At 47.9% G+C, this 117454-nt stretch overlaps 8 protein-coding genes, 1 long non-coding RNA gene and 2 other non-coding genes across 20 annotated transcripts in view; 8 read left to right on the top strand and 3 right to left on the bottom strand.

Moving 5' to 3' along the window:
- Window positions 1-11223: 11223 nt before the first annotated feature.
- Window positions 11224-11712, top strand: LOC117834505 (pathogenesis-related protein PR-4). Its single transcript, XM_034714065.1, has one exon. The coding sequence runs from the start codon at window positions 11224-11226 to the stop codon at window positions 11710-11712; it is 489 nt and encodes a 162-aa protein (XP_034569956.1).
- Window positions 11713-31274: 19562 nt separating this feature from the next.
- LOC117866483 (disease resistance protein PIK6-NP) lies at window positions 31275-39387 on the bottom strand. Of its 3 annotated transcripts, XM_034750694.2 has the most exons (6): window positions 39135-39387; window positions 38639-38911; window positions 37417-38440; window positions 33311-35014; window positions 32587-32856; window positions 31275-32294 (listed from the first exon to the last, which is right to left on the bottom strand). In XM_034750694.2, the coding sequence occupies exons 3-6, from the start codon at window positions 38232-38234 to the stop codon at window positions 32105-32107; spliced, it is 2982 nt and encodes a 993-aa protein (XP_034606585.1). In that variant the 5' UTR covers window positions 38235-38440; window positions 38639-38911; window positions 39135-39387; the 3' UTR covers window positions 31275-32104. The 3 variants fall into 3 exon arrangements, with proteins under 3 accessions (XP_034606585.1, XP_034606584.1, XP_034606586.1); XM_034750693.2 differs by having other exon boundaries at window positions 37417-39010; XM_034750695.2 differs by lacking the exon at window positions 38639-38911.
- A 221-nt stretch (window positions 39388-39608) lies between these two features.
- LOC117866484 (DJ-1 protein homolog E) lies at window positions 39609-41582 on the bottom strand. The gene is made up of 3 exons (XM_072290206.1): window positions 41237-41582; window positions 40361-41146; window positions 39609-40283 (listed from the first exon to the last, which is right to left on the bottom strand). Exons 2-3 carry the CDS (start codon window positions 41120-41122, stop codon window positions 39738-39740), a joined length of 1308 nt encoding a protein of 435 aa, XP_072146307.1. The 5' UTR covers window positions 41123-41146; window positions 41237-41582; the 3' UTR covers window positions 39609-39737.
- A 3787-nt stretch (window positions 41583-45369) lies between these two features.
- Window positions 45370-47333, top strand: LOC117833985 (uncharacterized). Its single transcript, XR_004635639.2, has 2 exons — window positions 45370-46094; window positions 46342-47333. It is a non-coding gene; the product is annotated as an uncharacterized lncRNA (long non-coding RNA).
- On the bottom strand, window positions 46199-51239 carry LOC117833983 (uncharacterized). Of its 7 annotated transcripts, none has more exons than XM_034713580.2 (3): window positions 47911-51239; window positions 47689-47832; window positions 46199-47401 (listed from the first exon to the last, which is right to left on the bottom strand). In XM_034713580.2, exon 1 carries the CDS (start codon window positions 50971-50973, stop codon window positions 48538-48540), a length of 2436 nt encoding a protein of 811 aa, XP_034569471.1. In that variant the 5' UTR covers window positions 50974-51239; the 3' UTR covers window positions 46199-47401; window positions 47689-47832; window positions 47911-48537. The 7 variants fall into 7 exon arrangements, with proteins under 7 accessions (XP_034569471.1, XP_034569474.1, XP_034569476.1 ...); XM_034713583.2 differs by having other exon boundaries at window positions 46199-47060; XM_034713585.2 differs by having other exon boundaries at window positions 46199-46498.
- A 1596-nt stretch (window positions 51240-52835) lies between these two features.
- LOC117833476 (3-ketoacyl-CoA synthase 20) lies at window positions 52836-56736 on the top strand. Its single transcript, XM_034712982.2, has 2 exons — window positions 52836-53919; window positions 55629-56736. Exons 1-2 carry the CDS (start codon window positions 53152-53154, stop codon window positions 56457-56459), a joined length of 1599 nt encoding a protein of 532 aa, XP_034568873.1. The 5' UTR covers window positions 52836-53151; the 3' UTR covers window positions 56460-56736.
- A 10216-nt stretch (window positions 56737-66952) lies between these two features.
- On the top strand, window positions 66953-71640 carry LOC117833479 (GDP-mannose 3,5-epimerase 2). Its single transcript, XM_034712986.2, has 7 exons — window positions 66953-67113; window positions 67803-68198; window positions 68919-69012; window positions 69113-69242; window positions 69338-69470; window positions 70800-71007; window positions 71107-71640. The coding sequence occupies exons 2-7, from the start codon at window positions 67804-67806 to the stop codon at window positions 71260-71262; spliced, it is 1116 nt and encodes a 371-aa protein (XP_034568877.1). The 5' UTR covers window positions 66953-67113; window position 67803; the 3' UTR covers window positions 71263-71640.
- LOC117834918 (small nucleolar RNA snoR97) lies at window positions 69933-70039 on the top strand. The gene has a single exon (XR_004635871.1). It is a non-coding gene; the product is annotated as a small nucleolar RNA snoR97 (small nucleolar RNA).
- On the top strand, window positions 70291-70398 carry LOC117834919 (small nucleolar RNA snoR97). The gene has a single exon (XR_004635872.1). It is a non-coding gene; the product is annotated as a small nucleolar RNA snoR97 (small nucleolar RNA).
- A 20821-nt stretch (window positions 71641-92461) lies between the features above and the next one.
- Window positions 92462-96397, top strand: LOC117866949 (probable histone H2A variant 3). Its single transcript, XM_034751254.2, has 3 exons — window positions 92462-92820; window positions 92954-93093; window positions 95905-96397. Exons 2-3 carry the CDS (start codon window positions 92989-92991, stop codon window positions 96199-96201), a joined length of 402 nt encoding a protein of 133 aa, XP_034607145.1. The 5' UTR covers window positions 92462-92820; window positions 92954-92988; the 3' UTR covers window positions 96202-96397.
- Window positions 96398-115259: 18862 nt separating this feature from the next.
- LOC117866283 (uncharacterized) overlaps window positions 115260-117454 on the top strand; it is a 2855-nt gene continuing 660 nt past the window's right edge. Inside the window, exons 1-3 of one of the 2 annotated variants that reach the window (XM_034750458.2) lie at window positions 115260-115535; window positions 115648-116907; window positions 116997-117454. The exon at window positions 116997-117454 is cut by the window's right edge and continues 660 nt beyond it. In XM_034750458.2, coding sequence (XP_034606349.1) covers window positions 115371-115535; window positions 115648-116907; window positions 116997-117454 — 1883 coding nt within the window. In that variant the 5' untranslated portion in view covers window positions 115260-115370. Of the gene's footprint in view, window positions 115536-115647; window positions 116908-116993 lie in introns of both variants that reach the window. The other variant, XM_034750457.1, reaches the window with a different exon arrangement.

Below are 117454 nucleotides of genomic sequence, written 5' to 3'. Positions count from 1 at the left end.
AAATGGCCGAACCAGCTTGGTTTACGGTAACCTAAAAAATACACTAATATATAGCTCCAAGACGACACACCGTTACATAAACTTCTCCTTGAAACATAAAAGCTGCAGTTTAGATATTCATCAGTTTCATCGATCTCTTGAGTTTGGAAGTGCATCGATGAAGCATGGGGTGTAGGGAAACGATTCCAACAACGCGGCACTATGTGAGAAGTCAAATCCCCTCGGTCTATGGTGACCTTGCAGCAACCCAAGTGGTATGCCACTACTCTATAAGAATCTGCCAAGAATACAACCTCTTTGTATGGATGAAACCCAAGAAAATAGAAGTCACTATGGTACATGTCCTCTGAGCTATATTTTATTTCTAGTGTGTAATTGTCATCAGAATTACATTCAGAATACTTTTCATCATCATCTTCCTCCTCACCATCACCATTGTCGCTATTGTCAGAGCTCGGTTGAGATTTTCGATGTTCCTCATTGTCCTCGACACTATCATTTTTCTCATAGCCCTCATCATCATCAGTATCGTCAGTGTTCTGTTGTGGGTTCCCCTGATCATAATCTTCATCATCCTCACCATCGCAGTCCTCATCATGACCATCATTTTTATTATCTTCTTCACTGTTGCTATACATTAAATCTTCTAAGGTCAAGTTTGAGTAATCTTCATCCTCCTCCTCCTCACCATCACCATTGTCACTATCATCAGAGCTCCACTGAGAGTGGCTAAGTTCCTCATTGTCCTCCCCAACACCATCATTTTTGTCATCGGCATCATCATCAGCATCATCAAAGTTCTGTTGAGAGCTGCCCTGATCCTCATCGTCATTCGCCTCACTATCATGGACCTCATCATCACCATCATTTTTCTTATATTCGCTATCACTATAATAATCTACTAAGACCCATGATGCATTAAAGTTGCTGGTGCTAAAATCGGGCCAACACACTAACGCACTCGAATGTGTAGCCCACAAAGACGCTCCATGCGGCTTCTTTGCGTGGGCTGGTCACATCGGTATGGTAGGCTGGTCAGATCGGTCTCGCTGAGGAACCTGGCGAGAAGCCAATGAACACTCGCCCAGGAAGGATCCTGTCGGGGAAGGCACACCTTGGGTTGCCCTAGGCCCAGCAGGCCAGCTAGGGCGCCTCCTCATGCTATGGAGACGAGAGAAGAACAACATATGGGGGTTGGAAAAGTAGGGTAACGAGGAAGAAAGGTAAAACGATAAAAGATAGATTGATTTTTGATCGATTGGATGCCCTCAATCGGCCGTGGCCCTTTATATTTATAGGGAGGGGAGGTCTTGCCCCATTAGGAGTTGATCAACACCCCATGACTACGCGTCCATTAGGTCTTGCCAATCAGCACCCCATGACGACGTGCGGGAAGCTGGGATTCCATTTGCCAAAACTTTTTCATTCCTCCCAGCTGTCACCAGTGCCTCGCACTTACTTAGGTGCTCTCGCTGATCCCAATTGGCGTTGGGCCATGTAGGAGGAGTTCGATGCGCTGCTGGCCAATCACACGTGGGATCTTGTACCACGTCCTACTCGGGCCAATGTTGTTACTAGCAAGTGGGTCTCCAAGCACAAGTTTCATGCCGACGGTTCTCTGGAGCGCTACAAAGCGTAGTGGGTGCTTCACGGGTTCACTCAGTGACTTGGGATTGATTTCTCTGAGACTTTCAGTCCTGTCGTCAAACCAGCCACCGTCCGTACAGTGCTGTCCCTGGCTCTCTCTCATCATTGGCCGATTCATTAGTTGGATGTGAAGAATGCTTTTCTTCATGGGACACTTTCAGAGAAAGTCTACTATGATCAGCCTACTAGCTTTGAGGATACCGCCCGTCCTGATCATGTTTGTCGGCTGAATCACTCTCTATATGGACTTAAGCAGGCTCCTCGTGCTTGGTACAGTCGCTTTGCCTCTCACCTGCTGCAGCTCGGCTTTGTGGAAGCCATAACCGACACTTCCCGGTTTGTGTACCATTGTGGCGACGACATGGTCTATCTTCTCCTTTATGTGGATGATATAGTCCTCACGGCATCTTTGCGACCTCTTCTTCGTCACAATATTGATGCCTTACAGCAGGAGTTTTTGATGAAGGATCTTGGTGAACTTCATTATTTTCTAGGTATGCATGTTCAACGGTCCGGTGATGGCCTTCTACTGTCTCAGTGCCAGTTTATGTTGGAGATTCTGGAGCATGCTGGTATGACTTATTTCAAGTCTTGTTCCACACCAGTTGATACAAATCCGAAGCTGTCTGCTACTGACGGTGCCCCGCTTGTCAATGGGACTGATTTTTAGAGCCTCGCTGGTGCTCTACAGTATCTCACCTTCACTCGTCCCGACATTGCTTATGCGGTTCAGCAGGTTTGTCTACACATGCATGATCCTCGTGAGCCACATCTTGTCACCTTGAAATGCACTCTTCACTTGGGTTTGCATCTTTGGCCCTCCACTTAGTCGGATTTGTTGGTTTACTCCGACGCTGATTGGGCTGGTTGCCCAGACATCCGGAAGTCACTTCCGGGTATGCAATTTTTTTAGGCGACAACTAGGTCTCCTAGTCTTCAAAGCTACAGACTGCAGTCTCTCGCTTGAGTGCTGAGGCTGAGTATCAGGTGGTTGCCAATGCCGTTGCCGAGGTCTCCTGGTTGCATCAACTTGTAGTTGAGCTGCATGTTCCCCTGCGTCGCACCGCCTTGGTTTATTGCGATATCATCAGCACTGTCTACATGTCTTCGAACCCCTTTCAGCATCAGCGCACAAAACACGTGGAGATTGATCTTCACTTTGTTCGCGAGCGCGTTGCTACTGGTGATGTCCGCGTTATTCATGTTTTGACGAGCTCTCAGTATGCTGACATTTTCACCAAAGGCCTACCTTCTTCATTGTTCATGGAGTTCAGGTCCAGTCTGAACATTCAAACTACCGACGATCAGACTGCAGGGGTGTGTTAGAAGATATCTATGTGTTGTATGTGCCGTGTGTGTACATAGGCCCTGACTATGCGCCAGGCCCAGGCCGGCTCCCTGTCATGCCCTAGATGGATTAGGATGGGCAGTCTTATCCCTTGATCGGTTGTGTTTCTATAAACCTCACCAAGGGTTGCCTATATATTTGTACATGTTGTATGCCCTAATCAATCTATTATTCCACTCAATTTTTATTGCTTTCAGATCCATGGGGGCAAGTGGTGAGCCTCGCACGCGGCGCTAGGGTTAGCTGATCAGTTAGGCACGTAACGACATGGTTCGATCGTCGGGATAGATCGGATGCTTCAATTCAGCTTATGGTCAAGTTATTAGGTCTCCAAAAGTTTTTAAATGGGTAGAGATTTGATTCGTCCTGAAACAAAAAATAATGATATACCGTACATGAGTCCTCGGTGCTAGGAAAAAAAATTTGGAGATGACGGCGGTGGATTACGGAGATGATGACAGCGGACAATGGTGCAAAGGCGGCGAACGACGACTAATGCAGCGGACTTCTGAATCACAGCCATTAATGCAAATAAGACATTTAATTTGGTTGTGGTACTAGCTCCAACATCCCCGATCAAGGCGAAAATTCATGTTCATCTTCATCTGTTTCATGGGATATGTCAGGCCGCGGGAGACACAGTACGCTAGAGGGAAAAATGTGTTTGCATGTCATACTTGAGGCATCCCATCATGTGAAGCCCGGAGGTAGCGGCAGTACTGGATGGCGGAGGCAACGGCAGAGGAGGATGAGGCGGTCATAGGGGGTGCTAGTGGGCAAGGTGACTTCGGCGTACTACGACAGCCATTGTGGAGGACGACAGATGTGACGGCAGTGCAGGATGAGAGAGATTGATGGGAGATTGGCTGGACGAGGGGACTGAGGCGCACCACGGCAGGACAGCGGCGGCGGCGGTGTATGATGCTGGAGGCGATAACTTGTGGAACAGATGTGGCGGCAGCTCTCGATAGGGAAGAAGGAGCTAAGCCGTCTGCTTGGAGACGAGCGCCTGAGCCACACGCGTTGAGCCGAGTGAGTACAAGCATTGTGGTCGCTGAGGCGTCAATCCACTTGGGTGGCCACGCGGTAGAAATCGAGGGCAGGTCTTCATGGTGAGGTCTTTGGGGACCGTCCCCATATAATTTTTTCCCAATGCCATGAAACCTGTCCAAGAAAAATTGGCGTGGGTAATGAACCTTTTTTATTTTTTTTCCTTTTTAAACTAGAATTTTGCTATTTATCTAGCTACAGATTTTTAGAAGAAAATACGTTGAATTTTCTAATGTTGCAAATATCATCATTTGATGTTGCAAACATTATTCTTCGATATTTCAAAATATTTCGTGTTTATAAGGGAGGAAATGTGGCAGATTCTCATGATGTTACATATGTTATTTACTATGTTTCAATGTATTATTTTCACATGTTGCATAGTACTCTATGTGACATGGGAGAACAACATCTGCAACATCAGAGAACAATATATGCATCATCATCAAATTCAACAGATTTTACCCTTAAAATCTATCGACAGATAAATAGACACTCCCTTTAAACTGTGCTACCCTCGTACACATGGATACACACTCTTCATCCATATAAATACACATGCACAAGCTCTAGCACACCTGAAAAATTAGGTCGGCCTATCTTTAGATTGACCAAGTCACAATATGTGTCTCGATATCGATAGGCACGTCGCTTACCATCGTAAAAATAGTGCATTAATTTTTAAAAAATATAAGAAAATGTAAGCACATATGCTGAGTTAATGAGTTGAATCTGATTGGATAGATTCCACCATATGGAAACTAACCATGCTCAGTTCACTAACAAATCTTTTTCCATGCATGCTCACATACACTTACGTATATGCACACTCACCTCTAAATACACGAACGCACAGCTTATCTTAGAACTTGCCCACCCCAAGGCCAAATCGATCACTCAACATAATTATTTCTATTTACAGAAAATTATTTTTCCATTAATAGACAACTTATCCGTTAATAGTGAGGCACCTAAAATAACTTTATTGATCTTAAGATCTTAATGTTTTTGCCTATCCAATCTCTCTGATGTATTGAAATGAGTGGCACCCATGCATGGCTTCAGGTTGTTAAGGCGTGGCTGGGGAGATTTGTTAGAATCCTACATCTTGGTTTTGTAAACAAATATTTGTAACAAATAAGAGTAAGCATTGGCTCGGAGTTCTAGTATCTTGTTGTACAAGTTGTTTAGATAGAAATAGAGATATTCTGTTGTAACTAGAACTCCTGGCTGACTCGTCAAGTTTGTTACAATCCTGTAAATCTTGCGCCATTGTTTGCGCTTATACAAACACGTAGGGCAGCCCTCCAACGAGGTAGCATGCTTTAACCTATTTTCCTCTGATTTTCACATGGTAATCAGAGCCTAAACCATCCACCAAAAGCCTCGTTCATCATGTCGACCAGCGTTGCCGCCTCCTCCAGCACCCTTGTTGCGCATCCAGTCTTTGAGAAGCTTACCAGGGCGAATCATGCCTTGTGGAAGGCCTAGGTGCGTGCTGCAATGCGCAGAGCATGCTTGGAAGGCCACCTCACCGGAGCAACCAAGCAGCCTGTTGAGGAGATCGTCGACAAGGAAGGCAAGAAGATCCCCAATCTGGCCTTTGAAGACTGGGAGGCGAAGGACCAACAGATCCTTAGCTATCTCCTCTCATCCATCAGTAGGGAGGTGCAGATTCAAGTCACCACGTCCAAGATAGTGGTGGAGGCATGGTGCTCCATTGAGGCCATGTTTGCATCGCAGACCTGAGCTCGAGCTGTGAACCTTCGCCTTGTTTTGTAAACTACCAAAAAAGGTAGTACGACTGTCGTTGAGTACTACACCAAGATGAAGGGCTACGGCGACGAGATGCCAGTAGTAGGAAGATCACTCCAAGATGTAGAAATGGTCGAGCACATCCTTACCAGGCTAGAAGAGGAGTTCCTGCCGCTAGTTTCTGCTCTTGTTGCAAGACTGGAACCAATCTTGCTTGAGGATCTCTACTCTTAGGTGATGAACTTTGAGACCAGATTGGATCTCATCAGAGGTGGAGGTGAGCAGCATCAAGGATCAGTAAACATGCTTGGTCGAGGAGGTCGTGGAAGCCAATGAGGCGGTGGTGGCCGTGGCTAGCGTGGAGGTCGCGAGCCATCTCGTGGTGGTTGTACCACTGGATCTGGTGGATGCCAAGACAACAAGGGAGGCTACATCAAGCACTTCACCAACTCCAGTGATGAGAGACCGCTTTACCAAGTCTGCTTCAAGAAGGGCAACACCGCATCCAGGTTCAAAGAAGACTTCGTTCCAGATGAAAGCTTGTTGAAGCCGCCACCAACTCCTACAACATTGGCACCAATTGGTACACGAACATAGGCGCCACCGACCACATAATAGGAGAGCTTGAGAAGCTCTCAATCAGGGATAAGTACGCTGGTGGTGATCAAATCCACACCGCCAGTGGCTCAAGTATGATAATTAGCCACATTGGTCAATCTACTGTTAATACCCCTAGTCGAGATTTGCATCTAAATGATGTTCTTTACATTCCACAAGCTAAAAAGAATCTTGTCTTGGTTCATAGATTAACTGCTAACTACTCTACCTTCATAGAATTTCACCCCAATTTTTTTTGTTATCTAGGAAAAGGCCACTAGGAGCACTCTACTTAAGGGGCACTGCCACAAAGGATTGTACCCCTCCCTACCACATCCACAATAAAGACTGCCCTTGGCACCACCAACCCCTCCATGTCACGGTGGCATAATCGCTTAGGCCATCCTTCATCTTCTATCGTTCGTCAGGTTGTTAGCAAAAATAAACTTCCTTATTTAGGTCAATTAGCAGATGAATTCGTGTGTGATGCCTGTCAGAAAGCCAAGGCTCATCAGCTCTCATATCCTAGATCTACTAGTGTATCTAGTTTCCCTCTTAAGCTTGTTTTTTCTGATGTATGTGGTCCTGCACCTGAATCTGTTAGTAGAAAGAAATATTATGTGAGTTTTATTGATTATTATAGCAAATTTACATGGGTTTATCATATCAAGTATAAATCTGAAGTTTTTCAGAAGTTTCATGAATTTTGAAGTCTCGTAGAATGACTCTTTGATAAGAAAATTCTTGCTGTCCAAACTGACTGGGGAGGGGGATATCATAGATTGAATACCTTCCTCAACAAAATAGGTATCTCACATCTTGTATCTTGCTCGCATGTTCACCAACAAAATGGCTCGGCTGAGGGGAAACATCATCACATAGTGGAAGTTGGGCTTTCGTTGCTTGCATATGCATCTATGCCTCTCAAATTTTGGGATGAGGTGTTTCTAGTTGCTGCATATTTGATTTATCGCATCCCTAGCAAAGTTCTTCATCTAGATACACCCTTTGAGCGCTTATTTCACCAGAAACCCGACTACTCGGTGCTACGAATCTTTGGCTATGTGTGTTGGCCCAATCTTCACCCATACAACTCTCACAAACTGCAATTCTATTCCAAACAGTGTGTTTTCCTTGGTTACAGTGCCTTACATAAAGGGTTCAAGTGCTTAGATGTGTCTACTGGAAGGGTGTATGTTTCTAGAGATGTTACATTTGATGAAAATATTTTCCCATTCGCTTCCTTGCATGATAATGCGGGTGCTCATTTGAGATCTGAAATTCAGCTTCTCCCATCACATCTTTTAAACCCTGCCATGTTTAATTCTGGGGTAAACAGTTTGATTGATCATGCGGCTGATATGTCCTCTGACCCTGACCAAGTTTTTGGATAAAATTTTGCTCAAAATCAGGAAGAAATTACATCCAATATGGATGCATTGGTGCATCCAGTACCTAGCGCTACTCCCAAAGCTGATACGGGCTGGTCCCTGGGAGTGAATCTCGTTTAGGATCCGTCCCTAGTCCGTCGTCGACTGCCGCGCCATCCCCATCCCGCCGCGATGACTCACAGGCAGCCACGCGCCCTCCGACCAGCTGGGTGTCCCCAGCTGCGCCTGCTATCCGCGACACCGCCGTCAGGTTCCGAGCCGCCCGGTTCTGGAGCCGCCTGCCTCACCTGCACAAGTCCCAGCGACAATTCTGGAGGATCTTCTGCAGACCCTGATCCTGCACCGTCTCGCCCAAGAACAAGACTCCATCAAGGGATCAGGAAACCAAAGGTTTACATGGATGGCATTATTAGATATGGTTGTTTTACTTCTTCCGGAAACCATATAATCTTGATGAAGCTTCAGGAGATGCTAATTGGAAAGATGCTATGTATACAGAGTATTTAGCTCTAATCACCTTGTTCCTCCACAGAAAGGGAGAAACATTATAGGATTTAAATGGGTGTATAAAATTAAAAGAAAAGCAGATGATAGCTTGGATAGGTATAAAGCTCATTGAGTAGCTAAAGGGTTTAAACAACAATATGGGGTAGATTATGATGATACTTTTAGCCTAGTTGTTAAACATGCTACCATTCATACAATACTTTCTATTGCTATCTCGCAAGGATGGAGTCTACGTCAACTCGATGTACAAAATGCATTCCTTCATGGAGTGTTGGAGGAAGAAGTCTACACGCAACAACCTCCTAGATATGAAGATTCAACAAAATCCAACTATGTCTGCAAACTTGACAAGGCATTCTATGGGTTGAAACAGGCTCTGAGAGCATGGTATTCACGTTTGAGTACCAAACTTCTTTCTCTTGGGTTTCAAGCATCCAAGGCTGACACGTCATTGTTCTTTTACAATAAGGGAAGTGTTACTGTTTTCGTGCTTGTATATGTTGATGATATAATTGTTGCAAGCTCCACTCACAAAGCAACTGCAGCATTGTTAAGTGATCTCAAGGAAGAATTTTCACTCAAGGACTTGGGCAACCTACACTACTTTTTGGGGATTGAGGTAAACAAGGTACGAGATGGTATTGTTCTGACTCAAGATAAATATGCATCAGATTTACTCAAGAAAGTAGGGATGTTTGACTACAAACCGATCAGTACACCTCTTTCCACTAGTGAGAAATTATGTTTACATGAAGGATCACCATTAGGAGAAAAAGATACAACACAGTACAGGAGTATAGTGGGTGCTTTGCAGTATCTCACCTTAACTGAAACCTGACATTGCTTTTCCAATCAAGCAATGTACAAAGTTGGGCTGCATATTCACATATCAGATTCTACTCTTGTCAGTGCTTTCTCTAATGCAGATTGGGCTGGCAGTATAGATGACAGAAAGTCTGCAGGTGGGTTTGTTGTCTTCCTAGGGTCAAATCTTGTCTCATGGAGTGCAAGGAAGCAACCTACAGTGTCAAGGTCTAGCACTGAATCTGAGTATAAAGCTATAGGCAATGCTACAGCAGAGTTGATATGAGTACAAACACTGGTATTAATAGTCCTAAAGCTGCTAAGTTGTGGTGTGATAACTTGGGAGCCAGCTAAGTTGTGGTGTGATAACTTGGGAGCCAAATATCTATCGGCCAATCCTATCTTTCATGCAAGGACGAAACATATCGAGGTAGATTATCACTTTGTGAGAGATCGAGTCTCACGGAAGCTACTTGACATTAATTATGTGCCTACTGGAGATCAAGTTGCAAATGGATTTACTAAACCCCTTTCAGTTCGGCTTTTGGAGAATTTCAAAGTCAATCTCAACCTCTCCCGGTTATGATTGAGGGAGGCTGTTAGAAGTAAGGATATTCTAGATATCCTACGTGTTGGTTTTGTAAACAAATATCTGTAACAAACAAGAGTAAGCATCGGCTGGGAGTTCTAGGATCTTGTTGTACAAGTTGTTTAGATAGAGATAGAAATATTCTATTGTAACTAGAACTTCTGGCCGACTAGAACTCCTGGCCGACTCCTCAAGTTTGTTACAATCTTGCGCCATTTTTCCGCCTATATAAATACATAGGATGGCCCTCCAACGAGGTAGCACGCTTTAACCTATTATCCTATGATTTTCACATTGATATGTGTGGAGTCTTGCGGGCATGCTGCCGTCCTTTTTTTAAAAGGCATGCAGGGAATCGAAGCATTAAATCCGTAACAGCTTGCGTGTGCAGTGGATATATAGGATCCCTTTGGAACTTTGCCGGTCACTATTTAGCCTTGCTAAGCAAGGATAGGGGCGGGGTCTATGCGTTTGGAAGGATAGCTAGCTTGTCTCGAGTCTGTAATGGCAAGATTTCACCTTGCTGGTGTGGGAGAGTCAATCCAACTTGCTTCCGCCGGCAATTCTTGTGGGAGAGCCAATCCAGCTTGCTTCCGCTGGCAAGAATTGCCTCGCCTCGGAAGGCAAGGTCAGGCAAAGCAGCAAAGTAACCCAATGCCCCCATAAGATTTAAAAGATCATTTCTAGTGAACATCGTACACTGGTTTCTCTCATGGTTCCAGAGCACAATTATCCTTCATTTTTTTTCCACATATTCAATTACCAACCGTCAAAGATAACTAAAGCAAAATAGATCTCTAGTATATGAATTACGTTGCGTGGCTTAAAAACTGTGATATAAAATCTATATTTCACGGTTTCGAAGCAATCAGGAACCGAGCATATGAAGGCTGAGTCATGGAGACTCCTTTAAAAAATAATGGTTCTAACCAACCCATGACAACTAATATAATAACCCAAGCAGTCTACTATGAGCATTTGTGTACTAGCATACACAGCCTCAGTCTCAATTATTAGTCATTTTGTTTTTTTCTGGATTTATACATTTTTGCTATGCACTAATATATATATATTATGTTTAGCGGTATTAAAAAAGGTATGAGCTTAAAAAAGCCAAAACGATTGATAATTTGAGACTGAGGAAGTACGTATGTTAATGAGATGAGAGCATTAGTTTGCAGGCCAAAGGCGTCTAAAGTTTGCTTGAGATGAGCTAGGTTTTATCGAATCAAATGCACCAAAGGCTAAAGAACAAATTAATCACAGCATTATATATGCTGAGCACGTACATACATGCATACAGCTAGCTCATGCACTGGACTACCGGTTTATTATTTGATTAATCATATATAGTTGATCGAGCCAAACCATTTAAACAAAGCACCTGATATAAAGCTTTGTAAGTTGCAACACATTTTGTCTCCATCTTGAGCATCCTAGTCTCCTGTAAGCTATATAAAGACAGCAACCTCACACTGAAGCTGGTTAAGCAAAGAGCTTCCATTAACAGACTGCAAGCTAACCAAGCAGCATCAATGGAGCTGAACGGCAGCAGGTACTCACGCGCGCCGGCCGGCGTGCTCCTTGCGGCTCTGCTGACCTTGCTGGCCCTGGCGTCGTCGACCGTACCGGCAGCGTGGGCGCAGAGCGCGAGCGGCGTGACCGCGACGTACATCGCGTACGACGCGCCGTCGAGGAACTGGGAGCTGGGCGCGCTGTCCGTGTCCTGCGCGGCGTTGGACGAGGACAAGCCGCCGGCGTGGCGGTCGCGGTACTGGTGGACGGCGTTCTGCGGGCCGGCGGGGCCCCGCGGGGACGCCGCGTGCGGGCTGTGCCTGCAGGTGACGAACGCGGCCACGGGCGCCGCCGCGACGGTGAGGATCGTGGACGACTGCGGCAAGACCAACGGCGGCGCGGCGCTCGGGATGGACACGCCCGTGTTCTACCAGATCGACACCGACGGCAGCGGCATGGCCAGCGGGCAGCTCCAGGTGAACTACGAGTTCGTGGACTGCCAAGACTAGCTTGCGAGGGATCACGAGAAGAGTAGCATATGCATGGGTCCCTATGTCCTTGTGTAAGGCATAGTTATGTATGCCATGATGGAATAAAATGACAACGTTTAATTTACACCGATTTTGCTTGATCTAGTTGTGTCAGCATTGTTATCCTGAACGTTAAACGATCGGTCACCTACGATCTAGCTTTTTATTTGGACTAAATGGCCAATTATGGGGTGTTTGATCCTAGAACTAAAGTTTAGTCCATGTCATATCGAATATTCGGAGGCTAATTAAGAGAACTAAATATGAGTTAATTATAAAACTAATTACATAGATGGAGGCTAAATGGTGAGACGAATCTATTTATTCAGGCTTAATAGATTCGTCTCGCCGTTTAGCCTCCATCTGTGCAATGGATTTTGTAAATAGTCTATGTTTAATACTCCTAATTAGTATCTAAACATTCGATGTGATAAGGACTAAAGTTTAGCCTGGGGATCCAAACATCCTGTTGGATGGGTTATTAAACGGACATGAGTAGGCACTGTGTAGTGTTTACGTGGTGTTTGTAAACAGGCGAAACAGTCGTGTAGGCAAAACACTACTCAGTAGAGTATTGCCTGGTTGTGTTCCTTTTGTGTATGTCCTGAGTCCTGTTGACTCAGTAGCACTCTGCAGCTTATGCCTTTCCTTGGCAATTTAAACTTTCGAGTGAACCTAGCGCTGCGTTGTATACTATATACTGGTATACATCCGGTAAGGAGTCTTATATATGTTGCTTAGAGTGGCCAGTGTGGGTATATAGTGTCCATTAATTTTTGTTAAACATCAAATTTTAAATCCGTTTGAACCTTATGCTGCATAGAGCTGAAGCAATAGAATCAGATGCAATATGGATGTTTTTTATTTTCCTAATTGTGTAGAACATTTCTTGTGAAGTAGGAACAACTTCTAAGCTGGAACTTTTTTTTGAATAATTTTGTTACCGAAGCTAGAAGAATATCCTGATGAGGCTGGAACAATTTTCTTGCGAAATTGTAACATTTGTTCAAGCTTCATAAATAAAAAGATTTTCTGGAGAAAATGTCATTCAAACGTACTCATCAACCGTGGTCTAGCGTTAATCCACCGAAATTTTGTCAGCCACCGAATTTTCTGGAGAAGATTTGTTAATCCACCGAAATAAAATCTATCCACGGGTGTGTAGACTTCATGCTAGGCAGCCACAAAATTTTGTCGCCGATTTCAGAGTGAAGAATTCAGGAACTAAACAGGAAAGTCAGCATTAACAAGAAAAAAGAGAAGCTGTAGGATTAATCTGTGTGACAACCAGATTGGAAGAAGCTAGCCTAGCTCCACCGAGATTCAGTTCTTTGCATGGTTACTTGTTCAAGAAAGAATCCAATGCCGCGCGAACTTGCTGATGAAAACTATCGTCGACGATGCAAGCTGCGAGCTGTGCCTACACGACACCTTCCTCCTCCTGATCAGCTGGCAATTGTGGAAGCATCGGAATGATGTCGTGTTCAACGGGGCTCCCCCTTCTTTCAGCCATTTCTGGATTGCTTGCAGGGAAGATGCTCGCCTGTGGAGCTGGCGATGGCCGCCGGCGGAGCGCAAGATAGCTGATGACTGGTGCAATATATGTTGGATATATAAGCACTTTTAGTTTTAATTTAATCCAGAAATAAATTATGAATACGACGAACAGATAGCAGATTAAACTAGACATGTCTACGCAAGATCTAGACAAGTCTATCATTACAAATAGAATCACATATTCTACCATACTATCCAGTGCTATCAGACTGCAACAGATCATAATAGCTAGTATGGAAGACATAATTTGAGATAAGAGATCGTACGTTTCATTCTTGATGAAGACCGGCTCCTGGACGACTACCGGGTACAGCAGGCGACGACGATCAGCAGCCTGACGTTGTTCGCGACGACGGGTGACACCCGAGTGACGAAGAGGTAGACGAGCCGTGGTGAAGGAGTCGATGAAGAACTTAACGAAGCGGAGGAAGCGATCGAGCAGTCGCGCAGAGCGCTTCCCAAAAACCTTATTCGCCCTCTCCCGGTGCAGGATCGCTAAAGATGACGGTTCCGGAGACCTGCTCTCCCAATCGCCGGTGCACGCCGACAATCGGGATGGAGTAGACTACGGTGGCGGCGCAGCAGCAAGAGAAGGCAAAAACCCTAGGTCGAATAGATCTATTTTTGGTAGAGGCCGGTAGGTCGCATATATAGGAGAGTCCACGATTCTCACGTCGCGATCGTGATCTAAACCGGTTAGGATTCCATATATCTTGCTGACTTAAAGATCAAGTAACCAAAAAATAAAATGGCAAAAGGAAGCCGCGCCCCCGCAAGACGAGGGGCCGAAGTGGCGTGGCGTGGCGAACGAGCGCGCACGTGTGGAGCTCTCCTTCTCTCCCCCCACACATAGCTTGGAGGAGTGGAGACAACTTCCATATTTAAGTTGGTCATCCCTCCCCTCCACTAGCAATGTGGGACTAAAGACTTGCACCACTCCACCTCTTGCCCACATGGGCCTTTGAGATTTATTTGGAATTTTTAAATTACTATGGGCTAGGCCCATTATTTCAACAATATATTCCCTTCAATGTAAACCCTTCTGAATGTAAACCTTCCTATTTTTCAAAATGCTGAACCCTCATGATGTAAAAGACATATAGGCTTAATTTGGAAGCTAAGGGCAAGATAACCCAGGGAAGGGGGGCTAGCGGGGTTTAATTTGTCAACTTATTTCCGTGCTTAGCTCTCCCCCACACGTATCCCTTCCTTGTGGCTGTTTGGGAACTTAGGAGGGGAATATCCATGAAAAAAAATATCTAAAAAACAGGAAAAAATGAGAAAAATTAAAAAAATACTATAACAAACTCATAATGGATAATTGTTAGCATCAAGTACCATGAAAGGCTCCGGGAAAAAATCTTTATACAAACACATATATCTCAAGGATGAAATCCCAACTATACTGCTGCACTAGCTACACAAGTACTTTGCACATATATCTCAAGGATGAAATCCCAACTATATCAAGTACCATCAAGTTTAATTTATGAAAGTACTTTGCATTCACTAGCTACACAAGTCTTAATATCATCACCCAACTATGCTGCTGCACCCATCTTTGTCCTACAAGCCGCAAGCCGCAGAGGTCTCAGTCTCAAATCCCATGTCTTCGAGAATCTGCAGGAACTTTGTAGGTAAATCAAGATGAACATAAAAAATGCATGCATGAATTTGGACTACACAGATCACATATGCAAATGCGAAATTCTTCTCAATGACTATGATGAGTTGTCCATAAAATAAAGTTATGCATTGAACCCTTATGTCAGCTAAAGATCCAAATCAGATTGCACCTGGACCTGATGCAGCTAAAAACTAGGCACTATCAACAACCTGATGCATGCCGACTCCTTAAGAAAAGGAAAAGATAGGACTGGATCAAAGTTACATACTGACGAGACTGAAACTGAAAATAACTATCACCTATAACTCTGACAAAACTGAAAGGAAAAGGTTTCTTCTGGCTGACAAATTATATATGATTGCAGGTTAAGTTAGCCAAGCATTGCTTGGACGCTTGAAAGAGAGAAATTAGGACATGACAATTCAATATCAAATAAAAAAACTTGGAATGTAATAGCTGCCTTCTCAGTTTATCAATATCAAACCGTGATCAAACTATAATCAAAATTTGAAACTAAAATATTTTTATATCAAACTACATTATACTATCTTGTTTCTTTTTGAGACAGTATAGGGCTGGCTATGGACCTTTTCAGTTGAACTGGAAGTAAAATAGAGGTAGCCATTATATGAAACATGCCCTTCCGTAAAACATGCCAACTTTTCCAAAAAAAGAAGCCAAATAAGAAGAATGTTGGCGAATAGCTGCAAAGTGGGTAAGAATACACTGTTTATATGGGTTATAGCTGCAAAATGCTTCCATGTTCTTACATTAAGGTGAACAGCTCTCTGCCATGGGAATCCATGTCAAGAGTATGTAAAATGCAATAGCCTAAATAAGTACATCAAAGTTACTGAACACTGAACATGCAAGATCTATAGTTACGTAATCTGAATGAAAGACAACACAGAGCAAGTTGCAGGAAGAGAGCTTACTTTTACATGAAAGACAACACAGAACAAGGTAAATGCAGATTAATTTGGTCTATTCGCTCACTTGATTAAATAAAGCTGGAACAAGGTTAGAATAGCATCCAATTCTCACACTGAATCATATACGAATAATGAATCACAGGCCTATTTAGAAAAATGTCATTACAAGAGTAGTCACACAACAATAACAAAGGATGAACCCCCAGGGCCATGAGGTGCTCTGATGGAGCCTCTGTACTGTTTGAGACACCAAATACATTGCAATGAATAGTGTGTTTACACTAAATGATACCGCAGCTTCCCATTGAGCGCTCAGTACAGAATCCACAAAATCATCAGGTCCTCCAGTAGCTTGCCGACCCACAATAGTCACAAAGATCTGCAAGATCTAGGAAATCAGGAGAGGGGAAAGGGAAGAACTCACATGTGCCGAAGAGCAAGACGATTTGGAGGCACCGTGGTGGATGTACAGGATGCGGCCGATGTAGAGATTTCACTGCAGGTCGACACATCGAGTGAGTGGCGGCGTTGCCATTGACGGGAGGCAGAGCGGCGGCACCGGACGGGAAGGCGTAGGGGCAGCAGCGCCGGTTGGGAAGGCCGACAGACGGCGGTGCTTGAACGGAGCGGCGGGGGCTTGGCGAATTGGTACTAGCTTCCTTACGTCACTTCGGCGGCAACAACACTCGGGATGCGCCATCAGGACCCTCGAGGTGAAGAGGGCTCGCCCTCGGGAAAACTCGTGGATGCGGTCAGGCGTTCCCATCTCATGGGCTCCCAAACGACGAGGCGATTTGACCCGTGGTCAGTTTCCCGTGTGAGCTTCCAGCCCCTCGAAAACGACGGGATTCCCGATGGGATTTGAGTTTCCAAAGTCATCCATATAGGTACAATAATCCCTTTTCAAGCTTAATTATTGTGTTCCGACAACTCCCCCATCTAATAACGCGTGTATATGAAATATGACTCGACACTGCTGTCACGATATGGTGTACAAAAGTCGTCGCTCGGGTCTGGATTATCCGGGAGGTTCCGGTTATACGCTATAGGACAAATGTTGCCCGTGTCTTGAACCTCGGAGGTATTCCAATTGTATGCTACGGCCCTTCGAGGTACGTGCAAGAAGATAACCTCCTTGTAAGGATGAAACCCAAGTATAGGAACGTATCCACCTGGTACTCTTGATCCAGGATTTTAATGCCAAGCACGTCATTGTCGTAAGAGTCCCATTCCAACCTATCACTAATAGCCAATGGACATCTAGTACCGGTCGGGAACTCTCCTTTAGTACCGGTTGTGCAACTAGTACTGGTAATTTAGTACTAAAGGGGATCCTTTAGTACCTTGAGATAACCGGTACTAAAAAGTATTAAAAAAATTAAAAAAATTGAAATCCCCGCTGGCTGCTCCGCTCCCGCTCCGCGCCCGCCTGCCCCGCCGCTAGCCGCCCCCGCTCCACCGCCGGCCTCCCTCCCCCCCCCCCCCACCCACCAGCTCCGCTCGAACACGAGGTACTTCTCCTTGTAGGGGAAGCTCTCCATCCCCTCGGGCGGTGGTGGGGACGGGGGCAGCGCTGCCCACCGCCACATGGCCGGGTTGACGACGTGATCCTCGAATAGGAGAAGGCTGTTGCAGCAGTCGTCGATGGTGAATGGCGTACGGCCGCCGCCGCTGCGGACTTAGCCGAGGTTGGTGGCGATCTTGGGCCCCGTGGAGGGTGTGCGGAAAAACTCTGGCAACGGTTGTACGCTGAACTTGATGATGTTGACGAAGATGCCGCCCACCAAGAGAGGAAGTAGGTTTGTGCGGAGCAGGTGGCGAGCGTGGACGACGGCTTGCCACGCCCGGCAGGTGCGGCAGCACGCGGCGAGGCTCCGCAGCGCGAGGAGGGCCAGGACGCCGGCCAGCGCTTCGTCGGGCAGCTGGTCCATCCCGTCTATCTCGGTTGTTCTTGGCGATCGCTAGCTCGCAGCCTGGAGGTGGAAAGCCCTGCGCTTTCAGATGCCGCGACTGCGACCATGATGGTTTATGGAAAGACAATAGATGGAACCGTTTCCCATCCGGTTTCAGCACGCCGTGCGGACCATGGTCGGCGAGACGTGTGAAAGGATATCGGTTTATCGGATTGCTTTTAAAAGGATCTGATTGCGATTATTGTGAATCGAGACGTGTGAAAAAATTGCAGAACGATTTCAAACTTGCCATGAAAGAAGTTTCGGTGTTGCTAGCACCCGGACGTCCGATGGGAACTTTCCCATCGGACGCTCCGTCTCAACATTTAAAAATAACATCTGCAATATCAAAAGCACGAGGTTGCAACATTGAAAAAATATGTGAAAAATCGTTCAATGTTAACATCGTTTCTGGAAAAAAAATCCCATTGCAATATCAAATGCATGTTTCATGCAACATTCCCAAATGAAAATTCAGCCCATGATATATAACAACCAAAATATTATACCGCAACATCCAAAATGTGACACTGCAACATTCATAAATCAAAACTGCAACATCTTCAAAACAACAAGTATATCATCAAAAGGAAAAATAAAAAATTAACCCCTCGGCTGAATCACCCGTTGCAACATCAAAATTTATCCTTTGCAACATCTCAAACATTCTTTTGTAGCATCTCAATTCTTTTATGGTTACATTAAGAAAACAGAGCAACATGACAAATCAATATCTGAAATACTGAAAATCATATGCTGCAACGTTGAAAAATCCAGCTTCCAGAACCAGACACCCAGACACGGATCACAGCCGAGCGCGTACCGGTGCCGCGACCGCCATTGTGCCCCTTGCTGCGAGGGTCTAGGAGCCGGCACGAGGCTGGGGAGCACGATGCCGACGACGATCCCCCATCCAACATGTCGTCGGAGGCGATGGAGCCAGAGACAGAAGCGGATGACTCGGGCCTGAGCACGGCGGCAAGGATCCAGCCGGCGCTAGAGACGAGGCTCGCGAGCCACCCCCTTGGCGGCAGGGAGGCGGAGGCAGAGGCGAGACCCCGCCGTGTGCTTCCCATCGGAGACAGAAATGAAGGGCTCGCCGCCCAAGCACGGTGGCGAGGATCTGGCCGGCGCCAGAGACGAGGCCAGCTCCCAAGATTCACACGGAGAGGAGGCATTCCCTACCTCAGAGCTCTCGCTGCCGGCCCACACTAGACAGCCGGAGGAGGAAGAAATCAGCGGTGTGATGGGGAACGGTCAGAGGATGAGGGAGAAGAAGATATGAAGCTGAGGAAGAAGATAAGAATGAATGGACGTGAACTTGCAATTAATTGTATTGAAAATTAATTGTATTAAAAAGGAGTTTCTCCGTCCGATATTTTTTACCGTCCGGATGCCTGTGTTACAGCGTTTCCGAAGAAGTTTTTAACAAGGCAACCGACCGGCACCACTTTTTGTCCGGCCCCGAAAAAGCATGGAAAATTCATCAAGCAAGATCGCAGCACCGGAAAAATCAGTCCTAGCCCGATTTCTCTAGCCCGGTTGTGTTATTGGACATTGGTTGGACAGGCCGAGCTTGCCGGGGCCATAAAAATTGCAAACCTGGCCCGGCCTGTAATTAGATCAGCGGTACCAAAGATCCTATATATCTTCTGAAAGTTTCTTTTTTCCACACCTTACAATATTATTGTTTGAGATTTGTGCAGTGTATAATGGATGGCCAAGATTAAAGCAGAGCGGGAGGTTACATAAGAATATGTTGCATGATTAATGAAGATAAACTCTTCGTCGCGAAAGGCGAAATTAAACATTTCACGTTGGCCTATCCGACCTTTAGTAACTTGGGCAAGGAATCATGCATCGGGAAAATGGGAATTTATCGCGAGGAACCAATTTCATAGTATAACGGTGAAATTACAATTAGCTAGTACATGCTTCACACCAAACAAGGATGTGGTCCTAGCAAGGAGTAGAAACTAATCAAAACGATTAATCTTACATTAAGCGACATGGGGAACCAAAATCATTAATGTTGCACTGTAACCATCATTATATTATTGGTTCCTGCGTTTGAACCATTCAAACAATCAGCCAAGCTACATTTTCATTCTTTTTTATGGATGTACGTATACACTACTGAATCTATCGCAAACGTTACAAGTCACATGCATATGCGTATGTGGGGAATGGAGCCTGACTTGAGTATCTCCTGTTCAAGTCAATTTGAAGGATCTAGGATGTATGATATAGTCAGAAGGAAAGATGACACCGTGGCCAAAGTTTGTGGCTCTGTCCCTCTGAATGTTTCTTTCATGACACAAATTAAATGAATAGCTAAAGTTAGTGGCTGAGATAGCAGCACATGGTATGGAGGAACGAAATCTGAGTAAAAACAAAGACTTCATAGTGAAGTCAATGTACAGAGAGATAATGCAAGCTGAAGGAACACCATCCTTGTGGGTAGCTTGGAAGTTAAAATTACCATTAAAGATCAAAATCTTCTTATGCTATTTGAAAAAAGGTGTGATTCTAACAAAGGACAACCTTGCTAAGAGGAGATGGTAAGGAAGTACCAAATGTTATTTTTGCAATTCAAAAGAGACAGTGCAACACCTCTTCTTTGATTGTCATTTAGCCAGATTTATTTGGAGTACGGTGTTCTTTTCGTTTGGAATTCAACCGCCTGTTAGTGTTCTTAATATGCTGGGTTCTTGCACTAGAGGGTATCCTCGGAAGATTAGAAGCCAGATGATTGTAGGAGCTGCTGCACTTTACTAGGCTATATAGTTAAACGATGTACTGTATAAAGGCACAATCATTTTTAGGAGGAAGAGAAAATTGATTTGAAGGAGAACTGTAGCAGGCTTGAAGTTATTGCCTTGAAGTTCTTCAACAAATATGGCTGGAACTTTAGGAGAAGAATTCTTCAGTAGCAAGACATAAACCTGGCAGTACTGGAGAATGCAATGGTGCTGGAGAGCTTGGGAGACGTCTCAGAATCTGCTAGGTGTTAGGGAGTCCTAAAAGTAGATTTATCTTTGGCGTGTGAACTTTGATTGTGAAGTGTAGTACTTCTGGAGTAGCCTGAGCGCTGAGTTTCTGCCAAGATCATGTAAGTTTGGCTATAGGCATTCACTTGTGGATAACCAAGACCGGATGGTATTCCTTAATTTAAAAAAAAAGGATGCACGCATGGTGTCACCTACAATGGAGCACTCCATTAGTCCATTGGTATAATTTAGTTAAGAACGATCTTCTCCGTACATTGCTCTAGCCTATAAATTAACGCCATCCCCACACACTATCATATAGCCACCAACAAGCCTTTTCACATCTTACGCTTTGATTTGTGTTATTCTCTTGCTCTATAACAAATCTTGCTTCATTATTATGCATCCACAACAATGGTTTCAGGTGCAGTAGGTCTCAAGGCAGCGGTCGCCGTCGCCGTTCTCGCTGTGCTGCTCATGTCTTCCCAAGGGCATCCGAGGAAGAAGGATTGTGCATCGCAGTGCTATAACAACTGCACTGCCATCGCTGCAGCAAGTTGCAGCAGTGATGAATGCACCACACTCCATTGTGATAGCTGCACATCCTAGGTCCTCCAGGCGTGCTGCCAGAACGTCTGCAGCAGTAATGGCGCCACAAGCAGCTTATCCTGCTGCCCCAATGGCACAAGCAGCGTGACCTGCAACTGTGACAACTGCAACATCGCCGTCCAAAATGTTTGCGCGACCACCTGCAGCAATCTAAGATGCGAAGCTTGCAAAGACAGGATTACCAAAGAATGCAATGAATCTTGCATTGGCGCCTGCAACGATCACTGCGTGAAGAAAGATTGTTGAAGATGCCTTGTGCAGCTATGTATTGATGTATGGGTCTTTGTTACTCCTTACTTATTGGTCGTGTTTGTGTTTTCATCCGACCCGTAGATCACCTTTGTTAAATTGTCTTAATGAACTTTCAGTACTGCATTTGCTTTATCCACCAGCTGGTCTTGAGAGTGCTTAGCCATCATGAAATTTCAAAACATTTTATCCTCCTTTTTTTTTGAGAGAGATCCTTTACCTTTCTTCGTTAGGATCTAAAAATTATATAGGGGAAAATACTCTATGTGTCATCTATGAACTTGTGCTATTATGTGTTGTTCTAATGTAGTAATATTTATGCTAGACTATCTTGTTGCATGTCACTTAGGTGGCTGCAAATTAATCCCTAGTATCTTATAATTTATATCAAGTAATGTTGTTTAGATGCATAAAAATGAATGGAGTATGTAAAATAGAGTTAAATGGAAAGATGGCCATTTTAGTTGGCCTGAATAGGAAAAGGAAAATGAAGTGTCTGATAAGGTTAGAATGTCAAGAAATCAGGCACAGGTTTGGAGTATCAAAACTGAGAAGCCATTGTTTGGAGCGTAAACTGTGAACATATTTCAAGGATCAATACAGCAAATTTCTCCGAAATAAGGGAATCTCCATTCATATGCTAATTCTCTTTGGATGACCAGAACAAAGTCAGCTTCCATTTCCTAATTGCACAAACAATGTATTACTACTTCTGCTCATTTTAACGAGTATAGTTTCGCCATCAAAACCACATTTTGACTGACCAGTAGTAATTCCTGAATGTGTGGTAATAAGTTAGATATTACAAAATTAGAACAATTAGATTCATATTTAAGTCACTTACTAATGGTTTCAATTTTGTGACTATTAGCAAAATATTATAAAATGAATTCATGATGAAAGATAGATTAATTAGTATTCTCAACATTCAAACTGTGTCCACTAAAAACTAACAGAGCCGGTAGTAAATAACACATACTCCCTCCATCCATGAATATGTACCAATTTAAGGACAAACTAAGTAACAAGGAGAAAGTCCATTCTACCCCCCTCATTAAACAAGCAGGACAACTCCTAGCTAATTGCTTTAGTTGTAGCCATCTTTATGGGTTTTCCATAATAACAATATGTGGTTTAAATATGTTGCAATAAGCAAGAGCTCTTGATCGGCTTAACTACAGATCCCCACAGGAGTAATTACTGTATGAGAGTTTAGTTTGTAGAAATGCTTATATTTGTGGACGGAGGCAGTACAAGGAGTCAAGTTCGCGATGCACGATGAATGGAACTTGTTAAAAGCAAGTTGCTCATGTGAATGGAGCGTGTACATTACTCCATGACAACATATTCTATTTTTACATTGTATCTCCGCTGACCTTGACACTGTCAAAAGTCAGTACTTCATCTATCATTAATGTCGTTGCATCGCAACTATTAATAGTTCCGGCATTTAAGCCATTCAAGCAATCAACCAAGCTCCATTTTCATTGTCTTCAACATTCATTGAAATATAATATACTAGTAGGGCGCCCTCAAATGACACTAGCTACGTAGCTAGCTGAGATGGAGGTGTGAGAGAAGAAAACGAAGACAATTTTATACTCTCTCTCTCCTTCAAATAGACGATTGGCCCCATCTACTCTCCTCTCATCTTCATGGGCTGAGAGAGTCTCATCAGCTAGCTACGTCTCTAGCAGTAAGACATTGCATCTATCGCAAACGTTCCAAAGGCACATGCGTATGTGGGGAACGGAGCCTGCTCACGATGACTATGCTTGCATTTGGTGTCACATGCGTGTCACGTGCATACCCGAGTACTCCTCCTCTTCAAGTCAACTTGTAGGATGCATTACGATGGAACACTCCATTGGTATAATTTAGTTTAGATCGATGTTCTTCCTACATTGCTCTAGCCTATAAATACCATCGGCCACACATCATATAGACACCAAGCTTCTTCACATCCTACGCTTTGTGATATTCATTCTCTTGCTCTCTCTGTAGCAAAGCTTGCTTCATCCATCCACATAGAAATGGTTTCAGGTGCAGCAGGTCTCAAGGCAGCGGCAGCCATCGCCGTTTTCGCCGTGCTGGTCATGTCCTCGCAGGGGCATCCGAGTAAGAAGCCACTATGCAGCGACTGTCCATCGCTGTGCAATGCCAACTGCACTGCCGAAATTGCCGAAAAATGCCGCAACGAGTGCAGCTACCAGTCCTCCTGCGACCAATGCAAGTCCCAGGTCCTCCAGGCGTGCTGCCAGAGCTTCTGCAGCAGTAACAACGGCACGAGCAGCTTCTCCTGCTGCCCTAACGGCTGCGCCAGCGACTGCGTGACCTGCAGCTGTGGCAACTGCGAAAACGCCTACATAAACAGTTGCACTTCCCCCTGCAGCGACCGATATTGCCGAGCTTGCGAGTTCGGGATTGGCCAACAGTGCAGAGAATCTTGCATGAGCGCCTGCAACGATAACTGCGTGAAGAAAAATTGTTGAAGATGATGTCTTGTGCAGCTATGTATTGATGTATGGGTCCTTACTACTCCTTATCGGTCGTGTTTATCTGTTTAATAATGCAGCCCATGTATCACCTTTTATTTAAATATTCTAGTGAACTTTCAGTACTACATTTTCTTTATCCATGAACTGGTTTTGAGAGAGCTTACCCTCCACGAAACTTCAATATTGTATCCTTCTCCTTCCGAGAGAAACCCTTTGACCTTCTTCTTTGCTACTCCCTTCGTCTCGCAAAGAGTGTCCCTTTAGATTTGTACTAAGTCAAACTGTTTTAAATTTGATCAAATTTACAATGAAAAGTATCGATATTTATAACACTAAAAATATATTTCATAACGAATCTAATGAAACTTGATAGACATCAAATCATTGATATATTTTTATATAAACTTGGTCAAACATAGGATGGTTTGACTTAGAATAGAACTAAAGGGACACTCTTTGCAGGATGGAGAGAGTATGATCTAAATTGTTTTAGGAAATACTCTATGTGCACATGCCAAGGTGATCATCACCAATTATTCTTCCTACATGCGTGCTTCAATTAATGTGATACTATTTTCATTAAAGCAAAAATTAGCTCATTCGGATCATATTTCTTGATATTTATTTAGGGAGTGTTTGGTTCCACCTTGCTAAACTTTAGTTGCTAAAGTTTAGCAACTTTTAGCTGCTAAACTGCCAAACACTCTTGTTAAAACTTGCTAAAGTTGAGTTGCTAAAGTTTAGCACTTAGCAAGTTTTTGGTTGCTAAAACTTGCTAAAAGGTGGGCTGGACCACCTATACCCCTCATTTATTGCTTGTCTCCCCCTCCTGCGCACCTTTAATAAAAGTAGATAGGTCTTTTTACAGCTCATTAAATACCTTTTAGCAAGAGTATCCAAACAGTTTTTGCTAAAGTTTAGCAACTAAAGTTTAGCAAATTTTAGCTGCTAAACTTTAACAAGAGTAACCAAACAGGACTTATTGTAAACAACCTCTACTCCGTAAAATATGCCAATGCTATGTTGTGGATGCATGGGCGAAGCTAACTTTGACCAAAGCCCATGTGACCTTTTAGTCTCTTGTTAAGGCCAATTCGGGCAATGAGTGCCCCGTGCGAAAGCGCTTGAAGGTGCGTCATGCTGAGGCTTGGATGCCTCCACTATCAGATCTGAGTGGATCCACCAGCGTTGGATGGAGAAGATCAATGGCAGCATCCTCTATGTCCTTGTGAGAGAAGTTAGTTTTCATGTGGATGGACATCATTGGGGGCATTGTGCATTAGTGCTGGAGTTTTTTTCGGACCTCGCATGTGGCGGACGCAGATGAGCCTTCGATACTGATGCGCTTTGGGCTGGCATGGATAAGCCCAGTGGTGAAGCTAGAGCGAATTGGAGGGTGCACTTGCCGGTGCATATAGTTGAGTCATTGGGAGTGTATATATGGTGGAAATTTGGTCTCTTAATTGTTGTTTTTGCAAAATTTTATGGGTGCATCTGCACCCCCTAATGGTAGTATAGCTTTGCCCCTCCGAAATAGATGAGGCGCTCTCAATTAGATCAACCTAGGAGGAGCTAGGCAATATTTCATTAAGAAGAAGAAATAGGTACCCAAATTCGAGCTAGATGGGACTTGAATTTGGGTGATTAGAGTGTACGACCACACCTCCCACCAAACCAGTTGAGCTATGCTCACTTCATGATGAGCACACGTGGAGGCATGAGACAAAGGGGGAACAATGAATAAGGATGAAAAACTATATAGAGTAATCGGTAAGTGAATTCAACCACAACACAATTGGATAAAGATTAAAAAAATATCCATAGGACTATTCGGTTTGATATGTGAACAAATGAGACAGCAATGTCAAGGTACCGTGACACCCTAAGAGGGGGTAAATTGGGTGTTCTAAAAACTAACACCGGTAGCAAACTGAGTATTAGTCCCGGTTGGTAAGGAGCATATCTCTCCAATGCCCAACTGGGACTAATTTTTCGAGATAAAAGGGGGTCCTTTAGTCCCGGTTGGTGTTACCAACCGGGACAAAAAAGTTTCAAAAAAATAAAAAAAACGCACCCCATGCCCGCCCACCGCCCGCCAGCCGCCGCCACACGCCCTTGCCCGCCCCGCCGCCACCAGCCTCCTCGCTGCCCACCCGCCCACCTCCGCGCCACCTACGGCGCCCGCCGCCTTCCCACTTGCGAGATAAGGAACGAAGGATAAGGAACAAGAAGGAGAGGATAAGGAATGAAGGAGAGGGAGAGAGGAGGAGAGGAGGCTGCCCGCCTGTGAGGATAATTAATGTGGAGAAGGGGGTGGGGGCGCGCGGGAAAGGACGTTTTATCCCGGTTGGAGCCACCAACCAGAAAAAAAGATCCCCCCTAGTCCCGGTTGGAATTATCAACCGGGATAAAAGGGGGGGTCTTTTGTCCCGGTTGGAATTTCCAACCAGGACAAAAGGGTTGAGCATTGGTTGGAGCTTTTTACAACCGGGACTAAGCCTCCCCCCCTCCCCCCCGGTGGCGGTGACCTTCGCTGGCATATTTTTGACCTGGGACTAAAGGCACTTTAGTCATGGGTCCAATGTTAATCGGGACAAAAGGGAATGGATGGAAGGTCAGTTCTCTACTAGTGTAAGGCTCCAACCACAAAAACCTATTCCAATTTCTATCTAGATGTGCACTGGTTTTTTCTATGTGTTGTTATCTCTATCAAAAAAAGAGTTTTGCACCCTAGGTTCCAATCCTATAAACTATACATGGCAATTTTAGGAAAGGTAAACATGGAAATGTAAGTGTAGTAAGAAATACGGAAATAAATGAGGTAGAGAAAGTAAACTCCTAGCGTGACGACAAGGCAATTTTTACCAAGGTATCGGAAAGCTAAGCTTTCCACTAATCCTCGTTGTTGGAGCCCCTCTCAAAGAGAATGCCCGCGCAAGGGCATAAGCTCCCCGGTCAAGTAACTCTATAGGATAGCTGACGGGCCTTCCCCACATGCAAGTGGATCTCCACCTAGCCTCTCCCAGATGCTCCTTGCCGCTCTTCACTTGGTAGAGCTTCGGCAAAACGCCGAGGGCCTCTCCTCCCTCTCACAAGCACCGGCGGCCACTCCACAAACATAGTTGGAGGGTCTCGCAAGAACCTCACCTAACTCCAGGCTAATCCCTAAAGCAATGCGCTAAAAGACCTAAACTAGCACTAATCAAGATCTAAGCCTTATGCTAATTGCTTTAATCTTCTCTTTAGTACTTTGGTGGATAGAACACTTGTGTGTACGTGAGAACCAAGCCTATAGCTTCTCCAAGCTCTAACACACTCCAAATGGCTGTGCAATGGGGTATATATAGCCCCAACTTCAAGAACTAGCCGTTACATGGCCATTGTAACTTTCTGCGTATCACCGACTCATTCGCTGCCATGGTTACTATAGCCACCGTATGAATCAATGAGGCTCAAATTATACTCCAAACCTTCCAGAGCTGATTTTGAGCCGAGGCTGAGCCGAGCCGACGATCACCGACTGAATCGGTGACGGTTACGGTTAGCAGAGTATGAATCGGTGGTAACAGTGCACGCGCCTACCTTGGCCCTGCCTGTGGTCACCGAATGAATCGATGATGGTTACTGTTACCAGAGTATGAGTTAGTGGAATGTGTCGATGCATATTTTCAGCAGGATTTGCTTCAAATCTTCGCGTATCTTTGTCCCGGCTTCATTACCATCATTTGTAAGCCTTATAATAAGATTATCTCTGGATTTTTTAATATCATTTGGATGTCGTAGAATTCTTCTAAGTCTTTCTTTTTCTTCTTATTTTGATGGTTTTGTAATTCATCCTTAGGACCTATAAACACCTACAAAGGTACGTCTTGCAAATAAATTAGTCCCAATAACTATATTTTCATTAATCACCAAAATCATTTAGATGAACGACAATGTTTAGATGTTTTTGCGTTTAGCTACATGGTCAATCATCCTCTGACTAGCGCTTAGACAGTCTAGGTGAACAACTAGATGGTTTAGATGTTTTGTATTGTAGCAGCAAATATGCAAAGAAATATTTAATAGTTATATATTTTTTCATACTTACATACTACTCCCTCCATTCCAAATTGTAGGTCGTTTTAGTTTTTCTAGGTACATATATATTATTATGCATAATCTATGAACCTACAAAAAACCAAAATGACCTACAATTTGGAACGGAGGGAGTACTCACTCCTTCCTCGAAAGGGATCCTGGAGTTCAAATTTGTCCATAAATAAAGGATTATGTGTATAGTAAGAAACCACCTCTTAACGCATAGTTAGAAAAACACACTTATTCTGCTTTGGGTCATCCCTTGATTTTAGTTGGTTTAGACTTTAGACAGATTTATTAACTTATTACTATTCCCTCCATTCCAAATTTTAGAACTAGTTCATAGATATTATTATGCACCTAGACATACACTATATCTAGATGCATAATAATATCTATAAACTAAAAAAACTAAAACAAGTATATTTTTAACAAAACTATGAGGCATGGCTTTAACTTTATTCTTCCTTGTGTCCTTTGATCAATTCATTAAACGTTATTCATCAATCAGTATTGAATAAACATCATATCACCCCTCTTGCCAACATGTTCGAACTTCGATTGCCATCACATACGTTTGGACATGCGCCCAGGAGCCTACACGTACGTGTTTAGATCACGTCTAACTGTGATATTTACACTGTATTTTACCACCTTGATTGTTTAAACCATTTAGCATCTAATTCAACATTTAGGCCCCAAACTATTTGTTGACCTGTTCTTTAGCATATTAAACCCTAAGCCCTAATCCAAACGTTTAGTCTAGTATTAAGCTACATGGGGAACCGAAATAGTGGAATCTCCTCCACATGCCAATTCGGTTTGGATGACCAAATCAAAGTCAGTGCATGCATCGGGGAAATTTAACAAACGATGTATATAGTTCGATGGTCCAACACCACATTTTAACTGACAATTAGTTAAGTCCAATAATATATATTGTTAGTTATGTGTTGTAAAATATGAACAATTTGTTTCGTAGATAAATCACTTCTAATGGTTACAACTTTGTAACAATTCATAAAATATTATAAAAACGAATACGTAGTGAAAGATTAGTTATTTCTTGACAGGCAAACTATGCCCACTGAAAACGAAAAGTCAAATTATGCCCACTGAAAACGAACGGAGGGAGTACTAATTAACAAGTCAAGTTCACAATGCAAGTTAAATGGAACTTGTTAAAAGCAAGTTGCTCATATAAATTGTACCTCTGCCGATCGAGACTTAGTCAAAAGTCAATAATACTTCATAGTATATCAATAATAATGCATTCATTGTATCAACTATCGATTGCTGCGTTTAGTTCATCTTTGTCCTCAAGAAATTTTGAGCCAAGGCTTCACAGACATTAATGCATATTTTTTAATTAATGGAAGTACATACGTGACTTTGTTGCGTACTCCTTCCGTTCCAAAATGTAGATCGTTTTGGTTTTTCTAGATACATATTGGAACGGAGAGAATACAATAATGCTCATATCAGCTGTGGTCTCCGGTAAGCCAGATCCATCGCATACGTTGCAGGTCAACTTGTAGCTAGCGTGCATGCATTGGTGTCATCATCTACAATCCAACACCCTAGTTGTGTAATCTAGTTAAGATTCTCTCTCCCTACATTGCTAGCCTATAAATACCATCCCATAGGCACCGAACCTTTTCACATCTTACGTTTTGTGATATTCTCTTGCTCTACACATATCTTCCTCTCTATAGCAAAGCTTAAGCTTCATCCATCCACAGCAATGGTTTCAGGTGCAGCAGGTTTTAGGGCAGCGGCGGCCATTGCCGTTCTCGCTGTGCTGGTCATGTCTTCCCAAGGGCATCCGAGTAAGAAGCCATTGTGCAGCGACTGTCCGTCGCTTTGCAACACCAACTGCAGTGCCGTCGTTGCCGCAGCGTGCGCCGTCGACTGCAGCCCCCCGGTGGGCCAATGCGAGGGCTGCAAGTCCCAGGTCCTCCGGGGGTGCTGCCAGAGCTTCTGCAGCAGTAGCAACGACACCAGCACCATTTCCTCCTGCTGCCCTAGCGACTGCATCAGCGGCGACTGCGCGACCTGCAGCTGTGACAACTGCAGCGCCGCCGTCCAAAACAACTGCGCGTGGCCCTGCAGCATGCATGCGAGCGATATGATGAGATGCAACGCTTGCAGGTACGGGGCTGCCGAACAGTGCGCGACATCTTGCATCAGCGCCTGCGACGATCACTGCGTCAAGAAAGATTGTTGAAGATGCTTGTGCACCTAGCTACTATGTATTGATGTATGGATCGATCACCTTTTGCTTAATTATCCTAGAGTAGTTTCAATACTCATCTTATCGTTTGCTTTATTAGCCACGAGCTGCTTTTGAGAGTGCTTAATTAGCCTCCATGAAGTTCCAACACATTTTATCCTTCTTTGTTTTTAAGATAATCCCTTTACCCTTTTTAGCTAGGATATAAATAATTTATGGGAAAATACTCTATGCGCATATGCCGAGATCATCATGGATTATTCTTCCTACATGCGTGCTTCAAATAGTGTGATATTGTTTTCATTAAAGGAAAGAATTAGGTCCTAATGGAAACACATTTCTTGGTATTTACATATAAACAACTGTTGCTTCGTGCAAAATGCCATTGGTGTGTTCCTGACACATGGGCCAAGCCCACTTGGACCAGAGCCCACATGTGACCTTTAGGCCTCTTAAGGCCAATTCGAGTATTGCGCTGGTCATGTTGAGGCTTTCCAGCCCCCCCACTCTCAAATTTCTGGAAACTTGAACAGAAAGCTGACCGCAGTATTAGTTTGTTTCAAATATCAACCGAAATAATTCAACAGAGTAATTGAGAAGTGCAGAACTATCTGGAACACCCGCAAAAGAAATTTTGAAACAAGACAAGAATCCGTCAGATTGGGCAACAGGTTGGCTAGTCAAACTATGTACTACGGAAACCTAAATATGGCCCAAAAACAATGTACAAGAAGCAAAGGATAGCAACAACAGTACCGATTGAGCAAAAGATCATACAAAAGGTATTGCCATGCTCTTCCAGAAACAGATAAAATTGTTGAAACTAGAGGGGTGGCCCTTGCAATTGCATTGCCAGTATCAAGAGTATAATCATGTGTATTAACAAGCCTGAGTGCCAGGCTAATGATCATGTGACGATATTTTTCTACCCTTATAAACTTACAAAACTAAGTCATCTTTAATACAAGGAAATCGGACATCAGACATCCGAGTGAGCAGTAGCCTTTTTAAGGTGGAAACTGTGGACTTTATTCATTATAATGACCAACTATACATTGTAATAATATAAGTATAAATAAGGCCTCTCAATGAGCCAAACAGTCGTGCGATTACGAGCTTTGGTGTTGAATGATCTTCCTTCATATACAAACGAAATTTCTGGAAACGTGGCTCATCTTCATTCGATGTCCATCAAGATCAGGCTGCACTTGCACTATTGAAGTCTTTGACCACTGCCAACGCATCTGACGTATGGAAAGACACTGGAGACTCACTCAGATCTGCTAATCCAAGCGCGTCAGCACAGTCCATAGTTTCTAAAGTAAGTGACCGGGTCAATTATACAGTTCGCAATCAGAGCTGAACATCCTAGATATCGTCCATCGGCACCCAGGACGACGGACGCGGCTGCCGACCGCTCCATTAGCATCCAAATTTGCAAAATTGACCGCCCTTGTGGGTTGGGCTAGCAGCTAGCTGCAAAGGTGCTGAGTTTAAAGGCTCAATACTGGTCTAGATAAGTGTTGACTTCTCCGGTGCTCCGGACGGACTCACGCATGGCTGGACAGGTCTGGCACCTCAGGAAGAAGAAAGAGGGAATGTGGAGGTCCACCACAGGGCAGACATGGGAGCCGCCAGACCTCATCACTGTATGGACCCGCCACTGGCACTCGGGTTCTGCTCCAGCGGTGGCTGCATGGCCACAGCACTCTGAATGCAGGTGTGAATGCCTCTGTAGGTGACTTCGAAAACCATCGGGTCCTCATTGCAGCGCTGCACCTGCTTCGTCGCTGCGCATCCCTGCGAGTGGCGATGGGTGCACCGGTAGTAGGCCCTGCATATTTTGCACCATTAGTATCAAGCAGAGTTTCTAAGCCATGAATCTTGTAGCGAAGAGAGAATTTTGGTTGCGAAATTAGATGCAGTGAGCACACAGACTTGTATCACCAATCCAATCCATTGCATATGAAAAACTGTAGTATCTCTTAACCTAACTGACAAGTATAGACGACCAAACATTTGGGAATAGAGAAAAGGACAGCTGAAATCCCAAGCAGAAGAAAATTATTCGATTCACTCGCCAAAAATATGTATGGATTGGGCTCTGAAAAGAAACAAAATCCAACCTTGGGTAATTGGCTCCAAGAACCTCCTTCTGGGCGTACTTCCTCCAGCTGTAGCCATCGTCGACGGGGCCCTCACCACTCACCGCCCCCACCCTCACCTCCGTGGCCACGTAATTCTGCCGTGCTGGCATCTCTGCCGATGTTCTTTGAACACAGGTGTGCATGCCATGGTAGATGACGTCGAAGAGAGTCGAGTCCTCATCTCGGCATTGCACCTGCTTTGTCGCTGTGCATCGCTGGGACTGGTGGTGCATGCACAGATAGTAGACCCTGAAAATTACATAAGATTCAAAACGCATGGAATAATTGCGATGTCACAAGAATAAGAGATCTTTTTATAGCGAATTCAGAGAGAGAGAAAAGATTAGCATAAATTTTGCATCACCGATCCAGTCCATTGCATCTGAAAAATTGTACGATATTGTTCCTATTATTCTATCTTGACCAATCATTTGGGAACAGAGGCAATAATTGTCACAAAGAAATAGCCATAACATTTTTTCAAAGGTCCACCCTGCTCAACCAGTTAAGAGAGAAAGGTGGGCAACTTGCGCCAACCAATGCTCAAACACAGGTGGACTGCCGGAGGACCCTTGGAGGGAACCAACCTAGCCTCTGCTCGGTCCTCAAAATACAGCCATAACATTGGAACCCAAAAGGAGGGGGGGTAGATCTACTTTGTGGAAAAAAGAATGTACAGATTGAAAAGAAAAGCAAAACCAACCGTGGGTGCTTGGGGCCAGGAATCTCCTTCTGCCCGTACATCCTCCAGTTGTAGCCATCGTAGATGGGGCTCTCAACGCTCCCTGCTGAGCTCAACCTTAACGTGCTATATATGCAGAGGGAGTGGAGCTCAGGCATCCGTGCAAGGACTTCCCAGTCCTGCGCTTCCATGACCAGCAATTTAAGGCGTAGGTAGGAGAGATGCGGGACACACGTGGAGTTCACCCACCCTGGCAGTCGAGCCAAGCAGACACCTTCCATCACAAACTGGCAGAGCTGCCGTGGTGGCTCCCAGCCTTCCCAGGAGCTCACCAGGACTTCATCAGGGCAGAATCGAAGCGTCAGGATCCGGATTCTGCACAGACCGCGCAGAGCCTCCAGCAAGGACTCCATGTGCTCTCCACTCTCCAAAAATGAAATCTCGAGTATCCTCAGCTCCGTCAATTTGCCCAGCTCCGCGATCAACCATGGCGACATGACCACATTTCCCAGCACCAGCTCTTGCAGGGATGTCAGCTTGCCCACCCAAAGCAGCCACAGATAGCTCATGCTATCATTGACACGCAGGCTCATCAGCTTGCTTAGCTCACGAACAGTCTCTGGCAGTTCCTCCAAGCCAGTGTCCCTGACATCCAGTACCAACAAATGCACGAGATCCCCTATTTCCCTTGGGAGCTTAGCAACACGCGTGTCTTTCAATCCAAGGTACCTCAACTGACGTAGCTTCCCAAGATGCTTGAGGTGATAGCCTTCCATGATCTCACATCCTTCCAGTACTAGCACACGTAGAGTCTGGAAGCTCACTAGCTGCAACAACATGCTAATAGGGCACTTAATGGCATTGAATGACCTCAGCTTTGTCATGCCGTCAGCTAGGTTATCGTTTTTATCTTGGTTGCTCCCCTCGTGCAATGCGAGCCTGCGTACACTACGGCTCCATGGAGAAGAGCAATCTTGATGCTCCCTATCTAGTATTTTTATAAAGTTTTCTTCAGTTGCCAAGCTGCGGATGAGATCCAACACCATGTCATGAACATGGCAGCCATCTACAGCGGCATCCTCATCACTCTTTGTTGGCTGGATCATGCTTTTGTTTATCAGCTCGGTGAAGCATCTCTCACCATCCTCGAATGACCCCTTTCCCTGCTCCTCATTAAGAAAACCTTCAGCTACCCACATCCATATCAAAGAATTCTTCTCAATCCAGTGGTCTTCTGGAAATATGCTTAGGTACAGCAGGCAAGTCTTTAGGTATGAAGGTAGATCATAGTAGCTCAATGACAATATATTCCTTGTGTTCTGAACAGTACCGTTTTGATCTTTAGGCCCAAAACCAATGGAGTCGTATACGTTGGACCAATCCTCCACGGGTTTGTCAACCAACAAACTAGCTATTGTAATTATAGACAATGGTACTCCACCACATTTTCTTAAGATCCTTTTGGTTGCCTCATCCAATTGATTGTTTGTTTGACCTTTGCATTCATCGCCTTGAGAGACTGGATCCAATATTCTTGTGTAGAATAACTTTTTGGAATCATCATCGGAAAGTGTCTCCATGACATAAACATCACCAACTTCATGGGCAACTTGAGAAATGCGAGTTGTTGTGATTACTCTACTTCCACAACTACTATCCACCAGAGCACATTTGATTAACTTCCACGTTGATGTCTCCCATACATCATCAATAACAATCAAATACCTATTGATGGAACCGAAAGGGTCGGATTAGTAAAATGATCTAGAGAATATACATTTTAAACATAAAAAAATAGAAACATGCAAGAATCGAGGGTCCAAAAATGACATAATCAATGATCAACTAAGTTGCTCAATGGAGACAACACATCCTACTGATCACAATCATCATTTGTGGTAAGCTTATACAATCTCACTTACAGTTTGAACTAATCAACATGAAAGGACAGTTTCCTAAACTTCCAGATAATTTAAAATAAACTCGTAACACCAGCAAAAAAAAAATGTCCAGTTTTGTTACAACTTGATTGTTACTTATCAAGTTCTTTTTCTTATGTGACCAAGATATGGTATATGTTTGTGCACACTAGAATTATTAGTTTTATATTATTTTTGGCAATTACAAGGAAGATGAATAGGTTCACACACCACCATGCACGCACACATTTGACTTCAAATGCATTCCCCATAACACATACCCAACAGAATGCTAGTAAAAATTACATTAATGTGAACGCTGCTATTTCAACCCTGGTAGGTGGAGTCTTGTGCATGCACCTACAGCCCCACCAATGTAGACATGGTTCTTTTTTAAAATAAAAAGACCACAAAAGTGTGAATTGTTTATATTATATTTTTTTTGTATTTCAAAAGGTCCTAAACATGAGTGACCTACAGATAAGAAAATGTGATTTATAGAAAAAAGTAATAAACACAAACTAGTGGTAGAAAAGGGTGACCATGAGAAAAGTTAGTCCCTAGACCAACAGATAGTCCCCTTTTGCTGAGAAAAGAACTCAAACCAACCTCCCCCTTGCTCTCTCTCTCCAGCTTTGATCATGGCTTCCTGCTCAAGAACCTCTTTTTTTCTTGAACACATACGAGAAATGTGTGTCATTGTAGGAACCCTTACACGCAAGAGTTTCTTAGATTACAAGCTCAGCTACTCAAGAACCTTGACTTGGCCTCCGTCATTCTGGCCCACCCATCGTCCCAACACTTCTTTCGCTCCCCACCAGCCCCTCCCATCCTCTACAGCTCTATCTTACCTTTCTTCTATGCCTATCCACAATCAGGAGTCGAGGTAGATGTTGGAAAGATGGGGAGATTAAAGATTAGGAGGAAGAGGAACAAGGCACTTGTGAGTACAACTCACAACCGAGCTCCTCCCTGCTTGCTGTTGGTCTAATTTGGATAGAGAAGAGAAAGATGAGCACACAAGGTGAAACCCAATCTTGCATGGCCAAATCATCACAGCACCTGTGCCAAGTAGGATAAGAACAAGGGTGGATTGGAGAATTCCACTGTTGCTGATACTGCAGCCATGACAACAATACTACAGTTAACCTTTCGCACATTATTATATTTTTTTGGAGACGGAACTAATTTGAAAGTTAACCAAAAAAGTCCCTAAACCTATCCAGATTGGATGCATCCTTCTTGTTCTAAAGATTTGACCTCATTGTTCCTTGCTTATTGAGATATGCCTTAATGCTTTAGCGGGGAAAAGGTTCCTTTAGTAATTTGTTATACTACTAAGCAGAGCAAATGCCACGAACCTAACAGATGCTTCATGAAGGCAATATGTTTATACATGAAGAATGAGTTGTGAAAGGGAATATATTTATTTGTCTCTTTTGTTAGTTGCCATCAATGGGGCATAACGCTTACTGTTCTGTTGGTTTGTGTGGGTTTGGACAGTGGACATAGACACGTCTGACATTTTCTTCTCCTAACTTATGAATGTCAGCTCCCATTGTGTTCTACTACTTCCGTCCCAAGCTACTATTCACTTTGGGTTTGTCCTAAGTTAAACTTGTCTAACTTTGACCAAACTTATACAAAAATATAATAATAGCTACCATACCAAATAAATTCACTACCAAAATATATTCTATGCTGAATTGAAGTAAACCAATGTGGTATCATAGATCTTATTATATCTTTTAATAAATTTGGTCAAAGTTAGATAAGTTTGACTTAGGACAAACCCAAAGTGAACAGTAATTTGGTACGGAGGGAGTAATTTGGAAATGACATAGGTTTCAGCAGGCCATAGGCTTGTGTCCTACTCAGAGACATAACCAACTCAGACATGTGACAAGACTCTAGGATATATTTGAATTTTGTAGGGATCTCTATGATGCTCTCTTAAAAAAATTCGAGTAACATGGAAATTTTTATACTTTGAACTATTAATAATGTGATGACATGTAGAATAAAGTGAAATTTCTGCACTCTGTACCTTCCAGGATTAATTCGAGACATATACAATGGTCTTCAATTAGTACGAAGAAAATGGAAAGATACACTATAGGCCAACAATTACCAGAACTAGTAACTGAAACAAACACCCATACACAGATCACTAATAGCATTTAAATTTGGTGGGTGCTGCGTATGTACCTCCGCTTGTCGAGATGTTCCCGGAGCTCATTAATAAGCTGACAATCACTCAGTGCTGTTGTGTCAAATCCCATGTACTTATGCTTGTCAAGTGCAATTAGGATGTTTCTGAAAACTTTCTTTCTATCTGATTCTCGGCCCACCGGAACAAAAGCAGTACACTCAAATTGCTTTTCAAGCATGTCAAATACCGCTTTCGCAAGAGTAGTCTTCCCTAGTCCTCCAAATCCAACAATGGATACAATCTTGAGTTTTTTATTAGTAGAATCATCTCCCCCGAACAACCTTTTGATTAGATCATTACTTGTCTTGCCAATGCCAACAAGATTGGTCACCTCCTCAAACAACGTAAAGATGCGAGGGTCAACAGTCGGGTGCTGAGCAATTACATCATCAATCCTGTACCTATCATGCCGTTTCTTCACCTCCTCAACTTGGCTCTTGATATATTTGATTTTATTGCCTATGCTGTGGCAAATCTTTACCTTGGACAATGAATTGCAGCACCTCTGGACTAACCCCTTGATGTCGTGTTTCTTGTTGGGCTCAAGGCCATCTACACGCAGCATGAAGGTATCGACGATGTCCTCCATGTCGTAGGATAGCTCCCTAACGTCCCTAGCCCAGATCTTGACAAGCTCGTCCAGTTGGTCTAGCGGCATGTTGGAGACCTTCTTAAGCCCAACTTGCATGCACTCGAGCTCGGCCATGAGGAACCTAATACCCTCCTTCACACTCTTTTGCAGGTCGTACTCCTCCTTGAGCAGCATGCCTAGCTTGGGGAGGAGTGTGCCAATCGCCCCCGTGGCAAACTCCATGTCAAATGGATCGCTGCCTCTCCCCCCAATCTGATTATTGCCTCCTCCTCCAACTCCTTCTTAGGGATGCACATACAATGAACAACCGTCGCTAGCAGTAACAGCAAACGAGCTGAGATGAAAAAAAAAAGAAAAAACCGGAGAGCTCCTCCTATCCACCTCCCCTTCATCCCCCTCATCGCATATGCTCCCCCAAGCTGAGGCATCTGTGGGGGAAAAAAAGGTGAGAAAAATTCAAATAATGCACAAAACTTTTGATTCCAGAAAAATAATGTGATTAAAAGAATCAATTGATCCAAAAAAAAGGAATAAACAGTGGGAAAATTGCCCTGATGGCAATCAAAACGGATCGTTTTGCTGTGGTAGCATTTTTTTTCCACAGTTGCAGTTCACAAAAATACCACCTGATCCAAGTCCTTCTTACTCCATCCACCACTCTGAAACTTTCACACGGCCACATGCTTCTTCAACCTCTAACTCCTAAGCTCTGCTTCCAATCCGCTCCCCTCTTTGCTCAGCGAGTCAGCGTTCACTACCCCAGCGGCAACTCTGCCCTGCGAGTCCTGGCCTCTCTGCTCCCGCTGATGATCTGCTAATCCTCTTACCAACGTCAGGGCGCGTCCTCCCAAAACTCCAGCGCCATCCCTCATCTCCACACTCCAGCGTCCAGCCTGGATCTGTAGCAGTGAGGTGAGAGAGCGCGTGTCAAGGACGGCTCGGATGCTATGCGTGCCAGTGCTACCTACGATAGGAGACGTTCTCTCCGGTGGATCAAACTGTCAATTGGTTCGGAATCAGAACTGGTGGTGCGAGAGATACAGTATTCCCCAAAAAAAAAATCCAACCCGATAAATGTGAAACATACTCACTAACCATGGAAATCAGTTTACAGAAACATACCTTAGCTCCGCGGCGGCGCGACAATACGAACGGCGATGGATCTGGCGCGGCGGCTGCAGGGCCGCGGCCGCATCGTCGACTTCGCCGTCGTCGGGGACGGGACCGTCGCAGCGGCAAGGAAGAGAGGTAGGGGTCGGATCCCGGGGCAGCTGAAGGCGGCGGATGCAGGGGTGGAGGCGGGCCGGATCGCGGAAAGCGGAACGCCGGAACGGTGGCGCTGGGCAGGGAGGGGTGGAGTGGAGGCAGGTTGCTTTGACCAGGACGACGACTGAGCGAATTGTTAAAAAAAATCCCTTCGAAATTTTGAATACCCATATTCCAAATCATGGGCCTACCCCTGTGCACACTTCATAAATTACCTGTTTAACCCCAACCAGCATTAAGCAGCAGAAGCACATGGTGCTTCTTTTTTTTGCGGGTAATGGTGCATCTTATTCATCTTTCAGAAAGATGCGATTTTTCTGTCACCAAAACTTTATGCGATTCATCGGTTTTATTCTCAAACCACATGAAGAGAATCTCTAAACAACTGGACATTCAGAACACCGCAGTGTTCAGTTCAGTGCGCGCTGAGAGTTTGCAGAGCAGAGATGCGACGCCGCTTCAGAACGAAACGGTGATGCCGAGGAGGTCGACCAGGCGAGCCACGAACGGCGCAAGGTCCGGCCATCCCGCCGCCGTCACGACCTTCCCGTCGGCGACCGCCCCTTCCGTCTCCACAACCTCTGCCCCAGCCAGCCTCGAGACCACCCTCATGGGCACCCCGCTCGCGCACCTCCTGCCCCGGAGCAGCCCCGCGGCGGCGAGGAGCAGGTGGCCCTGCCCGATGCTGGCCACGACCTTCCCCTTGTCCGCGAACTCCCGAACCAGCGCCACCGCGCTCTCGTGGGTCACCAGCAGCTCCGGCGCCCGGCCGCCGGGGACGACGACGCAGTCGAAGCCGTCGGCGCTCGCATCCGCCCAGTCCGCGGTCACTACGAAGTTGTGCCCCCGCCTCTCCTCGCTCACCGCGCCCGGTTTCACGGCGTCGTAGATAGCCGTGACGCAGGGCTCGCCCCTGCGCTTGGTCGGGCACGCCGACTCGACGCGGCAGCCCACGCCGGCCAGCGCCCGGAACGGCACGTTCGCCTCGTAGTCGTCCACGTAGTCCTGCACACGGTCACGTCAATCGGCGGCGGCGCCACCATGAGCGAAGGCGACATGAACGGCGGCGAGGGGAAACTCACGGCGCAGAGCACGAGGACGCGCTGCCCGCCGCGGCCGGCGTCGGCGCGCGCGCCCATGGCGGCGAGGAGCTTGGCGATGATCTCGGCGTGCGCGGGCCACCCGATGGCGGAGAGCACGTGCCCGTCGGCGACGCAGAGGCTGAAAGGTTCCGGGTCGACCCACGTCCCGCCGGCGAGCTCGACGACGGGGCGCACGCCGAAGAACGCCGTGCACCGCACCCCGCCCGCCAGGCCCCCCGCCGCGGCGAGCAGCAGCTGGCTGTGGCACGTCAGGACGACGGGCCGCCGCATCTCCGCGAACGCCGCGACGAGCGCCACGGCGCCCTCGTCCGCGCTGAGATGCTCCGCGAACCGGCCTCCCGGGACGACGAGCGCGTCGTAGCGCGACGGGTTCGCCGCCGCCGCCGCGAAGTCCGCGGTGACCGCGAACCGGTGGCCCGGGAGCTCCGTGTAGAGCTCGAAGCCGAGGAACTCGTGGACGGCGGTGAGGCATGCGTCGCCAGGGTGCTTGCCGGGCGCGATGCGGTCGACGGCGACGCCGAGGGCGGCGAGCGCGTAGAGCGGGACGGCGGCCTCGTAGTCCTCCATGTAGTCGCCGCAGAGCATGAGGACCCTCCGGGAGGGCGCCATGGACGTACTACACGGACTCGGTTGCACCTCTAGCGCAGCTCGGCCTCGATCTGCTGCAGGCTGAGCTCCGAGCCACACACCTTTGAGCTCGATTGGATGAGCTGAGAGCGACAGCCAACTGGGATCTAACATCACAACGCAGCTCCAATTTCCGGGCTGCAGAAATTTTGCACAAAAAAAGTGCAGGATTTAAGTGAAAATAGCCTGAACAGTCCGTGCATACGAGATGATGAGATGACGACAAACATGTCGACCCCCCGGCACCACTAGATAGCACTGTCACCACTGCGCCGGGTTCTTCTTTCTCCTCGCGATTCCGCCTCTCACCCGCCGTCGGGATGGCCCGTGCCAGCTGCTCTGCAACGACGTCGCCACGCGGCGGCACGGCGGCGGTGACACAAATACCTCGGCGAAACTATGGGCCTCAGGATGATGGCCCGTGGTTACGTGAACGTGATGCTCGGTCGTTTCCAGCCCAACCCGATGTTGAATGGGGGATTGCGGCGAACGACGCCACGAAACCAAGGTGGGCCCTAAAGAATGGGCCTAGTCTGGATCAACAACCATGCACGATCTTGGTGGTGTTTCTGCTCGGTTGGTTCCAGCCCAGCCCGATGTTTTGATGCATGGTCATCAAGAACACACTCTCCTCTCTGCTGAATTTTCTGTTGCAAGCAGCCCAGTGGAGATACAAACACTACCACTCGTCTCCTGCGAACACTCTCTCTGCAAACAACTGTTTCATTCCGATCCGTTGCTCTCAACCTTCTTGACCTGTCTGTCTGTCATCGTCGGCAATTGATGCAGACGACCGTGTCGTGTTGGTTATTGCAAAAGCAGATGGGGGTTGCGCTAATTTTATGTACGCCGGGACAATGTGCATGTACTTTACTGAATGTAAATGCAGGCAGCTGTTTTGTGCCGGCGGTCAGATAGATTGTAACGTAATGAAGGGGTTTTTTTTTGGAGAAAAACGAAACAGAAACGTGTGTGTGTAGCTCGTCACTGAAAAGTACGAAACACTTGCTGAGTTGCCACGCTGGGGCAGTTCCGGTTTCCCAACCCGCACCTGTGTGCGTGTACGCTAGCTTGCTGGCTGCTGCTGCGCCTCCTTATCCACACGTCATTCCACAGCCGTGCGTCACAAGTATATTATAGGTTGGACTCTAGCTGGAGTAGTTCTTGTCCAAAACGTGAGACGGCACGAAGGCGAGAGACGGTGAGGACCGGATCAGAGAGATACGGTGTGCTGGTGGTTGGAAGGTGGCCGGCCAGCGAGCGATCGAGCGAGAAAGAAGGCGACGTAGACCAGCTGCGTACAAGCCTCCGTAGATCGCCGAGCAGCTCGTGGAGTCGTCGGAGCTGAACTGAATGCATTGATGATGGGTGGTTGGGGGTCAGCCGGTGACCAACCATCCCGTCGTTGTGACTACTATACTGATGTGTCTACTACATCTACAGCAAAACCTAGGAACGAAGAAGAGAAAACGTGTGGCTTGTCCAGCTGATATAGATGCTGGTACTGGTAGAAGAACGACCCCGGTCGCGCAGGAATGAATGAATAAAGATAGCCAGTTACGCAATGCACGCGTCGAACTGGCACAGTTACGCAGGAATGAATAAAGATATAGCCAGTTACGCAGGAATGGTTGAGGAGGCTGGCATTTCGATTGATTATTGGGCTGGCCCCCGCAGCCTGCCGACCTGATCAATTCGGTACTTATCTGTTTTAATAGACTTTAGTGGGTCCCAAGCTAAACTTTAACCCTGTCACGAATGTTTGACACTAATTAGGATTATTAAACATAGGCTAATTATAAAATCAATTTCACAACCCCTAGGTTAAATCACGAGATGAATCTATTAAACCTAATTAGTCCATGATTTGACAATATGGTGCTACAGTAAACATTCTCTAATGATGGATTAATTAGGTTTAATACATTCGTCTCGCGATTTAGCCTAGAGGTTCTGCAATTAATTTTGTAATTAGCTCATATTTAATCCTCCTAATTAGTATCCAAATATCCGATGTAACACGGACTAAACCTTAGCTTCAGGATCCAGGCACCCCCTTAGTCCCTGGATCCAAACATGATATAGTTTAGTCCATGTAGAGCGTTGTGCGGTGCAGACTGCAGCAGCAGCCAGCCAGCCAACAGGCAACGGCTGGGAAAGGAATTAGCTAGGTGCTAGTAGCGTATAGCAAGGCAAGGCCAAGCGGGTCGTCGCCGTCGGCGGCGTAATGAGGCTCAGTCGGTTGCGGTTGGGGCACCACTTGTTGGGGCCTTGGGGGAGGGGATCGGAGGACCGAGAATTGAATTGGAGGAGACCCGATCCAAGGACATGAATCCATCCCATGCAGTCGGTCAAACCCATGCATTCCATCCCATCCGGCCTCTCTCTCTCTCCCTCCATTACTGCACACGCCGTAGCGGTACTAGTGGACTATGGTCTCTGCGCGCTGTCCCGTGGAGTACTTAGTTTAACCCGGCATGTGCTCCGCAACGCTGGCTTGCCAAACAATAGAGCCCAGTTCATGCAACCGCATGCTGTACGTAGGCTACCGCGCCTGCCTTCTTCCTTGTCCGCGACCACGAGCAGGTACCGATATAGTACATACTACTGTACTGGTTGGGTACACAATCTACTGCAGTAGTGTCTAACCTAACACTGCTACGAGCATGGATAGCATACGCGATCCATTGCGGTCTAGCATGGTTATCGGTGGAGCTGATGCCACCTGCAGCCGCCACCTGGGGGTGGTTCTTGCTTGTGCCCATGCAAGTACAACAAGTCGTCGGATGCAGGATGCTATTTGTAGTAGCATATGGCCTTGTTTAGTTGCCCAACTTTGGAGATGCAAAATCACTGTTGTAGCACTATAGCATACTGTAGCGTTTCGTTTGTATTTGTGAATTATTGTCCAAATATTGACTAATTAGACTCAAAAGATTCATCTCGCAAAGTACAACAAAACTGTGCAATTAGTTTTTAATTTCGTCTACATTTAGTACTCCATGCATATACCACAAGTTTGATATGATGGGGAATCTTCTTTTTGCATAGTGTCAAAGTTAGGATTTTGAGGGGTATATACCACGAGCTAGCGCGTGCACGGCAGCTGGGTTGTTATGATCTAGTGTGAACGAGGGAGAGACCGAGATGGATCACATTATCTGAAAAAGGACATAGATCATCAGCCGGTGACCATCCGTCCGACTAACGTCACTGTCGTGCCGTGCGCGTCCTACACCTATACGTACTATACCCGAGTACGAAACGGGTAGCTTGCAGAACGGGATGCACGGTGGTTACGTACGCGCGTGCGTATGGAAGACGGAGTAGCATACAGATACGGAGTCCTTATGCATGCGTACAAAAACAAGCCTGCAGATGATGGTTCGATCGACGTGCTGGAGCAGTGACACTGCTACTGGACGGGCCAGCAGATTATTATTGTCCAGAGATTACGTGTGCATTGGTTTCAGGCAACGGATAGCACATGCGTCTATCTAGAGGAAATAAAGAACCTGCTGTGGCGTTGCTATCGGCCGGTGAGGCTGGCAGTGCAGGAAGACGCAGAGCCATGAGGCACGAGCCGACCTGATCAATGCGATCGATTGGGGCGTGGCTGCCCGCTGCCGGCTGCAGCAACAGGCAACTGCTGGGAAAGGACGGCACGTGAGGCCGTCGACTCGTGCGCGTATTAGTAAATGAGCTCAGTTTGTTTGTTGGTTGGTTGGATGGTTGGGGGAGGGAGAGGCACTACTAGAAAAATAAACATTGATTCTAGCCCTGAGTACTGGTTGGTTTTGACTTGATACCAGATCCAACGGCTAGTTCCCCAGAAGTAGGGATGGCAATGGGGCGGGTCGGGGTCGAATTGAGCTTCCGCAGATCCGCCCCCGAAACCCGAAAATAAAACCAGCCCCGAACCCGAACCATATTTCGGGTGATGGTAAGCACCTGCCCCCGAAACCCGAGCAAGACAATGACAGTGGGCGGCACCGCGGGCGAGGCGCGGGCAGCCGGTGGCGGCGTGGGCGAGGGGGCGACGAGGAATTATGGATTTGGGGGCCAGGATACGGGTGTGCGGCGCACTGGCCGCGAGACGGGGAGAGCGGGAGGCGGACTGGGTGAACGGAGATTATATACCTAGGGTTGTTGTTGGGCTAGGCTAGTTTTTAGGCCGTGATGTATACTTCGGGCCCCGTGAGTCACCCATGAGGGGAAGTATAAACCCGCCCCCGCACCCGCCATGTGTCGGATCCCTGAACTCAAGACCCATGGGGAGAATTCCAGACCCGCCCCCGCCCCCGTCGAGTCTGAAACCCGCGAGTCTCGGGTCCAGACCCGCTTGATTGTCATCACTACTCAGGAGCCCCCCGTGACCCCCTTTAGTACCAGTTGGAGCTCCCAACCGGTACTAAAGGAGCTCCCAACCTTTAGTACCCTATCGCCCCATCCGCCTTATCCATCTCCCCTGTACCCGTTCCCGTCCTCTCTCTCTCCACCTCCCCTCATCTTCCTCTCTCTCTATCCCCTGCACCGCCGCCTGGATCCCATCCTCCTCTAGCGTGGCGGGCAAGGGCGGCAGCAAGAGGCAAGGGTGGCGATGGCAGGCCTGACGCCGACCCGTTGGCTCAAGTGCGGCGGCAGGGTGACCGTACAAGGAGCGGAGGGAGAGCAGGGGGCAAGGAGTGGTGGATGGTAGCAAAATTTCTTTTTTATTATTTTTTAATATTCCTTTAGTATCGGTTCTTTAACCCGTACTAAAGACCCCTTTAATATTGAAGTAACAATACTGAAGAGGGTTAGGAATCGATGCTAAAGACGTTTTCCCAGCAACGAGGGAGGCTCGGGCAGGAATGGAGGAGATGTCGGCAGAGCAAGGGCAGTGGGCAGGCCATGCATCGCAGCGGTCAGGCAGGTCGGGGCTGGTCCGTAGGCAGTGACGATCGACGACCGCCGGCGGCGCGCTGTCTCCTCCATGTCCATGCTCCTGTCCCAACAATTAGGAACTGTGTTTGATGGTGGTTAAACTAAATAGCGTTCAAGGGACAAAATCCCCGGAACTTCCCGGGGATCTGCACTTCTGCAGGTACCAGTTTATAAATCAAGTGGCACTCCAGAACTATGCTCCTTTCATTGTTGCAGTGATAATATAGGATGTTCAGTTACGCAAAACAATTATAAGCCTGTGTGTTCAGAAATCAGAAAACAGTTATGAGCTACTTTTTGCAACATATAAGGACTGAAATTCAGTTAGGCACAGTTCATTGGTCTACAGAACAATTAAATCGTTCAAGTGCCCAACAAATTTCAAAAGATTTACTATTTCTGCACAGATAGATTTACCACTACATCAACACCTGTGTCATACATCTGCGACTATGCCAGAAAGAGCAGAGCAGAATGGAATCGGAACCCTGACAAGACTCTTCAGATGCACCAGGCAGTTTTTCTTCCCAGTTGAATTCCCCTGTCGACCTGAAAGACAATAAACTGATGCAAACCATTTATCGTGTAGAGTGGGAGTGGCATCAGAGACGCGAAGGACAGGTAGACATAGTAACTTCAAGCAGACATGGTAAATTGCAGCTGCCAAGGAAGGTTTTGCCGTAACTTTTAATCTTAAGATGTATTACTGATACACAATGGTGAAACATCACAAAGTGAGCATTGTCCAAACTGTACACATGCATTGCTATCCCTATAAGAACATTGCAGGCACCTTTAGAGCCTGTTGGCAGGAATCATTGTTATATGCCAAACACATGTCAAAGGTACCTATGACTAATATCAATAAATTCGTTGATATTAGAGTAGTAGTGCAGGCATAAATGGCTTAGTGCAGGCCAATATGAAATACAATGTTGGTGGGGAATACAAAAGAAGAACAAGGTAACATAATTACAACAAGAGACCTGTCTGCACTTGAAACAAATACCAGGTCATTCAGCTTCCCATTTAGAAAAAGAGAGCAAAGAGCTATGATTGCAGGAGCTCACCTAAGGCTGAAAGAAATGCGGACATGCATGCTTAGCAGCAGTAGAAGTTCAGTTTCCTAGGGTCATTGAAGTGTTAGTGGATGTACAATTTGTGTTTTTTTTTTGCTGGTGGAAAGAAGTTGATGATTAGTCGCCATTTCCTCGTATAAATAATATAATAAAAGTAGCATTAAAACATTTCTTTAGTGGGACAAGCATCATCATCAAAACATGCATCAGATGTTGCCTTTTACATATGAGTGTTTCCCCATAAAACAGGACATGTTTGTGATGTCAGTGCTTCGACATCTGAAAGGCAACCTCCAATTCAGTCTTATCTTCACAATTATGGCTTTTGACACTTCAGTATTATCTTCACAATATCATCTGAACATGGTACCATTTTTTCTAACATGTTCTGTTGGGAAAAAAAGGGAAACAAGCTAGCTCAGCAATTGAAGCTGCTACAGGCAAATGCTTGTACCTCAGGCAAGCATGAACAACTTGTGAACTTCACGGCACAACTGAAGCTAAGCTAGTTGAAATATTCCACCTTTTACGTAAAAGATATGACCAAAATCAAGTAATTTTTCAGCAGTGCTGTGTTCAATGACATACCAGTTCCTACTTGAGGAGGCAATGTACACTGTCATCGCTGTTGTCACAAAAGAACAGAAGAGACTTACAGAGCAATGGTGTGTGTACCTTGGCAGGCGAGCTCGGAGGAGAAATGGCCGGTGGAGGTGATGAGAAGCGAGCTGAAATTGCCTAGCGCAAGCCCCAAGAACTGACCACAGCCACCTTCCCAGCAGCACCATTGTTAGTTCCTTGTCCCCTCTCTCCCTCTTCCTGTCCTCCAAGAGTGGGCAACAAGTTGGTCACAAGAAAGGACAGTGATGCGATGAATAACTCCAGATCCAGGCTCACCCATGCCAGGTCCGATGAGGGTGGCGCTTGTTGTTGCTCACTAGCGTGGCCATAGCGTCATTCCACTAGGGCTTGGCTGCAGTAGAGGAGAGAGAGGGAGGCAATGACAGGGAGGGTGGGGGTCGGTCACCATCGATGTAGAGGGTCCTCATTAACAAAAAGAAAATCACACTGAAAGTATAGCATCCGAGAGTCTAATCAACACTGCCTGATCTGCTGAATGAATATGCTACCAAAAACAACCCTTATATGTGGGGCACCAAAAAACTCATCGAAGCAAAAAGTAAGTGGGTAATTGCATATCAAGCAGATCACTGAAATCTACAAAAAAAAAAATACTTGCAAATGAAGCCAACTAACTGTTTTTTAAAAAAATAACATATATAGTCTATCTGTGGCAAATGCATGCTAGAACAGGTTCCAAAAAATATTCATTTACACATATTGTGGGAACAAACTTACCTCCACATCAGAAGTCCTTATCCATTTTTTTCCTAAGATGCAACCAGCTCGTCACACCTCGATCATGCCAATAGAGAAAATAGCACATGTAATTGACTGTTAGTGTCCAGGTAATTTCCTGTCTTACAAACAAGAGGATTTTCTGGGCATCTAAGCTTGTAACAATCAACTGGAGCCAGCTCCAGCAAGAAAATGATACTTTTCTGGGAGATATTTTATCTGTTCCTGACATGTCCCTCTGCTTGTGAAGAGATCGACCAACAACATTGTCGTTGAATCTTCAAGAGAGAAGTTTCTCTCATCAATTTTAGAAAGATAAGTTCCAGCCCTGACTATTTCATGTTTCTCTAGCAACGCCCTGACCACATGATTCAGCAGTCGAGAGTTGGGATCAAAGCCAGCATTCTCCATGGATGAAAAGACATCATCTGCCTCTTCCGGTAACCCTTCTTTAATAAGATTTGTCATCATTAAATCATAAGTCTCAACAGAAGGCACCAGCCCACTTGCAGGGATGGAAGCAAACAGTTCCTTAGCTCCTTCAGCTCTCCTAGTTTTGAACATTACAGCAATCATAATATTAATAGTTATAATATCAATCTTTACGTTCATTGCTTGTAATTTCTTGAAAAGCCCAATTGCTTCATCAAAGGAATTGTTTTTGCAAAGTCCACTAAGAACGGTGTTGTATGTGCCAGTGCCCACTGAGATCCCGCTCTCGATCATTTCATGGAATCTTTCCTTTGCAGAAACTGTTCTCCCAGCCCGGAATAACCCATCCAGTACAATGTTGTACGCAATAGTTGAGGGCTTGATTCCCTTATGCACCATTTCTCTGAAAACACTCAACCCATCATCAATCCTTCCAAGTTTACAATAGCCATTAACAAGTGTGCCATACACTACAACATTAGGTTCAATGCCAGCTGACACCATAGCATCAAATACTCTCAATGCTTTCTCCATCTTGCCAACTAGGCAGTATCCATCCACCAGCGAACTATACACAAAAACATTAGGATGCAGACCGATACTTACAAGTAAGTCAAATATATCATGTGCGTCCACTACCCTTCCCTCCTTGCAAAGGCTGTTTATTATTGAATTTAAGTGCACAATGTCAGGACGCATGCCTTTACTCATCATTTCAAAAACCAATTCCTTAGCTTTCAGCAAACCACCATGAGTACAAAAACCCTGAATCAGGCACTGGTAAGTAGCTATACTGGGTGCTACTCCTTGATCAATCATTTCATTAAATATTTCCATAGCATCGTCCATTTTAGCCATCCTGCAATGTGCAGCTATGACTGTCAAATAGGTTACCACATTAGGTTTTGCTCCTTGGTGCCTCATTTCACTGAAGATAATCATAGCCCGATCCAGCATTCCACATTTAGCATATCCCTTGATCAGTACATTGAAAATACGGACATCAGGTGCAACACCGTCTCCTAGCATCAAATTGAAGAGGTCTGTCATATCAACAAGGCATCCTTCAGTAGCGTACCCATCAAGCAGAATTAGGTATGAGACAGTATCAGGCTCCTGGCCCTTCATTGCGATCGAGTCAAAAACATCTTTAGCTTCCTTAATTTTTCCATGCTTGCAAAGGGAAGCCATTAATGAGTTCCACGTACCAATATCTGGTAGGAGACCCCGCCTAGTCATCTCTTTGAATATCCTGACCGCCTCATTCCACTCACCCCTAGCGGAATATGCAAAGATCAAGTTATTATATGACCAGTTATCCGGACGAACACCTTTACGAACCATTTGTCGGAGGACCGCCTCTGCCTTGTCCATTGCCCTTGCCTTACACAGTGCATCAATACTGGAGGTGTAAGTCACTAGATTAGGTGAAATCCCCTGCTGCATCATTTCATTTATTAGATCGCATCCTTTATCAACTTCACCCTCCTTAAAGAAGCCATCAATGACCGTGCTGTATGAGACCACGTTGGGTGAGCAGCCAGATCCCTTCTCAGCCATCCTCCGGAGCCATTCAAGTGCCCTCCGACTCTCTCTGTTGTCGCAGAAGCTCTTCAGAAGTATGTTGTAGGAGACAACATCGGGCACACAGACCATCTCGGGCATCCTGTGGAGCAGCACGTCCAAAGCGTCGTCAGTCCGCTTTGCTTCACAGAGGCCCTTGAGGAGGTTGTTGAATGTGATGACACTGACGCCCAACCCTGTCCTGAGGAGCTGGCCGAAGAAGGCCGGCGCTAGATCCGGGCGGCGCGCACGGGTGCAGCAGTCCATGAGGATGCCGTAGGTGCAGAACGTGAGAGACAGCACCCTTCGGCCGGCAGCTCCTGACATGGCGTTGAAGAAAGTGACGGCGAGCGCAGGCCCGTCGCTGCAGGCGGTGGAGGGCGGCGCGCGCGCGAGCGCGGCGAGGAATCCGTTCAGCGCGCGCTCGGGAACGGGGGTGCCTCGCCGCCGCAATTCGTCGAGCAGGTGGCGTGCGTCCTCCGGGCCGAACGCCCCGGACCGCACGCGCTCCGTGGCGGCGGCCAGGGCGAGGTGGGGAGCGCGCGGTGGTGACGCTGAGGACGCTGTGGTGCGGAAGATGGAGGAGAGGCGGGCACGGGAGGACATGGCCGCATGAGATTTGGGCGACCCTGCTCCGCCGTCTCTCTCGCCTTCCGTCTCTGGAACGGCGAGAGCCCCTGGCTTTTGTTATGCTGTTTTTGTTTTTCCTTTTTGCCTCCGCTCTTCTACAAGCAACTAGTTAAATGCGTTTCTTAAGAAAAAAATACTTAAATGCCAGAACTGTGCGTACGAAACAAATTTCATATAAATGATTCCTGTACGGGGAAGTTTATACGATAAAACTTAAATTTTATCTTAGCACATTTTGAATATTTGCCGAAAGTTCATGTGCCACTCCTGTAGCTGTACACCAAAACGTTGTGGGTGGAGTAGTTTCTTTCTTTGCCCCTGGCTTGCGTGCATCATCGGCGCCCCCGCGCGTCATGCCCGGCCGCCGTTTCCTTGCGTCCGGCGGTCTGACACACGCGGCGCGGCCCCCCCCCCCCCCCCCCCCCCCCCCCCCCCCCCGGGCGATCGAGGCAGTCGTTCCGTGCGGTACCGGGCCAGATACAGTAGTAGGAGTAGGCGGGGATGGATGAGCGCCCGCGCGGAAAGGACGCACGACGGCTCGCGTATAGCCTCTGCTGCCAGGCGGCGGCCGATCGACGTCGCCGCTGCCGGCGGGCGGCGTCTGCTTTGGCCGCTTGCCGGCCTTGCGCGCATTTGGTTTGCTTCAGGCTGCCCCGTTCGTACGTGGCCCGCTGCAGCAACAGGCAACTGCTGGGAAAGCAGGGGACGTGAGGCCGTCGACTCGTGCGCGTATTAGTAAAATGAGCTCAGGCAGGGAATGAAGGAGATGTCGGCAGAGCTAGGGCACTGGGGCAGGCCATGCATCGCAGCGGTCAGGCAGGTCGGGTCCGGTCCGTAGACACCCCCGCCTTCTGACCGGTCGGCCATGCATGTGGCCTCCGCATTTGGTTTGCTTCAGGCTGCCCCCGTGCGTACGTGGCTGGGCACGTAACGGAAGGTTTAATGCATATGCCATTAGTATCGGTGTCGCAACTGATATTGGTAGTTGATACTAAATGGGGACTTTTTTACCAATTGAAATAACTAGTACTAAAGGGTATTAAAAAATAAAATGAAATCCACCCGCTGGCCCTGCCAGCCCCCGCCGCCGCTACCGCCGACCCTCACCCGCCGGCGCCGCTGCCGCCTCACCTTGTCCCGCCGCTGCTCCTCACTGCCGGTGAGGAGCGAGCACGGGGGGAGGGGAAGGGAGGCAGAGGAGGAATAGAGGAGAGAGAGAGATAGAGGATGAGGAGAGATAGAGGACCGGATGAGGAGGAGATAAAGGAGCAGAGGAGGATGAGGGTAGCGGACGGATGGATAAAGGGGGAGCTCTTTAGTACTACGAGGTGGAGCTCCCACCCGATACTAATGTGTCTTAATGCCTTTAGTACCGGATGGAGGCTCCACCCGGTACTAATGGGTGTTCTTTAGTACTGGGTGGAGCCCTCAACCTATACTAAAGGGGTTCACGGGATCTATCCATTAAGCTTGGTACTAATGCTCATACTAGTACAAGACTAAAATACAACCATACTGAGTCTTGGGATGAATACTCAGTTATACCGCACAACACATTGCAAGCGAAGCAGGCAGCCAAATCAACCAACTGCGCCACGCGAGGCATCGGCAACTGTCACAAGCCGCGCCAGCGCATGGCAGGTTCTTGACCAGACCGCCGGCCGCTAGCTCAACGCCAACCCACGCACCCCGGCCGCGCCCACGCCACGAAACCCTCGAACCCAACGGCGCGCGCGCGGGCGTCGTCAGGCCGGCGGCCAACTTGCACCTGGCCATGCCCATTCACACACGCGGGAGCGCGCGCATTTACTCGGACCCCGCCTGGCCCTGCCCCAACCTCCCTCCCCTCTCTCCCTTCGCCTGTTCGCCACCACCGTCTTAATGGTCGCTCCGGTGGTTGCACCCACCCAACCCATTCACCCCGGCGTCGCCCCCGGCCGTGCCCGCCAGGTCTTCCTCTTCCTCATCCATCCTCCACCGCCGGCGACCCCTATATATTCGCGCCCAACCTCCCCGCCCCACCTTCCAAGCCCACCCACACCCACTCTCCCTCTCCTCAACTCCGAGTTCTCGACGCCGCGCAGCACCCCGCCGCTCAGCTAGTAGCCTCGCCCATCACCCTTGCTACCTCGCCGCGCCACGCCGCCAGGCACCATGAGCGCCGCCCAGCAAGCAGAACCGACCACCTCTCCCGCCTCCCCCACCCCCGCCGGCGCCGGCAGCACCACGGTAATCAAGAACGCCCGGCACCGCCCGAGCGCGCTCAAACTCTGCTACCACGTTGCCATCTCCAACCTCCCGTACCTCCTCCTGGCCCCCTTCGCGGCGGCCCTCTTCGTCCGCCTCTCCCGGCACTCCCCCGCCGACCTCGCCGCCGCGCTCACCTCCAACCCACCCCTCACCGCCGCCCTCGCCGCGCTCGCCGCCGTCCTCGTCACCATCTACCTCGCGCGCCGCCCGCGGGCCGTCTACCTCCTCGACTTCGCGTGCTACAAACCCGGCCCGGAGCACGTGGTGACCCGGGAGACGTTCATGCGGCAGTCGACGGCGGCGGGGGTGTTCACGGGCGACAACCTGGCGTTCCAGCGGAAGATCCTGGAGCGGTCGGGGCTCGGGCAGGAGACCTACTTCCCCCGGGCCGTGCTCAACGCGCCGCCCAACCCGTGCATGGCGGAGGCGCGAGCGGAGGCCGAGGCCGTCATGTTCGGCGCCATCGACCAGGTGCTGGCAAAGACGGGCGTCCGGGCGCGCGACATCGGGGTCGTGGTCGTCAACTGCAGCCTCTTCAACCCGACGCCGTCGCTGTCGGCGATGATCGTCAACCATTACAAGCTGCGCGGGAACGTCGCCAGCTATAACCTCGGCGGCATGGGGTGCAGCGCCGGGCTCATCTCCATCGACCTCGCCAAGCAGCTGCTCCAGGTATGCAAGCGATTCATCCCTTAGCATGCTCCAATCCAGATAGTCATCATCGTTGTCGATTGGTTAGGATTTTATTTTATTTTTTTGCCTCCGCGATCGAGAGCTTTCGAGAGTTGAGTGAGTGCGATCAGGTGGGTTTGTTCAGCGACCGCCATGGTAGAGGAGGTAGGTGGGGTTGCGGGGCTTGGTGCTCAATCGTTGCCGTTGATCCTGGAACGGACGGCGGGGATCGAGCGCACGGATGAAGCAAAGGAGCTTTTACTTGGGTTGACTCTGCATGCGTTTGCACGGATGCACGATGCATAGTGGGTCCATGGAACTGCGACGAGCGTTGACTGATAGGCTTTGGAATTAATCGACCCCCCCGTGGTAATAATTCGGCTTGAGCAGTAGCATAATTGAGCACCCATCAATCATTGATTCATTGTTGTTGTACTAGTTCTTTAACGGAAGTACACATTTACTGTAGGTTTGTACATGGTTTGTTCATTGTTAGGTCTACTCGTCGTCGCCTTCATTTTTTTTAAAAGATAGTATCAAAATATATAAGTGGGAATCCAGAGAGTATATGTAACCAAAAAATTTTGTTTGGTGTCAAATCTAGCTGTTTGGGATTAAAAGTGTAGGAACTTTTGACCGCCTGAGGGTAGCAAATTACGAGAAAGTCTGAAAGTTTAGTGGAGCATAAAAGTTAGCCAAAGTTTAGCACTCTGTCTCTCTGTAAAGTACAAAAGTTTGCAATTATTTGTCTTACAGAAAAAATATATAGAGACAGTTTGTCAAGTTTTGGAAGTCCTAATAACCATTAGTAGGACCAACCGGCAACAGATCGTCTCTTTTGGGACGACGATGCCTGCCGGTTTCAGCAGGTTGCCATCGCAACAACTGTCAATGGGTCCCTGCACACTTAGGAAGTGTTTGATATAAGTGATAAACTTTAGCTAAGTCATATCGGATGTTCGGATGCTAATTAGAAGGACCTGCACACTTAGGGAGTGTTTGATATAAGTGATAAACTTTAGCAAAGTCATATCGGATGTTCGGATTCTAATTAGAAGGACTAAACATAAGATAATTACAACATTAATTGCACAGATGGAATCTAATTCGCGAGACAAATTTATTAAGATTAATTAATCCATCATTAGCAAATGGTTCGCGAATTAGACTCTATCTGTACAATTAATTTTGTAATTAGCTCAGATTTAATCCTCCTAATTAATATCAAACAAACACTCCCTTATACACCCTCTGACGACGATCGTTAACCCGGATCACCCGAAAATGGTCCAGACAGGAACCGTCTAGAACGCCCGTTGACGTGTGCGATCAGATCAGAGCAGCTGATGGCCAATCACCAGCTGAGCAACACTGCTTCTTCTTCTTCTCCCATGCTCCCTTTCTCTCTTAACGTTAATGGCGACCTGCCGGCGGGTCGCCCGTCCACATCAATGCAGCTCAGGCCATCCACCTGCTGAGCTGCTGCTGCAGAGTCCCATTGATGACGATGACAGCTATCTGACAGAAAGCTCGCGGAGTTAATGCTCCCCGTCGTCGATCGTCATAAATTCTGTTGGTTGGGGCGATCGATCGCCGGCGACGTACGCGAACGTTCCCGCGGACGCACGGCCACGACGACGATGACTAGTCGTGATAGCTTATCAGGGCAAGCTGACCGACCCCTGAAATAATGGTTGCTGCTGCTGCAGGTGCACCGGAACACGTACGCGCTGGTGGTGAGCATGGAGAACATCACGCTCAACTGGTACTGGGGCAACAACCGCTCCATGCTCATGTCCAACTGCCTCTTCCGGATGGGCGGCGCCGCCGTGCTCCTCACGAACCGCGGCGGCGCGGACCGGCGCCGCGCCAAGTACCAGCTGGTGCACACGGTCCGCACCCACCACGGCGCCGACGACCGCGCCTACCGCTGCGTGTTCCAGGAGGAGGACGAGACCGGTCGCGTCGGCGTGGCGCTCTCCAAGGACCTCATGGCCGTCGCCGGCGAGGCCCTCAAGACCAACATCACCACGCTGGGGCCCCTCGTCCTCCCCATGTCGGAGCAGATCCTCTTCCTCGCCTCCCTCGTGGGGCGCAAGGTGTTCGGGCTCCGGTCACTCAAGCCCTACATCCCGGACTTCAAGATGGCGTTCGAGCACTTCTGCATCCACGCCGGAGGCCGGGCCGTGCTCGACACCATCGAGAAGAACCTCGAGCTCAGCGCGTGGCACATGGAGCCGTCGCGGATGACGCTGTACCGGTGGGGGAACACCTCCAGCAGCTCGCTGTGGTACGAGCTCGCGTACACGGAGGCGCAGGGGCGGGTGCGGCGGGGACACCGGGCGTGGCAGATCGCGTTCGGGTCCGGGTTCAAGTGCAACAGCGCCGTGTGGAGGGCGCTGCGGACCATCGACCCGGCGAAGGAGAAGGTTGGGAACCCGTGGGTGGAGGAGATACACAGGTTCCCCGTCGAGGTGCCCAAGGTGGAGAGCGTCGTCGTCGCGCCGGCGGCGGCGGCGGCGGCGGCGGCCGAATCGTGAGGAGCGTGGAGCATGCGGCTCTTGTATTTGAATTTGGAAAAAACATGTGGAATTATAAAAGTGTATGTTGATTTGAGTTGAGCGTGGGGTTAGGTTTGTAAACATACAAGGACGAAATTTGGTGGTTGGTTGGTTGGAGATGTATGTAGCTGACATGTATGCGTTGGAGCTTCGATAGGAAGCAAAAAAGTAAACCTGATGTTGATTCTTTGCGTTGGGTCGGGTTAATTTGGCGTTGGGGCAAATAAGGAATGCAAAATTGTATAAAAACTCGAAACTGATTGTGTACCATTAGCACTCAGCGTTGTAACGTTCATGCTTCTATCTTAATATAAAGATGTGCAATCCTGTTACATATTTCATTAAAAAAACCATGACCATGGTCAAGTTAATTTGCGTTGGGGGAACAAGGAATGCAAAATCGTACTCCCCCATCCTAAATTATACATTGTTTTAATTTTTTATAGATAGATTTATATATTTTATTATGTAAATAGATATATATTATGTCTAGATGCATAATAAAAATAATGAATCTAGGATGTAGATTGCTTGTCCCGCCAAATAGTGACATGTTGTGCCTGCCCCTATAGTTTTTTTTCGGGCTCGATCATGTATTAAAGGTCCTGTTTGGTTCTTTAGAAGCTTCTAAAATTCCTATCACATCGAATATTTAGATTCATAAAATATAGACTAATTACAAAACTAATTTCATAGTTGGAGGCTAATTTGCGAGACGAATCTATTAAGCCTAATTAGTCCATGATTTGATAATGTGATGCTACAATAAACATGTGCTAATAATGGATTAATTAGGCTTAATAGATTCGTCTTGTGAATTAGCCTACATCTATGTAATTAATTTTATAATTAGTTCATGTTTGGTCCTCCTAATTAACCTTCGAATATTCGATGTGACATGAATTTTAATCCAAACTAAAGATACCCCTATGAATGCGTTCAGCTTCGAGTCCACGTCTCGATGACAGAGGCTGTATCTTGGTCTACGTCGTCTTCTTCTTTCTTATTCTCTCTCGAGCTCGCCGTCGCCGGCCGGACACCTTCCAACCACCAGCACACCGGCCTCTTGTAGTCTTGGACACTGGCGGTCGTCCAACGGCTTGCCTTTGACAATGAGATTTCGGAGCACAACACAAGCGTGCTTGGAGCAGCGAATCTGCTATACGTTTTCTTGCTCGCAAATGTTCGCTACTGGCACGGGGAAGGATGGCGCTAGCTGCTCCTGCAACGTCTTGGCACGATCGCTGAACACAACCATTATTACAATTTTACAACCTGACTGACCAGAAACAGCTTCCTGCCTAACGTAATTAAATTCGGAGTAGTAGTAATTAAATTCTCCAGCTTTACAACAAACGGCACAGGTAGACGTTGGATTAATTCCGTTCGCTTTTCTGCCTCTTCTGGGTCAGTGATCGATCGGATTGATGTTCAGTGAACATCATAGAGGTTGGGGGGGTCCTCAGATTACGCAATAAATAAATCTCTGAGCGTTGTGTGACGTTACGCTCAACCAGGAAAGGAAGTACTGTGACAAATTCAATTATCTTGCTGCAGGTACGTTTATTGTAAAGCTGAAGCGGAACAGTAATAAATCACTAAGGGGTTAAACAGAACGTTAAAGTTTTAATAGTGTCACATCGGATATTCGAATACTAATTAAGAGAACTAAACATGAGCTAATTATAAAACTAATTGCAGAATCCTGTGCTAATTCGCGAGACGAATCTATTAACTCTAATTAATTCATCATTAGTAGCACCACACTGTCGAATTATGAACTAATTAGACTTAATAGATTCGTCTCGCGAATTACACTCCATCAGTGTAATTAGTTTTGTAATTAATCTATATTTAATACGTCTAATTAGCATCTAAATATAGCCGAACATACCCTTAATTTACGATGTGACGACAGAAACAGCTTCCTGCATATCTTGCTGAAGGTACCGTGCATGCAGCAGTGGACAACTGTGCAACACGTGACGCGCTGCAGGTTCCGAGGTCGTCGATCGAGGCCTCGTTGATTTTTGACTTGGTCGACGGAGATCAGCTACGCGAGGCACGAGCATGGATGCGCTTGGCGTGGAAGCGCAAAGGGAAAGCTCCGCGCTCTGCTCCCTTGCCTTGAGTGAGCCTTGGGTCGAGTGCATCCTGCTCAAAGGTCCTAACCCCTATGTGCATGACTATTTCTCTTTCTTTTTTTTCCCCGATGATATGGGCAGTTGGGTGCACTCGTAAAAGAATCTCGATTCGATTCTCGATGCAGTGTGTGCGGCGCTGAATTGCAGTAGTTCTATTGAGACGGGTATCTATCTACCTTATCTTACCAAGGTCTGTTTATTTTCACCCTCCTAAAGTTTTAGCTCCTAAAAAATTTTAGGCAGTTTTTAAGCACCTACTAAAAGTATATTTGGTTCCACCTCCTAAAAGTGACTAAAGGCAATTAATAAAGTGGTAAAATGACCCTGATGCCCTCCCACTACCTCCCACCATGCCCATGTGACTTTTCTAGCGTCAAAACAATCTTGCCCGTGAGGTAGCTGCATGCGGGATTTTTTTTGAAGCCACATGTTTATTCCATTATGTAAAAAAAATGCACACAAATGTACACACACTCGTCCATACAAAAATTCGACACATCAATAAAATCATCATTACAAGTTGACAGAGGATCCTTCGGCGAATGAAACATAGTTCTCATCACGATCAACCAAATCAAAGTTCACATCTCTCGAAAAACTCTCTCTAATAAAATTGTGTAGTGCCATGCACACAATAATTATACGGCTTTGCTTTTGCATTTGATAGCTAGGAAGGTCAAGCAATATCCTCCACTTTATCTTTAGAACTCCGAACGACCGTTCAATGACATTACGAAGTGAAGAATGTGAGTAGTTAAAGAGTTCTTTTTTACCTCTTGGCATTGGCCCTTGTCTAAACTCCAGCAAATGGTACTTGGTTCCTTTGTAGGGTGCAAGATATCCCGGTCGATTTGGGTAACCCGAGTCAACAAGGTAGAACTTGCCTGCGCATTCATAATACATGAATTATGTAAGTCACAGACCTAGTGTTGTAATAATAATAAAATGCATGCAATTTAGATCATTACCTTCAGGTGGGTGTGGAAACTTGTCTCCAAACTTGTCAATTGCATCTTTGAAAACCCGCATGTCTTGAACTGACCTAGGCCAACCAGCCACCACAAAGGTAAACCTCATGTTGAAATCACATATGGCTATGACATTTTGACTTGTATACCCATGTCTTCCCATATGTTGTACTACTTGGGTACTTGGCACTATTACAGGAATATGAGTACCGTCAATTACTTCAATGCAATTGTCAAAGAATGGTATGAACCTAGGGCTTTGCAACCTAGGATGCACAAAATTAAACTCAGGATCCTTTGGCTTAATGATGTCAACTGTTAGCTTGTTCACACTCTCTAGCACTTTATCAAACTTTCTACAAATTGTTTCTAGTGACCTTGTGAAATGGTCTTCAGCTTGTCTAAGAGATTGAGGTGCACCACATATCCATAGAAACAGCCCTAAAGCTTCAATTGATGACATCCTCTTAGTTGATTTCAATCCATAAGATTCAACTAGCAAACTATGCAGCCTCAGAAACAAATCTTGACTCATTCTAAACATATTATAACAAGATGTGCTATTTCCTAGTGTCCTCATGACCCATTCAAATCCACTTTCTGTTGCTATTCTGTGAGCTGCTTTGTTCATATAAGTGTCGAAGTGATACATACCCAACATGGCAGCAGCAATAGTCAAGATCTTTCTCCTCTTCTTCCTACAATGCAAGATATAGGACTGTATTCTTTGATCAAAGTCTTCTCTATCATCATCCTCTTCATCCCATTGGTCATCCCATTCTTCTTCTTCCTGCAACAACAAAAACAAGCAAATCAGTACTGTTTGTTAGAATAAACAGCCATATTATGCAGCCACCAATGATATAATTAAGACATATACACAGCAATATGCAAAGCATATAAACAGCAACATACAAAGCAATAAACACCAATGAAATAACACAATTCACAGCATTGAATGCACACATTCATTCAACACCTCAATACATGTTCATTAGAAATTAAACAACACAGTTCATACATAACAAAAGGTTCTGCCATTAAAAGACAATTCTAGTTCCTAACAAAATAAACACCACAATTCAGATAGACATAGCAGTCATTCCATGTCATTCCATGTCTTCCTCAACCAAATCAATTTCTCCTTATCATCGTCGATCATGTCAAACACATCTCTATAGTACTCCTGCTGAAACAATCTTGTTACTATGCCAAATTCAGTTGATGTGGGACCAGCTCCACCCTGCTTTACCAACAGAAGACACCTCTTTATGTCATCCTTTTCCTTCTGCTTGTTTTCCAACTCCTTCTGTTTCTCCATCTCCCTTAGATAGTGCCTCTTTTCCAACTCAAGCTGCCTGTACTGGTGCTTTTTTTCCAACTCATCTTGTCTCTGTTTTACCATTTCTTGTATTTTTGCTTCTTCCTTACTCCTAGAAACTTGTAACTCAACAAGAAGCCCCTGAAACATCTTGATCATTGGGCTCTTACTCTTCTTGTTTGGGCTTGTGGCTGTGCTAGATAAGCAATTTGTTCTCTTGCGGCTGCCACTGCTCAAAGGACTTGCCAGGAACTCCTCTTCCTCTTATTCTTCACCTTCATCATCACCCAAGTCTACCTCCTCATATCCCTTCTCTTGAGTTGATGAACCTGACATGACAGAATCTGCTCCATCCACTAAATGTCCTTTAAACATCTCCTCAAGATATCCAATATATGTTGGCACACCAAACATGAACTTTCTACATTCACTTTTTCCCTGTATAATAGTTAAGCATCTTATCAGTACAATAAAAACAGACCTAGAACTACATATGCAAAGATAGTACATGCTAGACAACATTACAAACAGATTACCTTTAATGCCTTATCCCACCAATCAGCTGATGCTACTATAATGCCATCAGATCTTCTCCCTAGACCTGTATCAGTTTGCATCATGTTCCAAAATGTGTACAAAGTCCTACACTGTGGCCACCTATTTCTGAGTTGCTTGATAGTAAGGTTGAGTCCAGTCTTTAATAGCATTCCTTTTTTCACGTTACAACAAACTCTCTAATAAAATTGTGTAGTGCCATGCATGCAATAATTATACGGCTTTGCTTTTGCATTGATAGCTAGGAAGGTCAAGCAATATCCTCCACTTCATCTTTAGAACTCCAAACGACCGTTCAATAACATTACAAAGTGAAGAATGTGAGTAGTTAAAGAGTTCCTTTTTACCTCTTGGCATTGGGCCTTGTCTAAACTCCGGCAAATGGTACTTTGTTCCTTTGTAGGGTGCAAGATATCCCGGTCGATTTGGGTAACCCGAGTCAACAAGGTAGAACTTGCCTGTGCATTCATAATACATGAATTATGTGAGTCACAGACCTAGTGTTCTAATAATAATAAAATGCATGCAATCTAGGTCATTACCTTCAGGTGGGTGTGGAAACTTGTCATCAAACTTGTCAATTGCATCTTTGAAAACCCGCATATCATGAACTGACCCAGGCCAACCAGCCACCACAAAGGTAAACCTCATGTCGAAATCACATACGGCCATGACATTCTGACTCGTAAACTCATGTCTTCCCATATGTTGTACTACTTGGGTACTTGGCACTATTATAGGAATATGAGTACCGTCTATTGCTCCAATGCAATTGTCAAAGAAGGGTGTGAACCTAGGGCTTTGCAACCTAGGATGCACAAAATTGAACTCAGGGTCTTTTGGCTTAATGATGTCAACTGCTAGCTTGTTCACACTCTCTAGCACTTTATCAAACTTTCTACAAATTGTTTCTAGTGACCTTGTGAAACGGTCTTCAGCTTGTCTAAGAGATTGAGGTGCACCACATATCCATAGAAACAGCCCTAAAGCTTCAATTGATGACGTCCTCTTAGTTGATTTCAATCCATAAGATTCAACTAGCAAACTATGCAGCCTCAGAAACAAATCTTGACTCATTCTAAACATATTATAACAAGATGTGCTATTTCCTAGTGTCCTCATTACCCATTCAAATCCACTTTCTGTTACTATTCTGTGAACTGCTTTGTTCATATAAGTGTCGAAGTGATACATACCCAACATGGTAGCAGCAATAGTCAAGATTTTTCTCCTCTTCTTCCTACAATGCAACATATAGGACTGTATTCTTTGATCAAAGTCCTCTCTATCATCATCCTCTTCATCCCATTGTTCATCCCATTCTTCTTCTTCCTGCAACAACAAAAACAAGCATCTTATCAGTAAGTTAAAAAATGAACCTAGTTCTACATATGCAAAAACAGTACATGCTAGACAACATTACAAACTGCTTACCTTTAGTGCCTTATCCCACCAATCAGCTGATGCTACTATACTGCCATTAGATCTTCTCCCTAGACCTGTATCAGTTTCATCATGTTCTAAAATGTGTACAAAGTCCTACACTGTGGCCACTTGTTTTTGAGTTGCTTGATAGTAAGGTTGAGTCAGTCTTTAATAGCATTCCTTTTTTCATGTTACAATAACCTCTACGTGTCATTGCCCCTTTAAAACAATTCCCTGCCCGAATTTCCTCAACAGCAAGTTCACAATAAGAATGTGTGTTTTCCTCAGACCATTCAGCCCTGTCATGAAGATTCTATAGCAGAAAAGAAATTGTCACACTAAGCATTGCAATGACACACAATTCAAAAATAAAATAGCAACAACACATTTCCCATATCAGAGGCAACATTTCATACAAGAGAAATGGAAACCATGCATATTAGAGAGTGTGTTTCAGAGAGGGGAAGCAATTTACCTGAGAGAGAGTTTCAGAAGGCATGCCCTGTTGTTCTTCGCCGGCATCAACATTCACTGGATTTTGATAGCCGTGGCCTGCAGAGAAAGCTTCAGCACGTCCTCCTCTCAAACTTCGACCACCACGGCTACCATCTCTCCCTCCAACCGAAAGTTTGCCTCGGCCTCGTCCAAAACCAACTTTACCCCCGAGCAAACCTTTGCCGCGACCACGCCCTCTGCCGGCGGTTGCTTGCACACTCACTCCAGGGGCCCGACGAGGGACTGCCTGCTCAAAACCGGCCTCATCACCCTGAAGGTACTCTTGGTAGGACTGAATATCGGAGTAGAAGTCCGCTTGTGAGTTGAGATCCAAATGCTCCGTGTGCTGCCGGGAGCGGACAGAGAGGGGGCCGCCAGCGGAAATAACGGGGCGAGGTCGTCTTCATCCGCATCAGGCGGGGATCTGCGGAAGCTGGTGGCACCAGAGGAGGAGCCTTGAGATAGAAAGTCCCTGCAATTGTACCTATCCATCAGGCGCGGCCGAATTGGGGGAGGGGACGGCGCAATCCACCTACGCACAAAATTAAATCAGCAATAGGAAGGAAGAATCGTAGATCGAGAATAGGAGAGGGAAGAAACTCACCCCGCAGTCCCAGGAGTTCGTCACGGACTAGATGACGGCGGACGCCGCGAGTAGGAGGACGAGGATGAGCCGACGAGGATACGGCGGGTGGTGGCGGGGGGGATCCGGCGGGTGGCGGCGGAGATCCGTCGGGGGAGCGCCCGGACGACGATTTGTGGCAGCGTAAGGCGGCGTCGATGGCGGATCTAGTGGCAGGCGAGTTGGGGGAGCGCAGGGAACGGCGACAAGGATTGCGGGGTCTGCAGCCCGGGGAGGTTGGACTAGGGGTGGCGGACCGAAGGGGGAGGGCGCGGACGGAGTTTCTTGACCACGGGCGCCGGCGAGGTAGGCGGATCTAGCGGCGGTGGGGACGGGGGAGGCCGGTTTGGGAGGCGGCGGGGACGGGGGAGGCAGGTTTGGGAGGCGGCGGGGTTGAGGGAGGCGGGTCTGGTGCATGGGGGGAGGCGGGTTCTGGCGTGCGGTGGGGGTGGGTGCGGGGGTAGGAGCGGTCCAGAACCGATTTTAGTCGGTTTTAGGAGGGGGTGAGGGCCTAAAAGATTTGGACCTCCTAAAAGATTTTAGTCATTTTTTAGGAGAAGTGTTTGGCACTTTAGGCAGTTTTTAGTCACTTTTTAGGAGGTAAGGTTTTAGGAGGGTGGAAACAAACATGCCCTTACTGTGCCAACCGTTTAACTTAACCCTAATAGAAATTTCCTCTCATTTCACATCTCTAACTATTCAAACTGGATCAGGTCTTCGATTTTGTGAAGTACTCCCACAGCTCTTAAACGTCATTTTTGTTTTTAAAAAAAGAAACAAAGGGAGTATGTCATAATGCTTCAACACTTAAGATACGGAAAATACTTGAAAATGATCACATATGTTTCTTTCTGTATCTAATCTTCGGCCGGGCATCTTTTATGCATCATCCCACAGAATTTGCAGTTAAAACCACAACGCATGCGTGGTATTCATAGCGTGCATGGTCTCTTATGCACAATTTTTTTTTTGTAGTAGTCACCGTCATTTTCTAAATATATATGCACTAATAAGATATAATGGATCCGTAATATCTTGGGAATGCTTTTAATGGTGAGCATATATATAATGCATAGCCCCAAAATATTGAATTTATAAGTGTTACTATTTTGTAAGTGACCTGGTAAATTGGCAGAGCCACCTCGTGCTTGAACAAGGTAGCGAGCGTGAAGGGGTTAAAAACCAGTGGCGTGCACATCCGCACGCACCTTGCTTGCTTGGAGATCGAGTTTTCGGTTCCATCCTAGCCAAGCAAAGTGGTGAACCCTAGGTCAAGCACATCTTGATCGATTTATTTAAATGATTTTAGAAAACCTAGGTCATGAGTGTTTCGCCAATAATCCACGCACGCCTCGGTTGTGACGACATGATTTTTTTTATCTCATCATATTTGTTTTTTCCCCTTCAATTACACTCAAGTTTGATTTTTTTTAGTCGTGCTGGATAAATGCATGTTTGCTTGGCTGAATGAGTGTAGCTGTCAGCAGGCACATCAAGGTCAGCTTCAGCTAGCCTGATGCCAAATAGCTCCAAAAGTGCGCACTTCCTCTGCATGTCCTTATTTCAGCGTGTGCCTAACAGTAACAGTGGCGGTAAAAATTTTCTGGTGCGACAGTGGGTGAGGAAAAAGAAAAGGAAAAGATTGATCATTAACATGAAAAAAAAATACTGTACGGTAAAAATCCTGCTAGCTTACTTCATAGGAAGGTACTTTTTTAAGAAGTCCGCTAAAGAACTTATGCTCTTTTTATTTATCCCTCGCTAGGGAGACGGTAGCAATAACACGCTAATCCCTCCGTTTTCGTTTTAAATTGCAGTTCATTGTATCCTAAATCAAACTACTTTAATTTCGATCACATTTTTGACAAAAAGATAACTTATATAGTATAAAATGAAATGTAGTATCAAACATATTTCAGGACGAATTTAATTAAACTTATTGGATGTCATGAATATTGGTGCTTTCTCCTTTAAAATTGGTTGAAGTCAAACAAGTTAGACTTAAGAAAGCTAAAGTAAATTAAAATTTGAAGCAAACGAAGTAGTACTGATGGTACCAAGTCTGGACTTGGACGACCGAATTATTCGAGTACCATTATTCTTTTTTTCTGAAATGGATCTACGTAACATATGCGTGCATTGCCGTGCAAACGTACAATCGTTGTTGACAAAGTTGGCACTCAAGCACGGAATTCTTGGACTGTAGGTCGAGGGACTGGCAAGTACAAGTGTGCTACAAACCAGCTGGTGCTTTGACGCCGAGAGTGTGGCGTCTCCAATCTCTCTATTCTCCAAGCCAAAGCAACGGCTGAAATTTCCTGCGATTGCTGAAATTTGCAGATTTAGACATGGTTTGGTTCGGTTGCTTATTTTTAAGCACCCGTCACATCGAATGTTTAGATATTAATTAGAAGTATTAAACGTAGACTATTTACAAAATCCATTACATAAGCGGAGGCTAAACGGCGAGACGAATCTATTAAGCCTAATTAGTCCATGATTTGACAATGTGTTGCTACAGTAAACATTTGCTAATGATGGATTAATTAGGGGTTCATCTCGCCGTTTAGCCTCCACTTATGTAATGGGTTTTGTAAATAGCCTACGTTTAATACTCCTAATTAGTATCTAAACATTTGATCTGACACTTGCTAAAAATAAGCAAAGGAACCAAACGTCCCTTAGCGATGGTACAGAAGCAGAATCACGTCCTGTCGCTGGTATGAATTTGTCATCCTAGCCTACTGTTGAGAATTGAGATTGAGGAGAATTTGGCCCCCTGCTATGAAGGAAATCATATGATTGGCCCTCCTAATCTTCAGATCCTAGCTGAATCCCAGCGAATGCGTTCGAAATTTTAAGTCTATAGCGCGTGCACAGAAAAAACTCAACTTTTAGGGACCGTTGTGTAAAAAACGAGATAAGCCCCCTCCGGTTCAGAGTCAAGCCACCCCACGCTCCCTCCACCTCCACGGGACGAAGTCGTCTCGCCATTGGTATTTAAGAGCGGCCGGAGGTGGGAGGGAGATCCGGCGAGCTGCTCCTATCTCCTTCCTCCGCTCTCGAATCTCGCTCCGGCGCGGCTACCACCCTCGTTTGCCAGGTAAAGATGGCATCTTTTCCTTTCTTTTTGGGGGAAATTTCCCTGCAGCGGTTCTAGGATTGGGGGCTTGGCTCAGGGTGGCGCGCTCGTGCGTTGGCATTGGTTGCCTCGCTCGAAGCCGTCGCCGGGGGACCTCGTCGGCGCCGAGTGCCGCGGGTCGGATTCGTGTGTCCTGGAAGGCCGGCGCCCTCCTATTCTTGGTTTTGAGAGGAACCCCGGCTTGCTTGCCTGGTTGTATGGATTCTATTGCTGTAGGAGTTGAATCCTTCGCCGAGACCAATCAGATCCGAATCTTTGTTCATGTCCATTGCGCAAGATTGATAAACGTTGACCCATAGGACGTATTAGGGGGTGTTTTTAGTTGCTAGTATGAACTTGTGCAGGTGCAACACTACTTGTTCAGCAGTGGGCGCTACTGACTGTTGGTTAATCCTATGAATAGAGTCGACTATGTTAGTTGATATAACCGCTGTAAAGAGCATGGCTGCTGTGGGTCATTTTCATACTTCTGTTTTGTTTTAGCGGGAACGGAACCGGGTCTTTGGCCCCTGTGTTCCGAGAAGAACATTGGAAGTTTGTTTTCCTAGAAAGATTGGGGGTCGTGCTGATGGCCCATGAGCCATAGGAGGTCATAATTGATTCTGTATGAGTAGCTTTTCATCCTAAATCTTGACCTTTGGCTTGTGCAGGATGGCGCTCAACAAGGAGTACACGTACGCGGAGCTGGAGAAGGAGCCATACTGGCCGTTTGAGAAGCTGCGGATCTCCATCACGGGCGCTGGCGGGTTCATCGCCTCCCACATCGCTAGGCGCCTCATGAGCGAGGGCCACTACATCATCGCCTCTGACTGGAAGAAGAACGAGCACATGACCGAGGAAATGTTCTGCCATGAGTTCCACCTCATTGACCTGAGGGTCATGGACAACTGCCTCAAGGTGACCACGGGGGTTGACCATGTGTTTAACCTTGCTGCTGATATGGGAGGGATGGGGTTCATCCAGTCCAACCACTCTGTCATCATGTATAACAACACTATGATCAGCTTTAACATGCTCGAGGCTGCTAGAATCAATGGCGTCAAGAGGTAACTACCTGCCTGCTGGTGGCTCTTTGTTTATCATGTTTTAATCACCCTTGTGAAGCTGGATTTTAACTGTTAAGGTATGCAGACACTAAATTAGTTAAATGAGATAACCTTCAAGTGCAGTTGCTAGATTCCTAGATTTGAGGAACAAATGCTCTACATTAACTACCATACTGTGGAAATTTATTGCAGTTGCTATGCGTGCATCTGCACCGGCATCTCAAAGCAGAATCATTTATGCGGATACAATGCAAAGGGTTCAAATCGGCCCACAAGCCCACATAGGGCAAGTCTTAACTGGTGTGGTTTCAGCTAGGTTTAGTGGATGACACTAAACAACACTACAGGAAAGTACTATAGTACAGTTATTATGCAGGGCATATGCCGCACATAGCCTTTTTTTAGCTAGATTGACATGCATTGGCGGGCCTTTACGATGAGCATTGAGCTGATGATGCTAGTGCATATGTGTGCCCTCTTTTATGTGCTATAGTTGACCTTTTTCTCCACCTATCTAGTAATAAGAACTTCCAAACAGGATCTCATATTTGTTCTCCCTTGTAACCATACAGGGCAAGCATCAAATTTGGGAGACCTAAAAATAAGCATCAAACCTTTGCATAATTAAACAAGAGTGTTGTTGAAAAATGGCACGGAATTTCATTTAGTGCTTTTGTATTAAAACAAAGTGTTGTAATTTCTGTATATTTTCCCTTGCAGGTTCTTTTATGCATCAAGCGCCTGTATCTACCCTGAATTTAAGCAGTTGGAGACTGTAGTTAGCTTGAAGGAGTCAGATGCCTGGCCTGCAGAGGTTTTTAACCATCCAGATTGATTCATGCTTCTGTGTTAATTATCAGTTACTTTAGCTACTATGGTAAAAAAAATGCTAACTAATGATGCATACCTTTTAGCCTCAAGATGCCTATGGCTTGGAGAAACTTGCTACTGAGGAACTGTGCAAGCACTACACAAAGGATTTTGGCATTGAGTGCCGGATCGGTCGCTTTCACAACATATATGGTCCCTTTGGGACATGGAAAGGTAAGATTCTATCTGGTAACCAGTAATATTTTGTTGTTCTTAGTTTTTTTTTTCTAAATGTTGTTGACCTATGTTTATTACTTGGCTACCTATAGGTGGAAGGGAGAAGGCACCTGCTGCTTTCTGCAGAAAGGCTTTAACCTCCACTGGGCGCTTTGAGATGTGGGGCGATGGTCTGCAAACCAGATCCTTCACATTTATTGATGAATGTGTCGAGGGTGTCCTTAGGTAAGTAAAACTTCATCTATCTTTGGCTAGTTCAATACTTTACCTTTTCTTTCAGATATCTTAGATTAAGATCAATCATATTTCACATCAATCTGGTCTTGCTAGTATGGATAATTTAGTTCCAAGAGAAGGTTAGTTGTCTCTTTTAGACATGCAGTTTTCTATAGGCCATTGAAATTTCTGTTGAAAAATAGATGTTGTGAACAGAAAAGATATGCTATCAACATGTTTTATATGGGTCTCAGCTAGGCCATTCTTGGAAAATTTTTGTAGGCCCGACTATCACTAATCAGCTCTTCAGAAATTATGTTGCAAGTTCTAGAAGATACTGCAACCTAACAATGCATTCTACCAAAAATACTGTTCTTCCAGGTGTTTTCGATCAATATAGTCACAAGATAATGAACAAATGTTAATTTTGTATTTTTATTTCTGAGCTTTGAATAAGTATCCTTGATGCCGTGTTCATCTGCAGCAAGGATCTTCCAAAGCTCACAAAGTCAGTGCTGTCATCACCTTTGTTTCTGCTTCAACATCAGAGATCAGAGTTGAAAAACAGCACAACATTTTGTAGAAAACAAAAACTAAGTGAATTTTGCGTTTTGCTCCTTAGCTCTGAATTAATATCCTTGAAGCCATATACTGATATACATCTACGTCAAGGATCTTCAAAAGCTTAGGAAGTCTGTGCTTTCATCACCTTTGTCTTTGCTTGAAATATCAGTGATCGAGTTGAAAAACAGCATAACCTATATAATAAATTGAAAAAGGTGAATGGAACCATTTAGTTTTGAGCTTTGAATAATTATGCTTGAAGCCATATACATCTGCGGCAAGGATTTTCCAAAGCTCGTAAAATATGTTGCTGTCATCACCTTTGTCTCTGCTTGTACATTAGAGACCAGAGTTGAAAAACAGCACAACATATAAAAGTAATTAGCAGTGTTTTTAAGGCGACCTATCACCTAGGCGTCGCCCGACAAGGCGGACCTGTTTCCCCAAGGCAAGCCGGGTCCGCCCGGACGCCTAGGCGATGCCTTTGAAACACTGGTAATTAGTAAGCTAGTAAATATTATTCATTAAAGAGTTCATTATAATAAGCTAGTAAATCTTGTTTCCCTTCTTGGCATTACTTCACACATGTTCTACAAAAAGACATACGTAACTTATAATTAATTCTCTTTTGGTTCAAATGAATGTGAAAATAAGTCTTTCAGAACGAGGAAATACCAATGGTGATGTGGAATAGCTATTGGTTCTAGGGGAAATAATTGTGCCTGCAGTTATGCTTATATGGTGAAATAAGCTGTTATTTTGTCAATGCATCAGGTTAACAAAGTCTGATTTCCGTGAGCCTGTAAACATTGGAAGTGATGAAATGGTCAGCATGAATGAGATGGCTGAGATAGTCCTCAGCTTTGAGAACAAGCAGCTGCCCATCCACCACATTCCTGGACCGGAGGGTGTGCGAGGGCGGAATTCAGATAACACACTCATCAAGGAGAAGCTTGGCTGGGCTCCGACCATGAAGCTGAAGGTAGTCTACCAAATCTCACACATAAAAGCATTGCTTCAGGTCCTGAATTTACACCTACATAATCTTATCCTCATCACGTGAATTCAATTCTGCCTGCAGGATGGACTAAGGATCACATACTTCTGGATCAAGGAGCAGCTTGAGAAGGAGAAGGCTGAGGGCATGGATCTGTCGGTCTATGGTTCATCCAAGGTCGTGCAGACACAGGCCCCTGTTCAGCTCGGTTCCCTCCGCGCTGCCGATGGCAAGGAGTGACCTTGCCACAGCCAGTCAGCCACTCAAGGCCTGGGCAGAGAGCATGATATACCAAGCATACCCAGTGGTTTCAGTTGTCATGGTTCTTGTCATCACCTACACCATTTCTTGATTCACTTTGAACTTCCCAAGGGACTGTTTGGATGGCGGATATCTTATCAGAAAGTTATGGGATTTATCCAAATTTGGAGTAGATACAAAACATTCTGACAAAATACCCCGTCCATACACCTATAGTAATTTCTATATTTTTCTTTCTCTTCTTTGTGTCTATACTTCATACGATAGGGTGTTGTAGGGACCACACATGTAAACCGGTGTATGTTTATTTCACAATAGCAATGAATAAAATAAAGGCTAACTATTTCCATCTGATCAGATCTACTTTGCCAAATATCTCAAAGCAGTCTTGAAGCAAGGTAGTACCAGCGTAGCCTGATGCACGGATGAGATAGCAGCGCCAAAACGCTTGATGCACGGATGAGGTAGCAGCGCCTCGCAGCATGGCCGTCTCTTCTGGGCAATCTTTTATTTTTATTTTATTTGTAAAAAAGAAAGTTACTGAGCAGAGTGACAGGTCCATGATTCCCACTCTTCCGTTCCATAATTAATAGAGATGGCAACGGGCATATACCCGCTAGGTAATGCACTAATGCCATTCATATCCACACCCGCCAAATCTAACTCTTACCCGCTAAAATACCCATAGCCGCATGCGTGTACAAGTTCTTACCCATACCCATACCCGATAGCATACTGGCGCTAAACTCGTGAATATAGCACATGATAATAGTACACCTCAATAAATTTGAGTAATCAATAAAAAAAGATAATTAACCATTTTTAACCAAGTAATAGTCAAATAAATCATAAATTATTAGTTTGTTATCAATATTAAGTCACCCTTCACTAATAACGTGCAAGCTTATAAATTTATAACATATTATAGCCAGGTATATTTTACCCATGGGTTTGCGGGTATGAGGAGTATGTACCCACACTTGCACCCGCTTACTTGATGAGTAGATGATTTTGCCCATTAGTATACTCATGGGTAGAGATATTTTCCACGCCCGTCTTCTTATTGGGTACAAGTAAAACCCATTAGGTACTCATTTTTTGGGTACCCATTGTCATATCTAATTCATGAAGTTGTCCAAGACTAGCGAAGTTCTCCAACCTCACCATTTTTTTTCCATACTTCAACCTCACCATTTTATTGTCAGCCCTCTACAACGAGCTGGCAAATATGTTAGGCTACATGGGATCCCCGTGGCAACGGGATGCGAGGGGTTGTGAACCCCTTAGTGCGCGACGCGACCCCTCGGGACATGTGTTGGCCCTTCGTTGGTTGTGGCGGTCCGTCTTCGCCACGTCACGTGCAGACTTCAGCGCCCCGCCAGGTCGGCCTCCGCCCCCTTCCTGGCCTATAAATACAGACCCTGGGGTCTGCGGGTCAGCCCGTTCATCTCCATTTTCTTCGCCTCCTCTCCATCCCGCTACCCCTCCTGACCCGCTCTTGCACCCAACTCTTCCCTTTGATCCGTACTTATGGCTCCGAAGAGGGCCGCCTCTGTCGAGAGGGATGCCCCGGAACCAAAGAAGAGTAAAGCATAATACCTAAAGACTTGGAAGCTCCCCCGAAACTTGGTAGATGGTGATTTCCTCGATGCTCTAATGGAAAGGGGTTTGGTTTCGGATTGAGCCCTAGTCTGTCCTCTCGAGCCGGAGGCGATCCTGACTCCGCAAGACGACAAGGTGGTGGTCTTTGCGGAGCAGTATGAGTGCGAACTTCGCTTCTCGTGCTTGGATTTCCTCTCGGCGGTGCTGGTCCACTTCGGGCTAGAGATCCAGCACGTCTAGCCCAACTCGATCGTGCGGCTCAGCACCTTCGAGTGGGCCTTACGCGCGGAAGGGGCTACTCCCTCCGCTCACCTCCACACGGCCTTCGTCCGTCGGAAGTTCCATAATCCATACTTTCGATGGCGTCAAGACGGAGGTATGCTACGGCCAGGTCCTTTTCTACCCTCAGGAGGGGGCGATGGTGCCGGCCAAGGCCTACATGGAGAGGCTGAAGACCGTGTGGCTGCCGAGGTAGTTCTACCAGTGGGTTCTAACTGGATTCTGTATGAAGTCTTCCTGCCTTTCCCATCGTTCCAGCAAGACGATGGCCTGCACTCGAGGGTGGGGCTCATGGTGAGCATCGCCAAGCGCTTTTCCATGCGGGATTTGGTGGAGGAGTTCCTGGCCGCGAAGATCTAGCCCTTTGCCAAGGGGTGGGAGTTTCCGGTGGAGGGGAATGACCCGTCTCCTTGTGTCGTTTGCATGGATAAGGAAGGGAACAACTTCCGGAGGAAGCTAAAGTAGACCCTTCCCGGTGAGTCCTCTTACTTCATGCTTCGTGACCTGTTGTTGCTTTTGAGGTGACCTCACCTGTGGATTCCCGCAGACCTAACCTTGGAGGAGATCAAGGAAAAGGCGGCGCACCTACTAGGTCCCCTCCTTGTGACAGAGCACAGGGCGCGGTGCTTCCTAGTGTTGGGCGCCCAGGGGAACTGGATCCTCATGATTTGGGAGGGGGGGAGTGGGGGTGAAGATTCTGGAGCTTACTGGCCTCCCTGGAGAGCCTCCCAAAGGGGAGAGGGGGCACAGGTGGAATGCCCCTGGTGCGCCCAAGGAAAAGGGGGGTGCCCCTCCGCGGCAGCTTGCCGAGGAGGAAGAGGAGGCACTTCCCAAGTTGTCTCCACGTGCTTTGTCACCCCCTGCTGCCCCGGAGGGGCGCCCCTTCTCCAAGCCTCCCCCTCCGTTTGGCACCCCCGGTGTCAACTCCTACAGGGTCCGGCTCGACCTTGCGTAGGGTTCATCCCTCGTTCAAAGTTTCAGGGCTGTTCCCGCAATTCAGCAGTGACGAGGAGGAAAGGGAGCGAATCCATAAGCTTTTCAGTTCTCTGCAGGTGGACGTCTTATCTCTGCTTCCCTATTGGATGACTAAGCTGGCTATTGCATTGCCTCCTATAGGGGATGACAAACCATGTGGGACCCCCCTCACCCGGACGCGGAGGTCAAGGATGTTGCTAGCTTCGGGGAGGAGATAGCAGAGGAGGAAGAGGGCTGGGGAGTCCTCACGTGGAGGAGGTCCCCCCCCTCCTTGCTCGGGGCAAGGAAAAGAGTTGTTCTGTAGTCCTTCGACAGGGTGGGCGCACGTTGTCCCAGAAGGCCTCCTGGGATGCCCTAGGCCACGAGGCCAGTTGGCGTCGATGGCCTCCGAGCTCATTCTACCCTTCATTTGGGAGTTAACCTGCGACCTTCCTTCGAATGTATCGCTCTTCGAGGAAGGCTATGATAGGGGGAGCACCAGTCCTCGCTGTGGATGATGGTCACTTTTCGGGAGGTCCCTGCCTCCTCCCGGGAGGTTGCAGAGACAGATGACGTGGTAGAAGACTTTCAGCGGGAGCGGCATCCCCTGGGAACATGTATGACAATGAAACTTTGAATCTTTCGCTCCAATGATCGGACCAACTGGAGATACTCTGCCAATTCAGTGTACCTGGCTTGGTATTCTTTCTCCACATGGAATGTGACCACTTGGGAGTCACTTTTGACGAGGAGACACCTTGCTCCCAAAGTTGTTGCCTTTTGTAATGCGAGTACCAGAGCTTCGTACTCGGCAACATTGTTAGTGCAAGGAAACTCCAAGCGGACGGCATACTTGATCTCTTGCCCTGAAGGAGTGGTTAAAAGAGCAGCATCCCCAGCTGTGGAAGCTCCCCAAACACCATCGATGAATGCGGTCTAGACTAGTTCCGCTATCGGGGGACCTCCGGCGGAGGCTACTAGCGTCCAGTCAACCATGAAGTCAGCGAGCACTTGAGATTTGATGGCGCTCCTAGCCAATAAGGAGAGTGTGAATGACGCCAACTCCAGGGCTCATTTGTCGATGCGCCCAATCGCCTCCCTGTTCTCGAAGACGTCACGCAGCGAGTACAATGTCGGGATAGTGATGGGGTGAGCGGTGAAGTTGTGTTTGAGCTTGCGGGATGTCATCATGACGGCATACACCATCTTCTCTAGCTTGATGTAGCACAGCTTGGCCCCAGCTAGTGCTTCGGACACGTAGTAGACCGGGGTCTGTTCTTTCTTTCCGTAACGGGCGCGCTCTTCCACAAGTACTGCACTGACTGCCCCTTCTGTTGCCACTATGCATAGCAAGAATGGGGTGCCTGGGGTGGGGCTTGTCAGCACCTCTTCTAGAAGGCTTGTTTTTGCTCCTCCGTCCACTGGAATGGGTTGGACCCTTGAGGGACTTTGAAGAACAGCGGGCTCCTTTCCGCTGACCTGGCGATGAAATGGTCTCAGCGTCGCTAGACGTCCCGTCAAGCGTTGGGCCTCACACGCATTGCTCGGGGGCTCCATTTCCCGGATAGCGCGGATCTTGCCTACGTTGGCTTCATTTCCTCTTTGTGACACCAAGTAGCTGAGCAGCTTCCCGGAATGGACCCCGAATGTGCACTTCTTGGCGTTCAAACGGAGCCCCGTAAGACGGAGGTTCGAGAATGTCTCCCATAGGTCAGAGAGGTGGCCTTGCTCGCAGTTGCTTTTGATGACGATGTCCACGTAAGTCTACAAGTTTCTCCCCACCTGGTAGTCAAAAAGTAGCCGTACGACCCATGCAAAGGTGGCCCAGCATTTCGAAGGTCGAAAGGCATCAAGCACGTATCAGTAGTTTCTGAATGGGGTGATGAAATTGGTTTGGGTCTCGTCATCCTCCGTCATCCAAACTTGATGATACTCGGAGTAGGCGTCCAGCAGCTGAGGCGCTCGCTCTCGAAGGTAGATTTGACTATCTGGTCGATGCGGGAGAGCGGGAATTCATCTTCGGGCAGGCCTTGTTGAAGTTAGTAAAATTGACACACACGCGCCACTTGCCATTGTTCTTCTTCACTAGCACCGGGTTGGCCAGCCATTCCATGTGGATGACCTCCCGTATCACCTGTGCCTCTAGCAGCTTGCAGAACTCCATGTGCACCACATTCCTTTCTGCGAACATCTTTCGCACCTTCTGCTTCTAGTGCTTCTTCTTGAGGTCGATGTTTAGATGGTGCTTGATGATGGTCCAGTCGATCCCCTGGAGATCAGAAGGGGTCCATGCGAACACATCCTCATTTTCCCACAAAAATGTGAGGAGGTCGGCCTCCATTTGCTCTGTAAGGTCAGCAGCTAGCTGTATCGATCGTTCTGGTTTTCCCGGGTGGAGTGGCACGATCTTCACTTCTCTTTCAGGGTGGGCCTCTGGGATGTACCGGGTAGTGGTTGGTCCCTGGTTGCCTCCCTCTGAGGCCGAGGCCAGCTCGTTGACCTCCCGGTGGCCCGGGGCACGACTGATCTCGATGAGCCTAGCCAGCTCCTGGTTTCCCAGTACTTTAATGGTGCCTCACGGCCCAGGCATCTTCATGCATAACAAACCATGGTGGGGGACCGTGTAGAAAGCATCGAGGAGCCGTCTCCCGAAGATGGCATTGTACTAGTAGGGCACATCCATGACATCAAAGGTGATGTCGTCAGTGCGAGCGTACTTGCCGAGGTCGAAGGTGACTGGTAGCTTGATTTGCTCTAGTGCTTTGACGGCTTTCCCCCCAAATCCTCACAAGGGGGTTCTTGCTGGGGTGAGCTAGGTCCAGAAGAAGCCCATGGCATCAAAGGCCGAAGCAAAGAGAAGATTGGCAGAACTTCACCCGTCAATGAGGATTCGACGGACCTCCATCTCAGAGATGTTGGCGGAGATGATGAAGGCATTGGCATGTGGGTAGAAGAGGGCATTGCAATCTTCAGCATTGATGGTGATTGGGATGGTGGCGTAGCGAGGGAGCACAAAAGGTGTCCCTGAGCTCACATGCTGCACCTCTCGAAGGTAGGTCCTCCGCTGCCTCTTGGATTCCAGCGACTAAATGTAGCCCCCGGAGATGTGAAGGATCACCCGGTGCGACCCCACTACGTGTTGCATGTCTTGGGTAGGGGCTTCTTGCTTCGAGGGTGGTGGGGGAGCCTGCTGCTGCCCCAGGGGTGGTGGAGCTAGGACCACGTATGGAGCCGTCTAGGCCACAAGTGGGCATGAGGAGCGACTGCCGGTGGCGGCCCCATTCAGGCCACCGGCAGGTGGGGTGCCGTGTGCATAGGGGTGGTAATGGATCATGGCCCTCATACCTCCATCACAATCCAACTCAGCCCTATCTATTTTTAGCTTAAAATCATCTATTATTATGGCCTATCCCTTATTGAGCCTGATCCTTAAATTTGCTAGGCTAAATTAGAGATCCCTTTACCACCCCTACGTATGCATGACCGGCCTCCTCACAGGGGTCGGGAGCTTCCACGTGGTTGTGACGGCCTCCACCTTGCTGGCGTCGATGGTGGGGCATTCCCAGGTGGTGTGCCCTCCAATACTCATGTATGATGCAGTATGGTCGCGAGGAACCCCGTGGGTTTGGTTTGTCTCCCCTCGGGCCTTGCTGTTTTTGGAGGAGGACGTCCTCCGTGAGTCCTAGGCCCTCTTCCAATTGTCCCAGTTATCTTTCCTTCCCCTTGAGGCCTCCAAAGCCTTTACTTCCCGAATGGGGCATCGGGATGGATGGTCACGTCTCCTCCGGGAGTCCTTCCTATTGCAGGGATGCTCTGAGGAAGGGTCGTGGTGTCTTCTCTCCTGCTTCTTGTGATGGGCCTCCGATGAGATCTTTTCGCAGCCCTATCTAGGCTTCCCGAAGCTCGTCGTCCTCAACCTGCGCATACTCCTCCAACTTGCACATGAGCTTGGACATAGTCTCGGGAAGGCGCCAATAGAGCCGGGACCGGAGGGGGCCATGGTGTAAGCCCTCCTAGGCAGCATGGATGATGGTCCTTTCACTGAGACCGCTGGCCTTGCATTTCACATGGATGAAGGGCTTGACGAAACTTCGCAGGGTCTCTATCCTTCCCTTCTTCATAGCAAAAATGTGTCATGAGGTGACCGGGTCATCGTAGTTACCCTAGAAGTTGTCAAGCATGACCTCCTGGAGCTGCTCCCAAGAGAAGGTCCTCTCAAGCTCGAGAGTAGTGTACTACGTACAGGCGATTCCTGTCAGCCATCACAAAGCTTTTTTGCCATGATTGCCTCGTCTCCATGGATGGATTGTATGGCGGTCTCAAAGCTCATGATGAAAGCTTTCGGGTCGGTCTTCCCGTTGTTGTGGCATCTTGAATCCCTGGGGAGATCAAGGATTTTGGGTCGTAGAAGGTGTTCTGATGAGCATGGCCTTCTGGGAGGGTTTGGTTTATGGGTTGTTTTGGTTCGCCCATGCTTCCCTTCCTCAAGGACTCCCGATGGGTCTTGGTCGATCGGAGTGCCTCCAGCTTCGCGCGTAGGTCTTGAGTGCGACGCATGGCTTGGGCCCTTCGGTGAAGGTACTCTTGTTCCCTGGCCTGAGCTTCTTTGTTGAGGGTCTCCCGACTCGTGGCTTCCCTAGACTCACTCTTCCTTCATTCTTGCTCCAACTGGGCCTAGAAATTCGTCCGCCTCGGGGTCCTCCTTGCTGATGGCCGACAACTCCTCCTTCATGCCTAGGTCGACCCTCTTTGGGTCGCGCCGTGCTCCTTCCTCCCCGTCCGGCACACCCGCTCCTAAAGACTTGGATGCTAGGGCCGGTAAGGGATCCACCTGGGCTCTTCGTGAAGAAAAGAAAAAGAAATTGGCCAAAAATCAAATTCGGGTCAAATTTGACCGAAATTTGAATTTTGAATTCGAAATTCAGAAAAATTGGACAAAAATATGGAATGAAGGTGTAAGGGTGATTAGAACCTAAAGATCATAAATTGGGACAAGGATTGGTCCTGAATACCTCAAGAAAATCAAAGAAAGAAAATGGAAAACAAGGTTACTGATCCCCGTCCGACAATAGCTGTTTCAGAAAAACAGCATAGAGTTCATTTTTGGAAATTGAATTCTGTTGAATTTTTCAAATAAGTGGATCCAAACAACTATACCATATTAAAGTATGGACTTTGGACAAGCATCTTTAGGTGTTGTTGTCTAGGAACAGTGAGGGGAACAATTTCGAATTTGAGCTCAAAGTCAGCACATTGTCACGGGTTGACTGTCCTGCTGAAATTGCCTAAGTCTGAAACAGCAAAAATAGCTGAGTTTGGAGCCAATTTCAGAGAGATTTAGTGCAAAGGGTATGAGTGATTATGGGCAAAATGGAACCCTGGGATGTTGTAGAACATAATTGGGAAGAAGTTGGACTACAAGAAGAGGAGTTGGACCACCGAAATGATTTACCAAGTCGGGCAAATGACCACAATGCTTGACTGACGAAACTGAATGGAGGGACAGAAAGGTTCAGTCAATTGCCCGAGAAAAATTCAAATTTGAAGATTTTTGGATGTTTATCTCGGGCAAAGGTTTAAATATGAATTGAAAAGCTCAAGATTATCTACAACTTTGGTTAAGACACATATCCACCGTCGGATTGGAAATCGACCGTGATCTGGACCTGAAGTTCGGGCGTCAGAAAAACAAGAAAAGGGGGAGATGACAGAGTTGCGCCCGACGTGTCACCGCCGCTGTCTCCGGTCGCCCGCCAGCGCGGCAGCTACGCCACCTCCTTGCCACGCGAGTCCATAGGTAGGCCACGGTGTCGTTCATGCGTGCGGTAAACCGTTCGTATATCTACCGTTCCCGCGCCGCCGTTTTACCGCCGCTCTTTTTACCGCCGCCGCTTCTCTGTCCAAGCCGCCGCCGCCGCCGCCCAGCAAAATTCTCCCGTCACGCCTCACCTCCCGTCGATTCCTCTCGCCCACTCCTCCACAGACACCCCAGCTACACCCCAGCCGAGTCGTTGTCCAACATCCTTGCCGGTAGGCCCTGCGCCGCCGCCGTTTCCGTCCGCCGTCGCCGCACCTCCTGCTCACGGTGAGCACCTCCTTGCGCTTGCTTTCTTCCCTCTTGGGTAGTCGTGGGTAGGTCCTTGGGATGCTAGGATGGTGTAGTAGTAGTCGTTGGGGTAGGTTGCGCCGTCGACGTGCGTAGCCGCGATCGGTCGTAGGTGCCGCCGCCCGCCGCCGTGGAGGGAGTGGCTCCGGCCATCTCCCGAGGAGCTGTTGCCACGCGCGGGTTCGTGAGGGCACAGAGGTGCTTTTCCGACGTAGCCCTGTCGCCGGTAGGGCACCGGCCGGCGAGCCGTGCCGCCCCCTGTCGTGCCGGTTTTGGTGGGAGGAAGAAGAAGGTGCTGGGAGTCGGGGGCCCGCGCGTCAGTGGAGAAGAGAAGGAGAGGGAGCAGGCCGGTCGGGCGCAGACAGCAGTTGGGCCGGAGCTTCGGAGGCCCAGGGAGCCGGTGTTGGTCGGCCATAAAAGAAAACGGCCGGAGACCCAGAGGTCCAGCAGGCCGGCGTGCGGAAAAAGAGAAAAAGAAAAGTAGGCCGTTGGGCCGTCACCGGTGGAAAGAAAAGAAGAGAGGAGAAGAATCGGCCCAGTAAGGCCCGCCCGGGGAAGAAATAGGCCGGCGGGTAGGTTGAATAGGAGAAGGGGTGGGTCCGCGCCGCGGGCCCAGCGTCAAAGAGAGGGGGTAGAGTCGAGTCGCGTGAGAAAAGTTGCCAGGGGAGTTTTTCGGGAAAATTTAGATTTCCTTTATAGAATAATTACTTTAAATCCGAATCTCACCATTTAAATCACAGAAATTTCTAGGAGTGTCCAAAATTAGTGAAACCAATTTTGTTAGGCTTGTTTTATTTTCCTTTATGCATTAAAATTTTTATACCCTAGAAAAATAATAAAAATTTGAGTATTTATTTAATGCCTTTCTTTTAAGGTAATTAAATAAATACTTAATCTTTATAAAATGCATAAAATATGAAATAACATTTTCATAATCACAAATTATTCTTAACTCATAGGAAATTAGGTTTTAAAGTTAGAAAATAATGGTAACCTTTTCTAAAAATAAAAGAAAGGCCTTAAGTAAGGTTAATTAAGGAAATAAAAAGTGTGGGCTAATCTTTTCGGGTTTTTGTGTGTGGGCTTGCAACTTTATCATGATAAATTGTATAGTCCTTGTTGGCTTGCAACTTTATCATGAAGGAGAGTTGTATAGTCTTTTATTCAAAAATTTGCATTCGTAACCCCTGCATATGTTATGCTATAGACCCCGAAGCGCCAGAAGGAGATTACTTGGAATTTTCAAAAGGATCTTCGGAGTTTGAGGAAATCTTTGAACTGGTCCCCTGCGAGGCCAACCCTTCGGACAGTGCTAACTTTTTAAGCGAACAAGGCAAGCCCCGGTGCATTACACCTATTATTTTGAAGTCAATATTTCATGTGTCCTATATTCAGCTATTTGCTATATGTATGCACTAAGTCTAGGAGTTGCTTGAAACCCATTCTTGTGCATTATCATCCCTTGTTTTAAGGACATCTTTGCCACTTGTTCAAACCTTTAGTAGATAACCCAAGTCTAGAATTGCTTTGTTGCTTAAATACTTGGTTTACCAACCTTAGGGAAAACTTTTGAGTCATACATGTTATTTATGGAAAGATGGCATGGAAATTGAGAAGCGGGCAGAAGCTAGGGATGTAGTTCTGTCTGCTAGATTAAATTGGTTAAGGCTCGATTCGTTGTCTTAACCTTTGATCAAGTGATAATCATCTGATCACTTACTGGGTATGGGACCAGTAAAGCCCAGTAGGTTAGTAAACTCTCTGATCGGGAATACTTCGTACCCGCGCTTGACGTGCTGGAGATTGGCAGGGGCGTAGCCTGAAACTCACATGGTGATCAGACCAGGCGTGGGGTCCCATGTGAGGGTGCGTCCCTGGGTCCGGGTAGTCTTATTCCCAATCATTGGTTTTGCTAATCGAAAAGTCGTTACGTACGACCTGGACAGTCGTATATAACTGGTGATCAGGGTACTCTCCTGCAGGATGTAATATGATGCGGATCGCCGCAATTCTCGGTTATGAATGCACTTGATCACTGTTGAGCATCGTAGCATGAACTCATGAATGTTATATCTTTCTGTTAATGATTGATGTATGACTTAATACCTTGTTGTTCGCAATTAATCTTTTCTCATCATCTAGAATGGTTAGGTAACAACTTAACCCAAATAAAAGATAAAACTAAGGCATCACTTGTAGTAAGCTTTTCGGCAAAAATGTATCAGCCAAGTACACCAAAAAGCTATCATGTACTTCCAAGAAAAATTATTATATTGGTTAGTCGGGTAAGACTTGCTGAGTACACCGTACTCAGGGTTATCCCTTGTGGCTATCTTTTCAGAAGCCGCCGGAATCCACCGAGGAGGAAGCCCCGAAACTCTAGGGTATTGTTATGAGTCTCACAATACCCTTAGAAGAAGTTTTATAATGCTCGTCTCCACCCAAACCATTTATGTTTTACGTCCTAGAACTCTGTCTAACACTGCACTTTTAAGTTTGCTTCAAACTATGTCTTGTATTAACTCGTACCTCTTGTATGTATGTAAAAATGTAATATTTGTTGATGCTATCCCATCGCGGATACTATCCTGATGTATGGCTATGAGACACGATGTGGATCTTTCGAGGAGTCCTAGGGACACTCGACGGACGACCGGACTTATACTGTTTTAAGTGCGCTTCGGATAATTGCTGCATCGGCAACAATTAGGTGCATTTAAACCAGTTTAAGTTGGACGGTTCCGCCACAGCTCAATAGTTCCTCTCGAATTCTTCCGGGATGGAGCCATGTGGTTTCTCAGTCACTTACGTCCGCATGGACGGCGCCAACTGTTGGTGGTTACAAAATGCCCAAACAACAGAGGATGACTCTTGGACTCAACAGGTGTCCAGTAGAGCTTCTTGGCGACTGAGTGGCTAGAATCCTATGTCTTGATCATGTCCTAGTGCCATCTATTTATAGCCATGGAGGGAGGCTTTATCACAAATGACTATTCTACCCGAACTTTCGGGTATTGGCTTTGGGAGATGGGGTCCCGGGGTACGGCGACCTCCCGTACCTAGCTAAGGGGTCCCTTTCTTCGGAAGGCCTCCGCTCCCGAGGGTATTCTGGCAGGACCCGCCCCCCTGTAATGCCCGGGGGGAGGGGGTTCTTACAGCATCGGGGAGACCTCGTATCTCTATGGGAAGTTTTGAGGGCGGCAGTCCCTCCACCCTGTGAACCTCGGTCAATTCCCCAACAACCCCTAATGCTACCGTGATATCTAGAGGAACCCCTTAGAACTTCTGCTAATCACCAGAAATTAAGCCTATCTGGTCTCGCCAGAAATACTGAAATTTAATTAGCTACGGGCCAGGAACCTGCTGCCTAGATCTTGCGCCTAGGGATGTGAAGTGAGGTGTTGGAACTTGGAAGGGATGGCTATTATAAGAAGAATTCCGTTTACTCCCCTCACCTATTTACTGTGCCACTTAACTCCTAAGCAAAATTTAGGCTCACTTTACTCCCCCGAGTTATTTCATTTGCTCCAATCCACCCCGTAATTAGATTTCGCCTTTTTGTTCCTTCGCCAACAAATTGAGTTTTAATTTCAGATTTTTTTAGTTCACTTATAACATGATGCTCTACGTTAGGAAAATACATTAGAAATTTTTCATAATTACTTTTCATATAGTTTTGTATTAAATATTTCTAATCTATGAAAATAACCATGAATAATTCTTAGTATAATTTTTTAACATAAAGCATCATGTTTTGTATCTAAACACAAAATTTGAACTCAAAATTCAACTCACGCTACGGCCTGCTAACCCAACCCTTTCCCGCTACGGCCCCGCCAGCAGTCACCTCACTGCCTTCACCCCAGCAGGCCGCGTCGCCAACCCAACCGACCCGTCTAACCAGCGTCACGCCCCCCACCCTTTCTCTCTCATCGATGCACCGGGCCCGCTGGTCAACGCGCCCTGTTCTTCTTCTTCCTCCGGCCGGATACCGCTCACGCGCACCAAGCGTGCGCGCCGGATGGGATGGCCGCACCTCGCCGTCCACGCTGGCATGCACTCCCGCGCAGGAACAAATGCCCGTGACAAACCCCCGCTCCTCCGCTTTCGTGTTGGCGGCCTCGGATAGGCGCCACGCCGGCTCGCGCCGCACCACCGCTGTATCTCGGTTGTCCGCTCCACTGCGCTGCGCCCCCTCGAACCCTAGTGTTGGCGCTGCAACCCTCAAATCCTAGCCGCTCCTCGCTGCTATAAACTGGACCCCCGATGCCCTCTCCTCGCCATTCCAAGCCCCGAGACTCTCCCTGCTGCAGCCACCCAAGAGAGGAGAAAGGGGAAGGAGAAGAAGGAAGGAGGAGGGAAGAAGAGAAGAGAAGGAGAAGAAGTGGAAGAGGAGGCCATCCGAGGGAGGGAGCCAGAGCCGCCGCCCGAGGGGAAGTCGTCCACCTCTCCTCTCTCTCCCTGTTGTCAGCTTTGCCACCCCCTCTCCTTTCTCTTACTACCTTGCCATGTGTCCGGCCTTCGAGCCGCTTGTAGGATCCGCCGTCGCTCGCCTCGCCGCCGGCTGCCATGAGCCCAGGATGCCAGGGCCCCGCGCGCCGTCACGGTCGAGGGCGACCCCGTGCCTGCGTGCGCGCAAGCCTCGCGCTGCGCTCACCCTCGCCCACCGCCGTTCCCCAGCCGTGCCACGCTGCGACGTCGCGACGCGTCGCGACGTCATGGGCGTGGCCACCGCCGTCCAAGCCCCGCGCCGCGCCGCCGCCACGTGGCGGGGCCACATAGGGTAAAAGTGTGCCACGTGGCACTGACGTGTCCAAGGCCTAGGCCCATTGGTGGGGCCCATAACTTGCAAATGGGCCCACTAACCCGTGGGGCACACTAGCTGACCGATGGGACCTAGTTGACCGTTGACTAGGTCAACGCGGACCATTGACCAATCAATGCTAATGTCAGCAAACAGGTGGCGCACTATCGTGCTGCCACATGGCATAACCAGGAGCTGACACGTGTCACCTTTAATAAATATTTTCTGAAATTATTTAAATATTTAAATAAATCCTTTAATCTTTACAAATTAATAACTAATTCATTTTAACTTTGAAAAATATGAAACCAGTTGCATTAAATTCGTAAAATTTAGCCCGTGCAATTTGTAGCTAGTTTGATGTTTTTTTGGATCTTCTAAATTTGGCTTTCTTGGAGTTTTTGCCTAGATGTAATGTCGTTTAATTTACTTTGTGTCGTATCTCGTTTTGTTCAAACACGAGCTACGAGCCGAAAACCCTCAAGACCCCGACAACGTCGAGGAAGTTCCAAACGACTAAGGACATGGTGCCATGTCACTCCCAAATCCTATACATGCTTAGTCGCTAGCACATTATTTATGATGCTTGATGATGATGGATTGCATAGCCAATGTTTTTAGCCATGCCTTGATAATTATTTATCCTATTTTCCTTGTTACCTACTTTTGTAGACTAGCTACGTACCCCTAGCTAGTCTACCATACTTATATCCATATACATGCTTTTGAGTTATGGATGGGTATATGCCATGGTATTGGTGATGGGATTCCTTGAACACTCTCGTGTGTGTTTTGGGTGAGTGTGACTCCTTGATGTGTTTTGGCGGGAGCGAGCTATGGTTGGTACTAAGGAGTGCCTTGCCGGGAGAGAGCATTCTGGACTCTCTCTATACCCCGTACCTGTGGTGGGTACATTATTTGTACTGAGGAGTAGGTGGTGTACTTGTACGTTGCAGGAGTTTCGGCACATACTTGTGGAGTAGAATGCTCGCTCTCAACCGCTTAAGGACCAAGTCAGTTTACCACCAATCACAACATCTATTTACGTACATACCGCTCACTTACGTTATGGGCGGGGTTCGGTCCGAGACTAGTGGTGGATAGTGCTCATCCTGTAGGCGGATTGGAGGATCATGTAAGGAGTTCAAGATGTTGGCCTACTCTGACCAGACAGAAACCGGCATGGGTAGGTTTCAAAACTTCGAGGTCCTCACTGGTGACGGCATGCCCTGCAGCTGAGGACGGTTCCACACTCGAGGAAATCGAAGAGAGCTATCCACCTACTAGAGCTTCGGCTGTTAAGTGGGGTTTGGACGGATCACTACCGTTCAGGCTCCATCCATGCGGGTACAGTTGTACAACCTCTGCAGAGTGTATAAAGCTATAGCTATAGTCCATGTCCACTGGTTATGGACAGTGCTGTTGACTACCGCTACTTCTAACTAGACTTTGCTTATTCTTCTACCTCCCCTTTTTGAGACAGGCCAGCATGTGCTGTTGAGATGTGAGGGAAGGGAGCTCTCACATCGCCTAGTGTGTTTGGGTGCTAGACCTGTCGTTGTCAAGATTAGCGGATCAAGACTACGGCAAGTAAATTTCTTTTATGCGCGTAAGGCTTCGGATGGTGGCGTGGGAAGACACGGGGTTAGACTGGTTCGAACGAGGAAGGCCCTACGTCCAGTATGAGGAGGTGCTCGTGTTGCCCACGCCGGGTCTGTAGTAGGGGTTACAAACGGGCGAGAGAGGGAGCTGGCCCCAAGTCTCTTGGGTGTGCACCGATGCTCTAGGGGTGAGTGTGTGGGTTCTGTAACCCTGAGCTCTCCTTGCACTATAAAAGGAGAACCGGGGACCCTGAGATAGGAGGACTCTCAAGCCAACAGAACCCACACACTCACCCCTAGAGCATCGGTGCACAACCAAGAGACTTGGGGCCAGCTCCCTCTCTAACCCGTTTGTAACCCCTACTATAGACCCCGCGTGGGTAACACGAGCACCTCCTCATACTGGACGTAGGGCCTTCCTCGCCCGAACCAGTCTAACCCCGTGTCTTCCCATGCCACCATCCAAAGCCTTACGCGCATAAAAGAAATTTACTTGTCGTAGTCTTGATCCGCTAATCTTGACAACGACAGTTGGCGCGCCAGGTAGGAGAGAAGTAAAAGAGATAAGCTAAGTAAAGTAAAATACAAGGAGAAGGACCAAGTCCCTGGGTCGCCGCCTGCTGCTCCGGCCTTCGGCTCCTATCAGCACGTCCACCGGAGGAGGGCGGCTGTCTTTGGATCCTGTCGACGATCTTCCTAGCGACCGCTGCCGCCAAGCATGATGATGGTGTTCGGTCATGGCAACTATGCATGTTGGGGGGAGACGGCTGACCCTATTGTTCTGCTTATGACCCATGGGACATGGACGTCGCGTCCCTGTCGCCAGATACGCGGGGCGTGAGAATGGGCGGAGCTCCCTCCTGTGCCGGGTGGCGCAGGCCATGAGTGCCTTATGACGAATCAAGGGGAGCCGCAGCCACTGTAGCCTGTGCGGTCGTGGCTACAGTGTTCCGCCCGGGTACTTGTTGCGGTCACGTCGAGGGGCGTGGGCGTCTTTCTATGCGCCAGAGCCGCGATGCATTTATGGCGAGATCAGTGGGGGGCCCACGAGATCCGCGCCCTCGTCTGCCGATATTCGCCCGAGGCGGACACTTGTCTTGTGGGCCCGAACGAGTCTGACCCTCTACGCCCGGGGTCGGGCGAGGCGAAGTCTTGCAGCGAGGGGTCGGGCGCTCCCGACCCTGGGACCGTGGGTCGGGCGAGGCGGAGTTCTGCCATCGAGGGGTCGGGAGTGTCCGACCCCAGGGTCCCGGGTCGGGCGAGATGGAGCAGGGTGTTCCCTGCCCATGCTGGGCTGGCGGCAATCGTCATTACCGTAGGTGGGCCTGGGCCTTCATGATTGTTGTCTTTAGGGGCATTAGGAGGTCGTTAATATTCCCCCCCAACAGGACCCTTGGGTGAAGCATCCGGTGATTTGTGCTGATTTCCTTATTTGAGGTGTTGACCTCGGAGATGATGTTGCTTTGCTGCTTCCTTGATTGTTGTTGTTGCTGCTACATAAACCTCTACAGCCATATATAGGTTTATCCATGCCTATAGTATATTTCCCCCATTTTCTTAGCTTGCTGCTTTTGGAAGTTGACATGGCCTACCCGCTTCTCTGGTAGATTGTGACTTTTCAGGGTCGGAGCCCAACTACGACTTCGAAAACGAGGGATGGGAAGACTAGGGATGGCCCTTCGCTCAAGTCGCCTTTGGAGATGGAGTTCGCCATAGCTTATGCTTCCGCTGCGTAGATATTTTACCATTCTTGATTCAGTCCTGATGGGCTTATACCGGCATGTGCCGAAGAGATGTACTCGATACTATGATGTTTATGATATTTATACTTTGTTGCTGCTCTATATTTCTGTGATGGTATGGATTTGTACTATCTGAGATAGGGATTCGCACGTGATAGCCTTCTTGGGACTATCACCGAGGTGCGTAGGCTTAAATTCACATAAATGAAAATTCGGGTCCGTTTCACAAAAGGTCCTAGCTTCTCTTCCGGATAGGTTTTGAAAGGAGAAGAGAAGCTGAAATGCCAATGGACTTCTGCTATTCTCTAATTCACGCCTATTCTCTGATTCACCCGATCCGATAATACCCGTTTTTTGAATGTGCAGTGCCAATCCAATCCATTTGACAAATCGGGTACGCTTGAACGCGGATTATCAAGCAATAAAAGCTTTTGTCACTTGAAGGTAGAAACACACACGAAGACCTGCCTTTACTAGTGATATAGAGCAATATAGACAAGCATATTTTACGCACTATTTGGCTAGTGAAATTTGATTTGACTAAAAAGGATTAAAGAAGTCTAGTTTGGCCTTGCCAAAGTATTTTTAATTGGTGAGTGCATATGAAAGGTGCGTCAACATTTTCTAAGGAAATGTTGAATATATTATATTAAATTCTTTAACATGCCGAGTGAAGTTCTTCTATATTCTGAGCCTCAGGCCCGTTTGTTCCAAGGGACCCTTGTAGGAATTCTAGTATTGAAATCCTTCAATTTCATACCGCCTACTACATCAATAACATCATGGACACACGTCTCTGAAAAGGAGGTATATCCTTTCTTCTTGTTCTTGTGGTTTTGTGTTGGATTGGCAACTGACAAAGCCGGCGATGGGAGATGAAAAACCACTGTTCCACATGGCACGGGCTGGTAACGGCCAGCGGCAGAGGCAGACGAAATGGAGACCTCCTCACTCTAGTCTGTAAGACTGTAACTACATGCTCATTTAACAAAACTTGAAGGTGTCAATTACCATAGTACTAGTACTTAACACAATTAATTAGAGTTAGCATAAAGTTATCGGGAGCAGTGAAGCTGGTGGAGTGGAGCTGGTTTTTGTAAGGTGGAGTGCTGCCAAACACCCCATCAAAATCTATTCTAATTTCTATCTAGATGTGTACTAAGTTTTTCTATATGTTGCTATCTCTACCCAAAAGAGTTTTGCACCCTAGGTTCCAATCCTATAAACTACACATGGTAATTCTAGGAAAGGTAAACGTGTAATGTAAGTGCGATAAGAAATGCCGAAAGTAAATGAGGTAGAGAAGGCAAACTCCCGATGTGGCAACACAATGATTTTTACCGAGGTATCGGAAAGCAAAGCTTTCCAATAGTCCTCATTTTTGGAGCCCCTCTAGAAAGGAATGCCCACGCAAGGGCATAAACTTCCCGGTCAAGTAACTTCGTAGGATAGCCGACGGGCCTTTCCCACACGCAAGTGGGTCTCCGCCTAGCCTCTCCTGGATGCTCCTTGCCGCTCTTCACTTGGTAGAGCTTCAGCAAAAATGCTTAGAGCCTCTCCTCCCTATCAAAAGAACCGGCGGCCACTCTATAAACGCGGTTGGAGGGTCTAACAAGACTTACAAGTCTGGGATTAGCACCAATACAAAGGAGGTGTACAAACCTCGCCTAACTCTAGGCTAATCCCTAAAGCAATACACTAATAGGACTAAGACCTAAGCTTTATGTTTATTACCTTAATATTCTCTTGAGCACTTTGTGGCTAGAGAGCTTGTGTGTATGTGAGAACCAAGCCTATAGCTTCACCAAGCTCTAACCACTTTCAAATGGCCGGTCAATAGGATATAAATAGAGCCAACCCCAAAAACTAGTCGTTGCTCCAACGTTCACCAAAACTGCAGTCACCGACTGATTCGGTGCACCTCAGTGTGTACCACCATATGAATCGGCGGTCCAACTCCAGCTAGGCATTGAGCCTCTGATGACCAGGCCCCATAGGTCACCGACTGATTCGGTGCCCTCTCTTGACAATCATCGAATGGATCAGTGACACTTTTGAGCCGCTACCTTCCTTCAACTTCAACCACCGACTAATTCGGTGCTCTGGTCACCGTACCCACCGTATGAATCGGTGAGGGTATAAAACTTCTCCAAAACCTCTAGAGCTGATTCTGAGCCGATGCTGAGCTGAGCCGATCCTCACCGACTGATCGGTGGAGGTTCACTGTGTCCAGAAAATGTGTCGGTGGTAACAGTGCACGCTTCTTGGCCCTGCTGCTGTCATCCATGTCACTGACTGATTCAGTGCCTTTGCCAATGGTCATCGTATGAATCGGTGGAATGCGTCGGTGCACAATTCCAGTAGGATTCACTTCAACTCTTTGCGTTTTTTGTATCAGCTTCAATACCATCATCTGTAAGGCTTTTTTACTATCATTTGGATTTATAGAATTCTTCTAAGTCTTTCTTTTTCTTCTCATTTTGATGGTGTTGCAATTCATCCTTGGACCTACAAAAGATCTTGCAAACACATTAGTCCCAGTGACTATGTTGTCATTAATCACCAAAATCATTATGGCCTAGGACCATTTTCCTTACAGGCATCATGCACACCTTGATTCATGCGTGCAGGGATGGTGGTGGTGTCTTCAGTGGCGAGAGCAGGCCAGCGGGGCAAGGGAGCACCGAGGATGCTCCGGAGAAGCTTTGAGCGGCGGCGATGCGTGAAGAAACGGTGTCGTGCTGCTGGAGGAAGAAGATAGGAAGATGAGTAATGGGTCGTGCGACGTATAACATTCCATCTTCCATGGGATGTAAAAGGAGCCCTGAAAATCCTAGTAGGCAGGCGGTTCTCCGTGTCTCACTGTGAAATCGGCGAGCACTTGTTCCTCTGTGCCATTCCCCTTCCTCGAGGACTCCGATGTTGTCGGTGCCGCTCACTTGAGCCTCCCCTCTCAACGCTGGCGTCGTTACCCACGCAGCCGTCCCTCACTACGCCATCCCCGGTGAGGTGAAAAAGCCGGTGACAGTTCGGGTCGCAACCTCTCTCCTCCGTAGGGATGGAAATAGGTGGGTGAGGTGCGGGTGGAGTAAAAACCCACCCTCAGACAAGACCCTCAACACTTGGTCACGTCCACCCTCAAATAGACCCGTGGATGAAATGTCACACCCGCACCCTCACCCACGAGTCGCGCTCGGGTTTCGGAATACCCACGGTGTGTTAACAATACAATAAATACTATGAACATATGAATCAAACGACAATATTTTAGCACCCAAATTATCATCTAAGTAGCAAATACAATTGGAAATAAGTCAGTACGCAACAAAAGTTATAAACGAGAGTAACTTATAAGTAGTCAGTACATTAACGTTAACAAAACTAATGAGATTGAGAGGCCGACAATCAATAAGATTGAAATGGCAAAAGCAACTCATAATATCTACGGGGAGATGATTGTATGCTTTCCATATCTTATCCTAAATTTACATATGAAAATCTCATATATATTCATTTATTGTGGGGCTCGCGTGTCACCCGCGGGTGAGAAGGAAGACCCATGCCCGATCCGCACATAACTCGGGCCCTGCCCACGGAGACCCACAGGTGCAATTTGGCACCCACACCCAGCAGGTGCGGTACCACCCGCAGGTTCGACTACCATCTCGAGAAAGGTTCAGGTGCTCTCACGATTTGGGGTGCTACTCTGCTCCCAACCCACGGATGCACCTCAAAATGTGCATCAAAAAATCATTTAAAATTTTGAATGGATACTTTTTACCATATTCTACTATCATGCAAAAATTGAGGATGAACAAAAATGTACGGTGCGGGTTGAGTTAGATTCGCAACTATTCTTACACTGATTGCATAAATTTTTATTCATCCTTAATTTTTGCACGATGGTAGAACCATTTAAATTTTTAGATGAAATTTTTAGATGATTTCTTATATGCATATTTTGAGGTGCATCCACGAGTTGGGAGTACGGTAACACTCCAACCCGCGGGAGCACATGAACCTAATTTCCATAGCTCCACCGGCAGCATGATGCGAGGGACAGTGCTGGGTGAGTGCCCCTCCCTCTCTCTGTGTGCTTGATCTGGTTTCATTTATGTACTCGATCACTTTTTTAGAAAAAGAATTTATATTCTGTTTTCTTATTTGTACCGTTGTAATTTCAAGGTCCGCCAGACGGGGATTGCTTTTTGGCCCAGGACTAACCGTGCCATATTCTTTGGCCCAGTTAAAGCCCACATACAATTCTCTCCTCGTATAAACCCTTGCCCACAGCGAGAAAAAACCGAAATTAAAGGGAAAGAGAAAACCCCAACGCCGGCAAGAAGAACCCGCCGCCTCTTGCAATCCCTTGGTCATCTCGCTCGAATCCGCCGCCTCTTGCAATCCCTTGGTCATCTCGCTCGAATCCGCCGCCGCATTCCCCTAATCGTGAGCTCCGAACCCTATCTCAACCGGAATCCGCGCTTCTTTGTTCTTGACTACGGTTCTCCTCTCGAAATTCCCGGTGTTTTCTTTGGGTAGTTTTCCTGAAATCGTGTTGGGGTTTTCGTTTCGTTTCCAGGCGCGTCTGCGGGAGCAAGGAGGAGGAAGAGAAAGATGGGCGGCAAGGGAGGCAAGGGGCTGATCGCCGCGAAGACGGCGGCCGGCATGGACAAGGAGAAGAAGCAGCCCGTCACCCGGTCCTCGCGCGCCGGACTCCAGGTCGCCCTTTCTCCGCTCCCTTGTTCTTGTTCAGGTCGTCGCTTTGCTTCGCCCCTTTCGCGGTGAGAGTTTGTTCTTGACGTTGGATTGGGCGCGGCGCCTGCGGTTTGTTCGTTCTTGGGGCTCAGGGTGTAGATGGCGTTGTGGTGGTTTAGCATGTCTGCTTGGAGTAGGAAGCGTTGTTCTTGGCCTTTGGTGGTAGGATTAGCGGGAAAGATTCGACTTTTTTGTTGGGGAATTTCCTTTGTTGGCATCCATCGTTGGGCGTTGGCCTGAAACTCTGGAATTAGAGCTTGCACGTCGAGGTACATGTACATCGCGGCGCCAGTAAGACTGACTGGAAAGATTCTTTATTTAGTGCAATGCTTGTTGGATTATGTACTCTGTGCACTATCAGAATCATGGACATAGCAAGGCATGTGTGTCTGTGATACTATATTCCAGGTTGCGAACCAGGACTCCGCACAGTGTTGAACTGCTGACTGATTGATCATCAAACTGTGCGGTGAGGGGCCGTTCATGGCATTGGATTGGCAACGTCTGCAATTTGTTCATTCTTGGCATTCAGGGTGTGGTCATGTGGATGGCGCTGTGGTGGTTTAGCATGTCTGCTTGGGCCTTGGAGTAGGAAGTAGTAGCAGTTCTTGGCCTTGGTGGAAAGGTTCCACTTTTTGGTGGAGGAATTTCTTGTATTGTTATGTGTCGTTTGGCCGTTGGCTAGAACTTTGGAAGTTGAGCATGCACAACACATGAAACGGTACATCACTGCACTGGTAGGACTGACTAAAAAGATTTATTTAGTGCTTTGCTTGTTTGATACAGTTTCCGGGCACTGTCATGGACACAGCACGGCATATGTGGCTGTGATAATATGTTCCATGTCTTGAATCAGGAACTCCATACAACTTAGAGTAGGAAGCATTGGTCTTGGCCTTGGTAGGATTAGCAGGAAAGGTTCTAACTTTTTGGTTGGGAAATTTCCTGTATTGTTATATGTGTTGTCTAGCATTGGCCTAGAACTCTGGAAGTAGAGCATGCACGTGCAATGGTGCACCTGACTGGAAAGATTATTTATTTAGTGCTTTGCTTTTTTAATTATGTACTCCGGGCACTTTCATGGACGTAGCACGGCATGCGTGGCTGTGATACTATATTCCAGGTTGCCAATCAGGAGCTCCGTACAGTGTTGAACTGTTGACTGATTGGCCATCAAATTATTTCTGACATTCCTCCTATCGATTCTTCTGTTATGACGTCTATAAATACGGATGTTCTGCTGATGTTTGCTTGCAATGAATTAGGGGCTTAAACTTTAAGCTATGATTTTTTGGCGATATGTATAGTTTTATGCATGAGTTGCAGACCTGGGACCATCTGGAGTTAGAACTATAAACACACATCATTGTCCTGTTTGGATTACCTTACATAATTTGAGGTGCAGACATTGACCAACTTTCATGTTGTGCATCAAGTCATAACTCATAACTAGTCTGGAGCTTGTTTCCTTTGTACTCCAGCTGTAAGTTGTCCCTGAGCACTAAACCTAATTGCCAAGAAAAATACAACCAAGGTAGCCAAAAGATGCATGCAAAACAACGAATTAGCGATGGAAGTAGTGAAATAACTGTAAGCATAAAAGCATTTTTTTTCTTGTGGGCTTATGTATATTGGACTGAATTCCAAAATGGCATTGTTGCATTTGCTGTTGGTTTGGATGAATTAAATGATTCCTTTGTTGCTAACCTTGTGCAGTTGCTAGTTAGGCAATAACTCTTTTTTTGCTGCCGTTGTGGTTTACCCGGGCGGCAGGTTATTTACCTCCTAGTACTTCATACAAATATACTATAGAATAGCTGAAGTGCTAACTTTTTTTCAAAGACATATGCCTGTTATCCTTTGACCTGATCCAAAGCCAAAGTTTTTCAGCATTCTATATAATTGAAATTGAGTACTTGTATGTTATTTGGTTTCTAGTCCAAATTTTCTATCTGCATGATGATCTATATTTAACCAGTTGAGTTTGTCAGCAAATCCCATCCTTAGATGTTTTGTATGCACAATGTACTTTCATTTATTTATGGTTCCTTTTGAATTGGGGACACTAGAAGTTAACTTTTCTTGTCCAAGTCATGTCATGGTTGCAGCTGCTTTCTTGTGTGCCCTGTTTCTGCTGAACAGTCCATAACATGATTTCCTTTTCATGCGATCCATAAGTGGAATCATCTCTGTTTTTTGTGTCCCCAATTTCTCTTAAACTTTTAATGTTGGACTGAGGCCTCTATAGGCATCAGGAGCTTGGCCCTGGGACACCTAGGTTTGTGAATCTTGACTGACATATGGAGGAACAATGGTGTTCATGTTTGCACAAAATGAAGGGGTGTTCTTAGGAGAGCCCTGCCATTCAGAAGACACTATTGTCACCAGTCTTCCCTTATGTAGCTGTAGTACCCATTTGGATAGATTCTGACCTTTGCTGTTGCCCCCAGTTTGATGCTGTTGTGCTTGATAGCTTCTTGTGTCATGTATTGTCAGGCATCGATTTCCTATATCCCTCGAAATTTTCTGTAAGTATTTCTATTGAGATTGGGACTTCTGAATTTACTGTGTGCAGTTTGTCTGATTGTATAGGAAACATAGTCTGGTTAGGCATATATTTTTCTGAAGCTGCAGCATACATGTCTTGTCAAAGTGTCTTGTACTCTTGTTTCAGAAGAATATTGAATGGTCGATAAACAAGTAAATCATTGATTAAATTTTCTGCTAATTTTGCAAAATTTCTTTCTAAGCTGATTCATTATGTGTAACTTGCAGTTCCCTGTCGGGCGTATCCATCGCCAGCTGAAAGAAAGGGCCCAGGCCAGCGGCCGGGTGGGAGCAACCGCGGCTGTGTACTCGGCAGCGATCCTGGAGTACCTGACAGCAGAGGTCCTTGAGCTGGCTGGGAACGCGAGCAAAGATCTCAAGGTGAAGCGCATCACACCCCGCCACCTCCAGCTGGCGATCCGCGGGGATGAAGAGCTGGACACCCTTATCAAGGGCACCATCGCTGGCGGCGGCGTCATCCCCCACATCCACAAGTCGCTCATCAACAAGACCGTCAAGGAATGAGCGTGTCCAGCAGTGGGTCTCGCTGACTATGTCTGCGCTGTCAGTTTAGGATCCTGATCCTGAGAATGAACATGGTACATGAAACGAACCTGGTAACCTGAGATTGCCGTTTAGACCTATTATGCCTGCGGATGCACTGTAATCTGTGATATGCTTTCGACTAATGGCATTTGAACCTCTTTAGGCTTTTGCTTGCTGTTGCCTTGTCTGGTTGAAGTGTTGTGCTGGGAATGGGCTCATTGGGTTGGTTGGGCAGTTTTGCTGGGTTTGTTTCTTGTTCTGAATTCTGGTGTGTTTTCTTCCGTCATTCTGCTCAACTGTTGTGGAGCCAGAAGCCCTTGGGCCCGTACATGGCCCATGAGTGCCTTGTGGGCCTTGCCTTTTGAAATGGATCTGTCATGGTAGAACCCAACTGCGTGCCATGAGAAAAGAAAGGTACACACCGAATTATGTGCGTCGATGTGTACCTGAAGGCCCATGATCTAACTCCCTGAAGCATTTTGTCGTGATACGGTAGGAGCATAGGGAATTTCTAGCAAAAAGCTTTGTACTGAGCTTTTCTCATAGCCTTGCCTTGGGACCAAGTATTGCACAAAGGCAAGCACGTTACCAGCTTTCAGAGCCACCATACTGGCTGGATTCGATCCTGACATGCAAAGAAATCTAGCACTGGGGGTAGCATGGAGTGAGGAGTCCCCAAACCTTTTGGTTCATGCTGTCACGTGCCAACACCACTCCAGGCACTTTGGCACACACTGCATCGCGTCACGATCGGCACATGCCGTTCCATGGTCACATCGAGACAGAGAACGTGGCCTGTTTTGTGCCTACCCAAGACACATCCCAGGACTAGCAGACACTGCATTTTCATGTGGCACCAGGTCTTTTACAAATTCCGTTTCAGCTCAGAGGCTTTTTATTTGCAGGACATCCTGGTAGTTTCATCTTGAGCTACCATGGGGTTCACCAATCCATCAGCCTTCCATTGCGTTTTGGCGTAATGCGCAACCTACTCCAATAACATTGTGAGTTTGTGATGCATCTGGGAAGAACTTGTCCCGGCAAAGCCCTCACTCGTTTCACGTGCTCTGTTTGGAAGTTCAGCAAGGCCGAAGAAGACATGGTGGAAAGTGTAAGATGACAGGAAGCATAATTGCTGTGTGGGGTTTGTGCATGTGTTGGGACTGAGGGAGGGTGAGGTTGACAGAGGTAGATCGCACAACACAGCCATGTGAGGCTGCGGCGGCCATGCTGCTGATGCTTGCTGGGGCAGGCACTTCACGCCTTGATCTCTCATCGGATTGTTCCAGGCCTCAATGAATAAAGCCTTTGCCCTACTATCAAGTCACTGTCATGCTGGCCCGGAAGAGACACGGGCACTTGCCTCCTCTATAGACTCTTCTCAATCATTTTTTTTTTCTTTCACTCGTTCATGGACCGGGGGAACCCATAGGCTGTGCATCCAATGTGCCGGTGGATTGGCCGGCATGAAACCGTTCGATGCATTGGCTGGTGCATGAAATTCTGTTTTGTTACCAACTGATAACATGCATTGTTTGTTTTTGTGGGTAAAATACATTGATGCTGGAGTTTAAAAAAAGATACATTCATGCTAAAATGGAAACAAAGCCTTGCTGCGTTTGCGAGGTCAGTTTATGTCATGTGTTCCATCCTGGTTCAAGCAGGGCTTCATGCCAGGTTTCAGGAAAGCTCATGCAAATGTGAGAAACAAGGCATTCCTGCCTGAGTACAGACCAAAAAAACGAGGAATTCATGTATACCATCATGCGTTTTCCCCCCTTAGTCTGATTGTGTGTATATAAGACCACGCGGTCTAACGCTGCTGTAGTGAGAATCGAATAGTTTGGCAATTCATTTGGAACCAAATCAAATATTATACCTAGTGAGGCACCAAAAATTGCACCTAGATACTAAAATTTAGTAGCTTTTGGTGATACCTCTGGGCCGATCCCTGAAAGCAATGGCATAAGATCAGAGAGCACCTGTCAGGTGTGTGCTTCAATTAGTCTACAATGCCCCAAATAGCTGCAGCAATTTTCCTGTCATGTGTATGTACATATGATGTCTTTGATAAACCTTTCAGGTTTTGCATGAGTTGTTGCAGGAAACTGAAGCGAGTGGGTGGACTTGTGTTGAAAAGGTGCATGCCACCAACAGCTGACCTCGGCGTGGAGGACTGCTGTGTCGACGTCGGCATCGAGATGCAGGCGTTTAGTGTCCCGCCCTGTGAAAGGAGCTCGGACACTGAACACAAAGCACCCGCGGCTGAGCAAACATCGCACTGTTCCAGGCGATAATTCGGCGAACTGGCCTGTCTCTCTGTTCAGCACCTGGTGAATGTACAGAAGAGCGCAGCTAGTTGTGAACTGTGAACTACCCACACCCAGATTCAATTTGATTTTCTTGTTGTAATGACTTATCTCTTGATGCAGCATGAACTATGAGCAAAGAAAAAAATGTGTGCTGGTATACTAGTCCAGCCATATCATTATAGATCTTAGACAAATAAATCTTGAACCTCCGCGTTGTCTGCGATCTTAGCATTTTCATTCTATTCTGGAGTATTAGCACCTATCACTCCTCATGGGTAAAATTGGTAATGGAGGTTTCTTGGTCAAAACTTTTTCAATAACATGTGTCTATATAATGCTAGGTAGTGTAACAGGCAATGGCTATGCCGTCTTATATATGTTCAGAAGAGCATGCATGAAGCTTTCTGCTGAATTCATCTATGGCATACCCGAGTCTGGACCAATTATCAGAGAAAGCAGCCATGTTACCTGCTTTCAGAATTCAGAGCCACCACTGGAGGATTCAGAGCCACCAAGCCAAAACTTTTGCTTCATGGATCCTGTCACGTGTTTACACCATTTAGGCAGTTTAAGCAACGCTGCATGGTGCCAGGGAAACTTTCAGCATCACGATTTGGCACATGCTGTCTCCACCACCGTTGGTCATCGCACAAAGTTACCGAACCAGTTTACCTGTGTAACGCGCAAGGTATATCTGAGGAAGGGAAGAAGAAGAAGAAATTTTTTCTCCCTGCAAGGACTCACATGTGATCTGTTCGGACGCCTTGGCCTCTCCCCAATAAGATGGAGAAGTGTAACAGGACAGAGAGATCACAACATGCCCATGTGCCTCAGCACCCATGCTGCCGATGCTTGCCGATCTTATCAGTTATCAGATGGTTTCAGCCTCATATGCAACTGAATGCGTGGATGAACAATGCGTTGCTGCCCTTCTCTCATGTCACTGTCATGCTGGCCCAAGAGAGACATGGGCACTTGCCACTCCACCATGCTGTGCTATCTCACTCGTTTTCATTCACTCATGGACATGATACCCACAGACTGATTGTTGGTGTTCATTAGCTGAACCCAAATCTGTTGCATCCAGATCAGTATGAGTGGAATTAACCGGAATCGGTAACTTTTGTGAATTGGTTGGTGCATGAAACTCGATAAGTCGCGTGAACAAAAGTTCGCGGCAGCTGTACCTAAACACTTAACGGTAGTGCATGTTTGGGAGGGTCAGGGTCCCACTGGGCTACTAGGATGTCAGTGAGATAGTAGTATTCAGTGTTCACCGGTTTTTACACCAGCATAGCCAGAGGCCAGAGACTATACAGAGCACAGGCAACAAGGCCACAAGCAACGGATTCAGGATGGCAGCTGCTGTCTGGCGCCAAAATAGGTTTTGCAACTGCCAATATTTCTTTGAGAGAGAGAGATAGAGGGAATCTACAGTGACGACATCTGTCGTCAGCACAGAGCGAGGTGGGGTGGATTGGCAAGAGAGATTGCCGACAGATAGTCCACTGACAGCTGAGCCGTGGTTACTCCAATCCAATGTATAGATGCAGTATGGCTGCAGAGTACTCCGTACCAGTAGCTCCTACGAGCTACAACTCTCTATGATGATCGATGACCTCACCCTCACACACCCCCACAACTGCTAACACATCGTCATGCCTTGTGCTTCGCTCCACAGTCGGGTCCCCAAGAAACCAGTGCAGTTTTTTTTTCCCCTGCAGATGATGTCTAGCAGTAACATGAAAGTTCAGTGGTAGAACTTGTTTACTGCTAAGTACTAGAGGTGTAATTTACAGCCACTTGGTGATATGCCTTGGAATTCAGAGCTTTCACAGACAATCTGGGGTGAATCCGACCAACCAAAAAATGGTGGTGTGGTGTGGTGTGGCCACCTCCTACACTGCACTGCACACTAGGGATTTGGATTTCTAGGTTGGTTCAGTGCCCATGTTGTCTGTGTCCTCTCATGGCTGAGCCTACCTCGGAGACGAGGCCTAAAGCCAAAAGTAACTCACATGACTTACTTTGGTTACATGTCCCAAGGTCATGGCAATTTACCTCCAACCATTTTAGTTTTACTGCTTGGAGTTGAGGTCATTTTACATTCAAAGAAAGCATGTTTCTTATATCAACACTTATATTTACAAATACACACGCTCCTAAATATTCGGGGAGTTGAGTAAAAAAACATTTCTTATCATTGCTACTGCAGCTTCTGTTATATTTACTTATATGCTAACTAAACATGAAAGAAAACAGAGATGGACTGCAGCTGCTTGACTTGATTCTTCAAGTTACATTTTCGAGTGCATAATAAATTGCAAAAAAGAAATGGCAGGTTTAAACATTCATTATCCTCGTCGATCAAGGGAATCCGACCTCGATTACCCGTATCCAGTTGCAGGTTTGAACAGTAATATACTACCCATTTGCTTATTCACTTTGTCCTAGTTAAACCACAGCATTAGGTCAGATTACATCACTACTGTGGTCACTAGCATTGGTTCCAATTACCAAGGTCTTAAATCGCCCAAACTAACACTATTCAAATGCATCCATCAATCACCCTTTTACTACTACTCCTTGCTGCTTCCTATGAGGAAGAACATAATCTATGTGTAGACCAGTCCTGCAGCCATGGACCACCAGTCCACCGCTATCATCTTCATCTGTACTTCATCTGATCCAGTGTGAGGCCAAACAAATGCACAAGAAATATAATCTTGCTGCTGTACTCAGAGTAGGGTCTGTGATTGGCTATGCATATCATCATGGTCACTGGACATTGTCTGAAGGGCATATGCAAGAATGCATATGCAGATTGCAGATGCAGCAGCCCCATGTGATGTGGGAGCCCCTCCTCTGTTGTTAATACACTGCATTGCCATTGCATGTTTGTGTGGTGCCCATGCCTGGGTGAACACTGAACATCATTGGCCATGCTTGTAAACAGCTAGTCCCCAACCAAATCCACCTTGAGATTTTAATTGGGTTTCCCTTTCCAAAGGCACAGGAACAAAATAGACATGCAGGTGAACATTGCTGGTGATTTGTGCATGAAGTGAATGGACACAGATGCACCAAATCCACCATGCAATGTTTTGGATAGTTCTAAAGTGGGTGAATAATCCAAGGTGATAATGTTTTGTTCATATTAACCAAATGATTGCAACGCGATGCAACAGTGAAGTACCACCACTACTGTTGGATCAGCATTGGTGTGACAGTGAAACCATGAGCCTTAACATCAGGGAACAGTGCTAGCAGAAGACACATGTACTGCATAACATCTGACGCCATGTCTCCTACCAATTGCAAGGTGGTAACTGAATGGGCTGAATCAGGAGCAGAGTTTCTGCAGGCTGGTATATGGACCTCACCACATCATCCCAACAAGTGTCCTTGACCACCTTCTGTGTGTGTGTTTGCGGGCAAGGACCATGGATTTCATTCACCTCTGCTGAGCTCCATCTCTGCCTGCTCACTTGTTCTACCACCACAAGACCACAGCAACAGGTGCAGAAAGATTCCCTGGCTCCTTTATTAACTAACTGCTGATGGGCAATGCCTGATGCAGCCACATGCCCTCACTTGATTCCTTTGTTTGTGCAGGGATTCCAATGGAAAAGATACTCCATTCCTATTACTTGAGCTGAGGGTGGGCCATGCTGCTAATGGCAGCATGACCATTGCAGGTGTTGGCATTGGCAAGGTGGGGCCCTCCAAGAGAGATGCGTGACGTCATCATGGGCCTCTCTGAAATCTGAATGGTGGTACTGGCAGTGTGTTGCTTATGGCTGCTTCCTATTGGACATCACAGTGACAAGCAGAGCTGCTCATGTGGTCCTAAATCTAGCTTTTGGCGAATAAGTGAAAAAATTGTGGGGGCAGATTAATTTTTGTTACAGACACACTGATGATTATTTATGGTTCTTCTGAATGTCCTTGGTGTTTGTCAGTAATTTTTGTTTGTCTATGTTACTTCAATTCAAAGGGGTAACTATTGACTATAATTACCTCAAGGTGATACTAATAGTTGCATGCCCTGGTGTTAAGATTCTATTGCCCTATGATGTAGCTCACGACTTTGTACCCAAAAAGTTGAAGAAATCTCCCAGGAGTCAAAGTTTAAACTTTGCAATCACCTTTTAGCACTAGCACATCTCAGCTGATCGCCCTACTGCAGAGAAACTTTTCATGCGTAATTATTCTTGAGGTAGTGGTTAAACCCTAGGACCCAATAGGGATACTGATTGGGAATTTGATGATGTTTTCTTTAACTGCCGCAGGTGTACCAGCAGAAACTTCACATTCATCCTACATACCTATTGCAATAATGTATCCACTGCAGCTATGCAATTAGGAATATTGTGCTTCTTACTGTTAAGAAAACAATAAAGTATTTGTTAAAAAAAAGGTCATGGAGCTCTAGAGGTCGTGAAAGGGAACAAGAAGGGTATAGACACCCAGTACAATGTAGGGTTGTTATTGAATTATTGAAATGGTAATGGAAGGAATTGATGTCATGCCAATCTAACAAGTTAGCATATAGTGAATAATCAGGAATTCCAGGATCATTATTCTATCAGTGCATCTCTAGCTAGATCACTAGTGTAGGGCAAGTAGGTTTTAGATCACTCTTGGCACTGCATGGGTTCTGAGCAATTATGCTCTACTCACTCAAGAACATGGCACATGCTCAGCTCACTGGTGCCAACAGTAAAAGATCCTTTCAAATCATGGTACAGTGATGGCCCTCCTCTCCAATGCAAGAGAAGAGAAGAAAGAGAAAAAAAAACAGTGCATATCTGAAATAGTAAGGAACCTATGAACACACACTCTACTTGTGTAAAAAAAATTATGCTCTCTAGTACATTTATACATGGGCATTTCCTTCCAAAATTCTCTAGGCACGGTCCTAGAGCAGGTGTAGCTCATGATGGTATGAGCCCGGTGGACTCATGAAAGGCTGCTCCACCCATGATGGTAAAAAGAAATGAGGAAAAGATGTCAGTGTTCTGTTAGCTGTGCACATAGATGTGAGTAGCCTACCCTTCTGACTGACTGCTGGCAAGTAGGAATCACAAGCCCCATGTTCACCATGATTGAGGCACGGCTCCCGATTACAGGCAGGCACGAGCTATCGGCCAAAGAATATCGCCAAAGGGGCTCTTGGGCCGGTGGTTAAGTGATAGGGTTACTGAGGGAATTAGGTTAGGTTAGGTTAGGTTAGATTATGTATAGTTGTGATCTCCGAGGAAAAAGCTTGTTTGTAGGGCACATGGATGAGGCATGTTGTTATGTTACAGCATTATTGCCAGTACACGGACATGCATGATGCATCATATCAGTTGGTTTTGTAGCTGCAGAGGCCATCTACTGATCACAAAGAAAGAGCGATGCGTCGAATGACATCTTCAAAGAGAAGCAATTCTCCCATTGCTAAAAAGAGAGAATGGACCTGAGCTATTTTTTCAGCTATTTTGTAATTTTTACAGCAAAATTGTGTGGTATATTCCAGAGGGAAAAATCGGCTTGCATTTTTGTGAAGGCTTGAGAGTGCATGCATCTGTGGTGAATCCATTAGCAGTGTATACCTGTCCTCCTCTGGTGCCCTGCAACTGCAGGCCATAAAGCGCGCAAGTGCAATGAACTGTGGTTAATACTTTACTCTATACAGTAGTATGATTAAGCACTAATAACAACCTAGTCCAATCTACTAAACTATACTGACGAGCTCTCACTCTCTGTGACTGCTGACTGGTCGTAGGAGAGAGAAAGTGATGCGAAGACTAACGAATGTGGCAGAGCAAAAGCTGACCGAGAGCATGCATGGGAGGCTGGGATTCTCTCTCTCTCTCTCTCTCTCTCTCTCTCTCTCTCTCTCTCTCTTACTGGCATTCACAATCACTCCACTGTAGCGCCTAGAAAACCGTGTGACACCGCCGCTCGTGTTTTTTACACTTGTATAAGACGAGCGTAAACGGCCGTATAGACCGCATTTCGCAGGGCTTTTACACGAAACCACCCCGTTCCTTGACGCACAAAGCGTCTGGCATTCCAATCGAGGCCCTACGATCCCTTCAACCTTTTTGCCAGCGCTCCATCGGACGGCCAGGATCAGCCCCTCCAACGGCTAATCCTCCCTGATCTGCCAGCTTTCCGCGGCAGGTCTTGGCTCTTGGTCGTGTGCACGCATGTGACCATATCACGACGGAGCCTGAGTCTGATGGGTGACGGGTGACCGACTGAGATCGATCTGAGGTCGAGACCATGGCGGCTTTACAAAAAAGCTAGGGCTTTTGTCCTGGCTCGTGCGCAACGCATGATCCATGGCTTTTTAGCGTGTGAGGCAGCGTGCGTGCGTGGATGGAATATGGATGCATCGAAAGGATGGGAGGTGTAGCCGCGTAGGGAGGTTGGAATGGAGAGAAAGAGGAGGAAGACGCCAAGGTGATCGAGTGTGTATGGGGAGAGAACACGTGGGAGAGGGCGTCACCCATCATTGGTCGTCGTCGCCTTTGCTACTGTTCATGAGGACAAGACTCGCCTACAGGGTTCCTTGCCTCCTTAGAATAGTATATGCTACTGAATTGCTCAAAGTTTTTTCAGGCAATTCTTGTAAACTTCTGCTGGTAAACGGACACTGACTTTTCAGCCTGTTTTGGGAACACTATAGCTGTCCGATTCCTGTAGAAAGTGGACTGTTTCTTCTGAATCTTTTGCCCAAGAAAAAGGTAGAGGGGACGAAATTTAGCACACCATCAGGTTCATAGATTATGTTTTCAATGTCCTTATTCAACTTACTGGACTTTAACCCCACGCATTTGAATTGGTAGAAGACCAGCTACGTTTGTCTCTTCTAGTTGGTCTAGAGGCCAAAAATTAACTCGATTACATCTTGACAACCTTAGATCTCAAACTGGTAAACGAGGATGCTTCTCTCGATCTCGACACGGCACGGTCGATTCGATCCGGAACGAGCCAAGCTTGGCCATCAAATGCATGTGTTGAACTGGTGATCGGGATAGGCATGGAAGTTTTCAAGCTCGGAAAGGATGATCGTGACACCACTGTCGCCATCCAAATATGCATGCATGCATAGTTGCCTACCACCTCACTAGCATACAGTGTAGATTCTAAGATTCATAGCAAAGGGCCAGAAAAGAAGAGGGTGGCAAGTACGACCGGGCGATGCATGGATGCATGCATGGAGAGGGGCCGCCGGCCGGGCCGGCCATGCACGAGAGAAGGCTCGGGCGCCAATCAGAGATCACATCACCACATCTGATGCAAGAGAGAAAAGAGAGAGAGGTAGGTTTGGGTCCACGGCGACTTTTCCAGCTGCCCTTTTGGCTGATTTCTCTCCTCCTCCTCCTCCTCCTCCTCCTCGTGTTATGCGTGTGCACTTTGGGGGTGAAAGGTACGGTGGCCTTGGCATTGGAAATTTCAATTCGGTGTGTGCTAGGGACGCGGACGTACACCTAGCTTGCGTGAAACATGCAAAGGTGGCGGTGGTGATCGCCAGCTATGCATGCAGGCTTCGTTTTTCTCGATCTCCTTTCTGTGAAAAGTGTAGCAGATTTTCGTGGGGTGGGAAAAAGAAAATCTTAGCTGAAAAACGTTGGTCATTGTGCGAAACACTTTGGTCCTTGAGGTTGCGAGGTAGCGCATGCAGTTCCTAGTACGAATTGACGGTCAACCTTGGCCAGCTTAAATGCGTCAAAGCTTTGCATGATTGCATCCATCTACGGATAGCCTTTTGCCACTGCGCTAAAGTGCCTCTACGTCGCGCTTCTCGCGTATCCATCTTCCCATTGTTTATAGCTTGAGATGAGATGCCGGCGGGGCCAAGGGAATGTCGGCTCCTCCAAGGCCAAAGAATGGGCGCGAGAGAACGGCGTGGAGATGGGATCGAGAAGGATGCGGTCATGGACGATGGAGTCGTCATATGGCGCCAACGCAGCAAATCATTTGAAAATTTGGGTGGACCCAAATCCGTCGTCATGAGGCGAAGGGCGCGGGAAAAGCTTGGATCCAGCCAGCAGTCTCGGCCAGCTCAGTTCGAACGGATATGCTGGAGTAGCACGAGGAGGGAATCGAATCTCTTTCGATCTCGCGCGCGCGCGCCGCGCGGGTCCATCCGGGGAATGATGGCCGCGTTTGAATGCGCTGCCGGCGGGTACGTAGGGGCCGCCGTGCCGGCCGGCCGGTGCGGTGCTCGAACCGGGGGCGCGCACTCCCGGCGGCGGTTCGTCGCCGTGGTCCCGGCCGGTCGTGCCGAGCTCCGACGGATTCGATGCACGCCGCCGTGTGTCATTAGCATTCAGCGGCGGCCAGCGGGAGTGCATGCACGTACGTACGGTGTGGCACTGTGCGGCGGCGGTCCTGCATCCCTCGGTGGGCGCGGATAGGGACGGGACGGCGGATGGGTAGACGGGGAGCAGGGGGGACGCGCCCGCGCGGGATGAGGAAGACGACGACGACGGCGGCGGGCGGCGGCCGGGTCGTTTCGGCTCGATCGCGCGCGGGCGACATGGCCACGGCGCCGGGACGAGGCGGTCACGTGGGCGTACGTGCGCGCGGGTCGTCACCCCACGTGAGCACAGCTCGGGGCTGCCGGGCCCTCCTCGGCCCATCGTTGCCAATTTTCATTACGGAAAACATTTAAACAACATATGGTACTATCATTGAAGATGGTGCATTTTTTTTTATAGATGTCGTTAGTCCAAATATCACACTGGAGAGCATATCATCGTTTCCTATTTATGATTGGAGAAATTAAGTACTCCCCCATCCCAAATTGTATGTCGTTTTATCTTTTATAGGTGTATAGTTTTTCTATGAATCTAGATACAGCGTATGTCTAGATGCATAATAATACTATGAATCTAAAAAAACTAAAATAACATGCAATTTGAAACGGAGGGAGTAATTATTATCGTAGGTGCTTTCATGCGTTATTTATTTATAAGGAAAATTTTGGTTAGCCTCCAAGATCATACGTACCAAAAACAGACGCATGCTATGCGGTGGCGGTTATATTTTTCATTTTGTAATGGTCATATTCTTCTCCTCCCCAGCTTATCTCTCTTCTTCCACCTCGCTCAGGTGATCTTTTTGGTTTCCTGCGCCACCTTGCTCCCGACGTCACACAGCACAATGGTGTGCACCTCCATGACTCCATCGTCCTTGTCCCTAGTGGCCTGTGTAGCGTGAAGCAAAATGCAGGGGGGCTAACTTGTCAAATCCAGACTAATATGCACAAGAGTTGCGTAGAAGCAAAATACAATAGGTTCATGTTCATCTACTTCTGCTTGTGCCTCATCATGCCTTCTTGCTTGTGTGGGCTGAATTAGCTATCAACAAGCTATAGCGACTGCAATTTGCACCTTGCTCTTCGAAAATTTTTACCAGGCAGGGGGATCCCTCTATGGCCCCAACGTAGCTCCGCGTGCATGCTTGTCCCTATTTTGCGCACCGTCGACAGCCCCTTTGCAACCTCCATCCCAGTGATTCCTCCCGAAGAGGCAACCACACAATCTCACGAGCACCTGAAAGGAAAAACCCTAAACCCAAACCCCATCGGAGAAGGTGAGGTTTTGCTTGCCTTCTTTTTTACAACGAGGTATTGCTTGGTTCTTTCCGTTCCATTTTTTTCATTTTTATTTGAGGAAAAATGTCCTCATTTCTGCTACGTACTAAGCAGGACCGTACCTAAGTTTAGGTGGCCCTGGTGCAAACACAAACTGGTGGCCCTATATTTCAAAGATACAAATAAGAAAAATATAGTTATACTTCACAATGTAATTACCATAATCATTAATATCTCGCAGGCTCGTGCTAAGTTGCAATTCCGCTAAATGTTGATTGCATCTGCGTCCGTGTCAGCCTCGTGCCGTAGTTGCCGATGGAAGGTGAGACGTCATGACCAGAGACTCTTTTTTATAAATGCCTGATTTGATCATCTGGGTTTAGAGCTATTGGCTTGACTGGCTTGACGTGGAAGACGCATGATTATTACATATATATTTTAGTGGGCTAATTGTTGCTTAGGGTGGCCCCTCAAAATTGGTGGCCCGGTGCGGTCACGCCACTTGCGTCACCTAATGTACGGGCCTGGTACTAAGCAACGTAAATATATCCATCGGTTGGGCACGGTGCAACAATTCCAAAAGAAAACGACGCCCTTTATCCAAAGATTTCGGAAACATCCAAACAAAATGTAGGTTCCATTTGGATCCATCCGGATTGTTCCAGCTTACACAAGCTGTGGGATCCAAACACACTAGATTTTGACCTCATATTCTAAAATCCAGAAGCTAGGTACCCAAAATCTCAAAAGGTGAAGTTGGATAGCTTTTGCTAGATTTTTGAAGACAGAGAGAGATAAGAAATTATAGAATCTACTCCTCCAAACAACCACATCGGATTCTACCCAAAATCTAACTTTCGGAAACCAACCCAAAATCCAACTTTTGAAAACTAAATATAATAATGAAAACCATATTTGCGGGTATCCTAGGTGGGTGCCGTGGGTGTAAATCTGGGCTCTCGAGCCCTCGTAAACCGGCATTGACCACGCAGTATTTTACCCCAAGGAAGTTTGAGCGCGACCTGCACGGTCGGTCTTCGGGTGCTCCGATCCGCCCTGACACGCAGATCATCTGACACCCCGGTCCCACCACCACCAGTCTTTTTCTAAAAGAGGCATTAACGCACGCCCTCCAGCCGCAGCAAACGGCCAGCGCAGCGAGTGATGACAACCAGGCTCGGCTCGGCTCGGCTCGCTGCCGCCGTACCGGCGGTGCCATGCATGCAAGGTTTTAAATGGTTCGATTTGGCTCATATGTATGCACGTACGACGGCCGCTTGACCAGATCTTTGACCGTCCGGCCCTCTGACCGCCGGCTGCTGGGGTCGTCCTACTCCGGCGGGCGGCCGGCCATAGTGCGGCCAGCTTTTCCGCTCGACGCTCTTGGCGAAAGCTGCTGGCTCGATCGCGTCGTACGTGCCCGTCCGTGACCGATCGACCTGGCGGTGCTTTGTGGCAGCGGTGGTGGACTGGTGGTGGCGACATGACGTGCCGGGACAGAGAGTCGCAGAGGAGAACCTAGGAGGCCTACTCCAAGTGAATCTTTACCGAGGTCAGTAGGCTTTTTTTGTCTCTCATGAATCATGATCGTAACAGTATCGCATTGAGGAGAACAGTGTGATACGATACTGGTACGATCCCGCGCGGTCAGGTCAGGCCGTTCTGATCCCCCTTCGTCCTGCCACCCGAGTCACCCCTGGGCCCTGGCCGCAACCACGACGGCCCGGTCATCGGACCGGCCTCTGCTCGTGGACCCGTGCCCGTCCGTGTACTCCGGAACGTGCGTGACCTGATGCCCGCACGGCAGTGAAACGGAAGGGCGCTGGTGAGCGACTGACGCGACGCCGGCCCGGCCGTGCGTTCGTTGGTGCCGACCTCAGCCGATCCCTTCTCGGGATAGCGCGCGGCGCGGGTCTCTCGTTCTCGTCAGCCAGCCGGCGGCGAATATTCCCCGTCCCACGGTCTCCCAGGCATCATCGTCCGACGTCCGTTCCGCGCGCAGGCCGGTGATCCCTGCACGAAGACAAGGCGGCGGCGGTGGGGCATTTTTTCCCCCCCTCCACCTTTCTCTGAGCTCATTACGTACATTGCCGGTGACACGGGACAGCACTAACCCTGAACTTACAGGTCGCGTTCTACCGGTTAGCTTCGTTCCACCAGCATGCCGGCCGTTCCAAGTGCAACCGGGGACCTCTCCCCCAGCCAATCTGCGATGAGCGAGCCTGCAGTTCCGAAAGCAAGCCATGATTCCAACCCTCGGGGGGGGGGGGGGGGGGGGGGGGGGGGGGGGGGGGGACCGGCCTGAGATCTTGTCAACGGTTGAGGCGCCTTTCTCTGCGGTCCACATTTTCCACACCACGTTTCGATCCGGACACTTTCGTGGCTAGCCTCCAAGACCTCGCGTGCATGTACCGCTCACGTAGCTAGTCACATTTTTCACCAATCCCCCCCCCCCCCCCCCCCCCCCCCCACCTCGAGTTGCAAAATGCCATAGTACGCAGGCCTCAACCAAATCCCTGACGATAACCACGGCTCGCATCGGATGGACCAGCATGTGCGGCTTTGCTAATTTAGTGTGCTTCCTCAATGGTTACAGCCGTAACAACCCTAGCATGCATACGTAACCGTCTCTGATGCTATATATACAACCCTAAGCAAAATAAAAAAATCGGTGGCTACTGGCTAGTGATCGTAGCCCTCGATCTCGAGCAACAACCCTCCCGCCCACGCGCCGCACGGCCGCCCATTGTCAAATGCGGAATCGGAAACCACCCGACCCGATGCCCCCGATCCGAGGTCATGTTTAGTTCCTTCCAAAATCCCAACTTTGGCACTATGCAAAAAGAAGATTCCCCATCACATCAAACTTGCGGTACATGCATGGAGTACTGAATGTAGACGAAATTAAAAACTAATCGCACGATTTTGTTGTACTTTGCAAGACGAATCTTTTGAGCCTAATTAGTCAATATTTGGACAATAATTCACAAATACAAACAAAACAATACAGTGTTGCTACAGTAATTTTGACACCCTAAAGTTGAGCAACTAAACAAGGTACAAGTTTGATTACGGAGCAACTTGCAGCATGTTGGCACTATACAAATGCCGGTAATCCCCAGCTTGGCTGCGGTTGCAGTACTGCGCCTGCGTGCTCTGGGAACGGATCACGGCCTCGAGGTCCCGACTGCCCCCACGTTGCCGAAAAAGGGCACTGGCATCCTTCCAACCCAAGGAACGCGGCGCTGACACTTCCTTTCCTGCACCGTCGATTTTTCTTTTCCCTGCACCGTCTGATTTTTCTTTTCAAGTCACTGCTGTCGTATGCCTATATTTGGTGCCTCGCCAGTGAATCAGTGATCACTGCAAGGTTACATTCCTCCTTTCGTATAAAAATATTCATATTTATCTTCATTTCATGGTATGGTATACTTCACGCCAGAATATATCCAGCACCTGAAAGAATCATATAGTGAAAGATCATATTTGGGCTTACCAGAATATAGCTGCAAATATTGCCATGCAATATTTTTGGTACGAAGAGCGAAACAAAGAAGATAGCAAACATAATAACCGACAAATAATGTATTCTAATTGCTGCAAATATGGAAAAAAATCGAACACATTTTTTATACAAGAATGAGATCGAAAATAGGATACGAGCATTAAGCAAAGAAGATCCCGAGGAAAATGATATTAAACCCTATATAGTAAACGCGCCAAATTTCATTATTTTTCTGCCACCCATTATTTTTCCTAATCTATCTGCTGGATACACCACACGCCACATCTATCTGCTGCTATATCAAGCGAAAAAAATAGAGATCCGGAGCACTCCCTCGCTGCAGGCCTGCATCAGCACTTGCTCCATCTCGATCTACGTCAGCGCGGCGTCATGTGGAGATCCGGTGCCAGATGGGATGCGCGGAGCAGGAGCAGACCGCAGACGCATGCATGTCATGCCAGGCACTGTAGATAGTAGATGGCGCAGCAGCAGCCAGCGGCCAGCGGGGAGGGACACGTGCGTGCGTGCGTCAGCGGATTGTTGCCCAGATTGGCACAGGTCACGGCCTCCCCTCCCCCCTCTGACCGGATTTGACCATCCCCTCCGCCCGCCCAGGCTGCAACTGCGAAGGCCGCAGGAGCAGGACCCAGCGCGAGCGCCAGAGGTAGCAGCGCGGTGCCGTCTGCTGCCCGTGTTTGCAATGCCATCCTGGAAGATTACCGCATCGCTTGACGAGAGAACAGGGGAGCCAACGGCGGCCTGGAAGGCCGAGGGTGGCCTTGCCGTGCTTCCTGCTCTGTTCTCCGTTCCTCCCCTGCCCGGCCATGCCATGCGCGCGGCCGCATCGGGGTCTCTGCAAGTGGTCTTTCAGATTATTTCAGATTATCTCTGCAAGGGGTCTCTGCAAGTGGTGTTTTTGGGACTATAAATAATATGAAATGAGCTTATTTCAGATTATTCGTGATCCCAAAGTGATCTTTTACTTTTTTTTTTCTCACCATGGTATGTGCCCGAATCTCATAACTTTATAGCAACAAAATTACAGAGTATGCAGTTCAGTTCTCAACCTGCTTACGGAGGAAAACTAACAGTTAACATGACATAGACTACAAAGTTTAACTCTTTTTTCAGACCTCTACGTGAAACCAAACGGCTAACAAGGACTATAACTAATCAGCAGCTTGCAAATCCCTTTTCCAGATTTTGCATCACATCTACACCACTGCTGCATCACTTGATGGAACCTCTTGAGGGTGAAACTGTAATACAAGTGATCTTTTACGCTACTAACTTAAACAATAATCCAGATTACATAATTTAGGAGAGAAATAAACAGACCCAAAGACCTGACCTAACCAAGGAGCTAGATAATGGATGACCTACCTCCAAGTTCTCACAATTTTTTTCTTCACCTAAAGATAATTCTACTGCAACCGCGTATTCAGAGGTGCGTTCCTGAAATGCACGCGGGCGCGCAGAGCTCCGCTGTGGCTACCACTTCCGGTCACTGTGCTCACCGGTTTTTACTGCTGCTTCCGGTTACTGTTCACCGTTTACGCGCGCGCAGGGGATGCTGCCGAAAGCGTGCAGCGCAATGCGCGCACGACAGTGGCAGGCGACGACGCAAACGGCCAGGCCATCACCAGCCGCTAGATCGCGCCGGCCCTGCCACTGCCGCGCCCCCCCCCCCCCCCCCCCCCCCCCCCCCCCCCCCCCCCCCCCCCCCCCGTGGCCGTGCCGGCCCGCGCTCGGCAAGGGAGCAGACGCGCGCTCGGCAAGGGAGCAGACGCGCGCAGAGCCACAGACCCGACGCCCCTGCCTGCCTGCCTGACCGCCACCAGCCAGCCACAGGCAGCGTCCGCCGCCGACGCCCACGCCGCGCTCGCTGCTCTTCCAACCGTAACCGCGGCCGGCGGCGTCATCCCACTTCCTCCTACCATACCGTGGTTAAAAACGATCACGCACGCACGCAGAACCGCAGGCAGCGCCCACATGCGCAGGGGAGGGGAGGGGTGCGCCTTCTTTTGGGTGGTTGTGCCGCGGCGTGTTGGCGCCGGTCCAACCGCGCGCGGCCGAGATCGCCGTGACCCTGCCCGTTTTTTCCCGTCCCCGGTCAAAGCTCGCGGTCGCGGGAGGCCAGCAGGGCGAGTCACCGAGTCGGCTGGAGTCGCTCGAAGGCCACGCGCGGCTTAGCTGCCGGCTGCCGCTGTTGTGCACGCACCACCACGGGGCACGGGGCCGTGTCCGGCCGGCCGCCTCCGAGTCCGCGCCGAGCTCGCCGTCCGGGTCGGCTGGCTGCCTTCCTACTGGTTGGTCGCCGCGCCGCCGTCCCGAGGCGCGCGGACGCCGTGCGTGGCGTGGCTCTGTGGTGCTCTGGTTCGTGGGGGTCTCGTCTCGGTCGTTGGCTAGGCCGATCGACCTGCTGATCGCCCAGTTGGGAGTTGGGAGGTTGGGAACTTGGGTTGGGTCATTGGGTGGGTCGTTGGGCCACGAACGAGTAGACTGGTAGTGGTAGTACAGTACGGTAGCGGCCACATTGGAGAACCGTACTGCGGCTCGGCTCGTGCACCCAACCGGCCGGTGACCCTTGCACATGTGTGACCGAGTTCCTAGCTAAAAGTTGAGTAATCAGTACCATAGTTTCGGATGCGCGTACGAGAAACATCTTTGAAATCCGGGCGCCAGGCCCGATCAAACGGAGCATGCAGCAAAGCCATACGGGTTTGGGAACACAACCGAGAGTTTGACGAGGAAAGCAGAGGAGACACTGTTGCCCGTTCGGAGATGGGTAGCTACAAAATACTAGGCACGAGCGAAGAGTTAAGGGGTTTGATCCTATGAGATTCTGTGATCTTGATATTCCCTAAAGACCTCCCATCCATTTTTGATGTGTTATACGAGCTCACTAACCTTGCTACTACGCTGCGGAAAATTTTTTTTTGTTTCCTTCCCATTGCCGCCCAGATATGCATGGCCTCGACACCATCTGACATGTCAAAGAATATTTCTTGTGTTCGTGTCCCACCTTTCTTCTACACTGCCATACATTTCAAGCAAGGTTTAAAATAGAATACGCGAAGGCTCCCACATCTGTGATTTGTCCCAACACACAAACCGACCGTATCATTTCCTGACGCAGTAAGGATTAGGACCAACGGCACCAATGCACCATTATACTACACGTCTACACGTACTATAGTACAGTATATACTCCTAAACACAAGGACACAACCAGGCTTAGCTGTAAAAAGCCGAACGCACGAGCCAGTGATTCAGTGAACCCATGCACGCACGCACGATGGCACGAGCTGACGAGCACGAGCTCTCACTGACAGCCTTTAAACAAGCCGCCGAAAAGAGAAAACCATCCGAAAAGCCAAAAAGGCTGACCCGTGGGCCCCACACGTCATCCTCAGCACGGCCAGTCGGCTCCCGTCGACGACGCCTTGTGCCTCCCAGCTCCCAAGACGCCAACGTCTCGTCTCCCCTCCCCTCCCGCGCACCGCTCGTACCCCGACGCGTCGACACGAACGGCAGTGGCAAGCTACGTAGTTATCAGTTGCATCGAGGGGCAGCGGTGTCATTTTGGAGCTCTCCCCGCCACCGCTTTAAATCGCTCCCAAAAGCGGGAGCCGAAGAGAGCGAGGCACCCAGAGCGCCGCAGCCCGGAGGCGGACGGAGGAACGGAGCAGAGGAGGAGGAGAGGAGACCACAGACCCAAGAGGAGGCGGAGATGGTGGCGATGAGCGTGGACGAGGACGAGGAGCGGCGGCTGGACGAGCGGCCCATGCACCAGGGATGCATGGCCGGCTTCCTCCACCTCTTCGACCGCCCCCAGATCCTCTCCGGCCGCCGGCTCCACGGCTCGCCGCGCCGCCTCATGTCCTCGGGCTCCAGTGTACGCCCGCGTCCCCCTGCCTGGCTTGCTACCTCCTTCCTTCCGCTGTCGCTCGTGGTCGCGGGTTAGTTACTGATGGTGGCTGCTGCTGCTCTGTTTCGTGCGCGTGCAGGGGTCGGCGACGCCGTCGGAGCGGTCGATGCAGCTGGACCGGGCGACGCCGGCGCCTTCGTCGCCGGACATGACGCCGCCGGCCGCGCCGAGGCCGTCGCTGCAGCTCCCGCCGCTGGACCTCAAGGACGGCGGCGGCGGCGCCGGTGGGTTGGGTGGGATCGGCGCCGCGCCGTCGTGGAGGCTGCCGCGGCTCTCGCTCGACAGCCGCGCGGTCGTGGACGCCAGGGGCAAGCTCCGGCCGCGCGAGATCCGGACCTCGCCCGCCCCCGGCGGCGCGCCCCCGTCCCCGTCCGCGGGGGACGAGCGGCGGTCTCCCAGCGTCGTCGCGCGGCTCATGGGCCTCGACGCTCTCCCGCACGGCCAGACGGCGGCGGGGGACGGCGCGCATTCCGGCGCTGCCAGCCCGGCCGCGCTCCGGCGGTCGGCGTCGGAGCGGGTGCCGAGGGACCCGTCGCACTTCCGGTTCGTCGACCCGGCCTTCTTCGAGCGCCCCTCGTCGCCGCTCCCGCCGCTGATGCAGAGGCCGTCGCCGTCGGCAGCGGCTGCGGCCGCGGAGGCGGCGATGATGCGGCGGGCGCCGCCGGATCCGGCCTGCCCGCGCGCGTTCCAGAGGCGCAGCCGCTTCGACGCCCACGAGGTGTTCCCGGACCCCGCGAGGCGCGCAGACCCGACGGCTGCCGGCGCACACGGCGAGATCGCGCTCTACGGCGAGATCGAGCGGCGCCTCCGCAAGCGCGGCATCGCGGAGCCGGCGCGGGATCTCGAGACGCTCAAGCAAATCCTGGAGGCGCTGCAGCTCAAGGGCCTGCTCCACCACGCCCCGCCGCAGCCCATCCGCACCGCGCCGCCACCGCCCATCGTCGTCATGCGCCCGTCCAGTCGCGCGCTGCCGCAGGTGCAGCCGGCGGCACGGTTGACGCCCGCGCGGCGGCTCCGCGTCGACGTCGACCGCGCTCGCCGCCCACGGTCGCCTGATCCGTCTGCGTCCCCCGCGCGGAGCCCGGCATCCCCCGCGAGACGCGGCCCGCACTCGCCGCAGCGGCGTGTGTCTCCGGCGCAGTCCCCGAAGCAGCAGCCGCCGCCGCAGCCTTTCAGGAGGCCAAGCGGCTTTGACTCCGCGGGCGCCCGTGCCCGCATTGCCCGCCGCGCGGCGCAGAACGCCGCGGCGCTCTCTCCCGACGACGAGGCCTCAACCACCTTTTCCGACGGCGGCAGCAGCAGCTCCTTCAGCGCCTCCTCCCGCTGGGACTTGGAGCCGGTAGGCCTCCATGACCATTATTGAAATCACAACATTTTTCGCAGTGTCTCCCTCTCTTAACATTCTGGTACCATTTCGCGATGCAGCAGCCGGACACCCGGACGGACCGCGTGCTGGAGCGGTGCGGAAAGCTCCTGAGCAGCATCCAGGCTTTCACCGGCGGCGACGCGGCGGGGTCCGACCAGCAGCCGAGCCCGGTGTCCGTGCTCGACGCGGCGGCCTTCCTCGCCGACGAGGAGTCGCCGTCGTCGTCGTCGGGGTCGAAACGAGCCATCGACTTCAGCAGCAGCAGCGTCGGCCGCCCGAAGCCTTCGGCAGCCACGGCGGCGTCCGACCCGGAGGATGACGAGTGGGCCCTCGCGCCGTGGCCCGCGGTGGGCCCCGATGCGGGCGGCGACCCGGACTACGCCTACGTGGCGGAGCTGGTCCGGCTGTTCGGTGGCGCCCGCAGGCTGCGGGACCCGGCCGACGTGTACAAGGCCGCGGAGCAGGGGCGCCCCGTCGACACGTGGCACCACCGGATGCTGCTGTGCGGCGCGGTGGGCGA

This window comes from Setaria viridis, chromosome 8 (assembly GCF_005286985.2).
Source record: "Setaria viridis chromosome 8, Setaria_viridis_v4.0, whole genome shotgun sequence".
NCBI classification, from domain to species: domain Eukaryota; kingdom Viridiplantae; phylum Streptophyta; class Magnoliopsida; order Poales; family Poaceae; genus Setaria; species Setaria viridis.
The sequence above is the reverse complement of the archived record's forward strand: the minus strand, read 5'-3'. Positions and strand labels throughout refer to the sequence as shown.

Excerpts from the sequence above, each read along its gene's own strand:
- LOC117834505 (XM_034714065.1), top strand. The coding sequence starts at position 11,224 with ATGGAGCTGAACGGCAGCAGGTACTCACGCGCGCCGGCCGGCGTGCTC.
- LOC117866949 (XM_034751254.2), top strand. The coding sequence starts at position 92,989 with ATGGGCGGCAAGGGAGGCAAGGGGCTGATCGCCGCGAAGACGGCGGCC. Across the intron at positions 93,094-95,904 it reads CCTCGCGCGCCGGACTCCAG|TTCCCTGTCGGGCGTATCCA; the intron begins GTCGCCCTTTCT and ends TGTAACTTGCAG.
- LOC117833983 (XM_034713578.2), bottom strand. The coding sequence starts at position 50,973 with ATGTCCTCCCGTGCCCGCCTCTCCTCCATCTTCCGCACCACAGCGTCC.
- LOC117866483 (XM_034750693.2), bottom strand. The coding sequence starts at position 38,234 with ATGGAGTTTGCCACGGGGGCGATTGGCACACTCCTCCCCAAGCTAGGC. Across the intron at positions 35,015-37,416 it reads GAACATCTCGACAAGCGGAG|GTATTTGATTGTTATTGATG; the intron begins GTACATACGCAG and ends TTCCATCAATAG. Across the intron at positions 32,857-33,310 it reads CCTGGCCCCAAGCACCCACG|GGTCTACTATCTGTGCATGC; the intron begins GTTGGTTTTGCT and ends TGTAATTTTCAG.
- LOC117833479 (XM_034712986.2), top strand. The coding sequence starts at position 67,804 with ATGGCGCTCAACAAGGAGTACACGTACGCGGAGCTGGAGAAGGAGCCA. Across the intron at positions 69,013-69,112 it reads CAGATGCCTGGCCTGCAGAG|CCTCAAGATGCCTATGGCTT; the intron begins GTTTTTAACCAT and ends CATACCTTTTAG. Across the intron at positions 69,243-69,337 it reads TCCCTTTGGGACATGGAAAG|GTGGAAGGGAGAAGGCACCT; the intron begins GTAAGATTCTAT and ends GGCTACCTATAG.
- LOC117866484 (XM_072290206.1), bottom strand. The coding sequence starts at position 41,122 with ATGTTAGATCCCAGTTGGCTGTCGCTCTCAGCTCATCCAATCGAGCTC. Across the intron at positions 40,284-40,360 it reads GCGTCCTCGTGCTCTGCGCC|GACTACGTGGACGACTACGA; the intron begins GTGAGTTTCCCC and ends GACCGTGTGCAG.
- LOC117833476 (XM_034712982.2), top strand. The coding sequence starts at position 53,152 with ATGAGCGCCGCCCAGCAAGCAGAACCGACCACCTCTCCCGCCTCCCCC. Across the intron at positions 53,920-55,628 it reads TCGCCAAGCAGCTGCTCCAG|GTGCACCGGAACACGTACGC; the intron begins GTATGCAAGCGA and ends CTGCTGCTGCAG.